This window comes from Somniosus microcephalus, chromosome 4 (assembly GCF_052327205.1).
Source record: "Somniosus microcephalus isolate GS21.2 chromosome 4, FLI_Smic_1.0, whole genome shotgun sequence".
Lineage (NCBI taxonomy): Eukaryota > Metazoa > Chordata > Chondrichthyes > Squaliformes > Somniosidae > Somniosus > Somniosus microcephalus.
Window position 1 is genome coordinate 345,541,529 of NC_140990.1, and position 144,179 is coordinate 345,685,707.

The 144,179-nt window shown below is 48.8% G+C and overlaps 1 pseudogene; it reads right to left on the reverse strand.

Annotated features, from left to right (window-relative positions):
* Nucleotides 1–341: 341 nt before the first annotated feature.
* On the reverse strand, nucleotides 342–109,370 carry LOC147120741 (F-box only protein 4-like; annotated as a pseudogene).
* Nucleotides 109,371–144,179: the final 34,809 nt, after the last annotated feature.

Consider the following 144,179-nt stretch of genomic DNA (forward strand, 5'->3'; position numbering starts at 1 on the left):
TAACACAATCGATACCATCAATGAGAGACTCAACCGCTCCAACCATATATTTCAGAATAAACAAAGAATGCAAAACTTCAAATGCAGACTTTCACTTGTCATCACGGGACACGGGCATGATGTTGAAAGTGCCAAGACCATGCTGGGCACAGAGTCGGAAGCTAGATACAAAGAGGGTGGAGAGAGGATGGGCAAAGAGGAGAAAGGGAAATTTGTCAGAGGACCTGGCACAAGGAGAAAAGGAAATCCAAATTCTGTTCTCTCAGACACTGGTCAATAAACAACCCAAATATCACACAAGTATCAAACGTAAAAAATTGGAAAAGAAGGTTGAAGAGGTGTTTCCTTTCACAGTTCATTTTAATGAAGACATTTCACTGGATAAATTCAAACAGAAATGTTCATAAGCTGGAAGAGTAGATTCTGAAGACAGTGTAAAATCTGCGGGGGGGTGAAGAGCACCACAGCACAATTAATATGCACTGCACGTTTTTTGTGATTTGATGGATTCTCCTATTTTGTCCCCTGTTGTCACTGGGTCACGGACGGGGCTATGGACGCAGGCATTCTCCTGGGACCAAGGTAATTACGCTCTGCCCTATTTTATTGTGTCCTTAGGTAGAGATGTCCGGCCTCCACCCGTGGCCTGATTCTTTCCTAGAGCCTTACTGCATAGTGGGAAACAAAGGGAGGGGAAAATCAAGCCTGTTCCCCTCCACTCCATGGCACCCATGTATTGATGCATTGTATTGGCTCCACCCTGCAAATAAATACTGCTCAAGGGAACAGTTCAGAATGGCAGCTAAAAACACACCAGAAATACTTATCGATACTACTTCATAATCCAGCATAGAAGGAAAATCAACATAGATGCACAAGACTGATTGATGACCAGTGCATCAGCGAAGTACATCATCTCGCCAGTATCCATCCACCTCCTTGAGATATAGTGCAGTGTCATGAGCAGTTTGTCCTGACAGAGGTGGGAGATTCAGGCTAGCTGAGCTGCTTAGGTCTAACGTCATTCCCCATTGATGGTCTCCTTCTCCGTCAAGTCCCAGCTATCACTCAAATGGTTCACAATCTCCCAACTTCCCAAAGAATCCATTCGATGCCTTCGAGAAACCCGACAAGAGACTCTGCATCAGTATCATGTGCCTAATCAAATAAATAACCGGAAATGGAGGGAGCTGTTAGTTCACACACACTGACGACAAAGGTACACTCATCTAACCTGTTGACAATCTGCATTATTTGGAGCTTGCCGGTGATAACTAGCTTTCTCCCCAGGTAACAGGTGCAGCAGACGGTTAAGAAGGCAAATGGTATGTTGGCCTTCATAGCAAGAGGGTTCGAGTACAGGAACAAGGATGTCTTGCTGCAGTTGTACAGGGCCTTGGTGAGACCACACCTTGGCCTATAAATTCAGTGACGCCCCGCCAGCACGTTTGCGCCGGAAATTTAGCGCCCGCCACCGAGCCAGTTGTGCCCGCCCCAAATTCACTTTCAGCGCCCCAAAGCGGAAGCGGGCGCTGGTGCAGGGTGTGCCCGCCCCGCTTGGGGCGCTGAAAGTGAATTTCAGCGCTGCCGGTCCCGCTGCGCCACCCGATGCGGAGCGGCAGGCTGCTGTACTGCAGGCCTCCCCCTTCTCTTAAGGGGGAGGTGCCTGCAACGGCCGGAGCCCCGTTGAAAGTGCCGGCAAAAGAGCCCGGCACAACGGCGAAGTGCCGGGCTCCACGGAAACCAGCCGGCAATGCCGCGGGGGGCGGGGGGTGGAGGAGGCCGGGGCAGGAGGTGCGGGCAGGCGGCCGCCGAAAAAGCGGCCGGCCGCACCTCTGCTTTAAATAGCGCCTCTAAGGCTGCAGCACGGCCAGGTTTTCAAAACGTTGTTAGCGGCCGCCAGGGAAGAGGCGGCCGCTACTGAAGATGGGGATCGGCGTGGTTTCGGGCGGTACCGGAGCGCTGCGCACACCAATGACGTCATCAGTGCCGGCGCAGCGCTACCGGCTTACGCCGATTTAAAGGCCCACCTAATTTCAGCGGCGACGCAACTTCCGGCGCAACCCACTCTTGCGCCCCTAAATGGGCGCAAACCCAAGGGAATTTCTAGGCCCTTGAGTATTGTGTGCAGTTTTGGTCACCTTATCTGAGGAAGGATGTTCTTGCCATGGAGGGAGTGCAGCGAAGATTCACCAGGCTGATACCTGGGATGGCAGGAATGACGTATGAGGAGAGATTGGGTCGATTGGGCTTATACTCGCTGGAGTTTAGAAGAATGAGAGGGGATCTCATTGAAACTTATAAAATTCTGACAGGACTGGACAGACTAGATGCAGGAAGGATGTTCCCAAAGGCCAGGGAGTCCAGAACCAGGGGTCACAGTCTAAGGATAAGGGGTAAGCCATTTAGGACAGAAATGAGGAGGAATTTCTTCACCCAGAGAGTGGTGAACCTGTGGAATTCTCTACCACAGAAGGCAGTAGAGGCCAATTCATTAAATATATTCAAGAAGGAGTTGGATATATTTCTTAAGGCTAAAGGGATCAAGGGATATGGGGAGAAAGCAGGGACAGGGTACTGAATTTGGATGATCAGCCATGATCTCATTAAATGGCTGGGCAGGCTCGAGGGGCCGAATGGCCTACTCCTGCTCCTATCTTCTATGTTTCTATGTTAACTGTTGTAAGACAGCTGCTCCATCCCTCATATAAAACACTAGTTCGGCCCCAGCTGGAGTATTGCGTCCAATTCTGGGTTCCACACTTTAGGAAGGATGTGACGGCTTTGGAGAGGGTGCGGAGGAAATTCCAGGGATGAGGAAATACAATTACGTGGATAGTCTGGAGAAGCTGGGATTGTTCTTCCTCGAGCAGAGAAGGCTAAGAGGAGATTTGATAGAGGTGTTTAAAGTCATGAAGGGTTTAGATAAAGTAAATAAAGAGTAACTGTTTCCAATGGCTGAAGGGTCAATAACGAGAGGACACAGATTTAAGGTGATTGGCAAAAGAACCAGAGGCGACATAAAGAAAACCTTTTTTACACAACGAGTGGTTAGGATTTGGAATGCACTGCCTGATGGAGTGGTAGAAACAGATTCAATTGTCGCCTTCAAAAGGGATGGGTCTCTGCTTGGAGAAAAAATTGCAGGGCTCTGGGGAAAGAGCAGGGAGTGGGACTAACTGGATCACTCTTCGCAAGATACGGCGCAGACTCGATGGGCCAATGAGCTCCTTCTGTGCTGTACTATTCTATGGTAGCTCTGATCTCTGTAGAATTGACGGTATAGGGTTGCTTGGTAAGCTTGGGCACGGTTTCACGGGTGCCCTATGGTACCTTGCCCAAGTGTGAGCATTCCTGAATGGGCGTAAACAGCGATAGCCAACAGGATACTTGGCCAATAGGAGCGGGAAATCACAGCTGATCCTGATGATGTCCTCACCTGATGCGCATTCTCCAGCAGTGGGATCGCTGGATAGCAGTGAGGAGCAGGAACCCTGGCTCACCTTCCGCTCTCGGGCCCAGGGAACGCTGATGCTGATCATAGAATCAATACCACCAGCCTAGCTGAGATCCACTAAATCAGCCCAGACTCGGCATGGAACCTGCAACCTTCTTGCTCTGCTTGGCTCTGCTTTGTCCCCCTTTTGTCAGCTCTCTTAGCAATGGTGCAGGGATGTGGTATAAGAGCAGCTGTTCATGTGCTCTGTGTTTATTAGTTTGATTCAGGAACATTACAAGGGAAGCCTATTGTACTTACCAGCCAAGGTCTGTCCAGCAGGCTTAACTGCAACTGGTGAGATACATAAACACATGGTATCCGTTGGACGTCAGGCTGGGAAATGCAGCACAGTACTAGGAGTGGGCGGTTTGGAGAGCCAAGACTTGGGTCGATCATGGCCTGGATCTGGAGCAGTTCCTTTTTTCGCTCGTGCTCTGAGGGGGAGAGTACGAGATAAATACATCCCAATCAAAGAATATTATGCTTTACATGGTACTGCACAAAGGAAGTCATGCCAAGATCCAGCATTGCCTATTATGTCCGTGTGTAATTGAGACACGGACTGCAGGAGTTGGTTATAACAGGTCTTTACTGAGTGGAGAAAAACTGGAACTAACTATGCAAAGTTACTACACAGGCTTATATACAGGGGTGGTCACTACCGGCACTGCAGTATACAGGGGCTGCAGAATATAGTTCCTTCTGCAAAGTACATACACTACAATTCCTCCCCTTTTAGCTAACCAGTACATAACATTCGATTAATAATTAAATAACATATTTACAATTACAGTTGTCATATACATTAGCTGAAGTTAAGCAATTATAAGTTCAGTCTTTGAGGGGGCTTCCTGATTCTGTCTGGATAACGCCTCTTTGGGATATCAGGTTCTTCTGGCAGAGTTGATTCGGAATCAACGTCGTTGTTGGGTTCGTCTGCTTCCAATATTCCCGATTCTGAGGTAGATGCAATTGGTATTTCGGTTTCATCACCAGGTGTATCGGATCGTGGTGTGGAATTGACGTTTTCCAGTGACTCTAGAATCTGGTCAGCGTGGCGTCTTACAATGTTCTCTCCAACATCCACGGTATACATTAGAGGTCCTTGCCGTGTACAGATCGTTCCTGGCTGCCATTTCTCTGTGCGGTAGTCCCGGGCCAAAACTGGTTGACCGATCTTAAAACTCCTGGTCGGCCTTTCATTCATATTCTGAAACTGCCTGTTCTCCACATCTCTTCTGATGTTTGGCTTAACCAAATCCAAGCGGCATTGTAGTCTTCGATTGAAGAACATCATGGCTGGAGTTTGGTTGGTAACTGCATGAGTCACATTCCGGTAGGCGAACAAGAAGTTATCCACCTTGTGTTGTAGGGGTATGTCTTCAGTACACATTGCCTTGATAGCCTTCTTGAATGTTTGAACGAACCTCTCAGCCAATCCATTGGTGGCTGGATGATATGGGGCGGATGTGTAATGCTTAACACCATTGTTCTTTAAGAACCTCCAGAACTCTTCAAACACAAACTGTGGTCCATTGTCGGAGCAAATCTGTTCAGGCAGCCCATTTCTGGCGAATATGGTTCGTAAGACTGTGATAGATTTTTCTGTGGTGGTTGAGGACATTTTTATTACCTCTGGCCACTTTGAATGTGCATCCACCGCAATTAAAAACATCGAGTCCATAAATGGACCAGCAAAATCAATGTGCACCCTTTGCCATGGAGATGAGGGCCACTCCCATGGATGTCGAGGCTTGTGGTGGGGTGTTTTGGACCTTCTGGCATCCTGTACAGCTCTTGGTCATCTCTTCGATTTCTCTATCAATTCCCGGCCACCACACAAATGCTCTGGCTAAGTTCTTCATTTTTACCCCTCCCAGATGACCCTCATGAAGCTCATTGAGCACTCTACCCTTCAATTTGGGTGGAATTACTACCCTGGATCCACACATCAAGGTTCCTCTGCACACTGACAGCTGTTCTCTTCTCGGCGAGAATGCTGGCAACAGTGGTTCGCCATGTGCTGGCCATCCCTTCACCATTAAATCATAGACCCAGGAGAGTGTCGGGTCATTTCGTGTTTCCTTTTCTATGTTTGCATTCGTCACAGGTAGACATTCGACTATGGTCGAGTGGAATATCTCCACTGGATCCACTGCAGGTGCTTCTTCCACCGTCGGCAACGGTAGGCGCGACAATCCATCAGCATTCCCATGCTGTTTAGTTCCTTTGTACTCGGTCATATTGGTGTGCCCCTAGGAAAAGGGACCACCTCTGTAGCCGTTGTGCTGTCATTATCGGTACGCCCTTCTGAGGGTTGAAAATGGAGACAAGAGGTTGATGATCAGTTAGTAGAGTAAATTTCTGACCGTGCAGGTAGTGATTGAACTTCTTCACCCCCCACACCAGGCTGAGGGCCTCTCTGTCAATCTGGGCATAGTTATGCTTGGCTGAAGTTAACGAGCGTGACGCAAAAGCTATCGGCTCTCTGAACCATCAAGGAATTTATGTGACAGTACCGCTCCAATGCCGTAGGGAGATGCATCACACGCCAGTCTTATCGGTAGTGATGGGTTGTAGTGAGCCAATACTTCTCTTGAAGTGATTAGGTCTTTAATCTTCTGAAAGGCCCGCTTACATTCATCGCTCCATTTCCATGCTACTCCAGTTTGGAGTAGGGCGTTCAGTGGGTGCAGAATTGTGGACAAATTCGGCAAAAACTTATGGTAGTAATTCACCAACCCGAGGAATGACCTCAGTTGCGACACATTTTCAGGCACTGGAGCCTTAACTACCGCTTCAATTTTGTCAGGGGACTTATGTAAACCCTCTTCATCAATCACGTGGCCACAATACGATATCTGTTTCTTAAAAAACTCGCACTTGGGGCGGTTGGCTCGTAGCCCATGTTCTCTTAGTCTAGTGATCACCTGCTCTAGGTTGGCAAGGTGTTCACTGTCATCTTCACCTGTCACTAGGATGTCGTCCAAGTAACACTGAGTCCCCGGAATCCCTTGCAGGACTTGTTCCATCGCTCTTTGCCATATCGCCGGAGCTGATGCTACTCCGAATACCAGTCGATTATACTGGTAAAGACCTTTGTGAGTGTTTATCGTGAGATACTTCCTAGAGGATTCTTCAACCTCCATCTGCAAATATGCTTGTGCTAGGTCAATTTTTGTAAAACGCTTCCCTCCAGATAGTGAGGCGAAAATATCTTCTATCCTCGGGAGAGGATATTGTACTATGTGAAGGACTGGGTTCACCGTCACCTTGAAGTCCCCACAGATGCGAACCTTCCTTGGCTCCTCAGACTTATTGTTTAATGTTTTCTTCATGACAGGAATGATGGGTGTTGACCACTCGCTCCAGTCTATCTTAGATAACACGCCTGCATTCTCCAGATTCTCCAGCTCTGCCTCGACGGCTGGGCGAATTGCATATGATACCGGTCTTGCTTTGAAAAACTTGGGAATTGCATTCTCTTCTATTTTTATCGAGGCGGTTACGCCTTTAAGAGTTCCCAGTTCTTGTTGAAGTACCTCTTTGGCGTTAGCTAAGATTTTTGACAATCTTCCAGGTGTGACATCGTCATCCTTTTTACCAGCCACCGTCAGTGCCTGAATGGAGTGCCAGTCTAAACTTATCTTTCTGATCCATTCACGTCCCAATAACGGTGGTCCACCATCCTGCAGTATGTACAGATACAATTTCTGTATTTCCTTGCCGTTGTATTCGACAGGCACCCTTATTTTCCCTCTGGGGTATACTTTTTGACCCGTATACATCTTCAAGACAATGGATGTCTCTTTCAAGGGTATGTGTGAGAATAGCCGCTCGTAGTCTCGTCGATTCATGATGGTCAGGGCTGATGCTGTATCCAATTCCATTTTGACTTGGGACCCTGCTATCGTGAGGGTGACCCAAATGGTTCGGTGATCCTCTTTTGCAATTACGTTGTGAAGTTTGAGACAGCTTAGTCTCTTGTTCCCGGATTCACTATCGCTCTTCTGGTCTTCGGAACTACTGTCCGTCATCTTTTGTACTTTCCTGTACTGTTCCTTAGTAGCCTTTTTGTTGTCGTTAGTCTTCTTCCCAGACCTGCAAACTCGTGCAATGTGTCCCATCTTTCCGCATTGCCTGCATATTTTGTCCTTGAACCAGCAGTCCTTCTGGTCATGGGTTGTTCTGCTGCAGCGATAAAAATTTTCAAATCCCCGTGTCATTTCGTGGGTGCCGTATTCCTGTGGCTTTTGCTGTATTTCCGCAGCTCCCCTTGCTGCTGCTTCGTACGATACTGCCACGCTGAAAGCCTTATCTAGCGTCAGCTCTTTCTCTGAGAGTAACCTCTTCTGGGTTCCTTCACTCAGGAGTCCACAGACAAATTTGTCCCGTAGGGTATCTGCCAGTCCTGCTCCGAACTGGCAGTGCTTTGATAGCTTGCGTAGTTCCGTAAGGTAATCAGCATTGCTCTCATCTTTATGCTGATTTCTCCTGTGGAATTTAAATCTTTCTGCTATCAGCAGCGGTGTAGGATTTAGGTGTTCCTGTAGGATAGCAACAATTTCGTTAAAACTCTTCACCATCGGTTTGGCTGGAGTAATCAGGTTCCGCAATAGGCCGTACGTTCTTGCGCCTATTAAGTTTAGTAGTACCGGTGCCTTTTTCTCATCGGCTACATCGTTTGCCTCGCAATATACTTCGACTCTTTCCACATACGTGGTCCAGTCTTCTATTGCATTATCGAAGGCAGTGATATTGCCAGTCTTCGGCATCTTGGAAATCTAAGATGGCTCCCCCCGCGCTTTGCCTTCTTCCCCGATTTAACAAAATGGCACCTCCCGCGCTGTGCCTTCTTCCCCGATTTAACAAAATGGCGCCTCCCGCGCTTTCCGTCTTCCCCACTGCTGCTAGCGCTGTTGCTGGCGTTTTATGCCTTGATGGTGACGCCCTATGGTCTTCGCGCACTTCCCCCCGCGCTGCTGCTAACGCCGCTCTCCGCGGTTCCCGTGGCAAACAGCAGCTCCTCGCGGCTTTCTGTGCTTCTAATTTCTTTTATTTCCCCGTCGTTGGAGCAACCCTGCGGGACACTTTCCTCCCTCTTCTCGGGTCTGTACGCTGCCCGGCTTCATAGCACCGGCCGCGCTCTGTGTGCTCCACCCTCTCTCTCTCCTCATCCCGACAACGCTGCTCGGCCCCGTTGAAAAGCCACCCGATCGAGCTCTAGCCCGCCGCAGCCCAGGAAGGATCAGTGTACTACCTGCCACCAGCCCGATTAGCTGGAACACCATCGACAGGATAACCAAGCCCCGCTCTCGACAGCCTCTCCTGCAAATCTTTCACTCCGATGAATCAGAGGCGGTTGCCCCACGGTCGACGCCCGTTCCTTCTGATCGTTTTATTTATTTATTTAATTTTTTTTCTTTCTTTCTTCTGGCCTCGGCCTCTGACAACTTCGCTTCAGGGATGGATCCCCATGAGGTGGTGCAGACTGTAGGTAAGTTCGGATCTGCTCGTCGCCAGTATTATGTCCGTGTGTAATTGAGACACGGACTGCAGGAGTTGGTTATAACAGGTCTTTACTAAGTGGAGACAAACTGCCCTTCCACACCAGTGCTTCAGACATGTCTTCCTTTTTCCGCAACCGAGGATTCCCCTCTACTGTGGTTGACACTGCCCTCGACCGTGTCAGTTCTATCTCCCGCACTTCTGCCCTTACCCCTGCCCCTCCCTCCCGGAACCACGATAGGGTTCCCCTTGTCCTCACCTTTCACCCCACCAGCCTCCACATTCAACGGATCATCCTCCGGCATTTCCGCTACCTCCAAAGTGATCCCACCACCAAACGTATCTTCCCCTCCCCTCCCCTTTCAGCATTCCGCAGGGACCGCTCCCTCCGAGACACCCTAGTCCACTCCTCTATCACCCCAAACAGCCCTTCCTCTTCGCCTGGCACCTTCCCGTGCAAGCGGAGGAGATGTAACACCTGCCCCTATACCTCCCCCCTTCCCACTGTCCAGGGCCCCAAACACCCCTTCCAGGTGAAACAGCGATTTACTTGTACTTCTCGCAATCTAGTATACTGTATTCGCTGCTCACGATGCGGTCTCCTCTACATTGGGGAGACCAAACGCAGATTGGGTGACCGCTTTGCGGAACACCTCCGTTCAGTCCGTAAGGGTGACCCCGAGCTTCCGGTCGCCTGTCATTTTAATTCACCGCTCCATTCCCACTTGGACCTCACCGTCCTTGGCCTCTTGTATTGTTCCACGGAAGCTCAACGTAAACTCGAGGAACAGCACCTCATCTTCCGATTAGGCAGTCTGCAGCCTTCCGGACTCAATATCGAGTTCAACAATTTCAGATCATAAGCTCGGCCCCCATTTCATTTTCTCTTGTAATTGTTCCACTCCTTTCCCCCCCCCACCCCCCTTTCCTTTCGTTTCTCTCTCACACCTGGCAGCTATCTTTTGCCCTGCCAGTACACTTTACACCTAATCCCAGCCTATTACCATCTCGTCTAGCTTCTAATCTCTTTTACTTCTTTTGTTTCTTTTATTCTTTTGTCCGATCGCAGCCCTGCCTCCGATCTAGTTTCTTTTCTTTCCAGTTTTGAAGAAGGGTCCAACCCGAAACGTCAACTCAAATTTCTCTCCACGGATGTTGCCTGACCTGCTGAGTTTTTCCAGCATTTTCTGTTGTTATTTCGGATTTCCAACATCTGCAGTATTTTGCTATCATGCAAAGTTACTACACAGGCTTATATACAGGGGTGGTCACTACCGGTACTGCAGTATACAGGGGCTGCAGAATATAGTTCCTTCTGCAAAGTACATACACTACATTGACTGCAGGCCCTGGCACGCCTACCTGGGAATGACAAGGTGACCTCATCTGCCTTCTCAGGGTCTGGATCAGCAGGGAGGCAAATGTAGAGCTGCGCTATCTGCTGTAAGGACATCTGCAGCTACCATGGAAACATGCAGGGGCTTAAACAGACATTGGAACCTCAAACTAACATAAACAGGCAGACACTCCAATCACCCTGCCCATTAACACAAGACCCAGACAATGGCTGTTGATGCTTGACACCTTGCTTTAGGACACTATTCTTCCACTTGGGACTATGATGTTGAATCTTGCCTGGAGTAATTAGATGAAACTCTCCTCACTTTCCTTTGACAATAAAGTCAAACACCTTTAGATGTCTCAAACATAGTTCCTAAAGGGCATGGGCAAAAGTTATAAACGGATAGTATCTGGCATTACATTGCCATTAAACTGATAGCCTGACTCAGAGAAGTCACAATGATGGCTCCTGCTCAAAATTTATAATATAAAATCAAAAAAATTACACCAGAAATGCGAGGGTTTTCCTATCAGGAAAGGATGGACAGGCTGGGTCTCTTTTCTCTTGAAAAAAGGAGGCTGAGGGGTGACCTAATAGAGGTCTTTAAAATTATGAAAGGTTTTGATAGAGTGGATACAGAGAGAATGTTTCCACTTGTGGAGAAGAGCAAAACTAGAGGCCTCAATATAAGATAGTCACCAAGAAATCAATCGGGAATTCAGAAGAAACTTCTTTACCCAGAGAGTGGTGAGAATGTGGAACTCGCCACCACAGGGAGTGGTTGAAGCGAATAGTATCGATGCATTTAAGGGGAGGCTAGTCAAGCATATGAGGGGGAAGGGAATCGAGGGTTACGCTGATAGATTTAGATGAGGAAAGACGGGAGGAGGCTCGAGTGGAGCATAAACTCCGGCATGGACTGGTTGGGCTGAATGGACTGTTTCTGGGCCGAATATCCTATGTAATATGTAAAAAATAGAAAGATTCGCACTGGAGCTTTACTCTGTATCTAACCCATGCCACAGCTGTCCGGGTAGTGCTTCATGGGAGTGTCTCTGCCTCGGTCACTCCCTGTGACGAAACATTCCTGCTCCAACAACCCTGTGTAAAGAAATTTCTCCTAACGTCGGTCCTCACTTTTAATCTTAAATTGATGACCATTCATCACTGATTCCGTAACCAGGGAAAATAGCCTTTTCCCATTCACTCTATCAAAATTAATAGTTGTAAAACCTGTATGGAATTTCTTCAGCCTTCTTTGCTCCAATGAAAATAGTCCCAATAGCTCGAGTCTCTCGCCATGAATATAGTTTCCCATCCCTGCAATGTTCATGGTGAACCTAACCTCAACACTCTTTATGGCTTTAATGTCCTTTCTAGAATGGGGTGTCCTAGAACTGTGGCTTAAACATTGATTTGTACAAATCTATCATTACTCCTTTACTCTCTTGTCTACTATGCTGTACCTGCCCTGGGAGTGTTTGATAGAATCATAGAATGGTTACAGCACAGAAGGGGGCCTTTGGCCCATCGAGCCTATGCTGGCTCTCTGCAAGAGCACTTCAGCTAGTCCCACTCCCCGCCCTTTCCCCATAGCCCTGCAAGTCTTTTTCCTTCAGGTGCTTATCCAAAGCCACAATTGAATCTGCCTCCACCGCCCTTTCAGGCAGTGCATTCCAGATCCTAATCACTTGCTGAGTAAAAAAGTTTTTCCTCATGTCACCTTTGGTTCTTTTGCCAATCACCTTAAATCTGTGTCCTCTGGTTCTCGACCCTTCCGCCAATGGGAACAGTTTCTCTCTATCTACTCTGTCTCGACCCCTCATGATTTTGAATACCTCTATCAAATCTCCTCTCAACCTTCTCTGCTCTAAGGAGAACAACGCCAGCTTCTCCAATCTATCCATGTAACTGAAGTCCCTCATTCCTGGAATCATTCTTATAAATCTTTCCTGCACCCTCTCTAAGGCCTTCACATCCTTCCTAAAGTGCGGTGCCCAGAATTGGACACAATATTCCAGTTGAGGCCGAACCAGATGCTATCAGTGATGATCAAAGTGCCGCATTGTTCAACACTAAATTGATATAAATGTAAAATTATCTAAAAAGCTGCTAGCGGACGCAGGAAAATGTATGGTTGGCTCCCTGTTATTACGCAGCTGTTGAGAGGTGTGTTATATATTCACATCCCGTCACGGGACCAAACCCCCGCAGCAGCCATATTCACTCAATGACAGTACCGAATGAAAGAGATGCACTAACTTCTTCTGGCTTCAGCATTTGCCACATAGATGAAACCTGTGATGAAATATTCCATTCATCACTGCCTGTGACTGTGGTCGGTTTCAGTTTCATTTCCCATTCATCACTGCCTGTGACTGTGGTCGGTTTCAGTTTCATTTCCCTTCCCCCAGTTCCGTTTCCTCACCATTGTATTGTATATTGGAATGTGTTGTGTGTAGGGCTCCGCCCATACCTGGCCCCTATGTAAGCAAGCTCAGTCTGGCCTCATATCCAGTACTGCAGCCCTCCGGATGGAAGATACCTCTCTCCACTACGTGTTACCTTCTAAGTTAATAAAAGCCTTGTTTTGTTTCGCTAACATCGAGTCTCGGAATTATTGAGGCACATCAATTTTATTAACTTATTTTTCAACACAATGGATCAACTCCTGAAACCCAAACGTTTGGATTTGGATCAGCATGCTCTGGACGCATCAGCACGCTTCGGACACTGGTTTATGTGTATGGAATTCTTCCTGGACAATTCCGCAGCCGTCAAAGACGCTACAGACGCTGCGAGTATGAAACTCGGAATTCTGCGGAATTGGGTAAGCCACCGGGTTTACCCCCTCATCCAAGATGCCGACACGTACCTGGCCGCCTGCGACATCTTAAAGGCGCATTACCAGCAGCCTACGAATGAGGTGTATGCTAGGCATCTGCTCGCTACTCGCGCACAGCGACCTGGGGAATTGGTGGAGGAGTTCCTAGGCACCCTGAAAATGCTTGGCAAAGACTGCAAGTGCCGAGATGTAAAAGCCGCAGTGTACACTGACGAGCTTGTTCGCGATGCCTTTATCACAGGCCTCAGCTCCACTTACATCCGGCAAAGACTGCTGGAAAAAACGGGATTGGACCTGAAACAGGCTGCTGACACCGCGCGATCCCTGGATGTGGCCCAGAGAAACTCGGACGCCTACTCTTCAGCCCGCGCCATCCACGCCGTCACGTGTGCACCAAGGGCGGCGCCATCTTGGGAGGCATCTTCCCCGCCCGGCAGCCCGACACCGTCGGGGCCCCGCTCTCCCCCCAGAAGCCCTACGACAGCCGCGACGCGTCGGGGACCCAACTGCTACTTCTGCGGGCAGCCAAAGCACACCAGAAACCTGTGCCCGGCAAAAGGCACCACCTGCTTTAAGTGCGGTAAGAAGGGGCACTTCGGGAAGGTGTGCAGAGGGAACCCCGCCGGAAAACCAACCACCGGAAAACCCGCCACAGCCGCGTGCGCGCCGTGGGAGCGGCCATCTTGGACGCCATCTTGCCCGACCTCGTGGGGTCCGCCATCTTATGAGCAGACAGCGTGGACGCCATCTTGTCTCGATCAGGGCCCTACAGTGGCATCGGTCACAGTGGACCAGACCAGGCCACACCCGCTATCCAAATCAATGGTGGACATCGAGGTAAACGGGTGCAGGGTTAAATGTTTAATTGACAGTGGAAGCACGGAGAGTTTTATCCACCCTGAACTGGCACAACAACTCTCCCTAAAGGTGGTCCCTACTCAGGGTACCATCTCTATGGCTGATAAAACCCAGACATCGACCATGCTGGGTTACTGCACGGTACAATTGTCCGTTAACGGAACTGTATATGATAATTTTAAAGTATTAATCATGAAGAATCTATGTGCGAGCGTGATCTTGGGCCTGGATTTCCAGTGCAACCACCAAAGCATCACGCTCAAGTACGGTGGGTCCCAGCCGCCCCTCACAGTGTGCGGTCTGGCTACCCTGAAGGTAAAGCCGCCTTCGCTATTCGCGAACCTTACCCCTAACTGCCGGCCAATAGCGACCAAAAGCAGGAGGTACAGCTGGGAGGACAGGCGGTTTATCGCGACCGAGGTAGACAGGCTCCTGAAAGAGCGCATTATTGAACGCAGCAACAGCCCGTGGCGCGCCCAAGTGGTAGTGGTAAGGGGTAGCGAGAAGAAACGGATGGTGATCGACTATAGCCAAACGATCAACAGGTACACCCAACTAGACGCCTACCCGCTACCCCGCATATCAGAAATGGTGAACCAAATCGCCCAATACCGGGTGTTCTCCACCAACGACCTTAAGTCAGCGTACCACCAGCTCCCTATCAGACCAGAGGACCGCCCGTACACCGCCTTCGAGGCGAACGGACGCCTCTACCAATTCCTCAGAGTCCCCTTTGGGGTGACGAATGGGGTCTCGGTCTTCCAGAGGGAGATGGACCACATGGTCGATGACCACCACTTGCAGGCAACCTTCCCCTACCTCGACAATGTCACCATCTGCGGTCACAACCAGCAGGATCATGATTCGAACCTCGAGAGGTTCCTGGAAACCGCACAAAAACTCAACCTCACCTACAACGAGGACAAGTGCGTTTTCAACACCACGCGCCTCTGCATACTGGGCAGCGTGGTGGAGAATGGGGAAATCGGACCAGACCCCGACCGATTGCGCCCCCTACGGGAGCTGCCCCTGCCCAACACTCCCAAAGCCCTGAAAAGGTGCCTGGGGTTATTTTCTTATTATTCCCAATGGGTCCCCAACTACTCCGACAAAGCCCGCCACCTCTTGAAAGCATCCTCTTTTCCGCTCTCTGCTGAGGCCCACGCCGCCTTCAAAAGCATTAAGCAGGATATTGAGCGGGCCACGCTACAGGCAGTGGACGAGAACACTCCATTTCAAGTGGAAAGTGATGCGTCTGACTTCGCCTTGGCGGCCACCCTCAACCAGGCGGGGCGGCCCGTAGCTTTCTTCTCGAGGACCCTCCAAGGGCCCGAGATCAGACACTCCTCCGTGGAAAAGGAGGCCCAAGCCATTGTGGAGGCAGTGCGCCACCGGCGCCACTACCTAGCCAGCAAACGCTTCACCCTACTTACCGACCAGCGGTCGGTAGCGTTTATGTTCAATAATAAACAGAGGGGGAAGATTAAAAATGATAAGGGGCCAGAAATTCCAGAACGGGGCTTGCAGCGCGTGCAAGCCCCATATTTGCACTTACCCCGCGCTCCTGCCGATCAGCTTCTGGGACGCCTGAACTTGGAGAAATTGAAAGCACATTCCCGGGCAGCGTATGATGTCACGCCGCCCAGGAGTGCAGCCAGCGCGGACCCAGGAGCGTGCAGTGTAAGTGAGACACGCCCCTTGAGGTCTCAGTTTCACTGGACACGCCCCCAATGTTTCTGTCAAGCTGCTTTGCTTTTTTACATGCAAAGCAGCAGTTTAAATAGGTTTTTGGAAGTCTTTTGAAGATTTTGGTAACTTTTATAAACTTTTTTAAATGTTTACATTATTTTGAGTAATCTGAAGTAGTTTTAAAGAGAATTAAAGCAATTTAAAGACTTTTAAAAGCCCTAAAAGAATTTTTTTAATTCCTTTTATTTATTTAGCAATGTCGTCGTCATACGTGTCTTCACACTGTTCCCTTTGGGGAACTGTATGAAGTGGTGGAAGGATTTATGGCCGTGATTAACGCTCATTCCGTGACCGTAACCATCTTTGAACCAGCCATTAGGGCGGTTAGTCCTATGGCGGGAGGGTTTTACGGGCTCCCACAAGCTATACAAGGAGGGGGGGGCCACCCACACCCACGGACGCAAATATCCCACTGGATGTCAACCCAGAATTTAGAGCCGGAGCTCCGACTCCACTTGCCGGGACTGTCTGGAGCGGGGTTCGAAACCCTACCCTGATCTGGCCCAGCGGCGGGGATCCTACCGCTATGACAAACGCCCAATCCGATTAGCAACGTGAAATGGCAGCATAGGGCTCCAGTCACGGGGAGGGAAAAGGCGCAGGAAACGTATGGGTGTCACCTTTTGTGCGGAGTGGGCCTTTTGCGTAGCAGTAAGCATCCCTGCCGTTGGGCCAGAAGGAGTAGGGTTTTGAACCCCACTCCAGACAGTCCCGGCAAGTGGAGTCGGAGCTCCAACTTTAAATTCTGGGTGGACATCCAGCGGGATACTTGCGTCCGTGGGTGTTGGTGGCCCCCCCCCTCAGATGGGTTGTGGGAGCCCGTAAAACCCTCCCGCCATAGGACTAACCACCCTAATGGCTGGTTCAAAGATGGTTACGGTCACGGAATGAGCGTTAATCACGGCCATAAATCCTTCCACCACTTCATACAGTTCCCCAAAGGGAACAGTGTGAGGATACGTGCGATGATGACCTCTTGCGCAATGCACCTCCTTGGACCCTCAGTCGCAGATGCGAGGGGGCAAGTCGTGCAAGTGTTAAATTTTTTATTTTATTGACATGTAAAATGTTGGCCCAATAATTCCCTTCCAAATGCGCTAGTACGGTCGGGGTACTTACGCATCTGGCCGGATGAAATGCCGGTTTTCAGCATGCACAGTGCATGTGGGGAAAACCGGCATTTCCTGTCCTCTGAACGAAGGGGTTCAGAGGCAGAACGCGTGCGACTGCACAGGCAGCGCGTGCGCAGTATAATTCGCCGCTTTCATTAATGCTTTCAGTGAGGTCCAGTCATTACAACTTACACATGAAAAAAGCATGGGTACAGTTGCTACAGAGGCTGCGGAGGAAGATATTTCTTATCGTGGAGCTTCTGAAAGTATGTATGTCTGTATATATTCCTTTGCGTGTTATGTATATATTCCTTTACTTATGTGTATGAATGTATTATTTAATTATGACTTTCAGAGAAAGTAACTTATTGGAAAATCATAATTAAAAACATACATTCATAGTAAAGGAATATAAAACATACATACATATACGTAAAGGAATATATGTGGACATACATACATAACTCATTCTCACATTCCATTCACACAGCCACAATTGCTCCTTCTACCTACCGTTCTGAAAACCCTTTTAAAAAAAAAAAAAATTTTAACTTTAAAACTTACTTAAAATTTCTTAAAATAACTTCCCTCCCTTTCCCAAACAAAAATATTGCATTTCAAAAGCTCCACGATAAAATATATCTTCCTCCGCAGCCAATGAACCACTTTACACTTGCTTTTTTTCAGTGTAACTTCTAAGGACTTAACCTCACGGATTTCATGAATGAAATCCACGAAGTTCACTGCGCAAGCGCTGCCTGTGCAGTCGCACGCGCTCGAGGTCTGGAAATGCCGGCGTTCCCCGCATGCGCTGTTCATGCTGAACGCCGGCATTTCCAACGGCCAGAAGCGTGAGTAAGCCGACCGCACTCACGCTTCTGGCCTGGAATTTCTGGCCCAAGATTCTTAGGTGGCGGATCGAGCTCTCCACCTTCGAGTATGACATCATTTACCGGCCAGGGGCCCTTAACGAATCCCCTGATGCCCTCTCACGAGGGATGTGTGCCAGCGCCACCGGGGATCGGCTACAGACCCTCCACAACGACCTCTGCCACCCAGGGGTCACGCGGCTGTTCCACTTCATAAAGTCCCGTAACTTGCCCTACTCGATTGAGGAAGTTCGGTCTCTGACCAGGAACTGCCGCACTTGCGCTGAGTGCAAGCCTCGGTTCTACCGCCCAGATAGAGCCCACTTAATCAAAGCTACACGGCCCTTTGAGCGGCTCAGCTTAGATTTCAAGGGCCCCCTCCCGTCCGTCGACCGCAATGTTTACTTCCTGAACATTGTGGACGAATACTCCCGGTTCCCATTCGCCTTCCCCTGCCCAGACATGACCAGCGCCACGGTCATTAAATGCCTCAACAGCCTGTTCTGCCTGTTCGGTATGCCGAGCTACATCCATACGGATAGGGGGGCGTCCTTCATGAGTGAAGAGCTACGCCAGTCCATGCTGTCCAGGGGGATCGCCACGAGCCGTACCACCAGCTACAACCCCCGGGGTAACGGCCAAGTGGAGCGAGAGAACGGGACAGTATGGAAAGCAGTCACTCTAGCTCTAAGGACCAAGGGCCTCCCTATCTCCCGCTGGCAGGAAGTCCTCTCGGATGTGCTCCATTCGATACGGTCGCTATTGTGTACTGCCACTAATGCCACGCCTCATGAACGAATGTTTGTCTTTCCCCGGCAATCCACCTCAGGCGTATCCATGCCGCCATGGCTCTCCACCCCAGGTCTGGTATTCGTGCGAAGGCATGTGAGGGGTCACAAGACGGACCCTCTCGTGGAGCCAGTGTACCTACTCCACGCCAACCCCCAATACGCATATGTCCGGCACGCCGACGGAAGGGAGGACACCGTGTCCATAAAAGACGTCGCCCCAGCCGGTAACGACAACAACCACGGCGATAGCAGCGACAACGATCGCAGCAACTCTTACCCACCCACTACTCTTTCATCACCCCCGGAAGAACATCGACCAACGGCACCCCCACCAACTACCCCTTCAACAACCCTGGCGGCACCCCCGGCAGAGACCCAGGAGGCTACCGGGGACACCCAGCCGACACCCGCGGCACCGCAACAGCCACGTCGGTCGCAGAGGACTATCAAACCCCCGAACAGACTAAATCTATAGAAGGGGTGAATGTGATGAAATATTCCATTCATCACTGCCTGTGACTGTGGTCGGTTTCAGTTTCATTTCCCATTCATCACTGCCTGTGACTGTGGTCGGTTTCAGTTTCATTTCCCTTCCCCCAGTTCCGTTTCCTCACCATTGTATTGTATATTGGAATGTGTTGTGTGTAGGGCTCCGCCCATACCTGGCCCCTATGTAAGCAAGCTCAGTCTGGCCTCATATCCAGTACTGCAGCCCTCCGGATGGAAGATACCTCTCTCCACTACGTGTTACCTTCTAAGTTAATAAAAGCCTTGTTTTGTTTCGCTAACATCGAGTCTCGGAATTATTGAGGCACATCAAAACCATCCACCACCCTGCACACTTTTTGGACCTGAGGGATGATGCTGTAACGTGCCTCCTGCCTCGGGACACTCTCTGCGTCACCTTGGTCCATATCAGCAACGCCTTGCTACACAAACAGTTGATTAATGGCTGCATTTTCCTCCATTCTTGCGCTCTCTCTTTCCTTCCTGAAGTAGATAAAAAAAAGAAGCTGATAATGTATTTAGTATTACAGGAAACTCTTTTTTTATCAGGCACCTACGGGACCGGCGTGGTGCTGGTTTATCAAAAAGTCCGGATTACAGAGAGGTATAGTAAAAGGTACAAGAGCCCCGTACACGGCCACAGATCCAGGCTTCCCTGTTGCACAGCAACAGGTGCAGGAATCCTGGTTACACGGCCAAAGATCCAGGAACGGCCACTAATCTGAAGTAAAACTTACCTGAACCTACTCCTGAATTTTGCCGGTTAACAGAGATTTCCGGTTATTTAGGTGCTGGTAAATCGAGAGTTTCCTGTACATGATATTCACAGCACAGGATCAGGCCGTGCGGCCCAACAGGTCTATGTCAGTGTTTATGCTCCACACGAGCCTCGTCCCACGATACTTCATCTCATAATTAAGATTATTCGACTACATCTATTTTTAGAAAGAGCCTTCGGGCTTGCTGTGCTTGAGTTACGCCTGTTACTGGGGTGATGAGGCTTGAGTAGCCATGCAACCTCCAGACTCGACTATTCCAACACACTCCTGGTCGACCTCCCACATTCTACCCTACGTAAGCTTGAGCTCATCCAAAACTGCTGTCCGTGTCCTAACTCGCATCAAGCCCCGTTCACCCATTACCCCTGTGCTCACTGTCCTACATAAGCTACCGGTCTGGCAACACCTCAATTTTAAAATTCTCATTCTTCTTATTTTCAAATTCCTCCATGGCCTCACTCTTCCTTATCTCTGTAACCTCTTCCAGCCCTACATCCCTCCGAGATCTTTGTGCTACTCCAATTCTGCCCTCTTGTGCATCCCTGATTTTCATCACCACCATTGGTGGCCATGCCTTAAGCTGCCGGACCCTAAACTCTGGAATTCCCTCCATAATAGTGATAGTGACCATAATATGGTAAGATTTAAGGTGGCCATGGAAAAGGACAGGGATGGGCCGGAAATAAAGGTTCTAAATTGGGGGAAGGCCGATTTTAATAGGATAAGGCAGGATCTGGCCAAAATGGACTGGGATCAGCTACTTGTAGGAAAATCCGCATCGAAGCAATGGGAGGCTTTCAGAAGGGAGATTGAGATCATACAATGGCAACATGTTCCCGTAAAGGTCAAGGGTGGTTCCAAAAACCACAGGGAACCTTGGATGTCAGGGGATATACGGGAATGGATTAGGAAAAAAAGGAGGGCTTTTGGTAGATACAAAAGGCTAAAGACGGAGGAAGCCCTAGAGGAGTACAAAAAGTGCAGGGGGATACTTAAAAAAGAAATTAGGAGATCAAGGAGGGGCCATGAAATAACACTGGCGAGCAAAATAAAGGAAAATCCGAAGATGTTTTATAAGTATATTAAGGGTAAGAGGATAACTAGGGAAAAAATAGGGCCCATTAGGGACAAAAGTGGCAATCTGTGTGTGGAGCCGGAAGATGTAGGAGGGGTTCTGAATGAATTTTTTGCGTCTGTTTTCACTATGGAGAAGGACGATGTAGACATAGAAATAGGGCGGGGGGACTGTGATATGCTCGAACATATTAACATCGAGCGGGGGGAGGTATTGGCGGTTTTAGCTGGCCTAAAAATGGATAAATCACCAGGCCCGGATGAAATGTATCCCAGGCTGCTGTGTGAGGCAAAGGAGGAGATTGCGGGGGCTCTAACACATATATTCAGGACCTCTCTGGCCACAGGGGATGTGCCAGAGGACTGGAGAACCGCTAATGTAGTACCATTATTCAAGAAGGGTAGTAGGGAAAAACCGGGGAACTACAGGCCAGTGAGCCTAACATCAGTGGTAGGAAAATTATTGGAAAAAATCCTGAGGGACAAAATTTGTCTCCACTTGGAGAGGCAAGGATTAATCAGGGATAGTCAACATGGCTTTGTCAAGGGAAGATCATGTCTGACTAATTTGATTGAATTTTTTGAGGGGGTGACTAGGTGTGTGGATGAGGGTAACGCAGTGGATGTGGTATACATGGATTTCAGTAAGGCCTTCGATAAAGTCCCGCACAGGAGACTGGTCAAGAAGGTAAGAGCCCATGGAATCCAGGGTGCCTTGGCACATTGGATACAAAACTGGCTTAGTGGCAGAAGGCAGAGGGTGATGGTCGAAGGTTGTTTTTGTGACTGGAAGCCTGTGGCCAGTGGGGTACCACAGGGATCGGTGCTGGGTCCCTTGCTGTTTGTGGTCTACATTAATGACTTGGATATGAATGTAAAGGGTATGATCAGTAAGTTCGCGGATGATACAAAAATTGGTAGGGTGGTAAATAGTGAGGAGGGTAGCCTCAGTCTGCAGGACGATATAGATGGGTTGGTCAGATGGGCGGAACAGTGGCAAATGGAATTTAACCCGGAAAAGTGCGAGGTGATGCACTTTGGGGGGACTAACAAGGCAAAGGAATACACAATGAATGGAAAGACCCTAGGCAAGACGGAGGGTCAGAGGGATCTGGGTGTGCAAGTACACAGATCCCTGAAGGCGGCGGAACAGGTGGATAAGGTGGTAAAAAAGGCATATGGGATACTTGCCTTCATTAGCCGAGGCATTGAATATAAGAGCAAGGAGGTTATGATGGAGCTGTATAAAACACTGGTTAGGCCACAGCTGGAATATTGTGTGCAGTTCTGGTCGCCACACTACAGGAAGGATGTGATCGTGTTAGAGAGGGTGCAGAGGAGGTTCACCAGGATGTTACCAGGGCTGGAGCGCTTCAGCTATGAAGAGAGACTGGGCAGGTTGGGTTTGTTTTCCTTGGAGCTGAGGAGGCTGAGGGGGGACATGATTGAGGTGTACAAAATTATGAGGGGCATAGATAGGATGGATGCTGAGGAGCTTTTTCCCTTAGTAGAGGGGTCGATAACTAGGGGGCATAGATTCAAGGTAAAGGGCGGGAGGTTTAGAGGGGATTTGAGAAAGAACTTTTTCACCCAGAGGGTGGTTGGAGTCTGGAACTCACTGCCTGAAAGGGTTGTGGAGGCAGAAACCCTCACAACATTTAAGAAGCATTTGGATGTGCACTTGAAATGCCATAGCATACAAGGCTACGGGCCAAATGCTGGAATATGGGATTAGATTAGACAGGGCTTGATGGCCGGCGCGGACACGATGGGCCGAAGGGCCTCTATCCGTGCTGTATTACTCTATGACTCTATGACTCTATGACTCTAAACCTCTCCGCCCCTTTCTACCTCCTTTAAGACGCTCCTTAAATCCTACCTCTTTGACCAAGCTTTTAGTCACCTGTCCTAATATCTCCTTATGTGGATTGGTGTCAAATTTTGTTTGATAATCGCTCATGTGAAGCGCTTTGGGATGTTTTACAACATTAAAGGTGCTGTATCAATGCAAGTTGTTGCTGTAGGCTCAATCGTGAAGAATGATGCCTCGGGGAACTCCTGGTGGGCTTATATTGTCACAAAGAAAGCAATGGCTGCCATTCAGGTCGGGTGACGTACCGTCGATCTGTCGCTGTGGAAAACCCACGACTGGCAGCAGCCTTGGTGAATTCATCATCTTTGTGGCCAGGGAGGAGTCCAATTGCTTGAGGCTGTTGTGTATGTATCTTTAAGGGAATAACTGGTCTCAGACTGCAGTACCGGCAGTGACCACCCCTGCATAAAAGGCCCTAGCAGGCTTCTTTAGTTTCAGTTTCCAGGTTGTCTCCATTCAGTAAAGACTTGTTATAATCAACTCCTGCAGTCCGTGTCTCAATTATACACGGGCATAATACTGGCGACGAGTAAGAAACGAACTTACCTGCAACTCGGCAGCACCTCAGACGACGTTATTGAAGGTCGAAGCCAGGAGAAAGAAAAAAAAAGTAATCCAAAGAAACTCAAGAAACGGGCGTCGACCGTGGGCAACCGCCCTCCAAATCATCGAATTGAAAAGTGCAGGAGAGACTGTCGAGAGCCAGGCTTTGTTCTCCAGTCTGTGGTTTCCCAGCTAATCGGGCTGATGGCAGGTAGCGCACTGATCCTTCCTGGGCTGCGGCGGGCTAGAGCTCGATCGGGTGGCTCTGCAACGGGGCCGGGCAGCGAGTCGGGAAGCAAAGAGAGAGAGAGAGGGTGGAGCACACAGGGCGCGGCCGGTGCTTCGCAGCCGGGCAGTGTTTGGACCTAAGAAGAGGGAGGGAAGTGTCCCAGAGGGTCCGCTCCACGACGGGAACGGTTCTTCAATTAACGTAGCAAATATTGAAGCGCGATAGAAAAATAAAAATACCGCGGAGAGCGGCGTTGGCAGCAGCGATCGGGGAGGCTTGAAGACCATAGGGCGTCGCCATTACAGGATAGTAAAATATATACAATCGCCAGCAACAGCGTTGGCAGCAGTGGCAGCGGCGGGAAAGTGCGGGAGGCGCCATCTTAACTCGGCGGGGAAGAAGGAAAAGCGCGGGAGGTGCCATTTTGATCCATCGGGGACGAAGGCAAAGCGCGGGACGCGCCATCTTAGATTTTCAAGATGCCAAAGACTGGCGATATCACTGCCTTCGATAATGCAATAGAAGACTGGACCACGTATGTGGAAAGAGTCGAGGTATATTGCGAGGCAAACGAAATAGCCGATGAGAAAAAGGCATTGGTATTGCTAAATTTAATGGGCGCAAGAACGTACGGCCTATTGCGGTATCTGATTACTCCAGCCAAACCGAAGGCGAAGAGTTTTAACGAAATTGTTGCTATCCTACAGGCACACCTAAATCCTACATCACTGCTGATAGCAGAAGGATTTAAATTCCACAGGAGAAATCAGCATAAAAATGAGAGCAATGCTGATTACCTTACGGAACTACGCAAGCTATCAAAGCACTGCCAGTTCAGAGCAGGACTGGCAGATACCTTACGGGACAAATTTGTCTGTGGACTCCTGAGTGAAGGAACCCAGAAGAGGTTACTCTCAGAGAAAGAGCTGACGCTAGATAAGGCTTTCAGCATGGCAGTATCATACGAAGCAGCAGCAAGGGGAGCTGTGGAAATACAACAAAAGCCACAGGAATACGGCACCCACGAAATGACACGGGGATTTGCAAAATGTTATCGCTGCGGCAGAACAAACCAAGGACAAAATATGCAGGCAATGCGGAAAGATGGGACACATTGCACGAGTTTGCAGGTCTGGGAAGAAGACCAACGACAACAAAAAGGCTACTAAGGAACTGTACAGGAAAGTACAAAAGATGACGGACAGTAGTTCCGAAAACCAGATGAGCGATAGTGAATCCGGGAACAAGAGACTAAGCTGTCTCAAACTTCACAACGTAATCACAAAAGAGGATCACTGAACCGTTTGGGTCACCCTCACGATAGCAGGGTCCCAAGTCAAAATGGAATTGGATACAGGATCAGCTCTAACCGTCATGAATCGACGAGGTAATCATGTCTGACAAATCTGATTGAATTTTTCGAGGGGGTGACTAGGGGGGTGGATGAGGGAAATGCTGTGGATGTGGTTTACATGGACTTCAGTAAAGCTTTTGACAAAGTCCCGCATAGGAGACTGGTCAAGAAGGTAAGAGGCCATGGGATCCAGGGTGCCTTGGCGCGTTGGATCCTAAACTGGCTGAGTGGCAGGAGGCAGAGGGTGATGGTCGAAGGTTGCTTTTGTGACTGGAAGCCTGTGTCCAGTGGGGTACCTCAGGGATCGGTGCTGGGTCCCTTGTTGTTTGTGATCTACATAAATGATTTGGATGAGAATGTAAAAGGTATGATCAGTAAGTTCGCAGATGACACGAAAATTGGTGGGGTGGTAAATTGTGAGGAGGAAAGCCTCAGGCTACAGGACGATATAAACGGGTTGGTCAGATGGGCGGAAAAGTGGCAAATGGAATTTAACCCTGAAAAGTGCGAGGTGATGCATTTTGGACGGACAAATAAGGCAAGGGAATACACAATGAGTGGTAGGACCCTAGGAAGTACAGAGGGTCAGAGGGGCCTTGGTGTACATGTACATAGATCCCTGAAGGCAGCGGAACAGGTAGATAAGGTGGTTAAAAAGGCATATGGGATACTTGCCTTCATTAGCCGAGGCATAGAATATAAGAGCAGGGAGGTTATGATGGAGCTGGACAAAACGCTGGTGAGGCCACAGCTGGAGTACTGTGTGCAGTTCTGGTCACCTCACTATAGGAAGGATGTGATTGCTTTGGAGAGGGTGCAGAGAAGATTCACCAGGATGTTACCTGGGATGGAGCGCCTCAGCTATGAAGAGAGGCTGGACAGGCTGGGGTTGTTTTCCTTGGAGCAAAGAAGGCTGAGGGGGGACCTGATTGAGGTGTACAAAATGATGAGGGGCATAGATAGGGTAGATAAAGAGGAACTTTTCCCCTTAGTAGGGGGGTCAATAACAAGGGGGCATAGATTCAGGGTAAGGGGCAGGAGATTTAGAGGGGATTTGAGGAGGAACTTTTTCACCCAGAGGGTGGTTGGAATGTGGAACTCAATGCCTGAAAGGGTGGTAGAGGCAGGAACCCTCACAACATTCAAGAAGCATTTGGATGAGCACTTGAAATGACATTGCATACAAGGCTATGGACCAAATGCTGGAAAATGGAATTAGACTGGACAGGGATGGATGGGCGGCACAGACACGATGGGCCGAAGGGCCTCTTTCTGTGCTGTAAAACTCTATGACTCTATGACTACGAGCGGCTATTCTCACACATACCCTTGAGAGAGACATCCATTGTCTTGAGGATGTATACGGGGCAAAAATTATACCCCAGAGGAAAAATAAGGGTGCCTGTCGAATACAACGGCAAGAAAATACGGAAATTGTATCTCTACATTCTGCAAGATGGTGGACCACCGTTATTGGGACGTGAATAGATCAGAAAGATAAGTTTAGACTGGCACTCCATTCAGGCACTGACGGTGGCTGGTAAAAAGGAAGACGACGTCACTCCTGGACGATTGTCAACAATCTTAGCTGACGCCAAAGAGATATTTCAACAAGAACTGGGCACTCTTAAAGGCGTAACCGCCTCGATAAAAATAGAGGAGAATGTGGCGTATGTGTCTTTAAGAGTCCCCTGTGTACTGTAATGCCGGTAATGGCCACTCGGGCTATATAAGCCTGCATACAACAGTGTCGATGAATTGGAAACGGACTTACCTGCAATTCGGCAGCACCTCAAGGAGATCGATTCCTCAGACGAAAGTCGAAGAAAAGCAAGAAAGAAAAAAAAAACTGTGGTTTCACCAGCTAGCCGAGCTGGTGGCAAGTACTGCAATAATCCTTCCTGGGCGGCGGGCTGGGGCTCCATCGGCTGGCTCTGCAGCGGGGCCGAGCAGCGAAGACGGAGGCAAACAGAGACAGAGGGGGGGAGCACTCGGGAGACGGCCGGCGCTGCAAAGCAGGTCGGCGTTCGGACCAAGCAGAGGGAGGGAAAAGTTCCAGAGAGTCCGGCGGGAATGAATCTCCACCTGTAAATAAAAACCGCGGAAAACAGCATTGTCAGCAGCAGCAGCGGCGGGAAAGCGCGGGAAGCACCATTTTTTTTCTGCAGGGAAGAAAGGAAAGCGCGGGAGACGCCATTTTTTTTTCAGGATGCCTAAGGCTGGCAATATTAATGCTTTCGATAACGATATAGAGGATTGGACCACATATGTGGAAAGAGTGGAGGTATATTGCACAGCAAATGGAATAGAAAATGATAAAAAGGCATCAGTACTTCTAAATCTAATGGGCGCAAGGACCATATTTGCCAGGAATGGGCTGCCTGAACAGATCTGTTCTGATAATGGACCGCAATTTGTGTCCGAAGAATTCAGGAAGTTCTTAAAAAACAATGGGGTTAAGCACAACACGTCCGCCCCATACCATCCCGCCACCAATGGATTGGCTGAAAGGTTTGTCCAGACCTTCAAGAAGGCCATAAAGGCCATGGGTAATGAAGACATAAAACTTCAGCATAAGGTGGATAACTTCTTGTTTGCATACAGGAATGCAACACGTGGTTACAAACGAAACTCCCGCCATGATGTTCTTCAATAGAAGCCTAAGATGCCGGCTGGATTTGATCAAACCAAACATCAGAAGGGACGTGGAGAACCGGCAATTTCAAGGCATGAATGAAAGGCCAACTAGAACCTTCCAGATAGGTCAACAAGTTTTGGCCCGGGACTACAGTACCGAGAAATGGCAGCCTGGAACTATTAGCACACGACTAGGACCGCTAATGTATACCGTGGACATTGGAGAAAGCATAATAAGGCGCCATGCTGACCAGATCATAGAGTCTTCCGAAAAGGGACAACCTACACCACAACTCTATACGCCTAATGATGAAGTAAAGATACCCATAGTATCTACCTCCGATCCGGTGATACTGGAACCAGATGAACCCGACACTGGCATTCAAGCCGAATCAGCTTTGCCAAAAGAACCTACTACACCACCAGAAACTACTACACCCCCGAGGCGTTATCCGGACCGAGTCAGGAAGCCTCCAGAGAGACTGACTTATAATTGATTAACTGCAGCAATGTGTAGATTATTGTTCTTGTAACATGTTAATTAATGATTACTTAAAATATTATGTACTGGTTGTCTAAAAGGGGAGGAATTGTGGTGTATGTGCCTTTAAGAGCCCCCTGTGTACTGTAATGCCGGTAATGGCCACTCGGGCTATATAAGCCTGCATATTGTCTTGTATCTGTTAGTTCACCTCCAGACTTTGTTCAGTAAACACCTGTGAAACTAACTCCTGCATTCCGTGTCTCCATGAACACACGGATACAACAGAGAATGCAATTCCCAAGTTTTTCAAAGCAAGACCGGTACCATATGCAATTCGCCCAGCCGCCGAGGCAGAGCTGGAGAATCTGGAGAATGCAGGCGTGTTATCTAAGGTAGACTGGAGCGAGTGGGTGACACCCATCGTTCCTGTCATGAAGAAAACATTAAACAATAAGTCTGAGGAGCCAAGGAAGGTTCGCATCTGTGGGGACTTCAAGGTGATGGTGAACCCAGTCCTTCACACAGTACAGTATCTTCTCCCGAAGGTAGAAGATATTTTTGCCTCACTATCTGGAGGGAAGCATTTTACAAAAATTGACCTAGCACAAGCATATTTGCAGATGGAGGTTGAAGAATCCTCTCGGAAGTATCTCACGATAAACACTCTCAAAGATCTTTACCAGTATAATCGACTGGTATTCGGAGTAGCATCAGCTCCGGCGATATGGCAAAGAGCGATGGAACAAGTCCTGCAAGGGATTCCGGGGACTCAGTGTTACTTGGACGACATCCTAGTGACAGGTGAAGATGACAGTGAACACCTTGCCAACCTAGAGCAGGTGCTCACTAGACTACGTGAACATGGGCCACGAGCCAATCGCCCCAAGTGCGAGTTTTTTAAGAAACAGATATCGTATTGTGGCCACGTGATTGATGAAGAGGGGTTGCATAAGTCCCCTGACAAAATTGAAGCGGTAGTTAAGGCTCCAGCGCCTGAAAATGTGTCGCAGCTGAGGTAATTCCTCGGATTGGTGAATTACTACCATAAGTTTTTGCCGAATTTGTCCACAATTCTGCATCCACTGAACGCCCTACTACGAACGGGAGTAGCATGGAAATGGAGCGATGAATGTAAGCGGGCCTTTCAGAAGAGTAAGGACCTAACCACTTCAAGAGAATTATTGGCTCACTACAACCCATCACTACCGATAAGACTGGCATGTGATGCATCTCCCTACGGCATTGGGGCGGTACTGTCACATAAATTCCTTGATGGTTCAGAGAGGCCGATAGCTTTTGTGTCATGCTCGTTAACTTCAGCCGAGCGTAACTACGCCCAGATTGACAGAAAGGCCCTCAGCCTGGTGTGGGGGGTGAAGAAGTTCAATCACTACCTGCACGGTCAGAAATTTACTCTACTAACTGATCATCAACCTCTTGTCTCCATTTTCAACCCTCAGAAGGGCGTACCGATAATGACGGCACAACGGCTACAGAGGTGGTCCCTGTTCCTAGGGGCACACCAATATGACATCGAGTACAAAGGAACTAAACAGCATGGGAATGCTGATGGATTGTCGCACCTACCGTTGCCGATGGTGGAAGAGGAACTGGCAGTGGATCCAGTGGAGTTATTCCACTCGACTATAGTCGAATGTCTCCCTGTGATGAATGCAAACATAGAAAAGGATACACGAAATGACCCGACACTCTCCTGGGTCTATGATTTAACGGTGAAGGGATGGCCAGCACATGGCGAACCACTGCTGCCAATATTCTCACCGAGAAGAGAACAGCTGTCAGTGTGCAGAGGAACCTTGATGTGTGGATCCAGAGTAGTAATTCCACCCAAATTGAAGGATAGAGTGCTCAATGAGCTTCATGAGGGTCATCTGGGAGGGGTAAAAATGAAGAACTTAGCCAGAGCGTTTGTGTGGTGGCCGGGAATCGATAGAGAAATCGAAGAGATGACCAAGAGCTGTACTGGATGCCAGAAGGTCCAAAACGCCCCACCACAAGCCCTCTACATCCATGGGAGTGGCCCTCATCTCCATGGCAAAGGGTGCACATTGATTTTGCTGGTCCATTTATGGACTCGATGTTTTTAATTGCAATGGATGCACATTCAAAGTGGCCAGAGGTAATAAAAATGTCCTCAACCACCACAGAAAAAACTATCACAGTCTTACGAACCATATTCGCCAGGAATGGGCTGCCTGAACAGATTTGCTCTGACAATGGACCACAGTTTGTGTCTGAAGAGTTCCGGAGGTTCTTAAAGAACAATGCTGTTAAACATTACACATCTGCCCCATATCATCCAGCCACTAATGGATTGGCCGAGAGGTTTGTTCAAACATTCAAGAAGGCTATCAAGGCAATGTGTAATGAAGATATACCCCTACAACACAAGGTGGATAACTTCTTGTTTGCCTACCAGAATGCGACACATGCTGTGGTGTATGTGCCTTTAAGAGCCCCTGTGTACTGTAATGCCGGTAATGGCCACTCGGGCTATATGAGCCTGTATAGTGTCTTGTATCTGTTAGTTCACCTCCAGACTTTGTTCAGTAAACACCTGTGAAACCAACTCCTGCATTCCGTGTCTCCATTAACACACGGATACAACAGTGGCGACGAATTGGAAACGGACTTACCTGCAATTCGGCAGCACCTCAAGGAGATCGATTCCTCAGACGAAAGTCGAAGAAAAACAAGAAAGAAAAAAACCCCCAAAAAACTGTGGTTTCACCAGCTAGCCGAGCTGGTGGCAGGTACTGCAATAATCCTTCCTGGGCGGCGGGCTGGGGCTCCATCGGCTGGCTCTGCAGCGGGGCCGAGCAGCGAAGGCGGAGGCAAACAAAGACAGAGGGTGGAGCACTCGGGAGACGGCCGGCGCTGCAAAGCAGGTCGGCGTTCGGACCAAGCAGAGGGAGGGAAAAGTCCCAGAGAGTCCGGCGGGAACGAGTCTCAAGCGCGGGAGGCGCCATTTTTTTTCTGCGGGGAAGAAAGGAAAGCGCGGGAGGCGCCATTTTTTTTTCAGGATGCCTAAGACTGGTAATATTACTGCTTTCGATAGCGATATAGAGGATTGGACAACATATGTGGAAAGAGTGGAGGTATATTGCACAGCAAATGAAATAGAGGATGATAAAAAGTCATCAGTACTTCTAAATCTAATGGGCGAAAGGACATATGGGCTGTTACGAAACTTAATCACTCCAGCCAAACCGAAGGACAAGAATTTTAAAGAGATTGTTGATACCCTACAGGAGCACTTAAACCCAACACCGCTGCTGATAGCGGAACGATTCAAATTCTTCAGGAGGACTCAGCACAAGAATGAAAGTAACGCTGATTACCTCATCGAATTAAGGAAGCTGTCAAAGCACTGCCAATTCAGGGCAGGACTGGCAGATTCTCTTCGAGACAAATTCGTCTGTGGTCTCCTAAGTGAAGGAACACAGAAAAGGCTACTTTCTGAGAAAGATTTGACACTGGACAAGGCTTTCAGTATGGCTGTATCATACGAAGCAGCTGCAAGAGGAGCTGCAGAGATACAACAAAAGCCACAGGACTTCGGCACCCATGAAATGACACAGGGTTTCGAAAGATGTTATTGCTGCGGCAGATCCACCCATGACCAGAGGGACTGCTGGTTCAAGGACAAAGCATGCAGGCAATGCGGAAAGATTGGACACATTGCACGTGTATGCCGATCTGGAAACAAAAAATCCACGGACAGGAAAAAAATCAATAAGGAAAAGTACAGAAAGGTACAAATGATGACGGACAGTAGCTCCGAAGACCAGAAGAGCGATAGCGACTCCGGAAACAAGAGACTAAGCTGTCTCAAATTACATAATGTAATTGCCAAAGAAGATTACCAGACCATTTGGGTTACCCTCATGATAGCGGGGTCCCCAGTTAAAATGGAGCTAGATACAGGATCAGCTCTGACCGTCATAAGTCGACAGGATTACGAGCGGCTATTTCCGCATATACCTTTGAAAGACACATCCATTATCTTGAAAACATATACGGGGCAGAAAGTATACCCCAAAGGGAAAATAAGGGTGCCTGTTGTATACAACGGCAAGGAAATACAGAAGTTGTATTTATACGTTCTGCAAGATGGTGGTCCACCGCTGTTGGGACGTGAATGGATCAGGAAGATACGTTTAGACTGGCACTCCATTCAGGCACTGACGGTGACCAGTAAGAAAAAAAATGATGATGACGTCATACCTGAACGATTAAAAGACATCTTGGCCAACGCCAAGGAAGTGTTTCAACAGGAACTAGGAACCTTGAAAGGCGTCACCGCCTCAATAAAAGTGAAAGATGCGGCAATTCCCAGGTTTTTTAAGGCAAGGCCGGTGCCATATGCAATTCGTCCAGCAGTCGAGGCAGAGCTGGAGAATTTGGAAAAGGCAGGCGTATTATCCAAGATAGATTGGAGCGAGTGGGCAACACCCATCGTCCCGGTCATGAAGAAAACGTTGAATAATGATAAATCTGAAGAACAGAGAAAAATTCGCATCTGTGGGGACTTCAAGGTGACTGTAAACCCGATCCTTCACATGGTACAGTATCCTCTTCCAAGGATAGAAGATATTTTCGCCTCACTATCCAGAGGGAAACATTTCACCAAAATTGACTTGGCACAGGCATATCTACAGATGGAGGTTGAAGAGGCCTCTAAAAAGTATCTCACGATAAATACACACAAAGGCCTGTACCAGTACAATCGACTGGTTTTCGGAATACCATCAGCTCCAGCTATCTGGCAAAGAGCTATGGAGCAAGGCCTCCAAGGGATTCCGGGGACTCAATGCTACCTAGACGACATCCTTGTAACAGGAGAAAACGACAACGAGCACCTTGCCAATTTGGAGCAGGTGCTCACTAGGCTGAGAGAACGGGGCCTACGAGCAAATCGCCCCAAAGTGCGAATTTTTCCAGAAACAAATATCATATTGTGGCCACATAATTAACGAGGAAGGGTTGCATAAGTCACCTGAAAAAATTGAAGCGGTCATAAAAGCCCCAGCACCTGAAAATGTCTCACAATTAAGGTTGTTCCTGGGATTGATAAATTACTATCATAAATTTTTACCGAACTTGTCAACTCTTCTGCACCCTCTTAACGAACTGCTACAAACGGGAGTAATTTGGAAATGGAGTGAAGACTGTAAACGTGCCTTCCATAAATGCAAAGGCTTGATCACGTCCAAGGAAGTTTTGGCTCATTACAACCCATCACTGCCAATCAGACTGGCGTGCGATGCATCCCCTTACGGCGTAGGAGCGGTATTATCGCATAGATTCCCTGATGGCTCGGAGCGGCCGATAGCTTTTGCGTCACGCTCATTGAACTCAGCTGAGCGTAACTATGCCCAGATCGACAGGGAAGCACTCAGCCTGGTATGGGGAGTGAAGAAATTCAACCATTACCTACACGGACAAAAATTTACCTTGTTGACTGACCATCAACCCCTCGTCTCCATATTCAACCCTAAAAAGGGTGTTCCCATTATGACAGTGCAAAGGCTACAGAGGTGGTCCCTTTTCCTAGGGGCACACCAATATGACATAGAATACAAAGGATCAAAACAGCATGGGAATGCTGACGGTTTATCGCGCCTACCATTGCCAACGGTTGAAGAGGCACCTACAGTGGACCCAGTGGAGATGTTCCACTCAACCATAGTGGAATGTCTACCAGTAACAAATTCTGCCATTGAAAAGGAAATGAGAAATGACCCGACTCTCTCACGAGTCTACGATTTAACGGTGAAGGGATGGCCAGCACATGGCAAACCACTGTTGCCAGCATTCTCGCAAAGAAGAGAACAGCTGTCAGTGTGCCGAGGGACCTTGATGTGTGGATCCAGAGTGGTGATTCCACCCAAACTCCAGGATAAAGTGCTAAAGGAGCTTCACGAGGGGCATCTGGGTGGAGTGAAAATGAAGAACCTAGCCAGAGCATTTGTGTGGTGGCCAGGTATCGATGGAGACATCGAAGAAATGACCAAGAGCTGCCTAGGGTGCCAGAAGGTCCAAAACGCCCCACCACAAGCCCCTCTACATCCATGGGAGTGGCCCTCATCTCCATGGCAAAGGGTACACATCGACTTTGCTGGTCCATTTATGGACTCAATGTTCTTAATCGCGGTTGATGCACACTCCAAGTGGCCGGAGGTAATAAAGATGTCCTCCACCACCACGGAAAAAACCATCACAGTATTAAGGACCATATTTGCCAGGAATGGGCTGCCTGAACAGATCTGTTCTGATAATGGACCGCAATTTGTGTCCGAAGAATTCAGGAAGTTCTTAAAAAAACAATGAGGTTAAGCACTACACGTCCGCCCCATACCATCCCGCCACCAATGGATTGGCTGAAAGGTTTGTCCAGACCTTCAAGAAGGCCATAAAGGCCATGGGTAATGAAGACATAAATCTACAGCATAAGGTAGATAACTTCTTGTTTGCATACAGGAATGCAACACATGTGGTTACAAACCAAACTCCCACCATGATGTTCTTCAATAGAAGCCTAAGATGCCGGCTGGATTTGATCGAGCCAAACATCAGAAGGGACGTGGAGAACCGGCAATTTCAAGGCATGAATGAAAGGCCAACTAGAATCTTCCAGATAGGTCAACAAGCTTTGACCCGGGACTACCGTACCGAGAAATGGCAGCCTGGAACTATTTGCACACGACTAGGACCGCTGATGTATACCGTGGACATTGGAGAAAGCATAATAAGGCGCCATGCTGACCAGATCATAGAGTCATCCGAAAGGGGACAACCTACACCACAACTCTATACGCCTAATGATGAAGCAGAGATACCCATCGTATCTACCTCCGATCCGGTGATATTGGAACGAGATGAACCCAACACTGGCATACAAGCCGAATCGACCTTGCCAAAAGAGCCTACTATACCACCAAAAACTACTACACCACCGAGGCGTTATCCGGACCGAGTCAGGAAGCCTCCAGAGAGACTGACTTATAATTGATTAACTGCAGCAAATGTGTAGATTATTGTTCTTGTAACATGTTAATTAATGATTACTTAAAATGTTATGTACTGGTAGTCTAAAAGGGGAGGAATTGTGGTGTATGTGCCTTTAAGAGCCCCTGTGTACTGTAATGCCGGTCATGGCCATTCGGGCTATATAAGCCTGTATAGTGTCTTGTATCTGTTAGTTCACCTCCAGACTTTGTTCAGTAAACACCTGTGAAACCAACTCCTGCATTCCGTGTCTCCATTAACACACGGATACAACACATGCGGTTACCAACCAAACTCCAGCCATGATGTTCTTCAATCGAAGACTACGATGCCACTTGGATTTGGTTAAGCCAAACGTCAGAAGAGATGTGGAGAACAGGCAGTTTCAGAATATGAATGAAAGGCCGACCAGGAGTTTTAAGATAGGTCAACCAGTTTTGGCCCGGGACTACCGCACAGAGAAATGGCAGCCAGGAACGATCTGTACATGGCAAGGACCTCTAATGTATACCGTGGATGTTGGAGAGAGCATTGTAAGACGCCATGCTGACCAGATTCTAGAGTTACTGGAAAACGTCAACTCCACACCACGATCTGATACACCTGGCGATGAAACCGAAGTACCAATTGCATCTACCGCAGAATCGGTGATATTGGAAGCAGACGAACCAAACAACGACATTGATCCCGACTCAACCTTGCCAGAAGAACCTGATATCCCAAAGAGGCGTTATCCAGACCGAATCAGGAAGCCTCCTCAAAGACTGAACTTATAATTGCTTAACTTCAACCAATGTATCTAGCAACCGTAATTGTAATTGTAATTAGTTATTATTTAGTTGTTAAATGAATGTTATGTACTGTTTATCTAAAAGGGGAGGAATTGTTGTGTATGTACCTTTAAGGGAATAACTGGTCTCAGACTGCAGTACCGGCAGTGACCACCCCTGTATAAAAGGCCCTAGCAGGCTTCTGTAGTTTCAGTTTCCAGGTTGTCTCCATTCAGTAAAGACTTGTTATAATCAACTCCTGCAGTCCGTGTCTCAATTATACACGGACATAATAGAGGCCAGGTCCAAACATGGCAAACCGAGGTTCTGCCCGAGACACTAGGGAGTAGAGGAAGGAAGTCATCGGACTGTAGGCCAGGTGGCTCAGTTTCCAGTGCTTTCTGCCCTCAGGAATGCTCTTCAAATACCTGCCCAAAAAAACCCAAGTGGTTATGATTTATTTGATGTCATCGTCTCACCTTATTCTATTGAGAAGCCTGGGCGAAGGGCCCAAGCCCAGAGTGCAGGACATAACAAGGATGAAAAGTGTAAGAAAGCAAAGGAGGTACATTAAGAAATAGTCACAATAAGCTTGGATTTTAAAAGGCCACAGGTTGTAGAACACAGGAACAGGAGGTGGCCATTCAGCCCCTCGGGCCTGTTCCGCTATTCAATGAGATCATGGCTGATCTGTATCCTAATTCCATTCACCCACCTTGGCTCCATACCCCTAATAACTTTGGCCAGCAAAAATCTATCGATCTCAGATTTAACATGATTAATTAGAGCCCCGGCATCGACTGCTGTTTGTGGGAAAGAGTTCCACACTTCTAGCACCCTTTGCGTGAGGAAATGTTTCCTAACTTCTCTCCTGAATGGCCTGGCTCTGAATTTAAGGTTATGTCCACTTGTACTGGACTCCCCCTCCTGCGGAAAAAGTTTTTAAGAACATAAGAAATAGGAGCATGAGTAGGCCATTCGGCCCTTCGAGCCTGCTCCGCCATTCAATGAGATCATGGCTGATCTTCTGCCTCAACTCCATTCACCGGCCCTATCGCCATATCCCTTGATGCCCTTACTAGTCAGAAATCTATCAACTTCTGTTTTGAATATGCCCAATGACTGAGCCTCCACAGCCGTCTGGGGTAGAGAATTCCAAAGATTCACCACCCTCTGTGTGAAGAAATCTCTCCTCATCTCAGTCCTGAATGGCCTACCCTTTATCCTGAGGCTGTGGCCCCTGGTTCTAGACTCCCCAGCCAAGGGAAACATTCTCCCAGCATCCACCCTATCAAGCCCTGTAATAATTTTGTATGCTTCAATGAGATCCCCTCTCAGTCTTCTGAATTCAAGAGAATACAGGCCTAGTTTACTCAATCACTTCTCATACGACAGTCCCGCTATCCCAGGAATCAATCTCATGAACCATCATTGCACTCCCTCTATGGCAAGTATATCCTTCCTTAGGTAAGGAGACCAAAATTGTACACAGTACCCCAGGTGTGGTCTCACCAAGGCCCTATAATTGGAGTAAGACTCCTTTACTCCTGTACTCAAATCCTCTTGTAATGAAGGCCAGCATACCATTTGCCTTCCTAATGGCTTGCTGCACCTGCACATTCACTTTCAGTGACTCATGTACAAGGACACCCAGGTCCCTTTGAGCATCTGCATTCCCCAAGCTTTCACCATTTAGGAAATACTCTGCCTTTCTGTTTTTTCTACCCAAGTGGATAACTTCACATTTATCCACATTATAATCCATCTGCCATATTCTCGCCCACTCACTGAGCCTGTCGAGATCCCCTTGAAGTCTCTTCACATCCTCTTCACAACTGACACTGCCACCCAAATTTGGAAATGTTACATTTAGTCCCCTCATCCAAATCATTGATATAGATGGGGCCCAAGCACCGATCCTTGCGGTACCCCACTAGTCACAGCCTGCCATCCTGAAAAAGACCCGTTTATCCCTACTCTTTGTTTTCTGTTTGTTAACCAATTCTCAATCCATGCTAGTATATTACCCCCAATTACCTCCATTAGGAAGGCCTGTATTCTCCTGAATTCAGAATAATGAGAGGGGATCTCATTGAAGCATACAAAATTATTACAGGGCTTGATAGTGTGGATGCTGGGAGAATGTTTCCCTTGGCTGGGGAGTCTAGAACCAGGGGCCACAGCCTCAGGATAAAGGGTAGGCCATTCAGGACTGAGAGGAGAAGAAATTTCTTCACACAGAGGGTGGTGAATCTTTGGAATTCTCTACCCCAGAGGGCTGTGGAGGCTCAGTCATTGGGTATATTCAAAACAGAAGTCGATAGATTTCTGACTAGTAAAGGCATCAAGGGATATGGCGATAGGGCCGGTGAATGGAGTTGAGGCAGAAGATCAGCCATGATCTCATTGAATGGCGGAGCAGGCTCGAAGGGCCGAATGGCCTACTCCTGCTCCGAGTTCTTATGTTCTTATGTCCATTAGTTTTTTTGATTATTTTTTTGTACCTGACTACATCTTAGTGATCTATGTACATGAGCCCCTAAATCTCTTTGGACCTCCGCTGTTCCTAGCTTTCCATCTTTAAAAAATATTCATATCTATTGTTTTTTCGTCAAAAATGGATGACCTCACACTTACCTGTGTTGAAATCCATCTGCCACAGTTTTGCCCACTCACTTAATCTATCAATGTCTCTTTGTAAATTTATGCTCCCGTCTACACTACTTACGGTGCCACCAATCATTGCGTCATCAGCAAACTTGGATATATGGCTCTCTATTGCGTTATCTCATAGAGTCACGGGGGGAGAAATTCGGTTGGTTGTGCCCCCGTTTAGCACCTAAAGAGGCCGAGAAATGGGGCGCTAGCCAATTTCCGGATGGGCGCAGTGAAACCAGCGCCTCTCCCCATATTGAGCTGACATTTAGCGCCGGCGCTAAATCTTAGCGCCTGCTCACGGGCGCAGGCAGATTATGACGTCATTTGAGTGTGCAATGCCTTTTGGGCGCCCCGGACCGGAAATTCAGTGGCGCCCCCTTCCGTAGCGCCTGGCGCTAATAAGGACAGCTTACCTGGAATGTTCCCCAGTCGCTCTCGGGCTGGAGGGGCATTATTTAAAGGGGACTGGTGTGGTTTAAAAGCGGCAGCCATTTTTGGAGCACAACTTCCTCGAGAGTTACAAAGAGTTGCTGAACTGCACTGAGGACCACTGAGCCAGCGCAGGCAGACGAACTTCAGCCTTCTGACTATCACCTTGCTGTTGGTGAGCCTTTACAACGGGGAACCTTCCTGTGGGCACTTATTATGGGGGCTGCATTGGAGGGGAGCCTCCTGCTGCTGTATCATCTGCAAAGGGCACTGAGACGCAGGGAGAGAGGGGCAGGCATGGCCAGACGGAGGAGGGCCAACAGACATCGCCACACCAGACCATACGCTGGCAGGGTTTTCCGACAGCAGTTTTCCTACATGAACATGTCAGAGGAGCAGTGTATCAGAAGGCTGCACTTTAAAAAGGAGGTGGTGACTGAGCTGTGCCACCTGTTTCGGACAGATCTGCAGCCTCAGATAAGGTGCAGGACATCTCTGTCGGTGGCTGTGAAGATGACGGTTGCCCTGAACTTCTACGCGAGCGGCTCTTTTCAGGCTGCAACTGGGGACATAGTCAGCATCTCGCAGTTTGCGGTGCATTGCTGCATCCGTCAAGTGACTGATGCCCTGTTTAAAAGGAGGCGGCAGTACATCTCCTTCCCAGTGAACCCGGACAAGCAGCGGGAGCGCGCAGAGGGCTTCACAGCAATAGCGGACTTCCCCATGGTGCAGGGTGCCATTGACTGCATGCACGTGGCTTTGCGGGCGCCTGTTTTCAATCCGGAGGAGTTCCGGAACCGCAAGGGGTTCCATTTCTTGAATGTGCAGCTGGTCTGTGACCACAGACAGCTGATCCTCGCAGTGAATGCGCAGTTCCCAGGCAGCAGCCACGACGCCTTCATCCTGCGCCAGACTTCTGTTGCAGACCTTTTCGAGGCCCCGGTTCACCCAGAAGGCTGGCTTCTCAGGGACAAGGGCTATCCTCTGTGCCCGTGGCTGATGACCCCGCTCCGGTCGCCCAGCAATCCTGCTGAAGAACGGTACAATGCGAGCCATCAGGCGACGAGGAACATTGTGGAGCACACAATCGGCGTGCTGAAGCAGCGGTTCCGCTGTCTGGACCATTCCGGAGGAGCACTACAGTACTCGCCTGAGCGCGTCTCGCACTTCGTGGTTGTTTGTTGCATGCTGCTTAACCTGGCTATCCTATGTACCCAGCCATTGCCACCAGACATTGGAGCACCAGCAGAGGAGGAGGAGGAGGAGGAGGAGGAGGAGGAGGACCAAGATGGGAGGGAGGTACTAACTGGAAGGGCCATGCGTCAGAGGCTGATCAGAAGTCGCTTCTAGGTCCCTCTCACGGAATGCTTGTTGCCATTTCAAGAACAGGAATGGAACCGCCCTCATACCCCCAAGCCTGTGAAGGGCAATATGCATGTAAATAGCAGACATGTCCATTGTAAATGAATAAAGTGTTTTATTAAACAAAAAGTGCTTCCTTCCAACATTAAAAAGCAATAGCAACAGAAAGCAAAACTAACACACTGACACATTAGTCACTCTCATACCCGGGAGGCTGCCCAAAACATAAATAACAATCATACCATCTTCCTTGGCCTTGATTCCAACTCAGCAGAGGCTTCATCAGCACCCTTTACTGGTTGCCCCCTGATGAGGATCTTGGTCTCTTTCGGGTCTGGCCCCTTCCCTCCCTGCAGTTCCTCCTTAATGTCACCCCAGTGGCTGCAGCAAGGCTGGGGGAGGCCTGCTGACTGTCCTTGAGCGCAGATGCCCCTGAGGGGCGGCCTGGACGACCTCTGGGCCTAGAGGGCCCGGCTGCTGACTGCTCCACCTGTGCATGGGTGGAAGCAGTCTGTCCTGCAGGTGGTGGCAGCTGCAGTGGAGGCAGCAGGAATGCTGTCATCTTGAGAGAGGACAGCAACTCCCTGCTCGACCAACACACTGGCACTCCCACGGGGCAGCACTTCAGCATCCGGAGCAATCTGATGGAGCACAGATTGCTGGCCTGCTGTGGTGCTGTGAGGGCCCCGGGTAATCCTGCCTGAGCCACCGAGGGTGGCAGCAGTCAGTGCTCGCGTGGCCTCAATCTGTGTATGCAGGAGACCATCGAGTGACTGCGTGGCAGCACTCAGCACTTGCGTGGCAGGTGCCAGTGCTTCGGTGAAGCCCTGGACAGTCCTTTCCATTGCTTCGCTGAAGCCCTGGACAGTCCTTTCCATTGCTTCACTGAAGCACTGCGCACTCCGGGCCTGTGTTGCACCGAAGTCTTGGACACTCCTCGCCAGTGTCTCGATGGTTTCAGGCAACCTTGCCAATGCAGCCATGAGCTCAGTGTGCCTGAGTCCAGCCTGGGCGCTCATTTCTGCGAGGGCACACACCTCCTCTGTGCTCTGTGCAGCAGCACTGGCGGCCTGACTCGCACTCCGGGGAGACGGCCCCCGAGCTTCCCTACCACCCCCTGCGTTGCTGCAGCCCGCTGGTGCCTGGAGATGGTTCCTCCTCAGAGCTGTCCCCCCCGCTCCCCTCCAGGGAAGTTGTGCCCCCAGTCTGCCGATGGGCTGGCTCACCTGAGGGTGTTTGGCATGGTCCGGCTTCCTCCTGCTCGTCGCCTCCAGAGTCACTCACAGTGGCAGCTTGAGGGCCCACCTCCTCACCTGGCGAATCAGCATCTGAAAGCAGGGAGGTACAGGAGTGGCTTTAGCGTGAGGACAGGGTGGCAGCGAGGGAGGCATGAGTGCTGTAATGTACTGTAGTGGTTCGACAGTGAAAAATCATGCTGGTGGGGGGAACAAGTGGTAGGAGAGAGATCAGAAAGGTGATAACCTTACCATCGCTGTGCACTGTGGGGTCGGCAACTCCAGAGGTGACAGGACCAGTCTTCCGGCTTCCCAGAATCATCTGGACTCTCTCCTCCAGCTCGGTGAGGATGTGCAGCTCAGGCCGGCCTCCACCGGTGCGGATTTGTTCCCTCCGGTTCTTCGCCAGCTTCACCTGCAGGAGAAAGGACGGGAAGTGATGAAACATGCTGCACTGAGCTGACATTACATGCCCCCCATGGTTGAATAGCCCTTACATCATGCACTGAGCTGACATTACATGCCCCCCATGGTTGAATAGCCCTTACATCATGCACTGAGCTGACATTACATGCCCCCCATGGTTGAATAGCCCTTACATCATGCACTGAGCTGACATTACATGCCCCCCATGGTTGAATAGCCCTTACATCATGCACTGAGCTGACATTACATGCCCCCCATGGTTGAATAGCCCTTACATCATGCACTGAGCTGACATTACATGCCCGCCATGGTTGAATAGCCCTTACATCATGCACTGAGCTGACATTACATGCTCCCCATGGTTGAATAGCCCTTACATCATGCACTGAGCTGACATTACATGCCCCCCATGGTTGAATAGCCCTTACATCATGCACTGAGCTGACATTACATGCCCGCCATGGTTGAATAGCCCTTACATCATGCACTGAGCTGACATTACATGCCCCCCATGGTTGAATAGCCCTTACATCATGCACTGAGCTGACATTACATGCTCCCCATGGTTGAATAGCCCTTACATCATGCACTGAGCTGACATTACATGCCCCCCATGGTTGAATAGCCCTTACATCATGCACTGAGCTGACATTACATGCCCCCATGGTTGAATAGCCCTTACATCATGCACTGAGCTGACATTACATGCCCCCCATGGTTGAATAGCCCGTACATCATGCACTGAGCTGACATTACATGCCCCCATGGTTGAATAGCCCTTACATCATGCACTGAGCTGACATTACATGCCCGCCATGGTTGAATAGCCCTTACATCATGCACTGAGCTGACATTACATGCCCGCCATGGTTGAATAGCCCTTACATCATGCACTGAGCTGACATTACATGCCCGCCATGGTTGAATAGCCCTTACATCATGCACTGAGCTGACATTACATGCCCGCCATGGTTGAATAGCCCTTACATCATGCACTGAGCTGACATTACATGCCCCCCATGGTTGAATAGCCCTTACATCATGCACTGAGCTGACATTACATGCCCGCCATGGTTGAATAGCCCTTACATCATGCACTGAGCTGACATTACATGCCCGCCATGGTTGAATAGCCCGTACATCATGCACTGAGCTGACATTACATGCCCGCCATGGTTGAATAGCCCTTACATCATGCACTGAGCTGACATTACATGCCCGCCATGGTTGAATAGCCCTTACATCATGCACTGAGCTGACATTACATGCCCGCCATGGTTGAATAGCCCGTACATCATGCACTGAGCTGACATTACATGCCCGCCATGGTTGAATAGCCCTTACATCATGCACTGAGCTGACATTACATGCCCCCCATGGTTGAATAGCCCTTACATCATGCACTGAGCTGACATTACATGCCCCCCATGGTTGAATAGCCCTTACATCATGCACTGAGCTGACATTACATGCCCCCCATGGTTGAATAGCCCTTACATCATGCACTGAGCTGCATGTGCGTGTGTGTTTCCTGAAAAGGCCATGCGTGCTGGCTGACAGATGGCCTTTGGGGATTCGGGCACCCTCTGGCCATAAAGCCAGGTGCAGATGGAGGGAGGAAGATGGTTGTGGAAAAGGCACTCACCCTGACGACCTATGTGAGGTTGTTGAACTTCTTTCTGCACTGCACTGGAGTCCTGGGCGCCACGCTGCTGGAGGTCACTCTGGTGGCAACCTCACTCCAAGCTCGCCGGTAATCGGCTTGATGAGGCCTCCTCCCATCCTCAGGGTACAAAACAGCACGCCGGCGCTCCACAGCGCCAACCAAAGCTCTGAGTGCCTGATCTGTGAAGTGCTCCGCCCTCTGCCTCACCCTCTCCATGTCTTGCTCGGCTGGATCGCCACAGGTAAGTTAGCGCCGAATTTAAGGCCTGCAAGGAAGTGTTGTGTCTGGTGATCCTAATTGACCCGCCCCTTTAAGAGCTGTCCGCCGCCAGTGTGTCTCGGGGAAAGTGATTATTGACAGCACCTGCGCTGCGCACCGCCGCCGCGAAATTGGGTTGTGCCGCCGGGGTAGCGCCTTAAGAGTAGCGTGCAGCGCCTGATTTAGCGCCGCAATCACCTTCAGGGGCGCTGCAACCCAATATCGCGTGAGGTGGCGCTAAATTGCGCCTGGCGCTAAACTTTCTGCTTCGCCAGGACTAGCGCCCCAAACGGGGCGATACTGAATTTCTAGCCCATAGAGTTATACAGCACAGAAAGAGGCCCTTCGGCCCATCGCGTCCGCGCCGGCCATCAAGCCCTGTCTAATCTAATCCCATTTTCCAGCATTTGGTCCGTAGCCTTGTATGCTATGGCATTTCAAGTGCTCATCCAAATGCTTCTTGAATGTTGTGAGGGCTCCTGCCTCTACCACCCTTTCAGGCAGTGAGTTCCAGATTCCAGCCACCCTCTGGGTGAAAAAGTTCTTCCTCAAATCCCCTCCAAACCTCCTGCCCCTTACCTTAAATCTATGCCCCCTGGTTATTGACCCCTCTACTAAGGGGAAAAGTTCCTTTCTATCTACCCTATCTATGCCCCTCATAATTTTGTACACCTCAATCAGGTCCCCCTTCTAAGTCATTAATAAATATAGTGAATCATTGAGGCCCCAGCGCAGATCCTTGCGGGACACTACCAATCACTTCCTTCCAATTCGAGTTCGTACCCATTATCCCTACTCTCTGTCTTCTACTGCCTAACTAATCTCCTAACCAGGTCAATAATTTCATGAGCTTTAATCCTAGCTAACAGTCTCTTGTGTGAAACCTTATCGAATGCCTTCTGGAAGCCCATATAAACTACATCCATAGACATTCCCCTGTCTACTACTATAGTTACTTCCTCAAAAAATTCAATTTGGTTCATTAGATGTGACCTACCCATTACAAATCCATGTGACTCTCACTAACTGCTCAGATTTCTTTAATTACTCAGTCCCTCTGTCCTTAATTATAGATTCCAATAACTTCCCCACAACAGATGTCAGACTAACAGGTCTATAATCTCCTGGTTTCTCTCTCTCACCTTTCTTAAATAATGGAGTTATATTTGTAATTTTCCAATCTAAAGGGGCAATTCCTGAATCGAGAAAGCTTTGGAAGATTATGGCTGAAACATCTGCAATTTCCTCACCTACTTTCTTTAAGACCCTGGGATGGAAACCATCAGGTCCTGGGCAATCGTCAGTCTTTAGTGCCATTATTTTTTTCTAATATTGTGTTCTTGCTTACATTAACTTTAGTGAGTTCCAATTTGCATTGAATTCGATCATATTTTGATCACTGAGGTCATCCAAAACTCGACTGCCCGTGTCCTGGGCCCCTAATGTCCAACGCACTCCTGGCTGGCCTCCCACATTCTACCCTACGTAAACTTGAGGTTATCCAAAACTCGGCTGCCCGTGTCCTAACTCGCACCAAGCCCCGTTCACCCATCACCCCTGTGCTCGCTGACCTACATTGGCTCCCGGTTAAGCAACGCCTCGATTTCAAAATTCTCATCCTTGTTTTCTGTTAAATCTGTGAGTTGTTCAAGTAATTAATACTCAGACTTAATCAGTAACAATAAAACAGGTCTTTACTGGTTGGAGGTAGGGACTATACGTAGGTCTTTACTTCATGCCCACAGGCGGGAACTGAGGGGAGATCAGTACCCACAGTACTATTTATACCCCTATGGCCAGGAGTGGTACTGCGTATCACTACGCCCAACAAGTAGTGCAGTCCTGTCCATAGGTTCAAAGTAGCACACATATTACATACACAACATTCCTCCCTTCCTAGCTTTACAGTCATCTCCCCATTTAACATAACGTAATAACATATATACATATATAACTTCAGGTTTACATAACAGAATAACATAGATACATAGATAACTTCATGTCAAAACAGATCACAGATTCAGTCTCTGCGGAAAACAGTTCACAGATTCAATCTCTGTGGTGGAGTCGGTTCACGTTGCTGGAGTGACTCATTCAATAGTCCTTCCATGGATTTAACAGTTTGAACTTCCGAACTGAATTGGCTCCGTTCGGAGGGACCACGTGTGTGATCTGGTAGAGGTGATAATGGTTCAGATGGGTCATCTTCTGTTTTTACTTTTCCTTTTCTGCTTCTTGGAGACTCTCTGGGCTCCATTGTCAGCTGCCACAGCTGCCAGCTGCATGCGCAGTTCCTCCTTCTCTTCCTCCTGTTTCCGTCGTAGAGCCAGCTTCTCCCGATGTTCCGTAGACTTTTGGTGCTCCTCCATGATTTCTGCACTTTGGGAGTCGAAGTTACAAGCTGGGCAGGACAGGACATCGTAATATTCGGTGTCGTCCTGAGCTAGACCAGTGAGAGGGTCGTTTATTTCCTCCATACCCAGCTGGACGTTAGCCAGCTCTTGTTCCAAATCCAGACATCTTTCCTGAAGAGACTTCTTCATGTGTACCTCTGCATCCAGCTTTTTCTGGGCTTTCAGCAAGTCGTTTACCAGTGACCTCATTTGTGATTTTAATACTTCAACTTCCTTTGGAGATTGATTGATCGGACTATGCAATCCCTCTACCGGAGCAGCTGTTTCAGCGGTCTGTTGTTCTACGTTGACGTGAGTCAGCGTACTTTTGGCATCCAAGGGCTGCTCTGTTGCAGTCATCTCAGTCTGTGTTGCCACCTCAGCTCTTCCAATAACCTTTGAGAGCTCCGAACCCCTTTCGTTTGAATATTGAAGTTCGTGTTCAAGTTTTTCCCATTTCAGAGTCCTGTCCTTCAGCATATGCAGGAGTTGGCTGACCGTTAACTCCTCTGACATCAGACGTTTTGTGTGCTCCTGTTCCATTTTCTCCATCAGCTGCTTCTGTTGTCTTTCCAGATTCTCCAACTCTATATCAAAGAACTCTTTCGTTGCATTCAACTCTTGCTCACAACGGCGAAGCATTTGTTCTAATTGCTGTTGTAGTTTGAAATGGAGTTGAGTTCGAGCCCGGTGTCCCTCAGAAATGGGCACATCAGTAGACTTGCCAGACTCAGAATCCACAGTTAAACTATGTTGTTGTTGCTCAGTGGAATTCTGTGCTGAAACTTTGTCTTTTGCACCTGAGTTGGGCTTACCATCATCCGTTCCAGAGTCTGGGCCGACTATCTTCACCGAGTTCTCACTCGTTATTGTTTGTAGGAAATGCCAGTCCATATTCATTTTCCTAATCCACTCCCGTCCTAGTAGTGGAGGACCTCCTTCAGATATCACATATAAGTCCATTATTTGACTGTCTTCGCCCTTGTGGACCACTGCAACCTCTATTTTCCCGATGGGGTACACTCTTTGCCCCGTGTATGTTTCCAATATAATCCCCGTATCCTGTAGGGGAATATGTTGGAATAACTTTCCGTAATCTTTCTTATTTATGACCGTCAATGCCGATCCAGTGTCCAATTCCAGTTTTACTTGGACTCCTTCTATCTGAAGAGTGACCCAAATTGTCTGGAGGTCTGCACCCTTACCAGCGTTGAGTACTCTTAAGCTAGCCAGTTCATTACTGCTAGCGTCTGAATCGGACTCCTGTTCGGTCACCTTGTGTACCTTTGCGTATTTTCCTTGCGGTGACTTCTTGTTGCTGGTCTTCTTCGCTGACCTGCATACTCTAGCTATATGTCCAAGCCTACCACAAGTTCTACATTCTTGGTTTTTAAACCAACACTGGTTCTGATCATGCGTTGTCTTTCCACAACGATAACATTTGCCAGAACTCACACCCAATTTGTGTGCACTGAGCTCCGGTGACCGTAGCTGCATTACTGCCGTGCCTCTCGCTGCGGCTTCGTGTGCTGCTGCCATAGTGACCGCCTTCTCAAGCGTCAGCTCATTCTCCTCGAGCAGTCGCTTTTGTGTATCCTGTTTAAATAAACCACACACAAATTTGTCTCGAAGTGCCTCTGTCAGTCCCGTTCCAAACTGGCAATATTTCGCTAATTTACGCAATTCCAGCAAATAATCAGCATTGCTTTCATGCTGTAGCTGCCTTCTGTCGTAAAATTTAAATCGTTCCGCTAGCATCAGCGGCGTGGGGTTTAGATGATCTTTCAGGACAGTAACAATCTCATCGAACGTCTTATCCGCCGGTTCATCTGGTGATAACAGGTGTTTCAATTGCCCGTATGTCTTCGCACCCATTAAATTTAATAATGTTAGAGCTTTATCTTGGTCACGAATGTTATTGGCCTTACAATAATTTTTTACTCTTTCAACATATATGGCCCAATCTTCGAGGTCACTATCAAAGGTGCTAATATTCCCGTGTTTAGGCATTGTAGATTTGCAATTTCTCAGATTTTTTTTTTTTTTTTTTTACTGCTATCCAAGATGGCGGCTTCCCGCTCTTGGCGTCGTCCTCCGCCCACAAAATGGCGGTTTTCCCGCGCTTGGCGGTCTTCACCCGTCCCCCAACGCCGTCTCCCTTCAGCCCCCGAGTGCGGCCCTTATCTTCGCCGCGATCGCCCGAGTGCGGCCCTTATCAGCGGATGCGATCGCTGGATCGCGAAGCGGCTCTCGGCTCTTATCAGGAGATGCGATCGCTCCGTTGAAACGCCTCCCGCTCGAAGCGGCTCTCGCACCCTATTCCTCCAGCTCCCCCAGCCCCGTTCGTGCGGCCAACGCGGTCGACTGCCCGGCTCAGACAACGGCTTACCCACCACCAAGCTGGAGAAGAAGCTGACGGTCGCCGATGGAGGCTCCAAGGTCAGGATGTCTTCCAGTGGGGTGGAGAGGGTGGAAACCTCTCTGCAACGTCCTGGCTGTGGACTAAGCTGCCGTGGAGTGACTGCCGCAGGGTCCGAATCAGACTCGTCGCCAGTGTTAAATCTGTGAGTTGTTCAAGTAATTAATACTCAGACTTAATCAGTAACAATAAAACAGGTCTTTACTGGTTGGAGGTAGGGACTATACGTAGGTCTTTACTTCATGCCCACAGGCGGGAACTGAGGGGAGATCAGTACCCACGGTACTATTTATACCCCTATGGCCAGGAGTGGTACTGCGTATCACTACGCCCAACAAGTAGTGCAGTCCTGTCCATAGGTTCAAAGTAGCACACATATTACATACACAACATTTTCAAATCCCTCCATTGCCTCGCCCCTCCCTATCTCCGTAATCTCCTCCAACCCCACAACCCCCGGGATATCTGCGCTCCTCTAATTCTGCCCTCTTGAGCATCCCGGATTCGAATCGCTCCATCATTGGTGGCCATGCCTTCTGTTGCCTGGGCCCCAAGCTCTGCAATTCCCTCCCTAAACCTCTCCGCCTCTCTATCTCTCTTTCCTTCTTTAAGACGCTCCTTAAAACCTACCTCTTTGACCAAGCTTTTGGTCACCTGCCCTAATTTCTCCTTATGTGGCTCGGTGTCAAATTTTTTGTCTTATAAAACTCCTGTGAAGCACCTTGGGACATTTTACTACGTTAAAGGCGCTCTATAAATACAAGGTGCTGTTGATAAATTTTCCCTTACTGAGATTATTAACCAAGAAGGGAAGGAAAACCGAGGAAGTTCCACAGTTTTGAGATTGTGAGAACGGTTCAACACCTCCAGCCTCTCAGGTAAGGCTATTTTACTCTATGGATCAGTCTCACGATAGCTTTATCAGATCAGGAATTCCCACCCACCGCATACAGCACAGCTCCATCCTACAACAAAGCAACAGCAAGGTGGAGCTGGAGGTGGCAGTGATGAGCAAATTAAAGAAAGAAAATCAGACGTCATGAGAAACATACAAAACATTGGTTTGACAACAGTTAGTCACAATATTGTACGATAGCAAAATACTGCAGATGTTGGAAATCTGAAATAACAACAGAAAATGCTGGAAAAACTCCGCAGGCCAGGCAACATCCGTGGAGAGAAAATAGAGTCAACCTTTCGGGTCAAACCCTTTGTCAAGACTGAAGGCCGGGCTGGGAGAGAACAAGAGAGAAGTGAAGAGACATTAAGAGGTATTCAAAACGAGATGAGATGGTGATCGGACTAGTGGAGACAAAAGACGGCTCTAGATTAGGTGTGAAATGTGCTGGCAGAATGGGAGACAGCTGCCATGTAGGAGAGAAAAAAAGGGGGGAAGGGCCAAAACAAAGGTGTGGATAAAAAATAAGTAAAAATATAATAGGGGCCGAGGTTATGATCTGAAATTGTTGAACTCGATAGAGAGTCCGTGATGCGCCATCAATTACTCAAAAGACTGAGGTTAAGCGAGTAACAACCAGGCTTTTATTAACTAAAGAATGAAGGTCTAGTCTCGAGTGGTCGACCCGTACAGAATACTAAGGGACTGGGAGGTAGTCACTTATATACCTGGAATAGTGGGAGGAGTCAGCCGAGGCATGTCCAGACCTGTACCTAGTGGAATACACATACACATACAGACAGGTATAACAGTGGTTTACCACATTCACCCCTTGTTTAAAAATGAGTCCGGCGGGGTGAAGTGTATTTAAAAGTTCGTGTATTGGAGTCTCTCCGGAGGTCTTGTCTGCCGCTGTGATCGACGTGGCGACGGCAGGGGTGGTGGAGCTTCCGGCGTCGCGTCCCGTGTAGGCTGGGGCACTGGAGTGTAGTCCTCGTGGGTGACGGTCCAAGGCGAGCCGGCTGCTGGGGTTGGATATCGGGTCGTGGGGGGGGGGGCGGTGGTAATGGGTAGTGGGTTACAGCGGTCCCCGAGGGTGTCGTTGGGGGGGGTGGTAATGGGTAGTGGGTTACAGCGGTCCCCGAGGGTGCAAGGTCTCGTATGGAGACTGTGTCCTCCCGCCCGTCCGGGTACGCAATGTAAGCGTACTGGGGGTTGGCGTGGAGGAGGTCGACCCTCTCGACCAGGGGGTCCGTTTTATTGGTCCTCACGTGTCTTCTCAGTAGTACCGGCCCTGGGGATGTCAGCCATGGTGGTAACGCTGTCCCCGATGTGGACTTCCTTGGGAAGACAAACATTTTCTCGTGAGGGGTGGCATTGGTGGCAGTGCAGAGCAGTGACCGAATCGAGTGGAGCGCATCGGGGAGCACCTCCTGCCAGCGGGAGGTCGGAAGGCCCCTAGACTTTAAGGCTAGTAGGGCGGCCTTCCAAACTGTTGCATTCTCTCTTTCCACCTGTCCGTTCCCCCGGGGGTTGTAACTGGTGGTCCTGCTTGTGGCTATACCCCTAGCGAGCAGGTACTGGCGGAGTTCGTCGCTCATAAACGATGAGCCCCGGTCGCTATGGATATAGCTGGGGAAACCGAACAGGGTGAAGAGGCTGTTCAGACATTTAATGACTGTGGCACTGGTCATGTCCGGGCAGGGGATAGCGAACGGGAAACGGGAGTACCCGTCAATGATGTTGAGGAAGTACACATTGCGGTCAGAGGAGGGGAGAGGCCCTTTAAAATCGACGCTCAGGCGTTCGAAAGGGCGAGTGGCTTTTATCAGGTGGGCTCTGTCTGGTCTATAAAAGTGCGGTTTGCACTCAGCGCAGACTTGGCAGTTCTTGGTCATGGTCCTGACCTCCTCAATGGAGTAAGGCAGGTTGCGGGCCTTGATGAAGTGGAAGAACCTGGTGACCCCCGGGTGGCAGAGGTCATTGTGGAGGGCCCTCAGCCTATCGATCTGCGTGCTGGCGCAGGTGCCACGCGATAGGGCATCTGGGGGTTCATTGAGCTTCCCAGGCTGGTACAAGATCTCGTAATTGTAGGTGGAAAGTTCGATTCTCCACCTCAAGATCTTGTCATTTTTGATTTTGCCCCTCTGCTTGTTGTTGAACATAAAAGCAACTGAACGCTGGTCAGTGAGCAGGGTAAATCGTTTTCCGGCCAGGTAGTGCCTCCAATGACGCACAGCCTCCACAATAGCCTGGGCCTCCTTCTCGACCGCGGAGTGTCTGGTCTCCGGGCCCTGGAGGGTTCGTGAGAAGAATGCCACAGGTCTCCCCGCCTGATTAAGGGTGGCGGCCAGAGCGAAGTCGGACGCATCGCTTTCCACCTGGAAGGGGATGGATTCGTCCACTGCATGCATGGTGGCTTTGGCAATGTCTTCCTTGATACGGTGGAAGGCCGAGCGGGCCTCTGCCATCAGGGGAAAAGAGATGGATTTGATCAGCGGATGGGCTTTGTCTGCATAGTAGGGGACCCACTGGGCGTAGTAGGAAAAAAACCCTCGGCACCTCTTCAGAGCTTTTAGGCAGTGGGGCAGTGGGAGTTCCATAAGGGGACGCATCCGGTCCGGGTCGGGACCGATGACCCCGTGTTCCACAACACAGCCAAGGATGGCGAGGCGGTCTGTGCGGAATATGCACTTCTCCTTGTTATATGTCAGGTTCAGGAGTTGGGCGGTGCTGAGGAATTTCTCGAGGTTTGCGTCATGGTCCTGCAAGTCATGGCTGCAGATGGTCACATTGTCTAGGTAAGGGAAAGTGGCCTGCAGCGCGTTTTGATCGACCATCCGGTCCATCTCCCTTTGGAAGACGGAGACCCCGTTGGTAACGCCAAAGGGAACCCTAAGGAAGTGATAGAGGCGGCCGTTTGCCTCAAAAGCAGTATACTGGCGGTCTTCGGGGCGGATGGGGAGCTGGTGGTACGCTGATTTCAGGTCAATGGTCGAAAAGACGCGGTACTGCGCGATCTGGTTGACCATGTCAGCTATGCGGGGGAGTGGGTAGGCGTCCAGCAGGGTGTAGCGGTTTATTGTTTGGCTGTAGTCGATGACCAGGCGTTGTTTCTCGCCGGTCTTAACAACCACAACCTGGGCTCGCCAGGGGCTGGAGCTGCCCTCAATAATCCCCTCCTTCAGGAGCCGCTCCACTTCGGTTTTGATGAAAACCCTGTCCCCGGCACTGTATCGCCTGCTCTTTGTGGCGATGGGCTTACAGTCGGGGGTGAGGTTAGCAAACAGTGGGGGGGGGTGGGATTCTGAGTGTGGAGAGGTTGCATCTGGTGCGCGGCGGGCAATTTGGAGGCTGCTGGCTGCGGACTGTGAGTGGGGGGAGGGGGCCACCTTACGCCATCGTAATGCTTTTGAGGTGGCACTGGAAATCCAACCCCAGTAGAACGGCAGCGCAAAGTTGGGGCAGGACCAGGAGTTTAAAATTATTGAACACAGTCCCGTCTACTACTAGTGTCACCACGCAGTAGCCGCCAATGTCCGCTGACTGGGACTCGGCGGCCATAGAAATCCGCTGGTGCGCAGGCAGGACTGGGAGAGAGCAACGCCGCACCATGTCGGGGTGGATGAAGCTCTCTGTGCTCCCGGAGTCAAAAAGGCAGTTTATTGCATGGCCGTTTACCTTAATGTCCATTTTGGACCGAGCTAGTTGGTGCGGTCTCGTTTGGTCCAGCGTAAGGGTCGGTGTGTCGCTGCGGGTATCAGATGGGGGGGGGGGGTTGGCGGCCTGCTGCGTCCCGGCTGGTGTCCAAGATGGCGGCGTCCATGATTCCCATGTGGCTGGAGTCGTCCAAGATGGCTGCTGCTGCGGTGGTTCGCACATGGCTGGGGAGGCCCAAGATGGCGGCCCGCACGGCCCACACGCGGCGCTGTTGGGGGCCCAAGATGGCGGCTCGCACGGCCCACACGCGGCGCTGCTGGCGTTCGGGGTGGCTTTGGCCTTGCAGACGCTAGCGTAGTGTCCCTTTTTCCCGCAGCCCGAGCAGGTCGAATTCTTCGCCGGGCAGCGCGCTCTGGGGTGTTTGGCCTGGCCACAGAAGTAGCATTTCTGGCCTTGGGATACTGCTGTCTGGCTTTGGGACACTGCTGCGGTGGTTGGGCCGTTGTTGGGCTGTGGCTGGGGTGGCACGGTGCTATGGGGCTGTCCTACCGTGTCCCAGGTTGTCGTTCCCTGCGACGTCCACGGTGCAGAGGAGTAGACATCCATGCCCCGGTAGGCTGCGTCCAGCGTTAGTGCAATTTCGGAGGCTTTGTCGAGGGTGAGGTCACTCTGCTCCAGCAGTCGCTGTCGGGTGTAGTTGGACCTGTGGCCCGCTACGAAGGCATCCCGGATCAGTTCCTCCATGTACTTAGTGGGCGTTACCGCCTTACACCCACAGGCCCGGCCAAGCACGGACAGTGCTTGGAGGTATTCCTCAGTCGATTCCCCAGGTTGTTGCTTGCGACTCCCCAGGAGGTGCCTGGCGTAAACTTCGTTCACAGGGCGCGTGTACTGGGTCTTGAGGAGCTGGAGGGCGGCTGTGTACGAGGTCGCGTCCCGGATGACTGAGTACACTCGGTGGTTCACCTTAGAGATCAGGACAGACAGTTTGTTCGCATCCGTTACGACCGCAGTAGAGGCAGTCAGGAATGCCTCGAAGCACATGAGCCAGTGAGCAAACTTGGTGGAAGCGTCCGCTTCCCGACTGTCCAGGTCCAGGCATGCTGGTGTGAGGATCTTCTCCATTATAAAAAATTTAGTTAATAAAATTGATGCGCCATCAATTACTCAAAAGACTGAGGTTAAGCGAGTAACAACCAGGCTTTTATTAACTAAAGAATGAAGGTCTAGTCTCGAGTGGTCGACCCGTACAGAATACTAAGGGACTGTGAGGTAGTCACTTATATACCTGGAATAGTGGGAGGAGTCAGCCGAGGCATGTCCAGACCTGTACCTAGTGGAATACACATACACATACAGACAGGTATAACAGTGGTTTACCACAGTCCAGAAGGCTGTAAAGTGCCTAATTGGAAGATGAGGTGCTGTTCCTCGAGTTTACGCTGAGCTTCCATGGAACAATGCAAGAGGCCGAGTACAGTGAGGTCTGACTGGGAATGGGGCGGTGAATTAAAATGACAGGTGACCGGAAGCTCGGGGACATCCTTACGGACTGAACGGAGGTGTTCCGCAAAGCGGTCACCCAATCTGCGTTTGGTCTCCCCACAATACTGTGCTCAATTCTGGGTATCTCATTATAGAAAGGATATTAAACCCATAGAGAGCACACAGCATAAATTCACCAGGATGATGCCAAGTTTGGGAAACTACAGTTCTGAGGAGAGACTAAAGATACGGGAACTATTTCCACGGTATCAGACAAAGGTAAGAGATTTAACAGAGGTTTCTTTAAATGATGAAGAGCTTTGATATAGTGAAAGGGGAAAGACTATTTCCTCTGGTCGGGCAGTGAGTGACAATTTACGTGTGTTACTGAGAGTGAGGAGAGAGGTTAGAGTTTAGAAGAATGAGAGGGGATCTCATTGAAACTTATAAAATTCTGACAGGACTAGAGAGACTAGATGCAGGAAGGATGTTCCCAATGGCGGGGGTAGTCCAGAACCAGGGGTCACAGTCTAAGGATAAGGGGTAAGCCATTTAGGACTGAGATGAGGAGGAATTTCTTCACCCAGAGAGTGGTGAACCTGTGGAATTCTCTACCACTGAAGACAGTTGAGGCCAATTCATTAAATATATTCAAGAAGGAGTTAGATATATTTCTTAAGGCTAAAGGGATCAAGGGATATGGGGAGAAAGCAGGGACAGGGTACTGAATTTTTTGCTATTATACTGAATTTGGATGATCAGCCATGATCTCATTAAATGATGGAACAGGCTCGAGGGGCCGAATGGTCTACTCCTGCTCCTATCTTCTATGTTTCTATGAACGTTGTTGGAGTATGGAATGCTTTGCCACAGTGAGTGTTTGAGGCAGAACCATTACATCTTTTAGGGGAAAGTAGATAAATATCTGAAGCAGAGGAAGGTACAGCAATATGGAAAGAGAGTGGGGCAGTGGGAGTAGTTTTGAATTATTCTATTAAAGATCCAGTAGATAGATGGGCAGAATGGCCTCCTTCTGTGCTATAAACTTCTACTGTTCTATGAACTAGAGAATCATAAGAAGTTCCAGCACAGATACAAACCATTCAGCCCTTCAAGTCAGTGCTGGTGTTTCTCTCCACGTGAACCACCTGGTCTAATCCCTCCCTATACAGGGCATTAGTGAGACCACATCTGGAGTATTGTGTACAGTTTTGTTCTCCTTACCTAAGGAAGGATATACTTGCCATAGAGGGAGTGCAGCGAAGGTTCACCAGACTGATTCCTGTGATGGGAGGGATTGTCCTATGAGGAGAGATTGAGAAGACTTGGCCTGTATTCTCTAGAGTTTAGAAGAATGAGAGGTGATCTCATTGAAACATATAAAATTCTTAAGGGGCTTGACAGGGTAAATGCTGGGAATATGTTTCCCCTGGCTGGGGAGTCTAGAACCAGGGGTCACAGTCTCAGAATAAGGGGTCGGATGAGGAGAAATTTCTTCACACAGAGGGTGGTGAATCTTTGGAATTCTCCACCCCAGAGGGCTATGGAGGCTCAGTCATTGGGTATATTCAAGGCTGAGATCGATAGATTTTTGGGAACAAAGGGAATCGAGGGATATGGGAATAGTGCAGGAAAGTGGAGTTGAGGTAGAAGATCAGCCAGGATCTTATTGAATGGCGGAGCAGGCTCGAGGAGCCAAATGGCCGACTCCTGGTCCTATTTCTTATGTTCTTGCTCGCTTCCCATACCCTTTAATATTCCTCTTTCTCAGACAACTACCTAATTCCCTTTTAAAAGAATTTACGGACTCCATTCAGCAATGGTTTGTGGCACAAAATTCCACATTTTAACCTCCCTCTGTAAAGGCATTTCTTCTAACCCCCTTTAACTACTTTTGTGATTATTGTAAATCTGTGCCTCCTTCAGCCCTACTTTGGTATAAAATATAATCCGTTAAACAGTAAAAAATAATAATGTTCACCCATCTGGGCACCGCATTTAGGAAGGATGTGAAGGCCTTAGAGAGGGTGCAGAAAAGATTTACAAGAATGGTTCCAGGGATGAGGGACTTCAGTTACCTGCATAGACTGGAAAAGCTGGGGTTATTCTCCTTAGAGCAGATTTGATAGAGGTGTTCAAATCATGAGGGGTCTGGACAGAGCAGATAGAGAGAAACTGTTCCCATTGGCGAAAGGGTCGAGAACCAGAGGACACAGATTGGCAGAAGAATCAAAGGCGGCATGAGGAAAAACTTTTTACTTAGTGAGTGGTTATGATCTGGAATGCACTGCCTGAAAGGGTGGTGGAGGCAGATTCAATCGCGGCTTTCAAAAGGGAATTGGATAAGTACCTGAAGGAAAAGAATTTGCAGCGCTTTGGGGAAAGGGCGGTGTAAAGTATGCGCATATACTTGATACAAAAAGGAAGAGACAGCTTGGAAGGGTTTAACTTAGGTCTTTACTTCATACCCACAGGCGGGAACTGAGGGGAGATCAGTACCCGCAGTACTATTTATACCCCTATGGCCAGGAGTGGTACTACGGTATCACTACGCCCTACAAAGTAGTGCTGCCCTGGCCATAGGGTTAAAGTAGCATACATATTACATACACAACATTCCTCCCCTTTTAATTAAAACGTACCCGTGCAATTAAGTCAACAGATGCACCATAACTAGGGCTAATAACATTTGGTAACACAACATACATAACATATTTACATCAGAGTTGTCTACCTATATATATATAAAAAGAAACATGTTATAGATTCAGTCTCTGAGGAGGCCTCCTGTCTCGACTAGGATAACGTCTTTCTCTAGTCGGTCTCGGTGTAGGCGGCGGTACTTCCGTCACCACTTCATCGCTGGAGTCGTCGGTGTCTGATGGCACATCCTGTGCCGTGGAGCTCACTGGAGTGCTGAACTCTTCGCCATCCTGAGACTTCTGTAGCGACGAGCTGGGCCGTGATTCCGCTGGAACAATGTGCTGAGACGTTTGAGGTAGTGAATCAGTTGGGTTTCTGGACTCCACAAGTTGATCAGCATGTCGTCTGATTATGCCGTCCCCTGTCTCCACTGTGTACATCAAAGGTCCCTGGCGGGCCTTTATCGTGCCAGACCGCCACTTTTCATTTCTATAATCACGGGCCAACACTTGCTGCCCCACCTCGAAGCTCCGTGTCTGTCTGTCAGGAGCCCTACGAAATACTCGGTTTTCCACATCTCTCCGGATGTTTGGTCTGAGCAATTCGAGGCGAGACCTTAACCTTCTATTAAAGAACATGACGGCGGGGGCCTGGTTGGTCACCGTATGTGCAGCATTACGGTACGCGAATAGGAAATTGTCCACCTTGTGTTGTAGTGGCAACCTTTCCTCCCCCATCGCCTTGATGGCCTTTTTAAAAGTCTGTACAAAGCGCTCTGCCAGCCCATTTGTAGACGGATGATATGGTGCGGACGTATAATGTCGCACTCCATTCCTTTTTAGGAATGCTTGAAATTCTTCTGCCACAAATTGTGGCCCATTGTCCGAACAGACTTGCTCGGGCACCCCATTTCGGGCAAAAATGGCCCTTAAGGCTGCGACCGTCTTTTCGGCTGTCGTTGATGACATCTTTATGACCTCCGGCCATTTTGAGTGGGCGTCCACTACAATAAGGAACATCGCATCCATGAAGGGCCCAGCGAAGTCCACGTGGATCCTTTGCCACGGCGTTGAGGGCCACTCCCACGGATGTAGTGGGGCTTGGGGTGGTACGTTCTGTACCATCTGGCACCCTTGGCATGCTTTTGCTACTTCCTCGATGTCCCTGTCAATGCCGGGCCACCAGACGTAGGCTCTGGCGAGGCTTTTCATTTTGACACCCCCCAGATGACCTTCGTGTAAGTCCCGCAACACTTTATGTTGTAATTTTTGAGGGACCACCACCCTGGCTCCGCACATCAATGTGCCCCGGCATACGGACAACTGGTCCTTCCTTGCCGAAAACGCCGGCAATGATGCGTCACCCTGCGCCGGCCAGCCTTTCACGGTCAATTCGTAAACCCTTGCCAGTGTCGGGTCATTCTGTGTTTCCCGCTCGATACATTGGCTGGTGATGGGCAAGTGTTCCATAACCGCCGTATGATATATTTCCACGGGGTCCTGTACTATCTCTTCGATCTCTGCAGGCAATGGTAGCCGCGACAGGCCATCCGCATTGCCATGCTGTTTGGTACCCTTATATTCGATAAGGTACTGGTGTGCTCCTAAGAACAGTGACCATCTCTGTAGCCTTTGGGCCGTCATCAGGGGCACCCCTTTTGTTGGATTAAATATGGACACCAACGGTTGATGATCCGTCAGTAGTGTGAAACGTTGTCCATGTAGATAGTGGTGGAATTTTTTTACACCCCACACCAGACTGAGGGCCTCCCTGTCGATTTGCGCATAGTTTCTTTCGGCTGTAGTTAACGACCTTGAGGCAAATGCTATTGGCCTCTCCGTCCCATTGGGAAATTTGTGTGACAACACTGCCCCTATACCATACGGGGAGGCGTCACATGCCAACCTCATTGGCATTTTTGGGTCAAAGTGTGCGAGCACTTCCTTTGATGTAATGAGTTGTTTACCCTTTTTAAAAGCAGCCTCACACGCTTCGTCCCAATTCCAGGAGACTCCCTTTTGCAGCAATGAATTTAGTGGATGTAAAATGGACGATAAGTTCGGGAGGAACTTATGGTAATAGTTTATAAGGCCTAAGAATGATCGTAACTGAGATACATTCTCAGGGGGCGGGGCCTTCACTACTGCCTCGATCTTTTCCGGGGACTTATGCAGGCCTTCCTTATCTATAATGTGACCACAGTATGAGATACGTTCCTGGAAAAACTCACATTTCTGCTTGTTCGCCCTGAGTCCGTATTGTTGCAACCGCAGAAGTACTCGCTCCAGGTTAGCGAGGTGGTCGTTATCCGTTTGTCCTGTCACCAGGATGTCATCCAGGTAGCACTGCGTTCCTGGAATGCCCTGTAGGACCTGTTCCATGGTCCTCTGCCATATGGCTGGGGCGGACGCCACACCAAATACCAGGCGATTGTACTGGTACAATCCCTTGTGGGTGTTAATCGTTAGGAGCTTTTTCGAGTCCTGCTCCACCTCCATCTGTAAATAAGCTTGACAAAGGTCAATCTTCGTAAAGTGTCTACCCCCAGCTAACGATGCGAATATGTCCTCTATCCGCGGCAGCGGATACTGTACCGTGTGCAGGACTGGGTTAATAGTTATTTTAAAATCCCCGCAAATGCGAACCTTCTTTGGTTCCCCCGGCGTGTTATTTGCAGATTTCTTTATAACTGGGACGATGGGCGTGGCCCACTCGCTCCACTCAATCTTTGTAAGGACACCTGCACTCTCTAAGGCATCCAGTTCTGCTTCCACAGCTGGCCGGATGGCGTAAGGCACCGGTCTGGCCTTACAAAACTTGGGGTTTGCGTCTTGAGCAATAGTTATTTTTGCTCTAATGTCCTTTAAGGTCCCCAGCCCTTGTTGGAACACCTCTGGCGTTTTTGCCAATATTTTCGACAGCCTGCTTGTAATGGTTGTATCATCCTTGGTGGTCTCTACTTTTAACTCGTGTATCGACTTCCAGTCGAAATGGATTTTTCTTATCCATTCCCTACCCAAAAGTGGTGGTCCGCCGTTTGGTAGGACGTATAAATAAAGTCCTGGCACTTTTCTGCCATTGTATTTAACTGTTACTTGCATTTTTCCCTTCGGGTAAACTTTTTGTCCCGTATATGTTTTTAATTTGATTTCGGTATCCTTTAAGGGAATGCGTTTGAACAGCCTGTTATAATCTTGTTCATTAATTACTGATAGGGCTGAACCCGTGTCCAGCTCCATATTAACTTCGACGCCTGCTACCTTCATTTTAACCCACATTGTGCTGTGGTCCTCCGTTTTGTCTACACCATATAACTTGAGACATCCCAGACCTTTAGGCTCTGCTTTTGTGCCTTCCTGTGACTCGTCTGAGCTACTGTCAGATATCTTATGTATTTTTGTCCTTGCCTTGGTACTGCTCGGATTGCCCCCACTATTGGGTTTCGTACCCGACCGACAAACTTTCGCTATATGCCCCTTTTTCCCACACTGCCGGCATATTTTATCACAAAACCAACAATTACTTTGGTCGTGGGTGGTTTTGCCACAACGGTAGCATTTACCTTTGTGAAATGTCACCTCATGGGTGTCATAGCCGGTTGTATTTTGTCGTATTTGGGCAGCACCCTGTGCTGCTGCTTCATGTGCCAATGCTATTTCTATCGCCTGATCTAGGCTGAGCTGTTTCTTGGCCAGCAACCGTTTTCGTGTACTCTCATTTAACATGCCACAGACAAATCTGTCTCTGATCGCTTCCGCCAAAAAGGCTCCAAACTGGCAATGTTTGGACAACCGTCTGAGCTCAGCCAAATAGGCTGCCTGCGACTCATCATTCCTTTGGTCGCGTCTGTAAAAGCGGTACCTTTCCGCTATAAATGGTGGCTTAGGGTTTAAATGTTCCTTTAACGTATCAACAATTTGGGCATACGTTTTGTCTGCTGGCTTTTCTGGAGTAAGAAGATTCCTCAGCAGACCGTATGTTTTTGCCCCCATAGAATTTAATAAGGTTGCTGCCTTTTCGTCATCTTTCACCTTGTTTACTATGCAATAAAGCTCATGCCTTTCTACATATGCGTCGCATTCTTCTATGTCGGCAACAAATTCTGACAACCGAGCTTCTTTAGCCATTTTTAAAAGTACTGAAGAGGTTTCCCCGCCTTTTTCCACTAGATGGCGCTGTTATTTTTTTTTCTAAGAGAAAAACTTTCCCCCTTTTGTCCACTAGATGGCGCTGTTCATTTTAAACTGCTGAAGAGAAAAACTTTCCCCTTTGTCCACTAGATGGCGCTTTTCCCGCCTTTTCTCCCTCTGCTGTCAACGACGTCTCTCCAGGTTCGTTATTTTTTTTTTTTGCAGCTCCCGTTATTGCCACCGCCGCTATTACAACGACCTTCCCCTCTCGTGGCCCGCTAGTCCTCGTGGCTCCGTTTGTTCCCCAGATCGCCTGCCCGTTCTGGCCCTTGCAGCTCGCGTTCCCCGGGAAGGATTGCAGTTTACCTGACCCTGGGTGGACTTTTGCCCCGTGGCTGGAACGCCCGTTCAGCCTCTTCTCTCAGCTGCCGCAGCCTTCGCTGGAACCTCTCTCTCTCGCTCCGTTGCTGCCGCTCCTCCTGAACTGGGCGGCCTCCTTCGGTCGACGCTGGACTCTGCAGGCTGGTAAGAAGCTTCTCTCCCCGTACTGCTACCGATCCTTTGTTGCACCTTGTACTGGTGAGTTCGAACGTTCCTAGTCGCCAGTGTAAAATATGCGCATATACTTGATACAAAAAGGAAGAGACAGCTTGGAAGGGTTTAACTTAGCTCTTTACTTCATACCCACAGGCGGGAACTGAGGGGAGATCAGTACCCGCAGTACTATTTATACCCCTATGGCCAGGAGTGGTACTACGGTATCACTACGCCCTACAAAGTAGTGCTGCCCTGGCCATAGGGTTAAAGTAGCATACATATTACATACACAACAGGCGGGGGAGTGGGACTAGCTGAATGCTCTTGCAGAGAGCCGGCATGGGCTCGACAGGCCGAATGGCCTCCTTCTGTGCAGTACCCATTCTATGATTCTATCTACAGCACTGATTACAGGTAGCACTTTACAGGGCAGTGTGTAGCGAGTGGACACTTCGCAGCATTGAGCCCCGCGGTGACGGCCTCATGGCTGAATATCCTGTTGACACTCATTGACTAGACTCACATATGAGTAATGGTCAGCTCGACGAGGTCACGGAGGTCGCCAATGCCCGCAGAACCAGACCCAACACTGTCAGTGGGAGGGAAGGAAATTGGATATATTTTTTAAAACCCTGTCTCACTTACGCTGCCATGTAGTCCTGCTCTGCACTGTCTGTAAGTGATTTGCTCAGTAATGCTGCATCTGGCAGTGAGAGATGGTCCACAGAATTCCAGTGTGGGAGATCCCGCAGTAGGAAGTAGCGCCACAACAGTGGGTCACGTACCGTGGCATTCCAATAACGATTAACGCTCCCCAGTCGGCACAGATCCCGTGGGGACAGCAAGGCCATGATGTGCAGTTGCACCTCGACCTAGAACAACACGACAGAGATTTCAACCTGTCAGATCCCTGGGTTATAAACTTCAACAGTTGAGGGGAGGGAGAGAGTAGCAGTTTTGTTTGGATCCCCGAAGAAAAGCTCAGGAATGAAGAATTGATTTTGGTCACGTGGTTGGAAATGCAGGCTATTAGTTGAGACGTCAAAGTACCAAAGGAAGGCTGCAGTTGGAGCTCAAGACACACACTTCTAGTTCACTTCAGACAGACTAGATGCAGGGAGGATGTTCCCGATGGCGGGGGAGTCCAGAACCAGGGGTCACAGTCTAAGGATAAGGGGTGAGCCATTTAGGACAGAGATGAGGAGGAATTTCTTCACCCAGAGAGTGGTGAACCTGTGGAATTCTCTACCACAGAAGGCAGTAGAGACCAATTCATTAAATATATTCAAGAAGGAGTTAGATATATTTCTTAAGGCTAAAGGGATCAAGGGATATGGGGAGAAGGCAGGGACAGGGTACTGAATTTGGATGATCAGCCATGATCTCATTGAATGGCGGAGCAGGCTCGAGGGGCCGAATGGCCTACTCCTGCTCCTATCTTCTATGTTTCTATGCTTCACAAGCTCACGCATTTTCCTATATGATTATGTTGCTGGGGTTTAAATACTGTCCTTTCCCCTCTGGGACACAGTTTGAATCTAACCCACACTAATGCAATGAGAGTCTCCCCTTTCTGCTGGCTGTAAGGGTTCTATGTAAAATGAGTTTCTCCATTTTGACCCAGTTTTTAGTGGCGATGGACCCACAGCACAAAATTGGCACTAATTTGACACTAAATGGTCATTCTCAGGAATGCCACAGGAGTACAGAAATAGGAGGGATCAGACAGCGGAGAAATAAAATCAGACTAAGGGGGTTTGGAATGCATGTGTGTAAATGCAGAATGTGGCAGATAACATAGAAACATAGAAACATAGAAGATAGGAGCAGGAGTAGGCCATTCGGCCCCTCGAGCCAGCTCCACCATTCAATGAGATCATGGCTGATCATCCAAATTCAGTACCCTGTCCCTGCCTTCTCCCCATATCCCTTGATCCCCTTAGCCTTAAGAAATATATCCAACTCCTTCTTGAATATATTTAATGAACTGGCCTCCACCGCCCTCTGTGGCAGAGAATTCCACAGGTTCACCACTCTCTGGGTGAAGAAATTCCTCCTCATCTCAGTCCTAAATGGCTTACCCCTTATCCTTAGACTATGACCCCTAGTTCTGGACTCCCCGGCCATCGGGAACATCCTTCCAGCATCTAGTCTGTCCAGGCCTGACAGAATTTTATAGGTTTCGATGAGATCCCCTCTCAATCTTCTAAACTCCAGTGAGTACAAGCCCAATCGACACAATCTCTCCTCATACGTCATTCCTGCTGCACTCCTTCCATGGCAAGAACATCCTTCCTCAGATAAGGCGACCAAAACTGCACACAATACTCAAGGTGCGGTCTCACCAAGGCCCTGTACAACTGCAGCAAGACATCCCTGTTCCTGTACTCGAAACCTCTTGATACGAAGGCCAACATACCATTTGCCTTCTTAACCACCTGCTGCACCTGCATGCTTACCTTCAGCGACTGGTGCAGAAGAACACCCAGGTCTCTTTGCACTTCCCCTTCTCCCAATCTATTGCCATTCAAATAATAATCTGCCTTCCTGTTTTTGCCACCAAAGTGGATAACCTCACATTTATCCATATTATAGTGCATTTGCCATGTTTCTGCCCAATCACCCAACCTGTCCAAATCGTACTGGAGTTTCACGACATCCTCCTCGCAGCTTACCCTCCCACCCAGCTTTGTGTCATCTGCAAATTTGGAGATACTACATCCAATTCCCTCGTCCAGATCATTAATATATATTGTGAACAGCTGGGGTCCTAGGACCGATCCTTGCAGTACCCCACTAGTCACTGCCTGCCACTCGGAAAACGACCCGTTTATTCCAACTCTTTGCTTTCTATCGGCCAATCAGTTCTCTATCCAAGTCAATACCTTGCCCCCAATCCCATGTGCCTTAATTTTGCAAGCTAATCTCTTATGCGGGACCTTATCGAAAGCCTTCTGAAAGTCCAAATACACCACATCCACTGGTTCTCCCTTATCTATTCTACCAGTTACATCCTCAAAAAATTCCAGTAGATTAGTCAAGCACGATTTACCCTTTGTAAATCCATGTTGACTTTGTCCGATCCCGTCACTGCTCTCCAAGTGCTCTGCTATTACATCTTTTATAATGGACTCTAGCATTTTCCCCACTACCAATGTCAGGCTTACCGGTCTATAATTCCCCGCTTTTTCTCTACCACCTTTTTTGAATAGTGGGGTAACATTAGCTACCCTCCAATCCATGGGTACTGTTTCAGAGTCTATCGAGGTCTGGAAGATGACCAGCAATGCATTGGTAATCTGCAGGCACAAGTTGCCACATGGGAATATGCTAAAGTGGCATTAACAGAGACCTGGCTCAAACAAGGGGAGGAATGGGAACTTAACATTCCTAGCGACACTGTATTCAGGAGAAATAGGGAAGGACAAAAAAAGGAGAGAGGGTGGCAGTATTGATCAAAGAAACTGTTACAGCCCTGGAAAAAGATAATATTGACCCGGATTTTGCTGTAGAAATAACTGCTATTAAGGAGTAAATTGGACAGCAACTTCCAACATGCGCAACTAAATGTGGAAATCAGGAGGTTTCTGCCCGAGTTGCCTTACTCCTCCAGAAGCTTCGATACACCAGTATCTCCCCAGAGACTCGCCATTCAAACACATAGAAGCCCGTGAAGTTGTGGTACTTATGTGATAGATACCCACAAAACATGCCAGAAAAGGTTAGGATTTGTCCATTCCAGTGTAAGTAATTTTTTAACGGCGCGATAAGTCTTAATTACTGCCGAACAACCTCTCTGGCCCTGAAAATTAACTTTCACAAGTGTGGAGCCTCATTCCTTCAATTATTGTTGGCGATATTAAAAAAGTTAAGTACATTTTTCTTTAACTTTTTCTTTGTTTCTTTAGCTCTCTCTCTTAATCCCATCTTTCTTTCCCTCTGATTAGTTAAGGAGACGCACAGTTGCTTGCCCTGTTCACACCGGTCCCAGATCCCCTGTAGAGGACACGGCGCTGTTTTGGCTCTCTAATAACACACATTCTAGTGCAAAAGCCCACAGAAAGTCTGTGGGTAAGCGTAATGAACGGCTAACGCCGCTTGTTCACTGCTGACTGCACAATGCATTGTACTTCAGTGTTCAAAGTCTGAATCTATGTGGTTAGAGATAAGGAGCAGAAGAGGAGCTATTACGCTGCTGCATGTATACTATAGACCACCCGTTAATGGGAAGATAGAGAGGGACGCATTTCAGAAAGATGTAATAACAATAGTAGTGAAAATGGGGGAACTTCAGTTATCCTAGTATAGACTGGGGAAAAAATTGTGTGAAGGACAAAGAGGGGGAGGAATTCCTGAAATGTGTACAAGAGAACTTCCTTGATCAGTGTGTTTCGAGCTGCAATGAGGAAGGAAGCAGTGCTGGGTCTAGTTCTCAGGAATGAAGTGGGGCAGGTGAAGCATGTTTCAGTGCGAGACATTTAGAGGAACAGTGATCACAGTATCATTTGGTTTAGAGTAGTTATGGAAAAGGACAAGGAACAATCCAATGTGAAAATACTCAACTGGAGGAGGGCTAATTTCAGTGAGTTGAAAAGGGATCTGGCCCAGTTAGATTGGATTGGAAACAATGATTGGCAAGTAAAACAGTAAATGAGCAATGGGAGGCCTTCAAAGAGGAGATGGTTCGAGTACAGACGAGACACATTCCCATGAGGGGGAAAGGAAGGGCATCCAAAGCTAGAGCTCCCTGGATGACTAAAGATATAGGGGGCGAAATTCGGCTCCAATGTGACTGCCATTAGCGCCTCTGGGGGGTGCTAACAGGGCGCAAAGGGCTAATCACCCGGGGGGAGGCGGAACAAGCGCCTCACGCGAAATACGGCGGGGCGTTGCTGAGGCGCTACCCGATAGCGCCGCGCCCCCACCGGTAGCACCCCGGGCAATGACGTCCCCTTACCATCCTGCGGCAGAAATTCGGCTGCGCTCCGTGAGGCTGCCGCGGGCAGTGTCAGCGCCAGCCTCACGGGTCACGAGCATGGCCACCCTCCGCTCGCGGGGCGGTAGTTAAAGGGGAGGTGCGGCCGCGACCCGCGCCACCATTTTCTTTTTTTTGGCCGACTTCCAGGTCGGCCCTCCGTGGTGTGCCGTGGTGCAGTCCTGGCCGCCATCGCACAGCCCGGCGCCACGTCTCGGTGCTGGACTGCGGCCGCGGCACCACGCCGCCCTGGTGGGCCTAGTTGGAGCATTGGAGGCCCTGCAGAGTGCGCAGCGGCCCTCCCCTCCGTGGAGCTCAGCCGATCGCGTCCCGACATCTCCTCAGTTACCGCCCCACCAGGAAGTTCAGCGCCCGACATTGCACTCCACTTCCTGGGCGGGGCGGGGCAGTACCAAATTCCACACCCATAGAGATTAAAATGAAACAGAAAAAGGAGGCTTATGATAAATGTCAGGTTGATAAGACAGTAGAGAACCAATCAGAATACAGAGAGTGCAGAGGAGATCTAAAAAAGGAAATAAAAGGGGTAATGCGAAAAGATTAGTGGGTAATATAAAAGAGAAGACTAAAGTCTTTTATAAACATATAAAGAGAAAAAGTATATCCAAGGAAGGGTGGGGCTGATTAAGAGCCCAAAAGGAGATCTTGTGGAGGCAGAGGGCATGGCTGAGGTACTAAATGAGCACTTTGCATCTGTCTTCAGTGGAGAAGAGGATGTTGCCAATGTAGCAGTAAAGGAGGAGGCGGTAGAGGCATTAGAGAGGGTAAAAATAGATAAAGAGGATGTACTAAAATAGTTGCCAGTGCTCAAGGTAGAAAAGTCACCCGGTCTGGATAGGATTCAACCTAGGTTGCTGAGGGAAGTATGGGTGGAAATAGCTGAGGCTCTGGCCACAATCTTCCAATCCTCCTTTTATATGGGGGCGGTGCCAGAGGCCTGGAAGATTGCAAATGTTATACTCCTGTTTGAAAAAGGGGAGATGGATAAACCCGGCAACTACAGGCCAGTCAGCCTAACGTTGGTGGTGGGGAAACTCGTAGAGACAATAATCTGGGACAAAATTAATTGGCACTTGGAATAATATGGGTTAATAAATGACAGCCAACACGGATTTGTTAAAGGCAAATCATGTCTGACTAACTTGATTGAGTTCTTTGATGAAGTAATGGAAAGGGTTGATGAGGGTAGTGCGGATGATGTTGTGTATACGGACTTCAGAAGGCGTTTGATAAAGTACCACAGGCTTCTTCGACAGCACCTCCCAAACCCGCGACCTCTACCACCTAGAGCGACACGGGCGGCGGGCGCATGGGAACGCCACCACCTCCAAGTTCCCCTCCAAGTCACACACCATCCTGACTTGGAAATATTTTGCTTTTCCTTCATCGTCGCTGGGTCAAAATCCTGGAACTCCCTCCCTAACAGCACTGTGGGAGTACCTTCACCACACGGACTGCAGCGGTTCAAGAAGGCGGCTCACCACCACCTTCTCAAGGGCAACTAGGGATGGGCAATAAATGCCGGCCTTGCCAGCGACGCCCACATCCCATGAATGAATAAAACAAACACATAATAGACCTGTTAACAAAATTAAAGCCCATGGGATTAAAGGGACAGTGGCAGTGTGGATACAAAATTGGCTAATGGACAGAAAGCAGAGAGTAGAAGTGAAAGATTGTTTTCCATACTGGAGGGAAGAACACAATGGCGTTCCACACGGGTCGGTATTAGAACCACTGCTTATTTTGATATATATTACTGACCTGGGCTTAAGTATAGGGGACAGAATTTCAAAGTTTGCAGATATCACAAAGCTTGACAATGTAGTAAACAGTGAGGAGGAGAGTAACAGACTTCAGGACAACTTATGAAATGGGCGGACACTCGGCAGTTCAAAGTTAACGCAAAGAAGTGTGAGGTGATTCATTTTGGAAGGAAAAAAAGAGGCAATATAAACTAAAGGTACAATTTTAAAGGTGGTGCAGGAACAGAGACATCTGGGGATAAAATTAGGTTGATTTGTGCCTCCCGTTAGCGCTATCAGGGCACAAAACAACTAGCGCCTGGGTGCGGCACCGCCAACGCCTCCCGCGAAATTCAGCAGGAGGTTAGCGGCGGCACTAACCGGTAGCACCCCGCGGCGCTGCGCCTCCGGCGATGATGTCATTGCCGCACACAGCACCCCGCTCGCACCCCGGCCGCGATCTTAGGTAGCGCCCCCTGACTTAACGCCGGACGCTATGTCCGACAGGGTCAGGGGGGCCTACCTGCGGCCGGGGCAGCGCAAATTAAAGGGGAGGTGCCAGGTGGCCATTTTTGTTGCTGGCCACCTGCCAGCACCTGCCCCCATTGCTGTCCCCGGCCTTCTGTACAGCACCCCCGCAGGGTGCCGGCAGCGCTCCGTGAGCCTGGCACTCCTCTTGAGTGGCACTCCGATCCCTGGTGGCCCAGCTGGGCCCCAGGTCGCGCTGCGCTAGTCTCCTCACCTTTAATAAGGGGAGGAAGGCCTGCAGTACCGCGGCGCGATGTGCTGCAGCGCGTGACACCGCGACACGTAGCGCCGTGATATTCCCTCGCAGCGCCCCAAGAGGGAGGTGGGGCGCTTCCAGTAACACCCCACCTCCCTCTTGGGGTGCTACCAGTGAATTTTGGGCGCGGGTGCGCTAATTTTTTCGGGGCGCCCCGGTGAAGTTAGCGCCCCAAAGGGGGTGCGACCCAATTTTTGCCCCCTGGGGTTCATATACACAAATCTTTGAAGCTGGTAGGACAAGTTGATGAAGTTGCTAAAATAGCACACGGGATCCTTGGTTTTATAAATAGAGGCAGAGAGTAAGGGCCCTATGATAAACATTTATAAATCATTAGTTAGACCTCAGCTAGAGTATTGTGTCCAATTATGAGCACCATGCATTAGAAAGGATGTCAAGGCCTTGGAGAGGGTGCAGAGGAGATTTACCAGAACGGTACCAGGGATGAGGAATTCAGTTACACGGAAAGACGAATGAAGCTGGGATTTTTCTCCTTAGAGCAGAGAAGGTTAAGGGGAGAATCAAAGAGGTGCTCAAAAAAATTTGCAGCACAATGCGGAAACAGCAGGAGTGTGGGGCTAATAGCTGGCTCTCTCAGAGAGTTGGCACTAGCAAGATGGGCCGAATGGACTCCTTCTGTACAGTAAGATTCTATGGCCTAGAAATTCAGTGCCCTTAGCGCCGATTTTGCGGCGCTAGAGGGCCTAGCGCTGCAATTGGCGCCGGCGCCTAAATTGCCTGGGGCCCTTCCGCCGCGGTAGACCGGCAGCGCTGCGCCGGCACCGATGACGTCATCGGTGTGCGCAGCGTCCCGGTTGCCATGCCGACGGGCCCCAGCGCCGAAATTCAGTTGCGGCCGCCTCGCCCGTGGCAGCCGCAACTAAGACTCTGGCAACAGAGTCCAACATGTTTTTGCGACGGCGCATTAAAGGCCCCGCGGCGGCCGGCCGCTTTCCCGCCGGCCGCCTGGCCGCAGCTCCCTCCCCGGACTTCCCCCCCCCCCCCGCCGGAACAGAAGCAAGCCCGGCACTTGTCCGAGGTGCCGGGCTCATTTTTAAAAAGATTTTCGCGGGCCACGGCCGGGTGCAGGCAGCTCCTCCTTAAGGGAAGGAGGAGGCCTGCACTTCCCGAACCTGCCGCACCGCAGCGGGCGCCGCAGCGCCGGAATAGCGCCGAAATTCAGCGCGTTGCGCCAGTTTTCAGGCGCAAACAGCTCTCAGCAGCGCCGGCAGCCGTTTGGGCGCAGAACTATTGAATTTTGGGCCCGACCAGCGCGACTTAGCTCCGGCACTAACTTCCGGCGCTAAAGCCCTGGCTGCGCCAAAACTCAATTTCTAGGCCTATGATTCTAAGATCGCATCTAAAGCGTGCTATATGTTCCCCAGAAGTGTTGGATGAGGCTGTTCAGAGGGAGCTTTACTCTGTATCTAACCCGTGCTGTACCTGCCCTGGGAGTGTTTGATGGGGACAGTGTAGAGGGAGCTTTACTCTGTATCTAACCCCGTGCTGTACCTGCCCTGGGAGTGTTTGATGGGACAGTGTAGAGGGAGCTTTACTCTGTATCTAACCTGTGCTGTAACTGCCCTGGGAGTGTTTGATGGGGACAGTGTAGAGGGAGCTTTACTCTGTATCTAACACGTGCTGTACCTGCCCTGGGAGTGTTTGATGGGACAGTGTAGAGGGAGCTTTACTCTGTATCTAACCCATGCTGTACCTGCCCTGGGAGTGTTTGATTGGACAGTGTAGAGGGAGCTTTACTCTGTATCTAACTCGTGCTGTACCTGTCCTGGGAGTGTTTGATGGGACAGTGTAGAGGGAGCTTTACTGTGTATCTAACCCGTGCTGTACCTGCCCTGGGAGTGTTTGATGGGACAGTGTAGAGGGAGCTTTACTCTGTACCTAACCCCTGTACCTGCCCTGGGAGTGTTTGATTGGACAGTGTAGAGGGAGCTTTACTCTGTATCTAACCTGTGCTGTACCTGCCCTGGGAGTGTTTGATGGGACAGTGTAGAGGGAGCTTTACTGTGTATCTAACTTGTGCTGTACCTGACCTGGGAGTGTTTGATGGGACAGTGTAGAGGGAACTTTACTCTGGATCTAACCTGTGCTGTACCTGACCTGGGAGTGTTTGATGGGACAGTGTAGAGGGAGCTTTACTCTGGATCTAACCTGTGCTGTACCTGTCCTGGGAGTGTTTGATGGGACAGTGTAGAGGGAGCTTTACTGTGTATCTAACCCGTGCTGTACCTGCCCTGGGAGTGTTTGATGGGACAGTGTAGAGGGAGCTTTACTCTGTACCTAACCCCTGTACCTGCCCTGGGAGTGTTTGATTGGACAGTGTAGAGGGAGCTTTACTCTGTATCTAACCTGTGCTGTACCTGCCCTGGGAGTGTTTGATGGGACAGTGTAGAGGGAGCTTTACTGTGTATCTAACTTGTGCTGTACCTGACCTGGGAGTGTTTGATGGGACAGTGTAGAGGGAACTTTACTCTGGATCTAACCTGTGCTGTACCTGACCTGGGAGTGTTTGATGGGACAGTGTAGAGGGAACTTTACTCTGTATCTAACCCGTGCTGTACCTGACCTGGGAGTGGTTGATGGGATGGTGTAGAGTGAGCTTTACTCTGTGTAAGAGTCATGAAAGTTTAAGAAAGAAAATAGTTTGAAATATTCGTTAAATAGTATAATAGTTAATTTACAGTTAACTGACTTATTGTTTTGAGAAACCCCCTCTTTTCTTGTTACAATAGTATTGGCTGAGTGACCCCCTTTATTCTTGCTACAATGGTACAGTCCTTAAGCTTGTCACATGGTATCCAGCCATTTTACAGCTCAAGCACCATGAGGCTGGAGAAGGCAGAAGCTTTGAGGGCTGGAGCAATACAGTTTTTGACCATGTGCGTTTAAGCGTGTTTTGATTTGTAATTCTGTTTGTAAGGTGTTACAGTAAACAGTTTAAAGATAAAGTTATGGTTTGGAACGTTTTATTTCGACACGCGTCTACTCGTTGTTAAGAGCCTCAAAGCTCAGTGGCTGCATGTTTGGAAATTATGAAGCGGCACTACATTAGTCAAAAACTAGCTCCCTAAGAAGGAAAGGACGGAATTGTTGGCGAACGTATATACATGAATGGTCACGGAGGCAGACGACAATATAAGAAAGCGAAGGTACAGTGACTGTTACTTGCCTTGTTCATTCTATTGAGAAGCTAAATAAGAGCTGCGGGTAAAATGGCCGAGGCCTTATGGAGCCGTGTGGAGCTTCCCCCAGCCAGAAGGATTGTTGGCCAAAAGAGGGAAGTAAAGCTCACCCCAAAGGCAATGGAAGAGAAGTTACATAGAAGCATAGGTGCAAGGAGGGCTAAATTAGATCAGATAACTGGAAAAATGAAGATAATTGATTGTCTCATGGAAGATAATGCTAACATTAAGAAAGTTGAAGACATAATGCATTATGATTTCTCCAAGTTGCATGAAGAATTTAATGTACTCAACGAAGATGTATTAGCACTTCTGTCTGAAGAAGAGGGAAACGCTGATCAGCACAACTGGTTTGATCTTAAATCATCCAGCATTAAGGACTATGTCAAGGCCACAGAACAGTGGATGTTAAAGATTCGTCAACATACTGATACAGCAGAGAAAGATAAAGATGACGATGAAGTTGGACCAGATGATAGCATTTCAGAGACTTCAGCCAGACTGAGCAAAAATTGAAAAGAAGGTAGCTCTGTTTCTGGACACAGGTCAGTCGCTTCTACCACATGCTCGTCGCGACGCATGAGAGAGGAGGTTGAACAGGCAGCGTTGATGGCACGCGCAGCATCTTTAGTGGAGAAGCAAGCTCTTGAACAGGAAGAGGCCCAACTGCAGGCCCAAGAGGCCCAACTGCAGGCCCAAGAGGCCCAACGGCAGGCCCAAGAGCAGGCCCAACTGCAGGCCCAACAGGCCCAACTGCAGGCAAAGAAAGAACAGCTGGAGCTAAAAACAGCTATTGCAGTCTCAGATGCCAAGCTGAGTGTGTATGAAGATTATGAAGGCTCACATGATGGCATGAACGAATACTGCCAGTCAATGTTGTCACACAGAGTTGGATCCAGGGCACCTTCAAGAGTTAAAAGAGAGTCTGAAGGCCAGCTCCTGACAGTACAGCATGGAGGAGAGGCCTCTCCACTAACAGGAGCACGTGATGCTACCCCAGACATCAGACGGTTTAGACTAGACCCTGCTGATGACCACCAGAGGCCTGAAGACACAGGGAGAAGCCTATACTGAGTGATGCAATGTCAGAACGAAATTACAGAGATGCTTGTAAAACAACAGAATCTGTTTCGACTCCCTCAAAGAGACATACCAGTGTTCCAAGGCGACCCACTCAAGTATAAGCCCTTCATCAGATCCTTCGAACAAGCCATTGACTCCAAAACAGAGAGCAGCAGTGATAAGTTGTACTACCTGGGACAGTACACCAGTGGTAAACCACAAGACCTGGTCAGAAGCTGTGAACACATGAGACCGGACCGGGGATACATAGAAGCCAGGAAGTTGCTGCAGGAGCACTATGGTAACGAGCTGAAGATAGCCACTGCATATATTGAAAAGGCTATCAAGTGGCCACAGATCAGATCGGAGGACGGGGAGGCATTGAACGCATATGTTCTTTTTCTCGTAGGATGTCGCAACACCATGGAGGATGTTGAATTCATGGAAGAGATGGACAATCCTACGACTATGAGAATCATCATCTCTAAGCTTCCTTACAGGATGAGAGAACAATGGAGAAGAACAGCCTTTGAGATAATGGAGAGACGGAAAAGTAGAGCCAGGTTTGCAGACTTAGTGAATTTCATAGACAAACAGGCTAAAATTGCTAGGGACCCATTGTTTGGAAACATCCAGGATGTCAGCCCAACTACTGATGGAAGAGTGAAAGCCAAGCCTGCTGAATCAAAGACTCTCAGGAAAGGTGGTTCCAGGGGAAGCAGCTTTGCAACTATCGTCACTCAGGCTGGGGAAGAAAAGTCTCAGAACTCATCTCCCAAAAAGAGCAGCACAGTGACGCCTGCTAATGCCTTTCAGAAGCCATGTTTATTCTGCCAGAAGAATCATACATTGGATTTCTGCAGTGACATCAAAGCACAGCCACATAAAGACAGAATCGAATTTCTGAAGTACAATGGCCTATGTTTTGGATGTCTCTCTCAGGGGCACCTGAGTAGAAACTGTAAGCAAAGAACAACATGCAGAGAGTGCACTCGGAAACATCCCAGTCTGCTGCATATCCACAAAGAAGAACAAGTCTCTAAGAAGAGTGAAGAAAACAATACCGACGAGAAGGTTGTTTCAAGTGCTCTGGTGCCGCTAGAACCAGAGACTTGTGGATTCACTGGGGCCAGTGACAGTGATTGTATTCTTGCCATCGTACCTGTAAAGATCAAGTCTAAGAGGAGTGAGAAGTTTGTGGAGACTTACGCCTTCATGGGTCCAGGTAGTTCAGCAACGTTCTGCACAGAATCACTCATGCGACAGCTGGACGTTAGAGGCAGAAGAACAGAAATCCTATTACGCACCATGGGTCATGAGAAGTCAATGCAAAGTTGTATCCTTTCAGACTTAGAAGTGTGTGGACTTGAAGAGAAGGACTTCATAGACCTGCCTAATGTTTTCACACAGAGGGAGATTCCTGTTAAAATAGGGAACTTAGCCCTGCAGAAGGATGTGGAGAGATGGCCTTACCTGGAAAAGGTGCGTCTCCCATATATTGAAGCAGAAATTGGCCTATTAATTGGAACCAATGCCTACAAAACTATGGAGCCATGGCAGGTGATAAACAGCAAGGATGACGGACCCTACGCAGTCAGGACAGCCCTTGGATGGGTAATCAATGGACCAGTAAGGAGAGATGATGGCAACAAGTCGAACAAGGAGTAACGACAAAATGTCACAGTTAATCGTATCTCTATCGCAAGCATTGAAGAGCTGTTGATACAACAGTTCAACGCAGACTTTTCCGAACGCAGCTGTGAGGAAAAGACAGAGATGTCACAAGAAGACCATCAGTTCATGGATTTGATGACAAGGTCTACACAGTTCATTGATGGCCACTATCACATTGGTTTGCCACTGAGAAGACAGACCGCGAAGATGCCGAACAATCGCTGCATAGCAGAGCAGCGTGCCATCAGTCTCAAGAGAAAGCTGAACAAGGACCCCGACTTTCACGAAGACTACAAAGGCTTCATGAGAAACATCATAGCGAAAGGCTATGCTGTAAAAGTGCCCGAGGAACAGTTGAACAGAGACGATATAAGGGTCTGGTACATTCCTCATCACGGTGTGTATCACCCAAAGAAGAAAAAGATCCGTGTAGTGTTTGACTGCACCACCTCATTCAGAGGAACTTCACTGAATGACCAGCTGCTTCAAGGTCCTGATCTTACTAATACCCTCATTGGTGTCTTGATGAGGTTTAGACAAGAGCTCGTTGCCATGATGGCAGATATAGAATCAATGTTCTACCAAGTCAGAATCCCTGATGAAGATGCTAATCTTCTGCGTTTCCTTTGGTGGCCAGACGGCGACGTTAGTCAAGCTATGGTGGAATGTAGAATGGCTGTACACTTGTTCGGAGCCACATCATCTCCCAGCTGTGCAAGCTACGCTCTCAGAAAAACTGCAGAAGATGGCAAAGGCAAAGCACCATCAGAGGCTGTGGAGACAATCTTCAGAAACTTTTACGTCGATGACTGTCTGAAGTCCATGTCAACAGAAGACGATGCCATTGCACTGTCAAGAGACCTTAGAACTCTGTGTTCGAATGGAGGATTCCATCTGACTAAGTGGATAAGCAACAGCAGAGCAGTTCTAGCTTCTATCCCAGAAAAGGAAAGGGCCACTGAAGTCAAAGGTCCGGACCTGAGCCACAATGTCCTTCCTATCGAAAGAGCTCTTGGTGTACAATGGTGCATTGAGTCAGACATGTTCAACTTCAGAATAATGGTGAACAAAAGATCATCCACAAGACGAGGGATTCTCTCCGTGGTCAGTTCCATCTATGACCCTCTTGGATTCCTGGCACCACTCATTCTGCCGGTGAAGCTGATCCTACGAGAGCTGTGTAGAGACAAGAGAGGTTGGGATGAAGATATCCCAGAAGGTCAAGCTCAGAGATGGCTCAGATGGTTGACAGATTTGCAACAACTTTCTAGCTTCAAAGTCAGCAGATGCATCAGGCCTGTGAGTTTTGGAGTTACAAAGACGGCTCAACAACATCATTTCTCGGACGCCAGTGAGGACGGCTATGGCACGGCTACTTACCTCTTGCTGACAAATCAAAAGGGCCAGAAACATTGTTCCTTCCTCATGGGGAAATCCAGGGTGGCTCCGCTGAAGCAGGTCACCACCCCGAGACTGGAGTTGACGGCAGCGGTTGTTGCAGTTAAAGTTGACAAGGTGATGCGGAAAGAGTTACAGCTCCCACTAGAAGAATCTGTCTTCTGGACGGATAGCACGACGGTGCTGAGGTATATAGAGAATGAGAAGATACGCTTCAAGACCTTCGTAGCAAGCAGAATCTCATCCATTAGAGAAGCTACACAACCATTTCAATGGAGGTATGTAAACACCTCATTAAACCCAGCAGATCAAGCCTCACGGGGATTGAAGGCTGAAAACTTCATGAGGAGCGAAACTTGGATACAAGGCCCAAGTTATCTGCTGGAAACAGAGAGATCATGGTCAGAAAGACCAGATATGCCAAGTCAGATTGCTGAAGACGACGCCTAAGTCAAGAGATCAGTCACAGCAAATCTCATAACTACGAAAGAGAACCTTGACACAGTGAACAAGCTTGTTAACCATTTCTCAGGATGGCACCAGTTGAGGAAAGCAGTTGCATGGTTTCTAAGGTTGAAAGAGTTGCTGCTACACCTGAGCGGTAAGAGAAAAGAGTATCGAGCCACTATCCATCAGTCTGAAAGTAACCCTGGTAAACAGAGAATGCTTCTACAGCAATATATGCACCAGCACAAGACCACATTGGGTAAGAATTCATTGACCGTGGAGGATTTGGCCAAGGCTGAGATGGAGATAGTTTGCTTCAGTCAAAGACAAAGATATCCAGAAGAAATCGAAGCTTTACAGCAAAATACTCCAATCAAGAAAGGTAGTCATATCTACAAGCTGGACCCTACACTGCAAGATGGAGTACTGAGGGTGGGAGGGCGACTAAACAAATCTGCTATGCCAGAGGAGGCCAAGCATCCTGCTATCCTTTCTAAGGACCTCCGGGTCGCTACTCTCATTCTTCAGCATATACACCAGAGTATTGGACACAGTGGGAGGAATCACGTGCTTGCGAAGCTAAGACAAAGATACTGGATTCCAGGAGCTAATTCTGTAATAAGAAAAATACTCTCTGAATGCATTGTTTGCAGACAGTTACACGACCCTGGAAAGACCGATCACAAAGCTCTGCCTGCGACAAGAAGCAGCGTGAAAGGTTCCTGAACAAAAAGAAGGGGACATTTATATTGTAAATATGTGGAACTCATTAGTTTATGACTTAAGAATGTTTGAGTAATTGATATGCTTCATGTGCCTAGTCAATTAGGGGCCAGAATGTAAGAGTCATGAAAGTTTAAGAAAGAAAATACTTTAAAATATTGGTTAAATAGTATAATACAGTTAATTTACCTGACTGACTTATTGTATTGAGAAACCCCCTCTTTTCTTGTTACAATAGTATAGGCTGAGTGACCCCCTTTATTCTTGCTACAATGGTACAGTCCTTAAGCTTGTCACATGGTATCCAGCCATTTTACAGCTCAAGCACCACGAGGCTGGAGAAGGCAGAAGCTTTGAGGGCTGGAGCAATACAGTTTTTGACCGTGTGCGTTTAAACGTGTTTTGCTTTGTAATTCTGTTTGTAAGGTGTTACAGTAAACAGTTTAAAGATAAAGTTATGGTTTGGAACGTTTTATTTCGACACGCGTCTACTCGTTGCTAAAGCCTCAAAGCTCAGTGGCTGCATGTTTGGAAATTACGAAGCGCCACTACACTCTGTATCTAACCCATGCTGTCCCTGCCCTGGGAGTGTTTGATGGGACAGTGTAGAGGGAGCTTTACTCTGTATCTAACTCGTGCTGTACCTGCCCTGGGAGTGTTTGATGGGACAGTGTAGAGGGAGCTTTACTCTGTATCTAACTCGTGCTGTACCTGCCCTGGGAGTGTTTGATGGGACAGTGTAGAGGGAGCTTTACTCTGTATCTAACTCGTGCTATACCTGCCCTGGGAGTGTTTGATGGGACAGTGTAGAGGGAGCTTTACTCTGTATCTAACCCTGTGCTGTACCTGCCCTGAGAGTGTTTGATGGGACAGTGTAGAGGGAGCTTTACTCTGTATCAAACTCGTGCTGTACATGCCCTGGGAGTGTTTGATGGGACAGTGTCGAAGGAGCTTTACTCTGTATCTAACCTGTGCTGTACCTGCCCTGGGAGTGTTTAATGGGACAGTTTAGAAGGAGCTTAAATTCTGCGTTTTTTTTTCTAGGGTCTCTGTGCTGTAGGGGAGACAGTTGGTAAACCATTTAACTGTTGTAATTTAGAGGGATTGATTTAATTTAAACCCAATTAATTAAAGGGGATACTAGCATCTATAATCCGGCAGAGGGTGTCCATAACTAACAATAAATTTTTTTAAATTAATTACATAGAATGGAGCAGATGATGTGTTACTGTTGCGAGATGTGGGAGCCGGTAGACCCCATTGAGGCTAACGGTGATTACATCTGTGACAAGTGTCTGCTGCTACAGGATCTCCAGCTCCGTGTTGATGAGCTGGAGTCTGAGCTTCGGATACTGTGACACATCAGGGAGGGGGAGAAGTACCTGGACTCTGTGTATCAGAAGGTGGTCACACCTATGAAGTTAATTAATTCAGATGTAGCCCATGGTCAGGGACAGGACGGTGTGACTACGAGTGAGGCAGGTACAGGGATCCAGGAGGTAGTGTTGGAGGAGCCGCAGCCCTTGCTCTTGTCCAGCAGGTTCGAGGTTCTTACTCCCTGTGGGGACGGGAGCAGGGGCTGCAGGGAGGATGAGCAACCTGGCCACAGCACCGTGGAGAGGGGGGCCATTCAAGAGGGGGGAGTAAATAGAAATGTTGTAGTGGTAGGGGATAGTATTATTAGGGGGATAGATAGAGTTCTCTGCAGCCAAGAGCGAGAGTCCCGTAGGCTGTGTTGCCTACCCGGTGCCAGGGTTAAGGACATCTCCTCTGGGCTGGATAGAAACTTGGAGTGGGAGGGGGAGGATCCAGTTGCCGTGGTCCATGTTGGTACCAACGACATAGATAGGACAAGGAAGGAGGTTCTGCTGAGGGAGTTTGAGCAGCTAGGGGCCAAATTAAAAAGCAGAACCACAAGGGTAATAATCTCTGGATTATTACCTGAGCCACGAGCGAATTTGGCTAGGACAAATAAAATAAGAGAGTTAAATGCGTGGCTCAAAGACTGGTGTGGGAGAAATGGGTTTTGCTTCCTGGGACACTGGCACCAGTACTGGGGCAGGAGGGAGCTGTTCCGTTGGGACGGGCTTCACTTGGCCAGTGCTGGGACTAGAGTCCTGGCGGATCATATAACTAGGGCTGTAGAGAGGGCTTTAAACTAACTAGTGGGGGGAGCTTCCTAGAGAACAAATAATAAAAATGACAACAGAGAAGGTCATAGACTTAGGTAGCAGTGGGGAAATTAAAAACCAGAGCATGTCAGGAAGGGGCAGAAGGTATGGAGTAAAAGGTAAAGTAATAAAAAGGGCAAAAGCAGGAACTAAGTGTCACAAAACACATTTGAAAGTTCTCTATCTGAATGCACGTAGCATTCGTAACAAAATAGATGAGTTAAAGGCACAAATAGCTACATATGGGTATGATCTTGTGGCCATTACAGAAACATGGCTGCAGGGTGACAATGCTTGGGAATTAAACATACCAGGTTATTTAACAATCAGGAAGGACAGGCAGGAAGGAAGGGGAGGTGGGGTGGCTATGTTAATAAAGGAAGGAATCACTGTAATACAGAGAAATGATATTGGGTCAAAAGATCAGGATAATGAAACAGTTTGGGTGGAGATAAGGAATAATAAGGGGAAAAAAACACTAGTGGGCGTAGTCTATAGGCCTCCGAACAGTCGCAACTCGGTTGGACAGAGTATCAATCAGGAAATAGTTGAGGCTTGTAATAAGGGAACATCTATAATTATGGGGGATTTTAACTATCATATTAATTGGACAAATCAAATTGGGCAGGGCTGCCTTGAGGATGAGTTAATTGAGTGTATTAGGGATGGGTTTCTTGAGCAGTATGTAACTGAACCGACCAGGGGGCAAGCAACCTTAGATCTGGTCCTGTGTAATGAGACAGGATTAATTAAAAATGTCCTAGTAAAGGATCCCCTTGGAATGAGTGACCATAACATGGTTGAATTCCATATTCAATTAGAGGGTGAGGAGGTTGTATCTCAAACAAGCGTGCTAAGCTTGAATAAAGGAGACTATGAAGGTATGAGAGCGGAATTGAGTAAAGTGGATTGGGAAAATAGATTAAAGGGTAAGACGATACAAGATCAATGGTGTACATTTAAGGAGTTATTTTACAACTTCCAAAAAAAGTATATTCCACTGAGAAAAAAAGGGTGTAAAAGAAAAGACAGCCATCCGTGGCTAAGTAAAGAAATTAAGGATAGTATTCGACTAAAAACAAGGGCATATAAGGTAGCCAAATCTAGTGGGAGGATAGAGGATTGGGAAAACTTTAAAAGACAGCAAAAAATAACAAAAAGATTGATTAAGAAAGGGAAGATAGATTATGAAAGTAAATTAGCAAAAAATATAAAGACAGATAGTAAGAGTTTTTATAGTTATATAAAAAGAAAAAGGGTGGCTAAATTAAATGTTGGTCCCTTAGAGGATGAGACCAGGAAATTAATGGTGGGAAATATGGAGATGGCAAAAACACTGAATGAATATTTTACATCACTCTTTACAGTAGAGGACACTAAGAATATCCCAACACTGGACAAGCAGGGGGCTATAGGGGGGGAGGAGATAAACACGATCAAAATCACTAAGGAAGTGGTACTCGGTAAAATAATGGGACTCAAGGCGGATAAATCGCATGGACCTGATGGCTTACATCCTAGGGTCTTGAGGGAAGTGGCGGTAGGGATTGTGGATGCATTGGTAATAATTTTCCAAAACTCCCTGGACTCAGCAAAGGTCCCGGCAGACTGGAAAACTGCTAATGTAACGCCCTTATTTAAAAAGGGCAGTCGACAGAAGGCTGCAAACTATAGACCGGTTAGCCTAACATCTGTGGTCGGTAAAATTTTGGAGTCCATTATTAAGGAGACAGTAACAGGACATTTGGATAATCATAATTTAATAAGACAAAGTCAGCATGGTTTTATGAAGGGGAAGTCATGTTTGACAAATTTGCTGGAGTCCTTTGAGGAAGTAACATATAGGGTGGATAAAGGTGAACCAGTGGACTTAGTGTATTTAGACTTCCAAAAGGCATTTGACAAGGTGCCACACAAAAGATTATTGCTTAAGATAAAAAATCACGGGATTGGGGGTAATATTCTGGCATGGATAGAGGATTGGCTATCTAACAGAAGGCAGAGAGTTGGGATAAATGGTTCATTCTCAGACTGGCAATCAGTAACCAGTGGTGTTCCGCAGGGGTCAGTGCTGGGTCCCCAACTCTTTACAATCTATATTAACGATTTGGAGGAGGGGACCGAGTGTAACACATCAAAGTTTGCAGATGATACTAAGATGGGAGGGAAAGTAGTGAGTGAGGAGGACATAAAAAACCTGCAAGGGGACATAGACAGGCTAAGTAAGTGGGCAGAGATTTGGCAGATGGAATACAATACTGGAAAGTGTGAGGTTATGCACTTTGGCAGGAAAAATCGTAGAGCAAGTTATTATCTTAATGGCAAGAAACTGGAAAGTACTGAAGTACAAAGGGATCTGGAGGTCCTGGTGCACGAAACTCAAAAGGTTAGTATGCAGGTGCAGCAAGTGATTAAGAAGGCCAATGGAATGTTGGCTTTCATTGCTAGGGGGATAGAATATAAAAATAGGGAGGTATTGCTTCAGTTGTACAAGGTATTGGTGAGACCGCACCTGGAATACTGCGTACAGTTTTGGTGTCCATACTTAAGAAAGGACATACTTGCTCTCGAGTCAGTACAAAGAAGGTTCACTCGGTTGATCCTGGGGATGAGGGGATGGACATATGAGGAGAGGTTGAGTAGATTGGGACTCTACTCATTGGAGTTCAGAAGAATGAGAGGCGATCTTATTGAAACATATAAGATTGTGAAGGGGTTGGATCGGGTGGATGCGGGGAGGATGTTCCAGATGATGGGTGAAACTAGAACTAGGGGGCATAGTCTTAGAATAAGGGGCTGCTCTTTCAAAACTGAGATGAGGAGGAACTACTTCACTCAGCGGGTGGTAGGTCCATGGAATATGCTGCCCCAAAAAGCTGTCGAAGCTACATCATTACATAAATTTAAAACAGAAATAGACAGTTTCCTCGAAGAAAAGGGAATTAACGATTACGGGGAGCGGGCAGGAATTTGGACATGAGTCTACGTTCGGATCGGTCATGGCCCTGTGGGTAGCGGAGCGGACCCAGGGGCCGTGTAGCCTGATCCTGCTCCTGTTTCATGTGTCTAATTCTGTTAGATTCAGGAGATGGTTCTGTGATAGTGGATTGGCGGTTAGGATCAGATCAGCCATGATCTTATTGAATGGCGGAGCAGGCTCGAGGGGCCAATTGGCCTACTCCTGCTCCTATTTCTTATGTTCTTATGTTCTTATGAGCTTTACTCTGTTTCTAACCCGTGCTGCACCTGCCCTGGGAGTGTTTGATGCTGATACTAGGTGCTAAAAGTGGAAGATGGATCTATGTCCTATATCCCAGAAGTGTATAAAAGTGTTCCATCCCAGGAGGTGGATTGGAGTTCCCTATCCCTGGGGTTGGATTGGAGTTCCCTTTCCCAGGAGGTGGATTGGGGTTCCCTATCCCGGGAGGTGGATTGGAGTTCTCTATCCCAGGAGGGGGATTGGAGTTCCCTATCCCGGGAGGTGGATTGGAGTTCCCTATCCCAGGAGGTGGATTGGAGTTCCCTATCCCAGGAGGTGGATTGGAGTTCCCTATCCCAGGAGGTGGATTGGAGTTCCCTATCCCAGGAGGTGGATTGGAGTTCCCTATCTCAGGAGGTGGATTGGAGTTCCCTATCCCAGGCGGTGGATTGGAGTTCCCTATCCCAGGAGGTGGATTGGAGCTCCCTATCCCAGGAGGTGGATTGGAGTTCCCTCTCCCAGGAGGTGGATTGGAGTTTCCTACCCAGGATGTGGATTGGAGTTCCCTATCCCAGGAGGTGGATTGGAGTTCCCTATCCCAGCAGGTGGATTGGAGGTCCCTATCCCAGGAGGTGGATTGGAGTTCCCTATCCCAGCAGGTGGATTGGAGTTCCCAATCCCAGGAGGTGGATTGGAGTTCCCTATCCCAGGAGGTGGATTGGAGTTCCCTATCCCGGGAGGTGGATTGGAGTTCTCTATCCCGGGAGGTGGATTGGAGTTCCCTATCCCAGGAGGTGGATTGGAGTTCCCTATCCCAGGGGTTGGATTGGAGTTCCCTATCCCAGGGGTTGGATTGGAGTTCCCTATCCCAGGAGGTGGATTGGAGTTCCCTATCCCGGGAGGTGGATTGGAGTTCCCTATCCCAGGAGGTGGATTGGAGTTCCCTGTCCCAGGAGGTGGATTGGAGTTCCCTATCCCAGGAGGTGGATTGGAGTTCCCTATCCCAGGAGGTGGATTGGAGTTCCCTATCCCAGGAGGTGGATTGGAGTTCCCTATCCCAGGAGGTGGATTGGAGTTCCCTATCGCAGGAGGTGGATTGGAGTTCCCTATCCCAGGAGGTGGATTGGAGTTCCCTATCCCAGGAGTTGGATTGGAGTTCCCTATCCCAGGAGGTGGATTGGAGTTCCCTATCCCAGGAGTTGGATTGGAGTTCCCTATCCCAGGAGGTGGATTGGAGTTCCCTATCCCAGGACGTCGATTGGAGTTCCCTATCCCAGGAGGTGGATTGGAGTTCCCTATCCCAGGAGGTGGATTGGAGTTCCCTATCCCAGGAGGTGGATTGGAGTTCCCTATCCCAGGAGGCGGATTGGAGTTCCCTATCCCAGGAGGTGGATTGGAGTTCCCTATCTCAGGAGGTGGATTGGAGTTCCCTATCCCAGGAGGTGGATTGGAGTTCCCTATCCCAGGAGGTGGATTGGAGTTCCCTATCCCAGGAGGTGGATTGGAGTTCCCTATCCCAGGAGGTGGATTGGAGTTCCCTATCCCAGGAGGTGGATTGGAGTTCCCTATCCCAGGAGGTGGATTGGAGTTCCCTGTCCCAGGAGGTGGATTGGAGTTCCCTATCACAGGGGTTGGATTGGAGCTCCCTATCCCAGGAGGTGGATTGGAGTTCCCTATCCCAGGAGGTGGATTGGAGCTCCCTATCCCAGGAGGTGGATTGGAGTTCCCTATCCCAGGAGGTGGATTGGAGTTCCCTATCCCAGGAGGTGGATTGGAGTTCCCTATCCCAGGGATTGGAGTTCCCTATCCCAGGAGGTTGATTGGAGTTCCCTATCCCAGGAGGTGGATTGGAGTTCCCTATCCCAGGAGACGGATTGGAGTTCCCTATCCCAGGAGGTGGATTGGAGTTCCCTATCCCAGGAGGTGGATTGGAGTTCCCTATCCCAGGAGGCGGATTGGAGTTCCCTATCCCAGGAGGTGGATTGGAGTTCCCTATCTCAGAAGGTGGATTGGAGTTCCCTATCCCAGGAGGTGGATTGGAGTTCCCTATCCCAGGAGGTGGATTGGAGTTCCCTATCCCAGGAGGTGGATTGGAGTTCCCTATCCCAGGAGGTGGATTGGAGTTCCCTATCCCAGGAGGTGGATTGGAGTTCCCTATCCCAGGAGGTGGATTGGAGTTCCCTATCCCAGGAGGTGGATTGGAGTTCCCTATCACAGGGGTTGGATTGGAGTTCCCTATCCCAGGAGGTGGATTGGAGTTCCCTATCCCAGGAGGTGGATTGGAGTTCCCTATCCCAGGAGGTGGATTGGAGTTCCCTATCCCAGGAGGTGGATTGGAGTTCCCTATCCCAGGAGGTGGATTGGAGTTCCCTATCCCAGGAGGTGGATTGGAGTTCCCTATCCCAGGGATTGGAGTTCCCTATCCCAGGAGGTTGATTGGAGTTCCCTATCCCAGGAGGTGGATTGGAGTTCCCTATCCCAGGAGGCGGATTGGAGTTCCCTATCCCAGGAGGTGGATTGGAGTTCCCTATCCCAGGAGGTGGATTGGAGTTCCCTATCCCAGGAGGTGGATTGGAGTTCCCTATCCCAGGAGGCGGATTGGAGTTCCCTATCCCAGGAGGTGGATTGGAGTTCCCTATCCCAGGAGGTGGATTGGAGTTCCCTATCCCAGGAGGTGGATTGGAGTTCCCTATCCCAGGAGGTGGATTGGAGGTCCCTATCCCAGGAGGTGGATTGGAGTTCCCTATCCCAGGAGGTGGATTGGAGTTCCCTATCCCAGGGGTTGGATTGGAGTTCCCAATCCCAGGAGGTGGATTGGAGTTCCCTATCCCAGGAGGTGGATTGGAGTTCCCTATCCCAGGAGGTGGATTGGAGTTCCCTATCCCAGGGGTTGGATTGGAGTTCCCTATCCCAGGAGGTGGATTGGAGTTCCCAATCCCAGGAGGTGGATTGGAGTTCCCTATCCCAGGAGGTGGATTGGAGTTCCCTATCCCAGGGGTTGGATTGGAGTTCCCTATCCCAGGAGGTGGATTGGAGTTCCCTATCCCAGGAGGTGGATTGGAGTTCCGTATCCCAGGAGGTGGATTGGAGTTCCCTATCCCAGGAGGCGGATTGGAGTTCCCTATCCCAGGAGGTGGATTGGAGTTCCCTATCCCAGGAGGCGGATTGGAGTTCCCTATCCCAGGAGGTGGATTGGAGTTCCCTATCCCAGGAGGTGGATTAGAGTTCCCTATCCCAGGAGGTGGATTGGAGTTCCCGATCCCAGGAGGTGGATTGGAGTTCCCTATCCCAGGAGGTGGATTGGAGTTCCCTATCCCAGGAGGTGGATTGGAGTTCCCTATCCCAGGAGGTGGATTGGAGTTCCCTATCCCAGGAGGTGGATTGGAGTTCCCTATCCCAGGAGGTGGATTGGAGTTCCCTATCCCAGGAGGTGGATTGGAGTTCCCTATCCCAGGAGGTGGATTGGAGTTCCCAATCCCAGGAGGTGGATTGGAGTTCCCTATCCCAGGAGGTGGATTGGAGTTCCCTATCCCAGGAGGTGGATTGGAGTTCCCTATCCCAGGGGTTGAATTGGAGTTCCCTATCCCAGGAGGTGGATTGGAGTTCCCTATCCCAGGAGGTGGATTGGAGTTCCCTATCCCTGGAGGTGGATTGGAGTTCCCTATTCCAGGAGGTAGATTGGAGTTCCCTATCCCAGGAGGTGGATTGGAGTTCCCTATCCCAGGAGGTGGATTGGAGCTCCCTATCCCAGGGGGTGGATTGGAGTTACCTATCCCAGGAGGTGGATTGGAGTTCCCTGTCCCAGGAGGTGGATTGGAGTTCCCTATCCCAGGAGGTGGGTTGGAGTTCCCTATCCCAGGAGGTGGATTGGAGTTCCCTATCCCAGGGATTGGAGTTCCATATCCCAGGAGGTAGATTGGAGTTCCCTATCCCAGGAGGTGGAATGGAGTTCCCTATCCCAGGAGGTGGATTGGAGTTCCCTATCCCAGGAGGTGGATTGGAGTTCCCTATCCCAGGAGGTGGATTGGAGTTCCCTACCCCAGGAGGTGGATTGGAGTTCCCTATCCCAGGAGGTGGATTGTAGTTCCCTATCCCAGGAGGTGGATTGGAGTTCCCTATCCCAGGAGGTGGATTGGAGTTCCCTATCCCAGGGGTTGGATTGGAGTTCCCTATCCCAGGAGGTGGATTGGAGTTCCCTATCCCAGGAGGTGGATTGGAGTTCCCTATCCCAGGAGGTGGATTGGAGTTCCCTATCCCAGGAGGCGGATTGGAGTTCCCTATCCCAGGAGGTGGATTGGAGTTCCCTATCCCAGGAGGCGGATTGGAGTTCCCTATCCCAGGAGGCGGATTGGAGTTCCCTATCCCAGGAGGTAGATTGGAGTTCCCTATCCCAGGAGGTGGATTGGAGTTCCCTATCCCAGGAGGTGGTTTGGAGTTCCCTATCCCAGGAGGTGGATTGGAGTTCCCTATCCCAGGGGTTGGATTGGCGTTCCCTATCCCAGGAGGTGGATTGGAGTTCCCTATCCCAGGAGGTGGATTGGAGTTCCCTATCCCAGGAGGTGGATTGGAGTTCCCTATCCCAGGAGGTAGATTGGAGTTCCCTATCCCAGGAGGTGGATTGGAGTTCCCTATCCCAGGAGGTGGATTGGAGTTCGCTATCCCAGGGGGTGGATTGGAGTTACCTATCCCAGGAGGTGGATTGGAGTTCCCTGTCCCAGGAGGTGGATTGGAGTTCCCTATCCCAGGAGGTGGATTGGAGTTCCCTATCCCAGGAGGTGGATTGGAGTTCCCTATCCCAGGGATTGGAGTTCCCTATTCCAGGAGGTAGATTGGAGTTCCCTATCCCAGGAGGTGGATTGGAGTTCCCTATCCCAGGAGGTGGATTGGAGTTCCCTATCCCAGGAGGTGGATTGGAGTTCCCTATCCCAGGAGGTGGATTGGAGTTCCCTACCCCAGGAGGTGGATTGGAGTTCCCTATCCCAGGAGGTGGATTGGAGTTCCCTATCCCAGGAGGTGGATTGGAGTTCCCTATCCCAGGAGGTGGATTGGAGTTCCCTATCCCAGCGGTTGGATTGGAGTTCCCTTTCCCAGGAGGTGGATTGGAGTTCCCTATCCCAGGAGGTGGATTGGAGTTCCCTATCCCAGGAGGCGGATTGGAGTTCCCTATCCCAGGAGGTGGATTGGAGTTCCCTATCCCAGGAGGCGGATTGGAGTTCCCTATCCCAGGAGGTGGATTGGAGTTCCCTATCCCAGGAGGTGGTTTGGAGTTCCCTATCCCAGGAGGTGGATTGGAGTTCCCTATCCCAGGAGGTGGATTGGAGTTCCCTATCCCAGGAGGTGGATTGGAGTTCCCTATCCCAGGGGTTGGATTGGAGTTCCCTATCCCAGGAGGTGGATTGGAGTTCCCTATCCCAGGAGGTGGATTGGAGTTCCCTATCCCAGGAGGTGGTTTGGAGTTCCCTATCCCAGGAGGTAGATTGGAGTTCCCTATCCCAGGAGGTGGATTGGAGTTCCCTATCCCAGGAGGTGGATTGGAGTTCCCTATCCCAGGGGGTGGATTGGAGTTCCCTATCCCAGGAGGTGGATTGGAGTTCCCTGTCCCAGGAGGTGGATTGGAGTTCCCTATCCCAGGAGGTGGATTGGAGTTCCCTATCCCAGGAGGTGGATTGGAGTTCCCTATCCCAGGGATTGGAGTTCCCTATCCCAGGAGGTAGATTGGAGTTCCCTATCCCAGGAGGTGGATTGGAGTTCCCTATCCCAGGAGGTGGATTGGAGTTCCCTATCCCAGGAGGTGGATTGGAGTTCCCTATCCCTGGAGGTGGATTGGAGTTCCCTACCCCAGGAGGTGGATTGGAGGTCCCTATCCCAGTCGGTGGATTGGAGTTCCCTATCCCAGGAGGTGGATTGGAGTTCCCTTTCCCAGCAGGTGGATTGGAGTTCCCTATCCCAGGAGGTGGATTGGAGTTCCCTATCCCAGGAGGTAGATTGGAGTTCCCTATCCCAGGAGGTGGATTGGAGTTCCCTATCCCAGGAGGTGGATTGGAGTTCCCTATCCCAGGAGGTGGATTGGAGTTCCCTATCCCAGGAGGTGGATTGGAGTTCCCTATCCCGGGAGGTGGATTGGAGTTCCCTATCCCAGGAGGTGGATTGGAGTTCCCTATCCCAGGAGGTGGATTGGAGTTCCCTATCCCTGGATCCCAGGAGGTGGATTGGAGTTCCCTATCCCAGGAGGTGGATTGGAGTTCCCTATCCCAGGAGGTGGATTGGAGTTCCCTATCCCAGGATCCCAGGAGGTGGATTGGAGTTCCCTATCCCAGGAGGTGGATTGGAGTTCCCTATCCCAGGAGGTGGATTGGAGTTCCCTATCCCTGGATCCCAGGAGGTGGATTGGAGTTCCCTATCCCAGGAGGTGGATTGGAGTTCCCTATCCCAGGAGGTTGATTGGAGTTCCCTATCCCAGGAGGTGGATTGGAGTTCCCTATCCCAGGAGGTGGGTTGGAGTTCCCTATCCCAGGAGGTGGATTGCAGTTCCCTATCCCAGGAGGTGGATTGGAGTTCCCTATCCCAGGAGGTGGATTGGAGTTCCCTATCCCAGGAGGTGGATTGGAGTTCCCTTTCCCAGGGGTTGGATTGGAGTTACCTATCCCAGGAGGTGGATTGGAGTTCCCTATCCCAGGAGGTGGATTGGAGTTCCCTATCCCAGGAGGTGGATTGGTGTTCCCTATCCCAGGAGGTGGATTGGAGTTCCCTATCCCAGGGGTTGGATTGGAGTTCCCTATCCCAGGAGGTGGATTGGAGTTCCCTATCCCAGGAGGTGGATTGGAGGGGTTGGATTGGAGTTCCCTATCCCAGGAGGTGGATTGGAGTTCCCTATCCCAGGAGGTGGATTGGAGTTCCCTATCCCAGGAGTTGGATTGGAGTTCCCTATTTCGGGAGGTGGATTGGAGTTCCCTATCCCAGGAGGTGGATTGGAGTTCCCTATCCCAGGAGGTGGATTGGAGTTCCCTATCCCAGGAGGTGGATTGGAGTTCCCTATCCCAGGAGGTGGATTGGAGTTCTCTATCCCAGGAGCTGGATTGGAGTTCCCTATCCCAGGAGGTGGATTGGAGTTCCCTATCCCAGGAGGTGGATTGGAGTTCCCTATCCCAGGAGGTGGATTGGAGTTCCCTATCCCAGGAGGTCATAGATTCATAGAGTCATAGAGCTTTACAGCACAGAAAGAGGCCCTTCGGCCCATCGTGTCTGCGCCGCCCATCCATCCCTGTCCAGTCTAATCCCATTTTCCAGCATTTGGTCCATAGCCTTGTATGCAATGGCATTTCAAGTGCTCATCCAAATGCTTCTTGAATGTTGTGAGGGTTCCTGCCTCTACCACCCTTTCAGGCATTGAGTTCCACATTCCAACCACCCTCTGGGTGAAAAAGTTCCTCCTCAAATCCCCTCTAAATCTCCTGCCCCTTACCCTGAATCTATGCCCCCTTGTTATTGACCCCCCTACTAAGGGGAAAAGTTCCTCTTTGTCTACCCTATCTATGCCCCTCATCATTTTGTACACCTCAATCAGGTCCCCCCTCAGCCTTCTTTGCTCCAAGGAAAACAACCCCAGCCTGTCCAGCCTCTCTTCATAGCTGAGGCGCTCCTTCCCAGGTAACATCCTGGTGAATCTTCTCTGCACCCTCTCCAAAGCAATCACATCCTTCCTATAGTGAGGCGACCAGAACTGCACACAGTACTCCAGCTGTGGCCTCACCAGCGTTTTGTACAGTTCCATCATAACCTCCCTGCTCTTATATTCTATGCCTCGGCTAATGAAGGCAAGTATCCCATATGCCTTTTTAACCACCTTATCTACCTGTTCCGCTGCCTTCAGGGATCTATGTACATGTACACCAAGGTCCCTCTGACCCTCTGTACTTCCTAGGGTCCTACCACTCATTGTGTATTCCCTTGCCTTATTTGTCCGTCCAAAATGCATCACCTCGCACTTTTCAGGGTTAAATTCCATTTGCCACTTTTCCGCCCATCTGACCAACCCGTTTATATCGTCCTGTAGCCTGAGGCTTTCCTCCTCACAATTTACCACCCCACCAATTTTCGTGTCATCTGCGAACTTACTGATCATACCTTTTACATTCTCATCCAAATCATTTATGTAGATCACAAACAACAAGGGACCCAGCACCGATCCCTGAGGTACCCCACTGGACACAGGCTTCCAGTCACAAAAGCAACCTTCGACCATCACCCTCTGCCTCCTGCCACTCAGCCAGTTTAGGATCCAACGCGCCAAGGCACCCTGGATCCCATGGGCTCTTACCTTCTTGACCAGTCTCCTATGCGGGACTTTGTCAAAAGCTTTACTGAAGTCCATGTAAACCACATCCACAGCATTTCCCTCATCCACCCCCCTAGTCACCCCCTCGAAAAATTCAATCAGATTTGTCAGACATGATTTACCCTTGACAAAGCCATGCTGACTATCCCCGATTAATCCTTGCCTCTCCAAGTGGAGACTAATTTTGTCCCTCAGAATTTTTTCCAATAATTTCCCTACCACAGATGTTAGGCTCACTGGCCTGTAATTCCCTGGTTTATCCCTGCTACCCTTCTTGAATAATGGTACTACGTTAGCTGTTCTCCAGTCCTCTGGTACATCCCCTGTGGCCAGAGAGGTTCTGAAAATTTGTGTCAGAGCCCCTGCAATCTCCTCCTTTGCCTCCCACAGCAGCCTGGGATACATCTCGTCTGGGCCTGGGGATTTATCCACTTTTTGGCCTGCTAAAACCGCTAGCACCTCCTCCCTCTCGATGCTAATATGTTCAAGTATGTCACAGCCCCCTTGCCCGATTTCTATGTCTGCATCGTCTTTCTCCATAGTGAACACAGATGCAAAAAATTCATTTAAAACCCCGCCTACATCATCTGGCTCTGCACACAGATTGCCACTTTGGTCCCTAATGGGCCCTACCCTTTCCCTGGTTATCCTCTTACCCTTAATATACTTATAAAACATCTTAGGATTTTCCTTTATTTTGCTCGCCAGTGTTATTTCATGGCCCCTCCTCGCCCTCCTAATTTCTTTTTTAAGTATGCCCCTGCATTTTTTATACTCCTCTAGGGCTTCTTCTGTCTTTAGTCTTTTGTAACTGCCAAAAGCCCCCCTTTTATTTCTAATGCATTTTTGTATGTCCCTTGTCATCCAAGGTTCCCTTTGCTTGTTGGTCCCACCCTTGACCTTTACAGGAACATGTTGGCGTTGTACTCTCTCTATTTCCCTTCTGAAAGTCTCCCACTGTTTTGATGCGGATTTTCCTATAAGTAGCTGCTCCCAGTCCAATTTGGCCAGATCCTGCCTTATCATATTAAAATCGGCCTTCCCCCAATTTAGAACCCTTATTTCCGGGCCGTCTTTGTCTTTTTCCATGACCACCTTAAATCTCACCGAATTATGGTCACTATCGCCAAAATGCTCTCCTACTGACACTTCCACCACTTGCCCGGCTACATTCCCCAGAATTAGGTCCAGTATCGCCCCCTCTCTTGTAGGACTTTCTACATGTTGGCTCAAAAAGCTCTCCTGGATGCACTTTAAGAATTCTGCACCCTCTAAGCCTTTCACACTCTGACTATCCCAATTTATATTGGGGAAGTTGAAATCCCCCACTATTATTACCCTATTATTTTCGCACTTTTCTGAGATTTGCCTACATATCTGTTCCTCTATCTCCCCCTGACTGTTTGGGGGCCTATAGTACACTCCCAGCAAAGTGCTTGCCCCCTTTTTGTTTTTAAGTTCTACCCATATGGCCTCATTAGAGGAACCCGCTAATATATCATCCCTCCTTACAGCAGTAATTGACTCCTTAATTAATATTGCAACACCCCCTCCCCTTTTACACCCCCCTCTGTCTCGCCTGAAGATTCTATACCCCGGAATATTGAGCTGCCAGTCCTGACCCTCCCTCAACCATGTCTCCGTGATAGCAACAATATCGTACTCCCATGTGTTCAACAACAACTTCAGTTCATCCACCTTATTTGCAAGACTCCTTGCATTAAAATAAATGCCTTCCAGCCCTGCCATATTCTCTTTTGCCTTCACATATTTGCTTTGCCTTCCCAGCTGACTTGTTTTTCCCTCTGTATTTGGCTGTAAATCACCCCCTACTATAGCTCCACTCTGTACCCCATCCCCCTGCCAAGTTAGTTTAAACCCCCCCCAGCAGTGCTAGCAAACCTCCCCGCAAGGATATTGGTTCCCCTCTGGTTCAGGTGTAAACCGTCCGACTTGTACAAGTCCCACCTTTCCCAGAAGCAGACCCAGTGATCCAGGAAACTAAAGCCCTCCCCCCTGCACCATCCCTTTAGCCACGCATTCATCTGTTCTATCTTCCTATTTCTATACTTACTAGCACGTGGCACCGGGAGTAATCCAGAGATTACAACCCTTGAGGTCCTGCTCTTTAATCCTTCACCTAGCTCCCTAAATTCTTGCTGCAGGACCTCATCCCTCTTTTTACCTATGTCGTTGGTACCAATGTGGACCACGACCACTGGCTGTTCACCCTCCCCCTCCAGAATGCCCTGCAGCCGCTCAGTGACATCCTTGACCCTGGCACCAGGGAGGCAACAAACCATCCTGGATTCACGTCTACGGCCACAGAAACGCCTATCTGTTCCCCTTACTATAGAATCCCCTCCCACTATTGCTCTCCCACTCTTTTTCCCCCCTTCCTGGGCAGCAGGAGCACCGCCAGTGCCAGGAAGTTGGCTGCTGCTGCCTTCCCCTGGTGAGTCATCCCCCTCAACAGTATCCAAAGCGGTATACTTGTTTGAAAGGGGGATGTCCGCAGGGGTTCCCTGCACTACCTGCCTGCCTTTGTTGCTCCGCCTGATGGTCACCCCCTGTGCTGCCCTACCCTGAGGCGTGAACAACTCGCTAAACGTGCTATCCACGAGCCTCTCAGCATCGCGTATGCTCCAAAATTCATCCACCCGCAGCTCGTGCGCCACAATGCGGTCTACAAGTAGCTGCAGCTGGATGCATTTCCCGCACACATGGTCGCCAGGGACACTGGCAGCGTCCCCGATTTCCCACATAGAGCAGGAGGAGCAGAACACGGGTCTGAGCTCTCCTGCCATGACTTACTCCTTTAATTAATCTAAAAATTTATTCAATACCCCAGTTACAGGTATACTCTAGGGCGCTTTATTTACCAACTGTCCTCACCACAACAGAGCCCCTAGAAATTTAACACCACAGAATTCAAGCTTGTAATGAAAAGAGAGAAATACTCACCAACCAATCACTTACCTGCTCCCTGGTGACGTCACACCCCGATTACTTTTTACCTCCCTGCAACTACCGAGCTCGCAGACTGGAGTTTGGTATACCTCTCCTGGCCTCGCTGCCGCTTTTATTACCTCGCCGCCGAGTCTCCCACAGGTCCCGCTTCTCGCTGCCTGCCGCCGCTGCTCTGAGGCCTCTCCTGGCCCCGCTGCCGCTTTTGTACCTCGCCGCCGAGTCTCCCACAGGTCCCGCCTCTCGCTGCCTGCCGCCGCTGCTCTCAGGCAGCGAGAGGCGGGACCTGTGGATTGGAGTTCCCTATCCCAGGAGGTGGATTGGAGTTCCCTATCCCGGGAGGTGGATTGGAGTTCCCTATCCCGGGAGGTGGATTGGAGTTCCCTATCCCAGGAGGTGGATTGGAGTTCCCTATCCCAGGAGGTGGATTGGTGTTCCCTATCCCAGGAGGTGGATGGGAGTTCCCTATCCCAGGAGGTGGATTGGAGTTCCCTATCCCAGGAGGTGGATTGGAGTTCCCTATCCCAGGAGGTGGATTGGAGTTCCCTGTCCCAGGAGGTGGATTGGAGTTCCCTATCCCAGGGGTTGGATTGGAGTTCCCTATCCCAGGAGGTGGATTGGAGTTCCCTATCCCGGGAGGTGGATTGGAGTTCCCTATCCCAGGAGGTGGATTGGAGTTCCCTATCCCAGGAGGTGGATTGGAGTTCCCTATCCCAGGAGGTGGATTGGAGTTCCCTATCCCAGGAGGTGGATTGGAGTTCCCTATCCCGGGAGGTGGATTGGAGTTCCCTATCCCGGGAGGTGGATTGGAGTTCCCTATCCCAGGAGGTGGATTGGAGTTCCCTATCCCAGGAGGTTGATTGGAGTTCCCTATCCCAGGAGGTGGATTGCAGTTCCCTATCCCAGGAGGTGGATTGGAGATCCCTATCCCAGGAGGTGGATTGGAGTTCCCTATCCCAGGAGGTGGATTGGAGTTCCCTATCCCAGGAGGTGGATTGGAGTTCCCTATCCCAGGAGGTGGATTGGAGTTCCCTATCCCAGGAGGTGGATTGGAGTTCCCTATCCCAGGAGGTGGATTGGAGTTCCCTATCCCAGGAGGTGGATTGGAGTTCCCTATCCCAGTGTTTGGATTGGAGTTCCTATCCTAGGAGGTGGATTGGAGTTCCCTATTCCAGGAGGTGGATTGGAGTTCCCTATCCCAGGAGGTGGATTGGAGTTCCCTATCCCAGGAGGTGGATTGGAGTTCCCTATCCCAGGGGTTGGATTGGAGTTCCCTATCCCAGGGGTTGGATTGGAGTTCCCTATCCCAGGAGGTGGATTGGAGTTCCCTATCCCGGGAGGTGGATTGGAGTTCCCTATCCCAGGAGATGGATTGGTGTTCCCTATCCCGGGAGGTGGATTGGAGTTCCCTATCCCAGGAGGTGGATTGGAGTTCCCTATCCCAGGAGGTGGATTGGTGTTCCCTATCCCAGGAGGTGGATTGGAGTTCCCTATCCCAGGAGGTGGATTGGAGTTCCCTATCCCAGGAGGTGGATTGGAGTTCCCTATCCCAGGAGGTGGATTGGAGTTCCCTATCCCAGGGGTTGGATTGGAGTTCCCTATCCCAGGAGGTGGATTGGAGTTCCCTATCCCAGGGGTTGGATTGGAGTTCCCTATCCCAGGGGTTGGATTGGTGTTCCCTATCCCAGGAGGTGGATTGGAGTTCCCTATCCCGGGAGGTGGATTGGAGTTTCCTATCCCAGGAGATGGATTGATGTTCCCTATCCCGGGAGGTGGATTGGAGTTCCCTATCCCAGGAGGTGGATTGGAGTTCCCTAACCCAGGAGGTGGATTGGAGTTTCCTATCCCAGGAGGTGGATTGGAGTTCCCTATCCCAGGAGGTGGATTGGAGTTCCCTATCCCGGGAGGTGGATTGGAGTTCCCTATCCCAGGAGGTGGATTGGAGTTCCCTATCCCAGGAGGTTGATTGGAGTTCCCTATCCCAGGAGGTGGATTGCAGTTCCCTATCCCAGGAGGTGGATTGGAGATCCCTATCCCAGGAGGTGGATTGGAGTTCCCTATCCCAGGAGGTGGATTGGAGTTCCCTATCCCAGGAGGTGGATTGGAGTTCCCTATCCCAGGAGGTGGATTGGAGTTCCCTATCCCAGGAGGTGGATTGGAGTTCCCTATCCCAGGAGGTGGATTGGAGTTCCCTATCCCAGGAGGTGGATTGGAGTTCCCTATCCCAGTGTTTGGATTGGAGTTCCTATCCTAGGAGGTGGATTGGAGTTCCCTATTCCAGGAGGTGGATTGGAGTTCCCTATCCCAGGAGGTGGATTGGAGTTCCCTATCCCAGGAGGTGGATTGGAGTTCCCTATCCCAGGGGTTGGATTGGAGTTCCCTATCCCAGGGGTTGGATTGGAGTTCCCTATCCCAGGAGGTGGATTGGAGTTCCCTATCCCGGGAGGTGGATTGGAGTTCCCTATCCCAGGAGATGGATTGGTGTTCCCTATCCCGGGAGGTGGATTGGAGTTCCCTATCCCAGGAGGTGGATTGGAGTTCCCTATCCCAGGAGGTGGATTGGTGTTCCCTATCCCAGGAGGTGGATTGGAGTTCCCTATCCCAGGAGGTGGATTGGAGTTCCCTATCCCAGGAGGTGGATTGGAGTTCCCTATCCCAGGAGGTGGATTGGAGTTCCCTATCCCAGGGGTTGGATTGGAGTTCCCTATCCCAGGAGGTGGATTGGAGTTCCCTATCCCAGGGGTTGGATTGGAGTTCCCTATCCCAGGGGTTGGATTGGTGTTCCCTATCCCAGGAGGTGGATTGGAGTTCCCTATCCCGGGAGGTGGATTGGAGTTTCCTATCCCAGGAGATGGATTGATGTTCCCTATCCCGGGAGGTGGATTGGAGTTCCCTATCCCAGGAGGTGGATTGGAGTTCCCTAACCCAGGAGGTGGATTGGAGTTTCCTATCCCAGGAGGTGGATTGGAGTTCCCTATCCCAGGAGGTGGATTGGAGTTCCCTATCCCAGGAGGTGGATTGGAGTTCCCTATCCCAGGAGGTGGATTGGAGTTCCCTATCCCAGGAGGTGGATTGGAGTTCCCTATCCCAGGAGGTGGATTGGAGTTCCCTATCCCAGGAGGTGGATTGGAGTTCCCTATCCCAGGAGGTGGATTGGAGTTCCCTATCCCAGCAGGTGGATTGGAGTTCCCTATCACAGGAGGTGGATTGGATTACCCTATCCCAGGAGGTGGATTGGAGTTCCCTATCCCAGGAGGTGGATTGGAGTTCCCTATCCCAGGAGGTGGATTGGAGTTCCCTATCCCAGGAGGTGGATTGGTGTTCCCTATCCCAGGAGGTGGATTGGAGTTCCCTATCCCAGGAGGTGGATTGGTGTTCCCTATCCCAGGAGGTGGATTGGAGTTCCCTATCCCCGGAGGTGGATTGGAGTTCCCTATCCCAGGAGGTGGATTGGAGTTCCGTATCCCAGGAGGTGGATTGGAGTTCCCTGTCCCAGGAGGTGGATTGGAGTTCCCTATCCCAGGGGTTGGATTGGAGTTCCCTATCCCAGGAGGTGGATTGGTGTTCCCTATCCCAGGAGGTGGATTGGAGTTCCCTATCCCAGGAGGTGGATTGGAGTTCCCTATCCCAGGAGGTGGATTGGAGTTCCCTATCCCAGGAGGTGGATTGGAGTTCCCTGTCCCGGGAGGTGGATTGGAGTTCCCTGTCCCGGGAGGTGGATTGGAGTTCCCTATCCCAGGGGTTGGATTGGAGTTCCCTATCCCAGGGGTTGGATTGGAGTTCCCTATCCCAGGAGGTGGATTGGAGTTCCCTATCCCAGGAGGTGGATTGGAGGGGTTGGATTGGAGTTCCCTATCCCAGGAGGTGGATTGGAGTTCCCTATCCCAGGAGGTGGATTGGAGTTCCCTATCCCAGGAGGTGGATTGGAGTTCCCTATTTCGGGAGGTGGATTGGAGTTCCCTATTCCAGGAGGTGGATTGGAGTTCCCTATCCCAGGAGGTGGATTGGAGTTCCCTATCCCAGGAGGTGGATTGGAGTTCCCTATCCCAGGAGGTGGATTGGAGTTCCCTATCCCAGGAGCTGGATTGGAGTTCCCTATCCCAGGAGGTGGATTGGAGTTCCCTATCCCAGGAGGTGGATTGGAGTTCCCTATCCCAGGAGGTGGATTGGAGTTCCCTATCCCAGGAGGTGGATTGGAGTTCCCTATCCCAGGAGGTGGATTGGTGTTCCCTATCCCAGGAGGTGGATTGGAGTTCCCTATCCCAGGAGGTGGATTGGAGTTCCCTATCCCAGGAGGTGGATTGGAGTTCCCTATCCCAGGAGGTGGATTGGAGTTCCCTGTCCCAGGATGTTGATTGGAGTTCCCTATCCCAGGGGTTGGATTGGAGTTCCCTATCCCAGGAGGTGGATTGGAGTTCCCTATCCCGGGAGGTGGATTGGAGTTCCCTATCCCAGGAGGTGGATTGGAGTTCCCTATCCCAGGAGGTGGATTGGAGTTCCCTATCCCAGGAGGTGGATTGGAGTTCCCTATCCCAGGAGGTGGATTGGAGTTCCCTATCCCGGGAGGTGGATTGGAGTTCCCTATCCCGGGAGGTGGATTGGAGTTCCCTATCCCAGGAGGTGGATTGGAGTTCCCTATCCCAGGAGGTGGATTGGAGTTCCCTATCCCAGGAGGTGGATTGCAGTTCCCTATCCCAGGAGGTGGATTGGAGTTCCCTATCCCAGGAGGTGGATTGGAGTTCCCTATCCCAGGAGGTGGATTGGAGTTCCCTATCCCAGGAGGTGGATTGGAGTTCCCTATCCCAGGAGGTGGATTGGAGTTCCCTATCCCAGGAGGTGGATTGGAGTTCCCTATCCCAGGAGGTGGATTGGAGTTCCCTATCCCAGGAGGTGGATTGGAGTTCCCTATCCCAGTGTTTGGATTGGAGTTCCTATCCCAGGAGGTGGATTGGAGTTCCCTATTCCAGGAGGTGGATTGGAGTTCCCTATCCCAGGAGGTGGATTGGAGTTCCCTATCCCAGGAGGTGGATTGGAGTTCCCTATCCCAGGGGTTGGATTGGAGTTCCCTATCCCAGGGGTTGGATTGGAGTTCCCTATCCCAGGAGGTGGATTGGAGTTCCCTATCCCGGGAGGTGGATTGGAGTTCCCTATCCCAGGAGATGGATTGGTGTTCCCTATCCCGGGAGGTGGATTGGAGTTCCCTATCCCAGGAGGTAGATTGGAGTTCCCTATCCCGGGAGGTGGATTGGAGTTCCCTATCACAGGAGGTGGATTGGAGTTCCCTATCCCAGGAGGTGGATTGGAGTTCCCTATCCCAGGAGGTGGATTGGAGTTCCCTATCCCAGGAGGTGGATTGGAGTTCCCTATCCCAGGAGGTGGATTGGAGTTCCCTATCCCAGGAGGTGGATTGGAGTTCCCTATCCCAGGAGGTGGATTGGTGTTCCCTATCCCAGGAGGTGGATTGGAGTTCCCTATCCCCGGAGGTGGATTGGAGTTTCCTATCCCAGGAGATGGATTGGTGTTCCCTATCCCGGGAGGTGGATTGGAGTTCCCTATCCCAGGAGGTAGATTGGAGTTCCCTATCCCGGGAGGTGGATTGGAGTTCCCTAACCCAGGAGGTGGATTGGAGTTCCCTATCCCAGGAGGTGGATTGGAGTTCCCTATCCCAGGAGGTGGATTGGAGTTTCCTATCCCAGGAGGTGGATTGGAGTTCCCTATCCCAGGAGGTGGATTGGAGTTCCCTATCCCAGGAGGTGGATTGGAGTTCCCTATCCCAGGAGGTGGATTGGAGTTCCCTATCCCAGGAGGTGGATTGGAGTTCCCTATCCCAGGAGGTGGATTGGAGTTCCCTATCCCAGGAGGTGGATTGGAGTTCCCTATCCCAGGAGGTGGATTGGAGTTCCCTATCCCAGGAGGTGGAATGGAGTTCCCTATCCCAGGAGGTGGATTGGAGTTCCCTATCCCAGCAGGTGGATTGGAGTTCCCTATCACAGGAGGTGGATTGGATTTCCCTTTCCCAGGAGGTGGATTGGAGTTCCCTATCCCAGGAGGTGGATTGGAGTTCCCTATCCCAGGAGGTGGATTGGAGTTCCCTATCCCAGGAGGTGGATTGGAGTTCCCTATCCCAGGAGGTGGATTGGAGTTTCCTATCCCAGGAGGTGGATTGGTGTTCCCTATCCCAGGAGGTGGATTGGAGTTCCCTATCCCCGGAGGTGGATTGGAGTTCCCTATCCCAGGAGGTGGATTGGAGTTCCCTATCCCAGGAGGTGGATTGGAGTTCACTATACCAGGAGGTGGATTGGAGTTCCCTATCCCAGGAGGTGGATTGGAGTTCCCTGTCCCAGGAGGTGGATTGGAGTTCCCTATCCCAGGGGTTGGATTGGAGTTCCCTATCCCAGGAGGTGGATTGGTGTTCCCTATCCCAGGAGGTGGATTGGAGTTCCCTATCCCAGGAGGTGGATTGGAGTTCCCTATCCCAGGAGGTGGATTGGAGTTCCCTATCCCAGGAGGTGGATTGGAGTTCCCTTTCACGGGAGGTGGATTGGAGTTCCCTATCCCAGGGGTTGGATTGGAGTTCCCTATCCCAGGAGGTGGATTGGAGTTCCCTATCCTGGGAGGTGGATTGGAGTTCCCTATCCCAGGAGGTGGATTGGAGTTCCCTATCCCAGGAGGTGGATTGGAGTTCCCTATCCCAGGAGGTGGATTGGAGTTCCCTATCCCTGGAGGTGGATTGGAGTTCCCTATCCCAGGAGGTGGATTGGAGTTCCCTATCCCAGGAGGTGGATTGGAGTTCCCTATCCCGGGAGGTGGATTGGAGTTCCCTATCCCAGGAGGTGGATTGGAGTTCCCTGTCCCAGGATGTTGATTGGAGTTCCCTATCCCAGGGGTTGGATTGGAGTTCCCTATCCCAGGAGGTGGATTGGAGTTCCCTATCCCGGGAGGTGGATTGGAGTTCCCTATCCCAGGAGGTGGATTGGAGTTCCCTATCCCAGGAGGTGGATTGGAGTTCCCTATCCCAGGAGGTGGATTGGAGTTCCCTATCCCGGGAGGTGGATTGGAGTTCCCTATCCCGGGAGGTGGATTGGAGTTCCCTATCCCGGGAGGTGGATTGGAGTTCCCTATCCCAGGAGGTGGATTGGAGTTCCCTATCCCAGGAGGTGGATTGGAGTTCCCTATCCCAGGAGGTGGATTGCAGTTCCCTATCCCAGGAGGTGGATTGGAGTTCCCTATCCCAGGAGGTGGATTGGAGTTCCCTATCCCAGGAGGTGGATTGGAGTTCCCTATCCCAGGAGGTGGATTGGAGTTCCCTATCCCAGGAGGTGGATTGGAGTTCCCTATCCCAGGAGGTGGATTGGAGTTCCCTATCCCAGGAGGTGGATTGGAGTTCCCTATCCCAGGAGGTGGATTGGAGTTCCCTATCCCAGTGTTTGGATTGGAGTTCCTATCCCAGGAGGTGGATTGGAGTTCCCTATTCCAGGAGGTGGATTGGAGTTCCCTATCCCAGGAGGTGGATTGGAGTTCCCTATCCCAGGAGGTTGATTGGAGTTCCCTATCCCAGGGGTTGGATTGGAGTTCCCTATCCCAGGGGTTGGATTGGAGTTCCCTATCCCAGGAGGTGGATTGGAGTTCCCTATCCCGGGAGGTGGATTGGAGTTCCCTATCCCAGGAGATGGATTGGTGTTCCCTATCCCGGGAGGTGGATTGGAGTTCCCTATCCCAGGAGGTAGATTGGAGTTCCCTATCCCGGGAGGTGGATTGGAGTTCCCTATCACAGGAGGTGGATTGGAGTTCCCTATCCCAGGAGGTGGATTGGAGTTCCCTATCCCAGGAGGTGGATTGGAGTTCCCTATCCCAGGAGGTGGATTGGAGTTCCCTATCCCAGGAGGTGGATTGGAGTTCCCTATCCCAGGAGGTGGATTGGAGTTCCCTATCCCAGGAGGTGGATTGGTGTTCCCTATCCCAGGAGGTGGATTGGAGTTCCCTATCCCCGGAGGTGGATTGGAGTTTCCTATCCCAGGAGATGGATTGGTGTTCCCTATCCCGGGAGGTGGATTGGAGTTCCCTATCCCAGGAGGTAGATTGGAGTTCCCTATCCCGGGAGGTGGATTGGAGTTCCCTAACCCAGGAGGTGGATTGGAGTTCCCTATCCCAGGAGGTGGATTGGAGTTCCCTATCCCAGGAGGTGGATTGGAGTTTCCTATCCCAGGAGGTGGATTGGAGTTCCCTATCCCAGGAGGTGGATTGGAGTTCCCTATCCCAGGAGGTGGATTGGAGTTCCCTATCCCAGGAGGTGGATTGGAGTTCCCTATCCCAGGAGGTGGATTGGAGTTCCCTATCCCAGGAGGTGGATTGGAGTTCCCTATCCCAGGAGGTGGATTGGAGTTCCCTATCCCAGGAGGTGGATTGGAGTTCCCTATCCCAGGAGGTGGATTGGAGTTCCCTATCCCAGGAGGTGGATTGGAGTTCCCTATCCCAGCAGGTGGATTGGAGTTCCCTATCACAGGAGGTGGATTGGATTTCCCTTTCCCAGGAGGTGGATTGGAGTTCCCTATCCCAGGAGGTGGATTGGAGTTCCCTATCCCAGGAGGTGGATTGGAGTTCCCTATCCCAGGAGGTGGATTGGAGTTCCCTATCCCAGGAGGTGGATTGGAGTTTCCTATCCCAGGAGGTGGATTGGTGTTCCCTATCCCAGGAGGTGGATTGGAGTTCCCTATCCCCGGAGGTGGATTGGAGTTCCCTATCCCAGGAGGTGGATTGGAGTTCCCTATCCCAGGAGGTGGATTGGAGTTCACTATACCAGGAGGTGGATTGGAGTTCCCTATCCCAGGAGGTGGATTGGAGTTCCCTGTCCCAGGAGGTGGATTGGAGTTCCCTATCCCAGGGGTTGGATTGGAGTTCCCTATCCCAGGAGGTGGATTGGTGTTCCCTATCCCAGGAGGTGGATTGGAGTTCCCTATCCCAGGAGGTGGATTGGAGTTCCCTATCCCAGGAGGTGGATTGGAGTTCCCTATCCCAGGAGGTGGATTGGAGTTCCCTTTCACGGGAGGTGGATTGGAGTTCCCTATCCCAGGGGTTGGATTGGAGTTCCCTATCCCAGGAGGTGGATTGGAGTTCCCTATCCCGGGAGGTGGATTGGAGTTCCCTATCCCAGGAGGTGGATTGGAGTTCCCTATCCCAGGAGGTGGATTGGAGTTCCCTATCCCAGGAGGTGGATTGGAGTTCCCTATCCCGGGAGGTGGATTGGAGTTTCCTATCCCAGGAGGTGGATTGGAGTTCCCTATCCCAGGAGGTGGATTGGAGTTCCCTATCCCGGGAGGTGGATTGGAGTTCCCTATCCCGGGAGGTGGATTGGAGTTCCCTATCCCAGGAGGTGGATTGGAGTTCCCTATCCCAGGAGGTGGATTGGAGTTCCCTATCCCGGGAGGTGGATTGGAGTTCCCTATCCCGGGAGGTGGATTGGAGTTCCCTATCCCGGGAGGTGGATTGGAGTTCCCTATCCCAGGAGGTGGATTGGAGTTCCCTATCCCAGGAGGTGGATTGGAGTTCCCTATCCCGGGAGGTGGATTGGAGTTCCCTATCCCAGGAGGTGGATTGGAGTTCCCTATCCCAGGAGGTGGATTGGACTTCCCTATCCCAGGAGGTGGATTGGAGTTTCCTATCCCAGGAGGTGGATTGGAGTTCCCTATCCCAGGAGGTGGATTGGAGTTCCCTATCCCAGGAGGTGGATTGGAGTTCCCTATCCCAGGAGGTGGATTGGAGTTCCCTATCCCAGGATGTGGATTGGAGTTCCCTATCCCAGGGGGTGGATTGGAGTTCCCTATCCCAGGAGGTGGATTGGAGTTCCCTATCCCAGGAGGCGGATTGGAGTTCCCTATCCCAGGAGGTGGATTGGAGTTCCCTATCCCAGGAGGCGGATTGGAGTTCCCTATCCCAGGATTTGGATTGGAGTTCCTATCCCAGGAGGCGGATTGGAGTTCCCTATCCCAGGAGTTGGATTGGAGTTCCCTATCCCAGGAGGTGGATTGGAGTTCCCTATCCCAGGAGGTGGATTGGAGTTCCCTATCCCAGGGGTTGGATTGGAGTTCCCTATCCCAGGAGGTGGATTGGTGTTCCCTATCCCAGGAGGTGGATTGGAGTTCCCTATCCCAGGAGGTGGATTGGAGTTCCCTATCCCAGGAGGTGGATTGGAGTTCCCTATCCCGGGAGGTGGATTGGAGTTCCCTATCCCAGGAGGTGGATTGGAGTTCCCTATCCCGGGAGGTGGATTGGAGTTCCCTATCCCGGGAGGTGGATTGGAGTTCCCTATCCCGGGAGGTGGATTGGAGTTCCCTATCCCGGGAGGTGGATTGGAGTTCCCTATCCCGGGAGGTGGATTGGAGTTCCCTATCCCGGGAGGTGGATTGGAGTTCCCTATCCCGGGAGGTGGATTGGAGTTCCCTATCCTAGGAGGTGGATTGGAGTTCCCTATCCCAGGAGGTGGATTGGAGTTCCCTATCCCAGGAGGTGGATTGGAGTTCCCTATCCCAGGAGGTGGATTGGAGTTCCCTATCCCAGGAGGTGGATTGGAGTTCCCTATCCCAGGAGGTGGATTGGAGTTCCCTATCCCAGGAGGTGGATTGGAGTTCCCTATCCCAGGAGGTGGATTGGAGTTCCCTATCCCAGGAGGTGGATTGGAGTTCCCTATCCCAGGATGTGGATTGGAGTTCCCTATCCCAGGGGGTTGAATTGGAGTTCCCTATCCCAGGAGGTGGATTGGAGTTCCCTATCCCAGGAGGCGGATTGGAATTCCCTATCCCAGGATTTGGATTGGAGTTCCTATCCCAGGAGGTGGATTGGAGTTCCCTATCCCAGGAGTTGGATTGGAGTTCCCTATCCCAGGAGGTGGATTGGAGTTCCCTATCCCAGGAGGCGGATTGGAGTTCCCTATCCCAGGGGTTGGATTGGAGTTCCCTATCCCAGGGGTGGGATTGGAGTTCCCTATCCCAGGAAGTGGATTGGAGTTCCCTATCCCAGGAGGTGGATTGGAGTTCCCTATCCCAGGAGGTGGATTGGAGTTTCCTATCCCAGGAGGTGGATTGGTGTTCCCTATCCCAGGAGGTGGATTGGAGTTCCCTATCCCCGGAGGTGGATTGGAGTTCCCTATCCCAGGAGGTGGATTGGAGTTCCCTATCCCAGGAGGTGGATTGGAGTTCACTATACCAGGAGGTGGATTGGAGTTCCCTATCCCAGGAGGTGGATTGGAGTTCCCTGTCCCAGGAGGTGGATTGGAGTTCCCTATCCCAGGGGTTGGATTGGAGTTCCCTATCCCAGGAGGTGTATTGGTGTTCCCTATCCCAGGAGGTGGATTGGAGTTCCCTATCCCAGGAGGTGGATTGGAGTTCCCTATCCCAGGAGGTGGATTGGAGTTCCCTATCCCAGGAGGTGGATTGGAGTTCCCTTTCACGGGAGGTGGATTGGAGTTCCCTATCCCAGGGTTTGGATTGGAGTTCCCTATCCCAGGAGGTGGATTGGAGTTCCCTATCCCGGGAGGTGGATTGGAGTTCCCTATCCCAGGAGGTGGATTGGAGTTCCCTATCCCAGGAGGTGGATTGGAGTTCCCTATCCCAGGAGGTGGATTGGTGTTCCCTATCCCGGGAGGTGGATTGGAGTTTCCTATCCCAGGAGGTGGATTGGAGTTCCCTATCCCAGGAGGTGGATTGGAGTTCCCTATCCCGGGAGGTGGATTGGAGTTCCCTATCCCGGGAGGTGGATTGGAGTTCCCTATCCCAGGAGGTGGATTGGAGTTCCCTATCCCAGGAGGTGGATTGGAGTTCCCTATCCCGGGAGGTGGATTGGAGTTCCCTATCCCGGGAGGTGGATTGGAGTTCCCTATCCCGGGAGGTGGATTGGAGTTCCCTATCCCAGGAGGTGGATTGGAGTTCCCTATCCCGGGAGGTGGATTGGAGTTCCCTATCCCAGGAGGTGGATTGGAGTTCCCTATCCCGGGAGTTGGATTGGAGTTCCCTATCCCAGGAGGTGGATTGGAGTTCCCTATCCCAGGAGGTGGATTGGAGTTCCCTATCCCGGGAGGTGGATTGGAGTTCCCTATCCCAGGAGGTGGATTGGAGTTCCCTATCCCAGGAGGTGGATTGGAGTTCCCTATCCCAGGAGGTGGATTGGAGTTCCCTATCCCAGGAGGTGGATTGGAGTTCCCTATCCCAGGAGGTGGATTGGAGTTCCCTATCCCAGGAGGTGGATTGGAGTTCCCTATCCCAGGAGGTGGATTGGAGTTCCCTATCCCAGGATGTGGATTGGAGTTCCCTATCCCAGGGGGTGGATTGGAGTTCCCTATCCCAGGAGGTGGATTGGTGTTCCCTATCCCAGGAGGTGGATTGGAGTTCCCTATCCCAGGAGGTGGATTGGAGTTCCCTATCCCAGGAGGCGCATTGGAGTTCCCTATCCCAGGATTTGGATTGGAGTTCCTATCCCAGGAGGCGGATTGGAGTTCCCTATCCCAGGAGTTGGATTGGAGTTCCCTATCCCAGGAGGCGGATTGGAGTTCCCTATCCCAGGAGGTGGATTGGAGTTCCCTATCCCAGGGGTTGGATTGGAGTTCCCTATCCCAGGAGGTGGATTGGTGTTCCCTATCCCAGGAGGTGGATTGGAGTTCCCTATCCCAGGAGGTGGATTGGAGTTCCCTATCCCAGGAGGTGGATTGGAGTTCCCTATCCCGGGAGGTGGATTGGAGTTCCCTATCCCAGGAGGTGGATTGGAGTTCCCTATCCCGGGAGGTGGATTGGAGTTCCCTATCCCAGGAGGTGGATTGGAGTTCCCTATCCCGGGAGGTGGATTGGAGTTCCCTATCCCGGGAGGTGGATTGGAGTTCCCTATCCCGGGAGGTGGATTGGAGTTCCCTATCCCGGGAGGTGGATTGGAGTTCCCTATCCCGGGAGGTGGATTGGAGTTCCCTATCCCAGGAGGTGGATTGGAGTTCCCTATCCCGGGAGGTGGATTGGAGTTCCCTATCCCAGGAGGTGGATTGGAGTTCTCTATCCCAGGAGGTGGATTGGAGTTCCCTATCCCAGGAGGTGGATTGGAGTTCCCTATCCCAGGAGGTGGATTGGAGTTCCCTATCCCAGGAGGTGGATTGGAGTTCCCTATCCCAGGAGGTGGATTGGAGTTCCCTATCCCAGGAGGTGGATTGGAGTTCCCTATCCCAGGATGTGGATTGGAGTTCCCTATCCCAGGGGGTGGATTGCAGTTCCCTATCCCAGGAGGTGGATTGGAGTTCCCTATCCCAGGAGGCGGATTGGAGTTCCCTATCCCAGGATTTGGATTGGAGTTCCTATCCCAGGAGGTGGATTGGAGTTCCCTATCCCAGGAGTTGGATTGGAGTTCCCTATCCCAGGAGGTGGATTGGAGTTCCCTATCCCAGGAGGCGGATTGGAGTTCCCTATCCCAGGGGTTGGATTGGAGTTCCCTATCCCAGGGGTGGGATTGGAGTTCCCTATCCCAGGAGGTGGATTGGAGTTCCCTATCCCAGGAGGTGGATTGGAGTTCCCTATCCCAGGAGGTGGATTGGAGTTCCCTATCCCAGGAGGTGGATTGGAGTTCCCTATCCCAGGAGGTGGATTGGAGTTCCCTATCCCAGGAGGTGGATTGGAGTTCCCTATCCCAGGAGGTGGATTGGAGTTCCCTATCCCAGGAGGTGGATTGGTGTTCCCTATCCCAGCAGGTGGATTGGAGTTCCCTATCCCAGGAGGTGGATTGGAGTTCCCTATCCCAGGAGGTGGATTGGAGTTCCCTATCCCAGGAGGTGGATTGGAGTTCCCTATCCCAGGAGGTGGATTGGAGTTCCCTATCCCAGGAGGTGGATTGGAGTTCCCTATCCCAGGAGGTGGATTGGAGTTCCCTATCTCAGGAGGTGGATTTCAGTTCCCTATCCCAGGAGGTGGATTGGAGTTCCCTATCCCAGGAGGTGGATTGGAGTTCCCTATCCCAGGAGGTGGATTGGAGTTCCCTATCCCAGGAGGTGGATTGGAGTTCCCTATCCCAGGAGGTGGATTGGAGTTCCCTATCCCAGGAGGTGGATTGGAGTTCCCTATCCCAGGAGGTGGATTGGAGTTCCCTATCCGAGGAGGTGGATTGGAGTTCCCTATCCCAGGAGGTGGATTGGAGTTCCCTATCCCAGGAGGTGGATTGGAGTTCCCTATCCCAGGGGTTGGATTGGAGTTCCCTATCTCAGCACTAACATCCTGCTCAGCGATTAAGACCAATCAATTTTAAATTAGAAAGCGAGGGAGTGATAGCTCAGTGATGTCGGGCGTTACAGATCTGTGATTGTGACATTGTAGAAACACACCGAAGAACTCCCTGCACCAGGAGGACAGAAGGTGAGACAGAGAGGAACTGAACACTCAGTCCTTACCGGCAATTTCTGTAAGGGCGTCGCTTCTAATTGCTCTGACTGTAGCTCAAAAGGCATCCTCTCTTCTGTCTGGTGTCTGCTGGTCCGTATATACCTGTCCCGTAAATGCCTTAAACTCATACGGATTGCGTTCTCAATTCTGGTCCACTCATTTTCGGTGCCCTCATGTCCCGCCATTTCTAAATTAGAACCCGTACCCTTTTTCTGTTTCCCCATCCCTCACCTCCCGTTCTTAGTTGCCTTCTCTTCTGTTGATTCAAGTGTAGCACACCAGAAACCTGACCGGGAAGATCAGACTGATGCTGTAATCACAGCAGCACTTAGCACCTCACTTGTGCTGGTGTGAGATTTTAACAGCGAAATAAATCTGCAGGAAAGGCACCAGTTAATTAACTCTGCCCTTTACTTTTAACCGGGTCCATACCCAGACTCCAAGAGGACCCCCCCCCGACCACCAGAGATCAGCGGGGTACATATCAGGAACACTACAAAGACCACCACCACACCAACCGAGACCGGAGAGGATCCCCATGCAAAACAACATTATCAGACCTGCACCACTCCTGTCCCACAGGGGAATAGGACCGCTACCAGCCAGACAGAGGGAGAGATGCACAGGACGTACGCAATACCTCAGACAGAAACAATCCATTAAGAGACAATAAGCAGATGTGCAGCAGCATCTACTTCCGCCTTATGGATCAAGGACTAATTAATAGAAAGAACTGTAACCAAATTGTATTAACTTTTGTAGACAACTGGGGTGATCTTTTTTTTCCCCACACTTAGACACGACAAACACGTACCACTCTTTAACCTATCATAGAAAAAGATAAAACTTAACATGAAATCCTTATATATTTCGACCTGGAATATCCAAGGTCTACGCTCTTCACTGCGAGAAGTGAAGAGTAGGACCCCAGAGTTCATAGAGGAAACTAAAGATCTAGATATTATCATTTTACAGGAAACTTGGTATAAAGGAAAAGGACACACCGGCTGTCCCCAAGGGTACACTGAGCTAGTGGTCCCCTCCAATAAATTACCAAGTGTAACCCAAGGCAGAGACTCCGGAGGCATACTGATCTGGTTTAAAACAGAACTTAAGAATTACATCAAATTTATAAAAAAGGGCGAAAACCATATGTGGCTCAAACTTGAGAGGGAGATTATCTCAAACACCCAAGATGTTTACATTTGCGCACTTTATATCCCTCCAATCGATTCCCCGTACTACAAAGAGGACACCTTCTCCAACATGGAGGGGGAAATTATCCAATACCAGGCCCAGGGGAACGTGTTGATCTGTGGGGACCTCAATTCAAGAACGGGCGAAGAACCAGACTTCACCAATAATCAGGGAAACAATTACGTATTCGGGAATAACCACTTTGACATCCCTTCCCTTCCATACAGGCATAACTGCGACAAGCAGTCAAATACCAACGGTAAACAGCTACTACAGCTCTGTCGAAACCTGGGTCTGTACATTGTCAATGGTAGGTTCATAGGAGACCTCCTAGGAAGATCGACCTACTGCTCACCTCTTGGCTGCAGCACAGTAGACTATATGATTACAGACTTGGACCCATCCTCTTTCAGAGCATTCACAGTCAAACCACAAACAACACTGTCAGATCACAGTCAAATTACTATGTTTCTCAAAAAGACAGAAACAAACAACATAGAAACACAACCCAGTAAACTGTACAACACCAAAAAATCGTACAGATGGGCCAAAAACGACACGGAAAAATACCAGAAAACAATTAGCAATGCATCAACTCAAGCTCTCTTAGACACCTTTCTGGATAACATATACACTCACAATAAAGAAGGCGTAAACCGGGCAGTTAGTAAACTAAACAATATTTTTGATAATTTGGCAACAAATGCAAACTTGAAAGCTCGCAAGAACAAACCCAAAACAAAAAACTATGAAAAATGGTTTGACCATGATTGCCATAACATGAGGAAAAAACTTAGAAAACTATCAAACCAAAAACACAGACATCCAGAAAACGAGGAATTACGCCTTACTTATTGTCAGACGCTAACACAATACAGAAACACACTCAGGACCAAAAAAGAGCAATTTATTAAGAATACACTCAGCTCCATGGAGGAATCCATTGAGTCGAATTGTTTCTGGGACAACTTGAAAACACTACACAAAAAACAACACGACGATTTGTCCATTCAAAATGGGGACACATGGGTAAACCACTTTGAAAAATTATACCAGAAAAACACACTAGGACCAGAGCAACACCAAATACGCAAAAAACTTGAAAAGCTTGAAATGGCCATAAAAGATAACCAAAACCCGCTAGACGCCATAATAACAGAAAAAGAACTTCTTGAAAAACTCAAGGACCTGCGACCAGGAAAAGCTTGCGGGACAGACGGCATACTAAACGAGATGATTAAACACGCAGACGACAAACTGAAACTGGCTATCCTAAAACTCTTCAACTTGGTTCTGAGTGTCGGTTATTTCCCTGACATCTGGAACAAAGGACTCATAACACCCATATACAAAAGTGGGGACAAAATCGACCCAAACAACTATCGAGGCATCTGTGTAAACAGTAACCTGGGGAAGGTATTCTGTAGCATCATAAACAAAAGACTTATAAACTTCCTTGAAGAGCACAATGTCTTGAGTAAAAGCCAAATTGGATTCCTGCCAAACTATAGAACATCCGATCATATCTTCACCCTACAGACCCTAATTGACAAACACGTTCACCATAACAAAAGCAAACTCTACGCATGCTTTGTAGATTTCCAGAAGGCTTTCGACTCCATCTGGCATGACGGTTTATTCCTGAAACTTATCGAAAGCGGGGTAGGAGGTAAAACATATGATGTAATTAAATCAATGTATACAAACAATAAATGTGCAGTTAAAATTGGAGACAAACAAACAAAATACTTCCCACAGGGGCGGGGGGTGACGCAGGGCTCGCCAATCTCACCGACACTCTTTAATATTTACATTAATGGATTGGCAAAACTACTTGAACAATCTACAGCACCCGGCCTCACCCTATATGAATCCAAGGTTAAATTCCTCCTCTATGCCGACGACCTGGTTCTGCTGTCACCAACTAAGGAGGGTCTACAGCAGAACCTGGACCTGCTGGAGTCGTACTGCCAGACTTGGGCCCTGACAATAAATCCCCAAAAAACCAAAGTCCTTGTGTTCCAGCAAAGATCCAAACAACATGGACCCACAATAAATTTCACAGTAGGAACAACCAAAATTGAACAAACCACTCACTACACATACTTGGGCTTAAAAATCAGTTCTACGGGAAACTTCAAACTGGCTGTGAATGAACTGAAAGAGAAAGCAAGAAGGGCTTTCTATGCCATCAAAAAATCAATCCAAATAGAAATCCCAGTTAGCATTTGGCTCAAAATTTTCAAATCAGTAATTGAACCAATTGCACTCTATGGCAGTGAGGTCTGGGGACCACTAACACAACAAGATTTTGCAAAATGGGACAAACACCCAATTGAGATCCTACATGCGGAATTCTGTAAAAGTATCCTCCGGACTCAAAAGAAAACAGTAAACAACGCATGCAGGGCGGAACTAGGCCAATACCCATTAATAATCACTATCCAAAAAAGAGCCACCAAATTTTGGAATCACCTACAAATGAGCAACCCCCAATGCTATCACTACGACACCCTGAAATGCCAAGAGCTGACCATAAAGAAGAATACCCTCAGTCAACTAGTCCTGGGACTCAATAAAGTAACTAATAACAATACTAACAATAACCAGCCCCAGGACAGTGACAGGGTAACACAAAGAATTCGACCCAACACAATCGTCGCTAAGCAAAAGGAAAAATATCTGTCATATTGGGCAGAAACAACAAAAACCCAAAGCAAACTCAATTGCTACTTGGCCCTAAACAGACAATACAACATAGCTGATTACCTGACCATGGTAAAGGATAACAAACTGAGAAGAACCTTGACAAGGTACAGACTTAGCGAACATAGCCTAGCGATCGAAAAAGGCAGACACAGGCAGACCAGGCTGCCAAGAGAAGACAGGATATGCTCTCACTGCAGTCAGGGAGTAGTTGAGACAGAGATGCACTTCCTCACAGCCTGTGGAAAATATCAGGGCATCAGAGAGAATTTCTATCAAAAATTCTCACAAATATGCCCTGAATTCAGAAATCTGACTGACAACCAAAAACTCCCATTCCTACTGGGGGAGGAGAGAAGCTGTGTAACACTGGCGGCACACTATGTTACAGCTTGCCATGAACAGAGGGACAACCAGTAAACTAAGACAAGAGTATATATAAACAAGGCGAAAATATATTTATAAACTCAGGGATATACCTGTTTATACACTGTATGAATGGAACCGCGTTTATGTGTTCAACCATAAATGTATTTTGATGCTTTGGCAACATAAGATGTACCTTATCATGCCAATAAAGCGATTTGTATTGTATTGTATTGTATTGTACTTACCTTTTCAAAATATAACAATTCAGCAAAAAGCAAAAATCTTACAACTGCATTCTGGCCAAAGCAATCCAAGGAATTGAACACTGCACTCACTGCCCCCTGCCAGAGATCGGAAAGCACGAAGTGCCACAGTCCTTTGTTCTTTTCTCTCTCTAGTGTTTCTCACTTTTCGTTCCTCTGTCTGTGTTGCCCTCTTTTTCTCTGTACGGTTATGTCTGTCTGTCAGTCACCCTTAGCCCTTTCCTCTTTCTCCCTGTTGCCCTCTTATTCTCCTTCTCTGTGTCTACCCCTTTCTCTGTCTGTCTGTGTCTCTTTCTCTCCCTCTCTCTGTCTGTGTTTGTCACACTTGCAGTGTTGCAATCTTAAATCTCAGTTGCGAAAAGGAAACACACAACATTGTTGGAGTTGGAGTTCAGGAAGGGTTGGAACACTGCAGGAAATGCACAGCATTGTTGGAATTGTAGTTCAGGAAGGGTTGGAACATTGCAGGAAATGCACAGCATTGTTGGAGTTGGAGTTCAGGAAGGGTTGGAACATTGCAGGAAATGCACAGCATTGTTGGAGTTGGAGTTCAGGAAGAGTTGGAACATTGCAGGAAATGCACAGCATTGTTGGAGTTGGAGTTCAGGAAGGGTTGGAACATTGCAGGAAATGCACAGCATTGTTGGAGTTGGGGTTCAGGAAGGGTTGGAACATTGCAGGAAATGCACAGCATTGTTGGAGTTGGAGTTCAGGAAGGGTTGGAACATTGTGGAAAATGCACAGCATTGTTGGAGTTGGAGTTCAGGAAGGGTTGGAACATTGCAGGAAATGCACAGCATTGTTGGAGTTGGAGTTCAGGAAGGGTTGGAACATTGCAGGAAATGCACAGCATTGTTGGAGTTGGAGTTCAGGAAGGGTTGGAACATTGCAGGAAATGCACAACATTGTTGGAGTTGGAGTTCAGGAAGAGTTGGAACATTGCAGGAAATGCACAGCATTGTTGGAGTTGGAGTTCAGGAAGGGTTGGAACATTGCAGGAAATGCACAGCATTGTTGGAGTTGGAGTTCAGGAAGAGTTGGAACATTGCAGGAAATGCACAGCATTGTTGGAGTTGGAGTTCAGGAAGAGTTGGAACATTGCAGGAAATGCACAGCATTGTTGGAATTGTACTTCAGGAAGAGTTGGAACATTGCAGGAAATGCACAGCATTGTTGGAGTTGGAGTTCAGGAAGGGTTGGAACATTGCAGGAAATGCACAGCATTGTTGGAGTTGGAGTTCAGGAAGAGTTGGAACATTGCAGGAAATGCACAGCATTGTTGGAGTTGTACTTCAGGAAGAGTTGGAACATTGCAGGAAATGCACAGCATTGTTGGAGTTGGAGTTCAGGAAGAGTTGGAACATTGCAGGAAATGCACAGCATTGTTGGAATTGTAGTTCAGGAAGAGTTGGAACATTGCAGGAAATGCACAGCATTGTTGGAGTTGGAGTTCAGGAAGAGTTGGAACATTGCAGGAAATGCACAGCATTGTTGGAGTTGTACTTCAGGAAGAGTTGGAACATTGCAGGAAATGCACAGCATTGTTGGAATTGTAGTTCAGGAAGAGTTGGAACATTGCAGGAAATGCACAGCATTGTTGGAGTTGTACTTCAGGAAGAGTTGGAACATTGCAGGAAATGCACAGCATTGTTGGAGTTGGAGTTCAGGAAGAGTTGGAACATTGCAGGAAATGCACAGCATTGTTGGAGTTGGAGTTCAGGAAGAGTTGGAACTTTGCAGGAAATGCACAGCATTGTTGGAGTTGTAGTTCAGGAAGGGTTGGAACATTGCAGGAAATGCACAGCATTGTTGGAGTTGGAGTTCAGGAAGGGTTGGAACATTGCAGGAAATGCACAGCATTGTTGGAATTGTAGTTCAGGAAGAGTTGGAACATTGCAGGAAATGCACAGCATTGTTGGAGTTGGAGTTCAGGAAGAGTTGGAACATTGCAGGAAATGCACAGCATTGTTGGAGTTGGAGTTCAGGAAGAGTTGGAACATTGCAGGAAATGCACAGCATTGTTGGAGTTGGAGTTCAGGAAGAGTTGGAACATTGCAGGAAATGCACAGCATTGTTGGAGTTGGAGTTCAGGAAGAGTTGGAACATTGCAGGAAATGCACAGCATTGTTGGAGTTGGAGTTCAGGAAGGGTTGGAACATTGCAGGAAATGCACAGCATTGTTGGAGTTGGAGTTCAGGAAGGATTGGAACATTGCAGGAAATGCACAGCATTGTTGGAATTGTAGTTCAGGAAGAGTTGGAACATTGCAGGAATTGCACAGCATTGTTGGAGTTGGAGTTCAGGAAGAGTTGGAACATTGCAGGAAATGCACAGCATTGTTGGAGTTGGAGTTCAGGAAGAGTTGGAACATTGCAGGAAATGCACAGCATTGTTGGAGTTGTACTTCAGGAAGAGTTGGAACATTGCAGGAAATGCACAGCATTGTTGGAGTTGGAGTTCAGGAAGGGTTGGAACATTGCAGGAAATGCACAGCATTGTTGGAGTTGGAGTTCAGGAAGATTTGGAACATTGCAGGAAATGCACAGCATTTTTGGAGTTGGAGTTCAGGAAGGGTTGGAACATTGCAGGAAATGCACAGCATTGTTGGAGCTGTAGTTCAGGAAGGGTTGGAACATTGCAGGAAATGCACAGCATTGTTGGAGTTGGAGTTCAGGAAGGGTTGGAACATTGCAGGAAATGCACAGCATTGTTGGAGTTGTACTTCAGGAAGAGTTGGAACATTGCAGGAAATGCACAGCATTGTTGGAGTTGTACTTCAGGAAGAGTTGGAACATTGCAGGAAATGCACAGCATTGTTGGAATTGTAGTTCAGGAAGAGTTGGAACATTGCAGGAAATGCACAGCATTGTTGGAGTTGTACTTCAGGAAGAGTTGGAACATTGCAGGAAATGCACAGCATTGTTGGAATTGTAGTTCAGGAAGAGTTGGAACATTGCAGGAAATGCACAGCATTGTTGGAGTTGGAGTTCAGGAAGAGTTGGAACATTGCAGGAAATGCACAGCATTGTTGGAGTTGTACTTCAGGAAGAGTTGGAACATTGCAGGAAATGCACAGCATTGTTGGAATTGTAGTTCAGGAAGAGTTGGAACATTGCAGGAAATGCACAGCATTGTTGGAGTTGGAGTTCAGGAAGAGTTGGAACATTGCAGGAAATGCACAGCATTGTTGGAGTTGGAGTTCAGGAAGAGTTGGAACATTGCAGGAAATGCACAGCATTGTTGGAGTTGGAGTTCAGGAAGGGTTGGAACATTGCAGGAAATGCACAGCATTGTTGGAGTTGGAGTTCAGGAAGAGTTGGAACATTGCACGAAATGCACAGCATTGTTGGAGTTGGAGTTGGAGTTCAGGAAGAGTTGGAACATTGCAGGAAATGCACAGCATTGTTGGAGTTGGAGTTAGAGTTCAGGAAGAGTTGGAACATTGCAGGAAATGCACAGCATTGTTGGAGTTGGAGTTCAGGAAGAGTTGGAACATTGCAGGAAATGCACAGCATTGTTGGAGTTGGAGTTCAGGAAGAGTTGGAACATTGCTGGAAATGCACAGCATTGTTGGAGCTGTAGTTCAGGAAGGGTTGGAACATTGCAGGAAATGCACAGCATTGTTGGAGTTGGAGTTCAGGAAGGGTTGGAACATTGCAGGAAATGCACAGCATTGTTGGAGCTGTAGTTCAGGAAGGGTTGGAACATTGCAGGAAATGCACAGCATTGTTGGAGTTGGAGTTCAGGAAGGGTTGGAACATTGCAGGAAATGCACAGCATTGTTGGAATTGTAGTTCAGGAAGAGTTGGAACATTGCAGGAAATGCACAGCATTGTTGGAGTTGGAGTTCAGGAAGGGTTGGAACATTGCAGGAAATGCACAGCATTGTTGGAGTTGGAGTTCAGGAAGGGTTGGAACATTGCAGGAAATGCACAGCATTGTTGGAGTTGGAGTTCAGGAAGAGTTGGAACATTGCAGGAAATGCACAGCATTGTTGGAGTTGGAGTTCAGGAAGAGTTGGAACATTGCAGGAAATGCACAGCATTGTTGGAGTTGGAGTTCAGGAAGAATTGGAACATGGCAGGAAATGCACAGCATTGTTGGAGTTGTAGTTCAGGAAGGGTTGGAACATTGCAGGAAATGCACAGCATTGTTGGAGTTGGAGTTCAGGAAGGGTTGGAACATTGCAGGAAATGCACAGCATTGTTGGAGTTGGAGTTCAGGAAGAGTTGGAACATTGCAGGAAATGCACAGCATTGTTGGAGTTGGAGTTCAGGAAGAGTTGGAACATTGCAGGAAATGCACAGCATTGTTGGAGTTGGAGTTCAGGAAGAGTTGGAACATTGCAGGAAATGCACAGCATTGTTGGAGTTGTACTTCAGGAAGAGTTGGAACATTGCGGGAAATGCACAGCATTGTTGGAGTTGGAGTTCAGGAAGGGTTGGAACATTGCAGGAAATGCACAGCATTGTTGGAGTTGGAGTTCAGGAAGGGTTGGAACATTGCAGGAAATGCACAGCATTGTTGGAGTTTGAGTTCAGGAAGAGTTGGAACATTGCAGGAAATGCACAGCATTGTTGGAGTTGGAGTTCAGGAAGAGTTGGAACATTGCAGGAAATGCACAGCATTGTTGGAGTTGGAGTTCAGGAAGAGTTGGAACATTGCAGGAAATGCACAGCATTGTTGGAGTTGGAGTTCAGGAAGAGTTGGAACATTGCAGGAAATGCACAGCATTGTTGGAGTTGGAGTTCAGGAAGAGTTGGAACATTGCAGGAAATGCGCAGCATTGTTGGAATTGTACTTCAGGAAGAGTTGGAACATTGCAGGAAATGCACAGCATTGTTGGAATTGTACTTCAGGAAGAGTTGGAACATTGCAGGAAATGCACAGCATTGTTGGAGTTGGAGTTCAGGAAGAGTTGGAACATTGCAGGAAATGCACAGCATTGTTGGAGTTGGAGTTCAGGAAGAGTGGGAACATTGCAGGAAATGCACAGCATTGTTGGAGTTGGAGTTCAGGAAGAGTTGGAACATTGCAGGAAATGCACAGCATTGTTGGAGCTGTAGTTCAGGAAGGGTTGGAACATTGCAGGAAATGCACAGCATTGTTGGAGTTGTAGTTCAGGAAGAGTTGGAACATTGCAGGAAATGCACAGCATTGTTGGAATTGTAGTTCAGGAAGAGTTGGAACATTGCAGGAAATGCACAGCATTGTTGGAGCTGTAGTTCAGCAAGGGTTGGAACATTGCAGGAAATGCACAGCATTGTTGGAGTTGGAGTTCAGGAAGGGTTGGAACATTGCAGGAAATGCACAGCATTGTTGGAGCTGTAGTTCAGGAAGGGTTGGAACATTGCAGGAAATGCACAGCATTGTTGGAGTTGGAGTTCAGGAAGGGTTGGAACATTGCAGGAAATGCACAGCATTGTTGGAATTGTAGTTCAGGAAGAGTTGGAACATTGCAGGAAATGCACAGCATTGTTGGAGTTGGAGTTCAGGAAGGGTTGGAACATTGCAGGAAATGCACAGCATTGTTGGAGTTGGAGTTCAGGAAGGGTTGGAACATTGCAGGAAATGCACAGCATTGTTGGAGTTGGAGTTCAGGAAGAGTTGGAACATTGCAGGAAATGCACAGCATTGTTGGAGTTGGAGTTCAGGAAGAGTTGGAACATTGCAGGAAATGCACAGCATTGTTGGAGTTGGAGTTCAGGAAGGGTTGGAACATTGCAGGAAATGCACAGCATTGTTGGAGTTGGAGTTCAGGAAGAGTTGGAACATTGCAGGAAATGCACAGCATTGTTGGAGTTGGAGTTCAGGAAGAATTGGAACATTGCAGGAAATGCACAGCATTGTTGGAGTTGTAGTTCAGGAAGGGTTGGAACATTGCAGGAAATGCACAGCATTGTTGGAGTTGGAGTTCAGGAAGGGTTGGAACATTGCAGGAAATGCACAGCATTGTTGGAGTTGGAGTTCAGGAAGAGTTGGAACATTGCAGGAAATGCACAGCATTGTTGGAGTTGGAGTTCAGGAAGAGTTGGAACATTGCAGGAAATGCACAGCATTGTTGGAGTTGGAGTTCAGGAAGAGTTGGAACATTGCAGGTAATGCACAGCATTGTTGGAGTTGTACTTCAGGAAGAGTTGGAACATTGCGGGAAATGCACAGCATTGTTGGAGTTGGAGTTCAGGAAGGGTTGGCACATTGCAGGAAATGCACAGCATTGTTGGAGTTGGAGTTCAGGAAGGGTTGGAACATTGCAGGAAATGCACAGCATTGTTGGAGTTTGAGTTCAGGAAGAGTTGGAACATTGCAGGAAATGCACAGCATTGTTGGAGTTGGAGTTCAGGAAGAGTTGGAACATTGCAGGAAATGCACAGCATTGTTGGAGTTGGAGTTCAGGAAGAGTTGGAACATTGCAGGAAATGCACAGCATTGTTGGAGTTGGAGTTCAGGAAGAGTTGGAACATTGCAGGAAATGCACAGCATTGTTGGAGTTGGAGTTCAGGAAGAGTTGGAACATTGCAGGAAATGCACAGCATTGTTGGAATTGTACTTCAGGAAGAGTTGGAACATTGCAGGAAATGCACAGCATTGTTGGAATTGTACTTCAGGAAGAGTTGGAACATTGCAGGAAATGCACAGCATTGTTGGAGTTGGAGTTCAGGAAGAGTTGGAACATTGCAGGAAATGCACAGCATTGTTGGAGTTGGAGTTCAGGAAGAGTTGGAACATTGCAGGAAATGCACAGCATTGTTGGAGTTGGAGTTCAGGAAGAGTTGGAACATTGCAGGAAATGCACAGCATTGTTGGAGCTGTAGTTCAGGAAGGGTTGGAACATTGCAGGAAATGCACAGCATTGTTGGAGTTGTAGCTCAGGAAGAGTTGGAACATTGCAGGAAATGCACAGCATTGTTGGAATTGTAGTTCAGGAAGAGTTGGAACATTGCAGGAAATGCACAGCATTGTTGGAGTTGGAGTTCAGGAAGGGTTGGAACATTGCAGGAAATGCACAGCATTGTTGGAGTTGGAGTTCAGGAAGAGTTGGAACATTGCAGGAAATGCACAGCATTGTTGGAGTTGGAGTTCAGGAAGAGTTGGAACATTGCAGGAAAGGCACAGCATTGTTAGAATTGTAGTTCAGGAAGAGTTGGAATATTGCAGGAAATGCACAGCATTGTTGGAGTTGGAGTTCAGGAATGGTTGGAACATTGCAGGAAATGCACAGCATTGTTGGAGTTGGAGTTCAGGAAGAGTTGGAACATTGCAGGAAATGCACAGCATTGTTGGAGTTGGAGTTCAGGAAGAGTTGGAACATTGCAGGAAATGCACAGCATTGTTGGAGTTGGAGTTCAGGAAGAGTTGGAACATTGCAGGAAATGCACAGCATTGTTGGAGTTGTAGTTCAGGAAGGGTTGGAACATTGCAGGAAATGCACAGCATTGTTGGAGTTGGAGTTCAGGAAGGGTTGGAACATTGCAGGAAATGCACAGCATTGTTGGAGTTGGAGTTCAGGAAGAGTTGGAACATTGCAGGAAATGCACAGCATTGTTGGAGTTGGAGTTCAGGAAGAGTTGGAACATTGCAGGAAATGCACAGCATTGTTGGAGTTGGAGTTCAGGAAGAGTTGGAACATTGCAGGAAATGCACAGCATTGTTGGAGTTGTACTTCAGGAAGAGTTGGAACATTGCGGGAAATGCACAGCATTGTTGGAGTTGGAGTTCAGGAAGGGTTGGAACATTGCAGGAAATGCACAGCATTGTTGGAATTGGAGTTCAGGAAGGGTTGGAACATTGCAGGAAATGCACAGCATTGTTGGAGTTGGAGTTCAGGAAGAGTTGGAACATTGCAGGAAATGCACAGCATTGTTGGAGTTGGAGTTCAGGAAGGGTTGGAACATTGCAGGAAATGCACAGCATTGTTGGAATTGTACTTCAGGAAGAGTTGGAACATTGCAGGAAATGCACAGCATTGTTGGAGTTGGAGTTCAGGAAGAGTTGGAACATTGCAGGAAATGCACAGCATTGTTGGAGTTGGAGTTCAGGAAGAGTTGGAACATTGCAGGAAATGCACAGCATTGTTGGAATTGTACTTCAGGAAGAGTTGGAACATTGCAGGAAATGCACAGCATTGTTGGAATTGTACTTCAGGAAGAGTTGGAACATTGCAGGAAATGCACAGCATTGTTGGAGTTGGAGTTCAGGAAGAGTTGGAACATTGCAGGAAATGCACAGCATTGTTGGAGTTGGAGTTCAGGAAGAGTTGGAACATTGCAGGAAATGCACAGCATTGTTGGAGTTGGAGTTCAGGAAGAGTTGGAACATTGCAGGAAATGCACAGCATTGTTGGAGCTGTAGTTCAGGAAGGGTTGGAACATTGCAGGAAATGCACAGCATTGTTGGAGTTGGAGTTCAGGAAGAGTTGGAACATTGCAGGAAATGCACAGCATTGTTGGAATTGTAGTTCAGGAAGAGTTGGAACATTGCAGGAAATGCACAGCATTGTTGGAGTTGGAGTTCAGGAAGGGTTGGAACATTGCAGGAAATGCACAGCATTGTTGGAGTTGGAGTTCAGGAAGAGTTGGAACATTGCAGGAAATGCACAGCATTGTTGGAGTTGGAGTTCAGGAAGAGTTGGAACATTGCAGGAAAGGCACAGCATTGTTGGAATTGTAGTTCAGGAAGAGTTGGAACATTGCAGGAAATGCACAGCATTGTTGGAGTTGGAGTTCAGGAAGGGTTGGAACATTGCAGGAAATGCACAGCATTGTTGGAGTTGGAGTTCAGGAAGAGTTGGAACATTGCAGGAAATGCACAGCATTGTTGGAGTTGGAGTTCAGGAAGAGTTGGAACATTGCAGGAAATGCACAGCATTGTTGGAGTTGGAGTTCAGGAAGAGTTGGAACATTGCAGGAAATGCACAGCATTGTTGGAGTTGTAGTTCAGGAAGGGTTGGAACATTGCAGGAAATGCACAGCATTGTTGGAGTTGTAGTTCAGGAAGGGTTGGAACATTGCAGGAAATGCACAGCATTGTTGGAGTTGGAGTTCAGGAAGGGTTGGAACATTGCAGGAAATGCACAGCATTGTTGGAGTTGGAGTTCAGGAAGAGTTGGAACATTGCAGGAAATGCACAGCATTGTTGGAGTTGGAGTTCAGGAAGAGTTGGAACATTGCAGGAAATGCACAGCATTGTTGGAATTGTACTTCAGGAAGAGTTGGAACATTGCAGGAAATGCACAGCATTGTTGGAGTTGGAGTTCAGGAAGGGTTGGAACATTGCAGGAAATGCACAGCATTGTTGGAGTTGGAGTTCAGGAAGAGTTGGAACATTGCAGGAAATGCACAGCATTGTTGGAGTTGTACTTCAGGAAGAGTTGGAACATTGCAGGAAATGCACAGCATTGTTGGAGTTGGAGTTCAGGAAGAGTTGGAACATTGCAGGAAATGCACAGCATTGTTGGAATTGTAGTTCAGGAAGAGTTGGAACATTGCAGGAAATGCACAGCATTGTTGGAGTTGGAGTTCAGGAAGAGTTGGAACATTGCAGGAAATGCACAGCATTGTTGGAGTTGTACTTCAGGAAGAGTTGGAACATTGCAGGAAATGCACAGCATTGTTGGAATTGTAGTTCAGGAAGAGTTGGAACATTGCAGGAAATGCACAGCATTGTTGGAGTTGTACTTCAGGAAGAGTTGGAACATTGCAGGAAATGCACAGCATTGTTGGAGTTGGAGTTCAGGAAGAGTTGGAACATTGCAGGAAATGCACAGCATTGTTGGAGTTGGAGTTCAGGAAGAGTTGGAACTTTGCAGGAAATGCACAGCATTGTTGGAGTTGTAGTTCAGGAAGGGTTGGAACATTGCAGGAAATGCACAGCATTGTTGGAGTTGGAGTTCAGGAAGGGTTGGAACATTGCAGGAAATGCACAGCATTGTTGGAATTGTAGTTCAGGAAGAGTTGGAACATTGCAGGAAATGCACAGCATTGTTGGAGTTGGAGTTCAGGAAGAGTTGGAACATTGCAGGAAATGCACAGCATTGTTGGAGTTGGAGTTCAGGAAGAGTTGGAACATTGCAGGAAATGCACAGCATTGTTGGAGTTGGAGTTCAGGAAGAGTTGGAACATTGCAGGAAATGCACAGCATTGTTGGAGTTGGAGTTCAGGAAGAGTTGGAACATTGCAGGAAATGCACAGCATTGTTGGAGTTGGAGTTCAGGAAGGGTTGGAACATTGCAGGAAATGCACAGCATTGTTGGAGTTGGAGTTCAGGAAGGATTGGAACATTGCAGGAAATGCACAGCATTGTTGGAATTGTAGTTCAGGAAGAGTTGGAACATTGCAGGAATTGCACAGCATTGTTGGAGTTGGAGTTCAGGAAGAGTTGGAACATTGCAGGAAATGCACAGCATTGTTGGAGTTGGAGTTCAGGAAGAGTTGGAACATTGCAGGAAATGCACAGCATTGTTGGAGTTGTACTTCAGGAAGAGTTGGAACATTGCAGGAAATGCACAGCATTGTTGGAGTTGTAGTTCAGGAAGGGTTGGAACATTGCAGGAAATGCACAGCATTGTTGGAGTTGTAGTTCAGGAAGGGTTGGAACATTGCAGGAAATGCACAGCATTGTTGGAGTTGGAGTTCAGGAAGGGTTGGAACATTGCAGGAAATGCACAGCATTGTTGGAGTTGGAGTTCAGGAAGAGATGGAACATTGCAGGAAATGCACAGCATTGTTGGAGTTGGAGTTCAGGAAGAGTTGGAACATTGCAGGAAATGCACAGCATTGTTGGAATTGTACTTCAGGAAGAGTTGGAACATTGCAGGAAATGCACAGCATTGTTGGAGTTGGAGTTCAGGAAGGGTTGGAACATTGCAGGAAATGCACAGCATTGTTGGAGTTGGAGTTCAGGAAGAGTTGGAACATTGCAGGAAATGCACAGCATTGTTGGAGTTGTACTTCAGGAAGAGTTGGAACATTGCAGGAAATGCACAGCATTGTTGGAGTTGGAGTTCAGGAAGAGTTGGAACATTGCAGGAAATGCACAGCATTGTTGGAATTGTAGTTCAGGAAGAGTTGGAACATTGCAGGAAATGCACAGCATTGTTGGAGTTGGAGTTCAGGAAGAGTTGGAACATTGCAGGAAATGCACAGCATTGTTGGAGTTGTACTTCAGGAAGAGTTGGAACATTGCAGGAAATGCACAGCATTGTTGGAATTGTAGTTCAGGAAGAGTTGGAACATTGCAGGAAATGCACAGCATTGTTGGAGTTGTACTTCAGGAAGAGTTGGAACATTGCAGGAAATGCACAGCATTGTTGGAGTTGGAGTTCAGGAAGAGTTGGAACATTGCAGGAAATGCACAGCATTGTTGGAGTTGGAGTTCAGGAAGAGTTGGAACTTTGCAGGAAATGCACAGCATTGTTGGAGTTGTAGTTCAGGAAGGGTTGGAACATTGCAGGAAATGCACAGCATTGTTGGAGTTGGAGTTCAGGAAGGGTTGGAACATTGCAGGAAATGCACAGCATTGTTGGAATTGTAGTTCAGGAAGAGTTGGAACATTGCAGGAAATGCACAGCATTGTTGGAGTTGGAGTTCAGGAAGAGTTGGAACATTGCAGGAAATGCACAGCATTGTTGGAGTTGGAGTTCAGGAAGAGTTGGAACATTGCAGGAAATGCACAGCATTGTTGGAGTTGGAGTTCAGGAAGAGTTGGAACATTGCAGGAAATGCACAGCATTGTTGGAGTTGGAGTTCAGGAAGAGTTGGAACATTGCAGGAAATGCACAGCATTGTTGGAGTTGGAGTTCAGGAAGGGTTGGAACATTGCAGGAAATGCACAGCATTGTTGGAGTTGGAGTTCAGGAAGGATTGGAACATTGCAGGAAATGCACAGCATTGTTGGAATTGTAGTTCAGGAAGAGTTGGAACATTGCAGGAATTGCACAGCATTGTTGGAGTTGGAGTTCAGGAAGAGTTGGAACATTGCAGGAAATGCACAGCATTGTTGGAGTTGGAGTTCAGGAAGAGTTGGAACATTGCAGGAAATGCACAGCATTGTTGGAGTTGTACTTCAGGAAGAGTTGGAACATTGCAGGAAATGCACAGCATTGTTGGAGTTGGAGTTCAGGAAGGGTTGGAACATTGCAGGAAATGCACAGCATTGTTGGAGTTGGAGTTCAGGAAGATTTGGAACATTGCAGGAAATGCACAGCATTTTTGGAGTTGGAGTTCAGGAAGGGTTGGAACATTGCAGGAAATGCACAGCATTGTTGGAGCTGTAGTTCAGGAAGGGTTGGAACATTGCAGGAAATGCACAGCATTGTTGGAGTTGGAGTTCAGGAAGGGTTGGAACATTGCAGGAAATGCACAGCATTGTTGGAGTTGTACTTCAGGAAGAGTTGGAACATTGCAGGAAATGCACAGCATTGTTGGAGTTGTACTTCAGGAAGAGTTGGAACATTGCAGGAAATGCACAGCATTGTTGGAATTGTAGTTCAGGAAGAGTTGGAACATTGCAGGAAATGCACAGCATTGTTGGAGTTGTACTTCAGGAAGAGTGGGAACATTGCAGGAAATGCACAGCATTGTTGGAATTGTAGTTCAGGAAGAGTTGGAACATTGCAGGAAATGCACAGCATTGTTGGAGTTGGAGTTCAGGAAGAGTTGGAACATTGCAGGAAATGCACAGCATTGCTGGAGTTGTACTTCAGGAAGAGTTGGAACATTGCAGGAAATGCACAGCATTGTTGGAATTGTAGTTCAGGAAGAGTTGGAACATTGCAGGAAATGCACAGCATTGTTGGAGTTGGAGTTCAGGAAGAGTTGGAACATTGCAGGAAATGCACAGCATTGTTGGAGTTGGAGTTCAGGAAGAGTTGGAACATTGCAGGAAATGCACAGCATTGTTGGAGTTGGAGTTCAGGAAGGGTTGGAACATTGCAGGAAATGCACAGCATTGTTGGAGTTGGAGTTCAGGAAGAGTTGGAACATTGCAGGAAATGCACAGCATTGTTGGAGTTGGAGTTGGAGTTCAGGAAGAGTTGGAACATTGCAGGAAATGCACAGCATTGTTGGAGTTGGAGTTAGAGTTCAGGAAGAGTTGGAACATTGCAGGAAATGCACAGCATTGTTGGAGTTGGAGTTCAGGAAGAGTTGGAACATTGCAGGAAATGCACAGCATTGTTGGAGTTGGAGTTCAGGAAGAGTTGGAACATTGCAGGAAATGCACAGCATTGTTGGAGCTGTAGTTCAGGAAGGGTTGGAACATTGCAGGAAATGCACAGCATTGTTGGAGTTGGAGTTCAGGAAGGGTTGGAACATTGCAGGAAATGCACAGCATTGTTGGAGCTGTAGTTCAGGAAGGGTTGGAACATTGCAGGAAATGCACAGCATTGTTGGAGTTGGAGTTCAGGAAGGGTTGGAACATTGCAGGAAATGCACAGCATTGTTGGAATTGTAGTTCAGGAAGAGTTGGAACATTGCAGGAAATGCACAGCATTGTTGGAGTTGGAGTTCAGGAAGGGTTGGAACATTGCAGGAAATGCACAGCATTGTTGGAGTTGGAGTTCAGGAAGGGTTGGAACATTGCAGGAAATGCACAGCATTGTTGGAGTTGGAGTTCAGGAAGAGTTGGAACATTGCAGGAAATGCACAGCATTGTTGGAGTTGGAGTTCAGGAAGAGTTGGAACATTGCAGGAAATGCACAGCATTGTTGGAGTTGGAGTTCAGGAAGAATTGGAACATTGCAGGAAATGCACAGCATTGTTGGAGTTGGAGTTCAGGAAGGGTTGGAACATTGCAGGAAATGCACAGCATTGTTGGAGTTGGAGTTCAGGAAGGGTTGGAACATTGCAGGAAATGCACAGCATTGTTGGAGTTGGAGTTCAGGAAGAGTTGGAACATTGCAGGAAATGCACAGCATTGTTGGAGTTGGAGTTCAGGAAGAGTTGGAACATTGCAGGAAATGCACAGCATTGTTGGAGTTGGAGTTCAGGAAGAGTTGGAACATTGCAGGAAATGCACAGCATTGTTGGAGTTGTACTTCAGGAAGAGTTGGAACATTGCAGGAAATGCACAGCATTGTTGGAGTTGGAGTTCAGGAAGGGTTGGAACATTGCAGGAAATGCACAGCATTGTTGGAGTTGGAGTTCAGGAAGATTTGGAACATTGCAGGAAATGCACAGCATTTTTGGAGTTGGAGTTCAGGAAGGGTTGGAACATTGCAGGAAATGCACAGCATTGTTGGAGCTGTAGTTCAGGAAGGGTTGGAACATTGCAGGAAATGCACAGCATTGTTGGAGTTGGAGTTCAGGAAGGGTTGGAACATTGCAGGAAATGCACAGCATTGTTGGAGTTGTACTTCAGGAAGAGTTGGAACATTGCAGGAAATGCACAGCATTGTTGGAGTTGTACTTCAGGAAGAGTTGGAACATTGCAGGAAATGCACAGCATTGTTGGAATTGTAGTTCAGGAAGAGTTGGAACATTGCAGGAAATGCACAGCATTGTTGGAGTTGTACTTCAGGAAGAGTTGGAACATTGCAGGAAATGCACAGCATTGTTGGAATTGTAGTTCAGGAAGAGTTGGAACATTGCAGGAAATGCACAGCATTGTTGGAGTTGGAGTTCAGGAAGAGTTGGAACATTGCAGGAAATGCACAGCATTGTTGGAGTTGTACTTCAGGAAGAGTTGGAACATTGCAGGAAATGCACAGCATTGTTGGAATTGTAGTTCAGGAAGAGTTGGAACATTGCAGGAAATGCACAGCATTGTTGGAGTTGGAGTTCAGGAAGAGTTGGAACATTGCAGGAAATGCACAGCATTGTTGGAGTTGGAGTTCAGGAAGAGTTGGAACATTGCAGGAAATGCACAGCATTGTTGGAGTTGGAGTTCAGGAAGGGTTGGAACATTGCAGGAAATGCACAGCATTGTTGGAGTTGGAGTTCAGGAAGAGTTGGAACATTGCAGGAAATGCACAGCATTGTTGGAGTTGGAGTTGGAGTTCAGGAAGAGTTGGAACATTGCAGGAAATGCACAGCATTGTTGGAGTTGGAGTTAGAGTTCAGGAAGAGTTGGAACATTGCAGGAAATGCACAGCATTGTTGGAGTTGGAGTTCAGGAAGAGTTGGAACATTGCAGGAAATGCACAGCATTGTTGGAGTTGGAGTTCAGGAAGAGTTGGAACATTGCAGGAAATGCACAGCATTGTTGGAGCTGTAGTTCAGGAAGGGTTGGAACATTGCAGGAAATGCACAGCATTGTTGGAGTTGGAGTTCAGGAAGGGTTGGAACATTGCAGGAAATGCACAGCATTGTTGGAGCTGTAGTTCAGGAAGGGTTGGAACATTGCAGGAAATGCACAGCATTGTTGGAGTTGGAGTTCAGGAAGGGTTGGAACATTGCAGGAAATGCACAGCATTGTTGGAATTGTAGTTCAGGAAGAGTTGGAACATTGCAGGAAATGCACAGCATTGTTGGAGTTGGAGTTCAGGAAGGGTTGGAACATTGCAGGAAATGCACAGCATTGTTGGAGTTGGAGTTCAGGAAGGGTTGGAACATTGCAGGAAATGCACAGCATTGTTGGAGTTGGAGTTCAGGAAGAGTTGGAACATTGCAGGAAATGCACAGCATTGTTGGAGTTGGAGTTCAGGAAGAGTTGGAACATTGCAGGAAATGCACAGCATTGTTGGAGTTGGAGTTCAGGAAGAATTGGAACATTGCAGGAAATGCACAGCATTGTTGGAGTTGGAGTTCAGGAAGGGTTGGAACATTGCAGGAAATGCACAGCATTGTTGGAGTTGGAGTTCAGGAAGGGTTGGAACATTGCAGGAAATGCACAGCATTGTTGGAGTTGGAGTTCAGGAAGAGTTGGAACATTGCAGGAAATGCACAGCATTGTTGGAGTTGGAGTTCAGGAAGAGTTGGAACATTGCAGGAAATGCACAGCATTGTTGGAGTTGGAGTTCAGGAAGAGTTGGAACATTGCAGGAAATGCACAGCATTGTTGGAGTTGTACTTCAGGAAGAGTTGGAACATTGCGGGAAATGCACAGCATTGTTGGAGTTGGAGTTCAGGAAGGGTTGGAACATTGCAGGAAATGCACAGCATTGTTGGAGTTGGAGTTCAGGAAGGGTTGGAACATTGCAGGAAATGCACAGCATTGTTGGAGTTTGAGTTCAGGAAGAGTTGGAACATTGCAGGAAATGCACAGCATTGTTGGAGTTGGAGTTCAGGAAGAGTTGGAACATTGCAGGAAATGCACAGCATTGTTGGAGTTGGAGTTCAGGAAGAGTTGGAACATTGCAGGAAATGCACAGCATTGTTGGAGTTGGAGTTCAGGAAGAGTTGGAACATTGCAGGAAATGCACAGCATTGTTGGAGTTGGAGTTCAGGAAGAGTTGGAACATTGCAGGAAATGCACAGCATTGTTGGAATTGTACTTCAGGAAGAGTTGGAACATTGCAGGAAATGCACAGCATTGTTGGAATTGTACTTCAGGAAGAGTTGGAACATTGCAGGAAATGCACAGCATTGTTGGAGTAGGAGTTCAGGAAGAGTTGGAACATTGCAGGAAATGCACAGCATTGTTGGAGTTGGAGTTCAGGAAGAGTGGGAACATTGCAGGAAATGCACAGCATTGTTGGAGTTGGAGTTCAGGAAGAGTTGGAACATTGCAGGAAATGCACAGCATTGTTGGAGCTGTGGTTCAGGAAGGGTTGGAACATTGCAGGAAATGCACAGCATTGTTGGAGTTGTAGTTCAGGAAGAGTTGGAACATTGCAGGAAATGCACAGCATTGTTGGAATTGTAGTTCAGGAAGAGTTGGAACATTGCAGGAAATGCACAGCATTGTTGGAGCTGTAGTTCAGCAAGGGTTGGAACATTGCAGGAAATGCACAGCATTGTTGGAGTTGGAGTTCAGGAAGGGTTGGAACATTGCAGGAAATGCACAGCATTGTTGGAGCTGTAGTTCAGGAAGGGTTGGAACATTGCAGGAAATGCACAGCATTGTTGGAGTTGGAGTTCAGGAAGGGTTGGAACATTGCAGGAAATGCACAGCATTGTTGGAATTGTAGTTCAGGAAGAGTTGGAACATTGCAGGAAATGCACAGCATTGTTGGAGTTGGAGTTCAGGAAGGGTTGGAACATTGCAGGAAATGCACAGCATTGTTGGAGTTGGAGTTCAGGAAGGGTTGGAACATTGCAGGAAATGCACAGCATTGTTGGAGTTGGAGTTCAGGAAGAGTTGGAACATTGCAGGAAATGCACAGCATTGTTGGAGTTGGAGTTCAGGAAGAGTTGGAACATTGCAGGAAATGCACAGCATTGTTGGAGTTGGAGTTCAGGAAGGGTTGGAACATTGCAGGAAATGCACAGCATTGTTGGAGTTGGAGTTCAGGAAGAGTTGGAACATTGCAGGAAATGCACAGCATTGTTGGAGTTGGAGTTCAGGAAGAATTGGAACATTGCAGGAAATGCACAGCATTGTTGGAGTTGTAGTTCAGGAAGGGTTGGAACATTGCAGGAAATGCACAGCATTGTTGGAGTTGGAGTTCAGGAAGGGTTGGAACATTGCAGGAAATGCACAGCATTGTTGGAGTTGGAGTTCAGGAAGAGTTGGAACATTGCAGGAAATGCACAGCATTGTTGGAGTTGGAGTTCAGGAAGAGTTGGAACATTGCAGGAAATGCACAGCATTGTTGGAGTTGGAGTTCAGGAAGAGTTGGAACATTGCAGGAAATGCACAGCATTGTTGGAGTTGTACTTCAGGAAGAGTTGGAACATTGCGGGAAATGCACAGCATTGTTGGAGTTGGAGTTCAGGAAGGGTTGGAACATTGCAGGAAATGCACAGCATTGTTGGAGTTGGAGTTCAGGAAGGGTTGGAACATTGCAGGAAATGCACAGCATTGTTGGAGTTTGAGTTCAGGAAGAGTGGGAACATTGCAGGAAATGCACAGCATTGTTGGAGTTGGAGTTCAGGAAGAGTTGGAACATTGCAGGAAATGCACAGCATTGTTGGAGCTGTAGTTCAGGAAGGGTTGGAACATTGCAGGAAATGCACAGCATTGTTGGAGTTGTAGTTCAGGAAGAGTTGGAACATTGCAGGAAATGCACAGCATTGTTGGAATTGTAGTTCAGGAAGAGTTGGAACATTGCAGGAAATGCACAGCATTGTTGGAGCTGTAGTTCAGCAAGGGTTGGAACATTGCAGGAAATGCACAGCATTGTTGGAGTTGGAGTTCAGGAAGGGTTGGAACATTGCAGGAAATGCACAGCATTGTTGGAGCTGTAGTTCAGGAAGGGTTGGAACATTGCAGGAAATGCACAGCATTGTTGGAGTTGGAGTTCAGGAAGGGTTGGAACATTGCAGGAAATGCACAGCATTGTTGGAATTGTAGTTCAGGAAGAGTTGGAACATTGCAGGAAATGCACAGCATTGTTGGAGTTGGAGTTCAGGAAGGGTTGGAACATTGCAGGAAATGCACAGCATTGTTGGAGTTGGAGTTCAGGAAGGGTTGGAACATTGCAGGAAATGCACAGCATTGTTGGAGTTGGAGTTCAGGAAGAGTTGGAACATTGCAGGAAATGCACAGCATTGTTGGAGTTGGAGTTCAGGAAGAGTTGGAACATTGCAGGAAATGCACAGCATTGTTGGAGTTGGAGTTCAGGAAGGGTTGGAACATTGCAGGAAATGCACAGCATTGTTGGAGTTGGAGTTCAGGAAGAGTTGGAACATTGCAGGAAATGCACAGCATTGTTGGAGTTGGAGTTCAGGAAGAATTGGAACATTGCAGGAAATGCACAGCATTGTTGGAGTTGTAGTTCAGGAAGGGTTGGAACATTGCAGGAAATGCACAGCATTGTTGGAGTTGGAGTTCAGGAAGGGTTGGAACATTGCAGGAAATGCACAGCATTGTTGGAGTTGGAGTTCAGGAAGAGTTGGAACATTGCAGGAAATGCACAGCATTGTTGGAGTTGGAGTTCAGGAAGAGTTGGAACATTGCAGGAAATGCACAGCATTGTTGGAGTTGGAGTTCAGGAAGAGTTGGAACATTGCAGGAAATGCACAGCATTGTTGGAGTTGTACTTCAGGAAGAGTTGGAACATTGCGGGAAATGCACAGCATTGTTGGAGTTGGAGTTCAGGAAGGGTTGGAACATTGCAGGAAATGCACAGCATTGTTGGAGTTGGAGTTCAGGAAGGGTTGGAACATTGCAGGAAATGCACAGCATTGTTGGAGTTTGAGTTCAGGAAGAGTTGGAACATTGCAGGAAATGCACAGCATTGTTGGAGTTGGAGTTCAGGAAGAGTTGGAACATTGCAGGAAATGCACAGCATTGTTGGAGTTGGAGTTCAGGAAGAGTTGGAACATTGCAGGAAATGCACAGCATTGTTGGAGTTGGAGTTCAGGAAGAGTTGGAACATTGCAGGAAATGCACAGCATTGTTGGAGTTGGAGTTCAGGAAGAGTTGGAACATTGCAGGAAATGCACAGCATTGTTGGAATTGTACTTCAGGAAGAGTTGGAACATTGCAGGAAATGCACAGCATTGTTGGAATTGTACTTCAGGAAGAGTTGGAACATTGCAGGAAATGCACAGCATTGTTGGAGTTGGAGTTCAGGAAGAGTTGGAACATTGCAGGAAATGCACAGCATTGTTGGAGTTGGAGTTCAGGAAGAGTTGGAACATTGCAGGAAATGCACAGCATTGTTGGAGTTGGAGTTCAGGAAGAGTTGGAACATTGGAGGAAATGCACAGCATTGTTGGAGCTGTAGTTCAGGAAGGGTTGGAACATTGCAGGAAATGCACAGCATTGTTGGAGTTGTAGCTCAGGAAGAGTTGGAACATTGCAGGAAATGCACAGCATTGTTGGAATTGTAGTTCAGGAAGAGTTGGAACATTGCAGGAAATGCACAGCATTGTTGGAGTTGGAGTTCAGGAAGGGTTGGAACATTGCAGGAAATGCACAGCATTGTTGGAGTTGGAGTTCAGGAAGAGTTGGAACATTGCAGGAAATGCACAGCATTGTTGGAGTTGGAGTTCAGGAAGAGTTGGAACATTGCAGGAAAGGCACAGCATTGTTAGAATTGTAGTTCAGGAAGAGTTGGAACATTGCAGGAAATGCACAGCATTGTTGGAGTTGGAGTTCAGGAATGGTTGGAACATTGCAGGAAATGCACAGCATTGTTGGAGTTGGAGTTCAGGAAGAGTTGGAACATTGCAGGAAATGCACAGCATTGTTGGAGTTGGAGTTCAGGAAGAGTTGGAACATTGCAGGAAATGCACAGCATTGTTGGAGTTGGAGTTCAGGAAGAGTTGGAACATTGCAGGAAATGCACAGCATTGTTGGAGTTGGAGTTCAGGAAGGGTTGGAACATTGCAGGAAATGCACAGCATTGTTGGAGTTGGAGTTCAGGAAGGGTTGGAACATTGCAGGAAATGCACAGCATTGTTGGAGTTGGAGTTCAGGAAGAGTTGGAACATTGCAGGAAATGCACAGCATTGTTGGAGTTGGAGTTCAGGAAGAGTTGGAACATTGCAGGAAATGCACAGCATTGTTGGAGTTGGAGTTCAGGAAGAGTTGGAACATTGCAGGAAATGCACAGCATTGTTGGAGTTGTACTTCAGGAAGAGTTGGAACATTGCGGGAAATGCACAGCATTGTTGGAGTTGGAGTTCAGGAAGGGTTGGAACATTGCAGGAAATGCACAGCATTGTTGGAATTGGAGTTCAGGAAGGGTTGGAACATTGCAGGAAATGCACAGCATTGTTGGAGTTGGAGTTCAGGAAGAGTTGGAACATTGCAGGAAATGCACAGCATTGTTGGAGTTGGAGTTCAGGAAGGGTTGGAACATTGCAGGAAATGCACAGCATTGTTGGAATTGTACTTCAGGAAGAGTTGGAACATTGCAGGAAATGCACAGCATTGTTGGAGTTGGAGTTCAGGAAGAGTTGGAACATTGCAGGAAATGCACAGCATTGTTGGAGTTGGAGTTCAGGAAGAGTTGGAACATTGCAGGAAATGCACAGCATTGTTGGAATTGTACTTCAGGAAGAGTTGGAACATTGCAGGAAATGCACAGCATTGTTGGAATTGTACTTCAGGAAGAGTTGGAACATTGCAGGAAATGCACAGCATTGTTGGAGTTGGAGTTCAGGAAGAGTTGGAACATTGCAGGAAATGCACAGCATTGTTGGAGTTGGAGTTCAGGAAGAGTTGGAACATTGCAGGAAATGCACAGCATTGTTGGAGTTGGAGTTCAGGAAGAGTTGGAACATTGCAGGAAATGCACAGCATTGTTGGAGCTGTAGTTCAGGAAGGGTTGGAACATTGCAGGAAATGCACAGCATTGTTGGAGTTGGAGTTCAGGAAGAGTTGGAACATTGCAGGAAATGCACAGCATTGTTGGAATTGTAGTTCAGGAAGAGTTGGAACATTGCAGGAAATGCACAGCATTGTTGGAGTTGGAGTTCAGGAAGGGTTGGAACATTGCAGGAAATGCACAGCATTGTTGGAGTTGGAGTTCAGGAAGAGTTGGAACATTGCAGGAAATGCACAGCATTGTTGGAGTTGGAGTTCAGGAAGAGTTGGAACATTGCAGGAAAGGCACAGCATTGTTGGAATTGTAGTTCAGGAAGAGTTGGAACATTGCAGGAAATGCACAGCATTGTTGGAGTTGGAGTTCAGGAAGGGTTGGAACATTGCAGGAAATGCACAGCATTGTTGGAGTTGGAGTTCAGGAAGAGTTGGAACATTGCAGGAAATGCACAGCATTGTTGGAGTTGGAGTTCAGGAAGAGTTGGAACATTGCAGGAAATGCACAGCATTGTTGGAGTTGGAGTTCAGGAAGAGTTGGAACATTGCAGGAAATGCACAGCATTGTTGGAGTTGTAGTTCAGGAAGGGTTGGAACATTGCAGGAAATGCACAGCATTGTTGGAGTTGTAGTTCAGGAAGGGTTGGAACATTGCAGGAAATGCACAGCATTGTTGGAGTTGGAGTTCAGGAAGAGTTGGAACATTGCAGGAAATGCACAGCATTGTTGGAGTTGGAGTTCAGGAAGAGTTGGAACATTGCAGGAAATGCACAGCATTGTTGGAGTTGGAGTTCAGGAAGAGTTGGAACATTGCAGGAAATGCACAGCATTGTTGGAGTTGTACTTCAGGAAGAGTTGGAACATTGCGGGAAATGCACAGCATTGTTGGAGTTGGAGTTCAGGAAGGGTTGGAACATTGCAGGAAATGCACAGCATTGTTGGAATTGGAGTTCAGGAAGGGTTGGAACATTGCAGGAAATGCACAGCATTGTTGGAGTTGGAGTTCAGGAAGAGTTGGAACATTGCAGGAAATGCACAGCATTGTTGGAGTTGGAGTTCAGGAAGGGTTGGAACATTGCAGGAAATGCACAGCATTGTTGGAATTGTACTTCAGGAAGAGTTGGAACATTGCAGGAAATGCACAGCATTGTTGGAGTTGGAGTTCAGGAAGAGTTGGCACATTGCAGGAAATGCACAGCATTGTTGGAATTGTACTTCAGGAAGAGTTGGAACATTGCAGGAAATGCACAGCATTGTTGGAGTTGTATTTCAGGAAGAGTTGGAACATTGCAGGAAATGCACAGCATTGTTGGAGTTGGAGTTCAGGAAGGGTTGGAACATTGCAGGAAATGCACAGCATTGTTGGAGTTGTACTTCAGGAAGAGTTGGAACATTGCAGGAAATGCACAGCATTGTTGGAGTTGGAGTTCAGGAAGAGTTGGAACATTGCAGGAAATGCACAGCATTGTTGGAATTGTACTTCAGGAAGAGTTGGAACATTGCAGGAAATGCACAGCATTGTTGGAGTTGGAGTTCAGGAAGGGTTGGAACATTGCAGGAAATGCACAGCATTGTTGGAGTTGGAGTTCAGGAAGGGTTGGAACATTGCGGGAAATGCACAGCATTGTTGGAGTTGGAGTTCAGGAAGGGTTGGAACATTGCAGGAAATGCACAGCATTGTTGGAATTGTACTTCAGGAAGAGTTGGAACATTGCGGGAAATGCACAGCATTGTTGAGTTGGAGTTCAGGAAGGGTTGGAACATTGCAGGAAATGCACAGCATTGTTGGAGTTGGAGTTCAGGAAGGGTTGGAACATTGCAGGAAATGCACAGCATTGTTGGAGTTGGAGTTCAGGAAGAGTTGGATCATTGCAGGAAATGCACAGCATTGTTGGAGTTGGAGTTCAGGAAGGGTTGGAACATTGCAGGAAATGCACAGCATTGTTGGAGTTGGAGTTCAGGAAGAGTTGGAACATTGCAGGAAATGCACAGCATTGTTGGAGTTGGAGTTCAGGAAGCGTTGGAACATTGCAGGAAATGCACAGCATTGTTGGAGTTGGAGTTCAGGAAGAGTTGGAACATTGCAGGAAATGCACAGCATTGTTGGAGTTGGAGTTTAGGAAGGGTTGGAACATTGCAGGAAATGCACAGCATTGTTGGAGTTGGAGTTCAGGAAGGGTTGGAACATTGCAGGAAATGCACAACATTGTTGGAGTTGGAGTTCAGGAAGGGTTGGAACATTGCAGGAAATGCACAGCATTGTTTGAATTGTACTTCAGGAAGAGTTGGAACATTGCAGGAAATGCACAGCATTGTTGGAGTTGGAGTTCAGGAAGGGTTGGAACATTGCAGGAAATGCACAGCATTGTTGGAGTTGGAGTTTAGGAAGGGTTGGAACATTGCAGGAAATGCACAGCATTGTTGGAGTTGGAGTTCAGGAAGGGTTGGAACATTGCAGGAAATGCACAACATTGTTGGAGTTGGAGTTCAGGAAGGGTTGGAACATTGCAGGAAATGCACAGCATTGTTGGAGTTGGAGTTCAGGAAGGGTTGGAACATTGCAGGAAATGCACAGCATTGTTGGAGTTGGAGTTCAGGAAGGGTTGGAACATTGCAGGAAATGCACAGCATTCTGGGTGTTGTAGTCCTGTAACAACATAACACTTCAATGATGGAAGTACACAGGTTGTCAAAATAGGTTGAAGGGTCGATAGCGAGAGGGCTCAGATTTAAGATGATTGGCAAATGAACCAGAGGTGACATGCAGAAAAGCGGTGCGGACGCGCTGGGCAGGGTGGCCTCCTTCTGTGCCGTAAACGTCTCTGATTCTATTAAGAACCCAAAGGGACATATTCATGTAGAGGCAGAGGACACGGCTAAAGTATTAAATGAGTACTTTGCATCTGTCTTCAAAAAGGAAGCGGATGATGTGAAGATTACACTAAAAGAGGAGAGGGAAGTTATGGACAGGATAGTAATAGATTGAGAAGACATACTTAAAAGATTAGCATTACTGAAAGTTGGTAGGTCACCTGGTCCGGATGGAATGCATCCTGTGTTGCTGGAAAAAGCAAAGATAGAAACAGCAGAGGTATCGGTCACAATCTTTCAATCCTCATTGGATACAGTAGTAGTGCCGGAGAACTGGAGGGATGCTAATGTTATACCACTATCACACTAAACCCTCATCACATTGAAAAAGTACTTGGATCTGCGCTTGAAGTGCCGTAACCTACGGGCTACGGACCAAGAGCTGGAAAGTGGGATTAGGCTGGAGAGCTCTTTTTCGGCCGGCACAGACACAAGGGGCTGAATGGCCTCCTTCTGTGCCGTAAATTTCTATGATTATATGATTCTAAACTTTATTTATGCAGCGAGTGGTTAGGATTTGGAATGCACTGCCTGATAGGGTGGTGGAGGCAGATTCATAGAAACATAGAAACATAGAAGGTAGGAGCAGGAGTAGGCCATTCGGCCCCTCGAGCCTGCTCCGCCATTCAATGAGATCATGGCTGATCATCCAAATTCGGTACCCTGTCCCTGCTTTCTCCCCATATCCCTTGATCCCTTTAGCCTTAAGAAATATATCCAACTCCTTCTTGAATATATTTAACGAATTGGCCTCCACCGCCCTCTGTGGCAGAGAATTCTTCAGGTTCACCACTCTCTGGGTGAAGAAATTCCTCCTCATCTCAGTCCTGAATGGCTTACCCCTTATCCTTAGACTATGACCCCTGGTTCTGGACTCCCCCGCCATCGGAAACATCCTTCCTGCATCTAGTCTGTCCAGTCCTGTCAGAATTTTATAAGCTTCAATGAGATCCCCTCTCCTTCTTCTAAACTCCAGCGAGTATAAACCCAATTGACGCAATCTCTCATCATACGTCATTCCTGCCATCCCAGGTATCAGCCTGGTAAATCTTTGCTGTACTCCTTCCATGGCAAGAACATCCTTCCTCAGATAAGGCGACCAAAACTGCACACAATACTCAAGGTGCGGTCTCACCAAGGCCCTGTACAATTCAATAGTAGCCTTCAAAAGGGAATTGGATAAATACTCGAAGGAGAAAAAAATTGCAGGGATATGAAAGATAAAATGAAAGACTTGCATTTATATAGCACCTTTCACGACCACCGGACAGTCAATGAAGTACTTTTCAAGTGGAGTCACTGTTGTAATGTGGGACACGCTGCAGCCAATTTGCACACAGCAAGCTCCCACAAACAGCAATGTGATAATGACCAGATAATCTGTTTTTGTCTTGTTGGTTGATAGATAAATATTGACCAGGACACCGGGGATAACTCCATATGGGGAGAGAGCGGGGGAGTGGGACTAACTGGATCACTCTTCGAAAGAGCCGGCGCAGACTCGATGGGCCGACTGGCCTCCTTCTGTGCTGTACTATTCGATGGTTCTATGATAGGTTAATATTTTAGAATTTCTAGAACTCTCTCCCAAAACACCTACACATCTCCTTCTGTCTCCACTTTAAAAACCTTCTTAAAACCCATCTTTTTGACTAGGCTTTTGGTCTCCTCTCCTGACCTTACCACTGTGTCTTGGCAATCGGAGTCGCTCCTTTATTTTTTATTTTTCCCTCTGTGAAACAACTTGCCATGCTTTCTACTTTAAGTTGTTGTATGAAAGGCTGATATTTAGAGTTATTTAGTAGATAAGAATCAATTATGTATAAATTCAAGTGTAGCCATTGACCAACGAATATAACCCATAATTACTCCTGAGTAACTAAAAGAATAAAACTTGTTCAAAATACAGCTGCGAGGACAGTCAAAAGCAGTTTGGACTAAGTTCTGATAACAAACAGCCACAGGCTGCGAGTGAAGGTTAAATTGCTAAATAACATATTATGATAAGTATAAATTAGAATTTGCTTAACAAAACTAAGTGCAAAGATATTTTAAAAATAATTAGTATAAGGACATAAAATGAAAGAGATACCTCGAGACTAGTGAAACAGTGCTGATATGGGCCCTCGGTATAAAGGCCTTGTACCAGGGAGGCAGGAAATGATAGAGATGTGGTAAATTCCAATGGGGTGAAAAATTATAAACATGATAACAAGACAGCGGGATAGGGTTGACGGAAAAATACTGGAAAGGCGGGGTGCTACCTTAGTCTGAGTGACAATGGTATTTTGACCATTACAACCAATTAAAAAAGGTGATTTTGTTAAAGACCATATACGGACACTGGCCAACCCAACTTTTGATAAGAAAAGGGTTAAAACCTCGATACTCAAATAACAACTTTACACAGACTTACTGCGAGAACAAAGGAACAGACTTAAGACAACGTCATCTGTGTCCGAGAGGTTCCAGAGATCATATAAATATATTCAAGAAGGAGTTAGATATATTTCTTAAGGCTAAAGGGATCAAGGGATATGGGGAGAAAGCAGGGACAGGGTACTGAATTTAGATGATCAGCCATGATCTCATTGAATGGCGGAGCAGGCTCGAGGGGCCGAATGGCTGACTCCTGCTCCGATCTTCTATGTTTCTATGAGACCAAGGGCTGTGAGCTACTCGTTAAAACTATCGCCTAATGTTAAGTATATTACGCTGTAAGCTTAATAAATCTTGATCTATTGCTCAAACATACTAACTGCTGCCTATTGGTGTCTTGTCCAAGAACTCTGAGAGATCATTAAGATCTTACAATTGGTACCCCAGATGGGACAAGACAAAGTGGCTAGTATTGTGTAATAGATCGGACCTCAAAAGTAGCTTCCTGATCAGCTGCTACCCTTGAGGAGGGATAAACCCCGCAGGGAGTGGGGAGTGCCCGAGAATTGCGCGCCGATAGTTATTGATGTTAGAGGTCTGTTAGGAAATTCACCAAATGGCTAGTAAAATTTTTGTTAATGCATATCAGAGTAAATTAGACAGAGGCGCCTGTGCGGAGGAAGTCCAGGTATTATTGATGGAACGTTTAACCAAAGGAGACCGAGTCCCGTTGAAGAAGTGATAAACTTGATTCAGGAATGTGTGAATCAGAAAAAACACAACGAGTTAAGAGAGAAACTTCTTCTTCTTCTTAGGCAGTCCCTCGGAACCAAGGATGATTTGCTTCCACATTAAAAATGACAGGGTACTGCAGGGATTTTATTGAAGACTATGCAGCCACGGCAGCCCCTTTGCTTAGACTCCTTAGGAAAGGAGTAGGATGGTATTGGGATGAGAGTTGTAAGGAGGCATTTACTCACCTAAAGGAAAATTTACAAACTGCACCCGCACCAGGAGCAATAAACAGGAACAAAGATTTTGATCTGGAGGTAGCAGCTACTGGGGATAGTTTGAGTGCAGTGTTGCTCCAAGAACGACATGACAAGTTGAGGCCAGTGGCTTATGCCTCCCGAGTCCTGACAGATGTGGAGAGGGGTTACTCCAACTGTGAAAGACACCTTTTGGCGAGCTATTGGGCCGTCAAACGTTTCCAATTATTTACGGGGTCATCTTTAATAACCTTACTGACATGTCATACCCCGACACAGATGCTATTGGACGGGAGGATAAAAGATGGGACAGTGAGTAGCAGTCGTATTGCCCACTGGACATTGCTTCTCTCCCAGATGAACCTGAGGGTGGAAAGATTGACGGAACCTAAGCTGGCCTTGAACATGATTTATCCAGGGACGAATCACGTGTGCACGATAGAAGGGGTATGGGATGTAAACGTGGGATTCCGGGCCGGGCAACATCCGACAGGGAGAGATATATATGTGGGTGGGTCCAGCTCGGTGACAAATAGAGAGTGTAGGACAGGGTGTGGGATTTATGACCCAGGGGCTGGGAATAGAGAAAGCCATCAAACTCCCCAGCACACTGAGCGCAGAGCAGGCCGAGCTGGCGGCTGTAGCTTATGTGGTCAGGCATCCCGAGGAATTCCCAACCCCCTACACAATATGCTCAGACTTGATGTTCACGTGCAATTCTTGCACTGAGTATCTGGCAATATGGGCTAGACGAGAATTCAAGTCCGCCGAGGGAAACCGTCAGTAATCGCCCCACTGCTGAACACAATCCTGGGCGTTACGGGCAATAAAGGGGAGCATTACATTGAAAAAGTAAAGGCGCACTCAAAAACCGAGTCGAAATGGAAAGGTAACCAGAAGGCCGACGAGTTGGCAAAAAAGGGGCCAGGGAGGGAGTACTTTGGGACCCGTACCGATCTGGACAGATCGCGGCCATAAGGGATATGGAGGGCCCACAGGAGGTGAAGTTGCCCCCAGGCCTGACCCAGGTTCAAGCACAAGATGCGGTTTTAAAAACCGTGATTAAGAAAAGGGTAGAAGGGGCACCAATTGAGGGTCCTTTTGGAGCAGCAGATATAGTGGTCAAAGAGGGGATGTTGTTTAAAGGGGAAAGGTGGATCGTGCCCAAACAGTACCAGGAGGAATTTATACAGCTAGCTCACGGGGGTCCGGGAGCTGGACATCCAGGGCTGGAAAATACCTGGAAGAAAGTGGAGGAGGTGGGTTGGTGGCCTCATCTCAGGGAAGAGGTGAAGGAATATTGCAGTGAGTGCCTAGTGTGCGATGCGAATAGTCTAGAACCCCACCGTAGAAAGGCACCGTTGGGACAGATTAGGAGGGTAGAGGGACCATGGCATTCATAGAAACATAGAAACATTGAAGATAGGAGCAGGAGTAGGACATTCGGCCCCTCGAGCCTGCTCCGCCATTCAATGAGATCATGGCTGATCATCCAAATTCAGTACCCTGTTCCTGCCTTCTCCCCATATCCCTTGATCCCTTTAGCCTTAAGAAATATATTTAACTCATTCTTGAATATATTTAATGAATTGGCCTCAACTGCCTTGTGTGGTAGAGAATTCCACAGGTTCACCACTCTCTGGGTGAAGAAATTCCACCTCATCTCTGTCCTAAATGGCTTACCCCTTATCTTTAGACTGTGACCCCTGGTTCTGGACTCCCCGACCATCGGGAACATCCTTCCTGCATCTAGTCTGTCTAGTCCTGTTAGAATTTTATAAGTTTCAATGAGATCCCCTCTCATTCTTCTAAACTCCAGCGAGTACAAGCCCAATCGACCCAATCTCTCCTCATACGTCATTCCTGCCGTCCCAGGTATCAGCCTGGTGAATCTTCGCTGCACTCCTTCCATGGCAAGAACATCCTTCCTCAGATAAGGATCCTTAGATCCTCTATTCTATATAAATAGACTTCATTGGGCCCCTGCCCACCACAAAAGCAGACAAGTATTGTCTGGTGTTGGTGGATGTTTTCTCTAAGTGGGTTGAGGCCTTCCCTTGTCGAACAGCCACAGCGTTAAACACGGCTAAGATCCTAGTAAGGGATGTATTCTCCCGATGGGGATTGCCCCAGGTGGTGGAATCAGATCAGGGGAGCCATTTCACAGGACAAGTCTTGCAGACCACCCTGAAACTTTTAGGGATACAGGGAAAATGGCATGTGGCCCACAACCCCCAATCATCGGGAATAGTGGAAAGGATGAACCGGACCTTAAAGGAAAGGCTTAGGAAGGAGATAGGGGGGTACCCAAAGAAATGGGACGAGGTCCTGCCTCTAGTTCTCATGAATATCCGGGCCAGCCTCTCCAAAAGCGCAGGGCACTCTCCGTATGAGCTGATGACCGGTAGGGCGGTGAGGACCCCGACTCACGTGTTGGTACCGGTCCTGACCGAAGCCCAAATGAGGGAGGTCAACCGGGACAGGTTCGTAAAAGACCTGCATGAGACCTTGAGGAAAGTACAATGGGAGAGATTGTGTAGAATGGGCCGATACTCTCTGGAGTTTAGAAGAATGAGAAGTGATCTCATTAAAACATACAAGATTCTGAGGGGGATTGACAGGGTAGATGCTGAGAGGTTGTTTCCCCCTGGCTGGAGTGTCTAGAACTAGGGGACATAGTCTCAGGATACAGGGTCGGCCATTTAAGAGCGAGATGAGGAGGAATTTCTTCACTCAGAGGGTGGTGAATCTTTGGAATTCTCTGCCCCAGAGGGCTGTGAATGCTGAGTCTTTGAGTATATTCAAGAGAGAAATCGATAGATTTTTGGGCACTAAGGGAATCAAGGGATATGGGGTTGGAGCAGGAAAGTGGAGATGAGGTAGAAGATCAGCCATGATCTTATTGAATGGCGGAGCAGGCTCGAGGGGCCGTATGGCCG